General features: G+C 43.9%; 1 protein-coding gene across 1 annotated transcript; it reads right to left on the minus strand.

The window, feature by feature from the left end:
- Window positions 1-13,815: 13,815 nt before the first annotated feature.
- HS3ST2 (heparan sulfate-glucosamine 3-sulfotransferase 2) lies at window positions 13,816-106,495 on the minus strand. Its single transcript, XM_067706414.1, has 2 exons — window positions 105,586-106,495; window positions 13,816-15,194 (listed from the first exon to the last, which is right to left on the minus strand). Exons 1-2 carry the CDS (start codon window positions 106,068-106,070, stop codon window positions 14,576-14,578), a joined length of 1,104 nt encoding a protein of 367 aa, XP_067562515.1. The 5' UTR covers window positions 106,071-106,495; the 3' UTR covers window positions 13,816-14,575.
- Between the last annotated feature and the right edge of the window lie 37,684 nt (window positions 106,496-144,179).

A 144,179-nucleotide genomic window follows, 5' to 3' on the forward strand; every position in this document is an offset into this window, starting at 1 on the left:
CCTGAATTCTTTTTTTTTTTTAGTTGAAGTATAGTTGGTTTACAATGTTGTGCTAGTCTCAGGCGTACAGCAAAGTGATTCAGTTTTGTGTATATATATACACACACACACACATATATGTATGTATATATATATACTCTTTTTCAGATTCTTTTCCCTTATAGGTTATTATAAAGTATTGAGTATATTTCCCTGTGCTATACAGTAGATCCTTGTTGGTTATCTATTTTATATATAGTAGTGTGTATATTATCCCTCCCCCGCTTCCCCTTTGGTAAGCATAACTTTGTTTTCTATGTCGGTGGGTCTATTTCTGTTTTGTAAATAAGTTCATTTGTATCATTTTTTTTTTTTAGATTCCACATGTAAGTGATATCATATGATATTTGTCTTTCTCTGTCTGGCTTACTTCACTTAGTATGATCATCTCTAGGTCCATCCATTCACTGAATTCTGAACCAACTGAGAAAAAGGATAAAAGCACAAGGCAGATGGAAGATTACCATGACATTCTTATTATGACAAAGGCAAGGCTGAAACCTGGCTTTATTAACCTTACTAACGCCCTCGCCTCCTTGCTGGCATCCTGGGAATCCCACTTCAGGGAAAGTGAGTTGGAGGAACAGACCCACCTACCCAGATCACTACTTGATGCCAATCTGTGGGGAGAGGGAAGAAGAAAGAGACAAAAACTAGGATTTTGATAAATTAGTTACACCCACCCAATCAAGAAATATGGACCAGTGACTATGCCCAACAACCAGGTAAATTCTCACCCCTCTGGGAAGAGGAGAAAGGATAGATGAGAATCTAAGGGTGTTTTGTGAAAATCCCTTCTCTCTGAAACCAGAGAAATGGGGGGAAAACATCCCCTCATAGCAATAGTTGTGCTTTTGTATTTTAATTAATCAGGGTTAGTGGAGCTGATTCTCCATGTGTGATAGAAACAAAAGCTTTACTTTTAAAATAAATTTAAGTGAACAAAAAGGAGATGATTAAAAGAAAAAGGTTAAAGTAATAATAGTACAGGTAACATGTGGATATATGAAAAATTGTAAAGATGATGCTCAAATATCTAATGTTTGGGAAACACTGGTCCAATTAATATTCCCTGAAATCTCAATGCAACATTTCATATTCACAAACTGCAGATCAGGGTCGGTCTCTCATCCTAATGTTCTCCTAAGGCAGCTTTAGCTCAGTTATTTGACCATTGATAATGGTGTGATTGTTTCATTCAATAGAGAGTGGTTAGAACGAATAAACCAAGACCCTTGATATATTATCAGCTTTGATTTCATATGTATGCATCATTTTTGGGTCAAGTCATACGATCTTAATAGTATTGATCCCAGGCTTTTAATTCCCTCTCCCCTCTCCCTCCCTCTCTCTCTAATTTTTTCTAAATTCACTGTGAGAATAGGAGTAGGTAGAATAGCAAATTCTTTTTCTTTGATGGCATAAAATAAGACTGTGTCCTTCAATAATTTGATGCAGCTTCTAGGTGAACTAGAAGCATGTCCTACTGCCACAGGAAACAAGGAGACCAGTATACTTTCATGCCCTGGATGTCAAGGTTACATTCACTGGTTCCAGGAGACAATAGAAAACAGCCAAACCTGTTGGCTAAATGGTGCCAGGTAGAACGAGCTAAATGTGAATTATGCCAAAAAGAAAACCTGCATTTGGCAAAAAAAAATCTTGACATCCAAATGGGAAACATTAAATTATCCTATCCTATCCTATCCTTGACATCCAAATGGGAAACATTAAATTATCCTTCACTTGGTTACCTGGGCACCATTTTGCTGCCAAATTTTCCCAAAAGGTTAATTGCTGTACACTTGTACATGCAAAATTGAAAGCAGTTTCCAAATATGTTTATATGAGGGGTGACAGCTCTCCCCACTAAAAAAGTCCCTTAGAGAAAATGGAGTCTTATATCTGAGTCCTTAAGAGGTATCTAATTTAAAGGGCATTCTCTAAATAACTTTATTTTGAACCATGAGGACACCTGAAGTGAGCTGATTCACTTATCCTAAATGCTAACTTAGGATATTCATATAGATCACTGGATGGACTTGGTAACAGAAAAGGCAAAAAAAGTTAACACTAATTCAGTCGTTATTCCTTGAGATGTGAACTCACAGTGCAAGTCTGGACATAAACAAGCCATTGGAAGGTCATCTTAAATGAGATGTTCAGTGATTATGTTGACGGGATCATGACTTCATGTCTCCTGGGAATGGATACATGGAACTGGAAGACTGCCATGGTAGAGGACTGTTAGATTAACTCAGACAAGGTCCTGATGCCAAAGATTAATGAGAAGAATTTAAATAATATCATTTCATGAAGATGCAAGAAGGTGAACAAAGCAGTATTTTAAGTCCTTATAATTGTCCAGATAATGTGATTTTAAATTCATCTGAGAATCTACAATAAATGAGACACTACAAGTAGATAACTATTCCCTTTAAATTTCTAAAAGTTTATATTAGGTCGGACCATATGAGATTGCGATTTTTTCAGGTTAAAACAGCTGAACGTTGGCAATTTCATATGGTTCAACTTCATAAACTCAAGTTGGCAATACGCACAAAAAGATATTATTGGGAAAATGATGGGTCACCCTAGCTGTGGGGTCACCTTATATGCAGGTGTGTACACTTCAAGGTGAAAGTGGAACATTGGAATTTTCTAACTGCGGAATCTTCAAAGTTAGGGTCATGATGATATTTAGTAGCTTTATTGAATTTTTAATTAACGGAGGACCATTTGGGGAGACAAACTGTTGGCTTTGTCAGTAGTTACTCCAATAACCCTCCTCTTTTTAGAATAATCAAGATTTTAGTTGTTTTCATTATAAACTATCATTTTTGTTCACTATTTGCCCAATTTCTTTATTAGAAGGTCTACCTTCACATGAAGTCATGGAATACTTATTTCATGTGCTGACTAGTGACATCAGTGGCGAATCTTTTGCCTACACCTAATGCCAAAATCAGGTGGCTGATGCTCTAGGAAGGATAAGATCACAATTATTCCTTCTCAGAATTCTCCAGCCTTTATTTATCCCTCTGTCCATTGGGACCAGCCATCATTTGCAATTCTGCACAATATCACCTTGATCTCCCATAGAATCCCCTTAATAGACTCATCATTCTTACTATTTCGTGTTTATCATCACTTTATGTAAGAAAGACAAATATGTGGATATTCCAGGAGTTCCTGTAAAAGGAATTATCAAGGATACATTATGTTGACCTCCAGCTCTCATGTAAAGATCGCCCTCAGGACATTGATTCTTTCTCCTTTGAGCTTACATTAGGTCGTAGGAAGCACATCACCCATCAGTTGTCCTCTTTGCCTTGACTCTTTGGAAGCTCAGAGCCACTCTTGAGTTCATTCAATGTGGAACATTTATCACATATATTTCTTTTTTTTTAAATGAGATAATATGAATATTTATATTGATAAAAGGCATAGTCCACATAAAGTTACAAATATTGTAAATCAAACAACATAGCATTCGAAGTTAAAACTCTTAGATATATAAGAAGATATTATCAAAAATTATTACCACAACGGGGCACATTAATATAGTGCTATGCAAAAATAATAAAGTAATAAAATTCCCGGGGGGAGGGATAAATTAGGAGTTTGGGATTAACATACGCACACTGCTATATATAAAATAGATAACCAGCAAGAATCTACCGTATAGCAAAGGGAACTCTACTCAGTATTCTGTAATAACCTATATGGGAAAAGAATCTGAAAAAGAATGAATATATATCACATACATTTCTTGATCTGATTCTATCTTCCTCTTGATAATTTAACTTTTGATCTGGAATTTTATCTTGATCCCTGCAGCAACTCTTCTCTCCAAAGTTAGTTTAATTTCCAAGGGAAGGCTTGGGTCAAATCCCCACCCGTCTCTGCTTGCCTTTGTTGCCACAGACAAAACACCCAGACTTGTGCCCAATTTCTTATTTTCTTCACTTCTCAAATATTATTTTCCTGCACTTAAAGAATGCTAGCTAAAAGACAACACATGTCGTTTCTTCATTCCCAGGTCTAACAACATTTGTTGATGTCAAGTTCTTCCTAAAAGACAATTTAAATTTTTGTGCTGCAGCCCAAGTCTCTTTCTCATAAAGAAGGAATCTGGAGTGAGAAGTTACAGATTTGAGTCCTGGCTGTGTGACCCTAGACAAGTAGCTTAAAAAAAAAAATCTTTGGGTCTCAGTTTCTTCCCTCTGCAAAGTGGGAATACAGATCTTAGTTATTATAAAGAGAAAATTATGTAAAGTATATGAAAGGACTTTATGCCCTTAAACAAGTTTATGGTCAAGTTAATATTACTCAAAAGCAGGAGACATTGAAGTCCCGTATAAACATCTTTGTTTCCCTGGATATTAACGAGTTTACGGTCAAGTTAATATTACTCAAAAGCAGGAGAGATTGAAGTCCCGTATAAACATCTTTGTTTCCCTGGATATTTTGCCTCTGCCATTTTATCTTTGTGTCTCCGTATTACCCAGAGTTTCCTGGCTGTACCTCTGCCCGAGGGCTCTGAGTGGCTGCAGCCTCTGGAGAGAGGGTTCAGGACTCTGAAAGTGGCATGAGGTGCCTTGAAGAGCCACTTTGAGGAGCCCAGAACAAACCCCATTAGGACCAGGTTCATCTGGGTAGTGTGAACTGCAGGGCTCATACTGGGCTCTGATAGAGCTAGATGCCCAGCATGGAAGGACAGCCAGGTCAGGGGCTGAGGAGCTGCGGCAGCAAAGCTACAAATGCATCCTTTGCTCCAGGCTTAAGGGGGCACAGAGCCCCATCCCAGAAGCCTGAGGGCAGGACTGCAGGCAAATGCCAGCTCTACTGCAGGGCTGAGCATGAGTCAACCTGGTATTCCTCAGACAAGCTCCCGGCTGAGGTGTGCTGGGCAGGCTATGCCCACAAAGCATGTGTCAGCCAGCCGTGATCCAATTAGCCATGTGTCATCAATCATGTTCTGGTTAGACGTGGGTCAGCCTGACACGTGTCAGTCACACAGACTCATCTCCAATCCTTCAAGGCGCATGGGAGTAAAATAAACGGCAGTCACACACATGGTCACTGGGTGCATGTCTGCCAAACTCTGAGTGAGGAATGGACACCAACCACGTGGTTCCAGCAGGAGAATGTGGATGTAGAAAACTCTCCCATCCTCCCCTGCTTTTCTTTCGCCCCCTTTCATTCATGGTCTGGTCCCTTCCCCTGCAGACTGTGTGTGTGTGTGTGTGTGTGTGTGTGTGTGTGTGTGTGTGTGTGCGTGCGCGCACAGAGGGGGGATGCCAAGGGGTGGGAGGCAAGCAAAGGGAGTTGCCTCTTACTCAGAGAGTGGGTTCTAAAGCCAACAGGCCACATGACAGAGGCACAGAAGCCAAACCGCCTGGAGAAACTCCCCCAATCTGACACTGCCGCTTCCATCTCCCATCACTGCTACGGAGGTGTTTATTTATCCAGTTGGGCATTTGAGAAAGTAACTGGCTTGCATTTAGGGGCTATGGAGGGTGAAGAATAAGTAAAAATCTACATTAACCTCACAATCAGCGAGGCAAAATACTCACATGGTGATGGGCATGCAAGGATGGAGGGGACAGAAGACCCCAGCGTCTTCTCATCGTCACTGTCATGAAGCAAAATGGCAGCTAGAACTGCTCACACTGCTTGAATCACCTCTCTGACAGAATATAATTCAATTTAGGTGAATTAAATGCTTGTCTGACATGACTCCCTCTCATTATCGGATGAAATGCAATCTGACGGGCTTCCCTGGTGGCGCAGTGGTTGAGAGTCCGCCTGCCGATGCAGGGGACGCGGGTTCGTGCCCCGGTCCGGGAGGATCCCACGTGCCGCGGAGCGGCTGGGCCCGTGAGCCATGGCCGCTGAGCCTGCGCGTCCGGAGCCTGTGCCCCGCAACGGGAGAGGCCGCAGCAGTGAGAGGCCCGCGTACAGCAAAACAAAAAAAAAAAGAAAAAAAAAGAAATGCAATCTGACTCGTTTAGGCTTGGTTAGGAGGAGTGTCTTTCTGACTTTCTTTTTTTCTTTCTTCTAACTGAAACAGAGATGTGGTGGCCAGAGCACCAGCATCCATCTTGGACCATGAGGATGAAAGCCAATGGACTAAGGATGATGTAGCAGAAAGACAGAAGGTGCCTGAGTCCCTATTAACATAGTGGAGCTGCTGTACCAGCCCTGGACTGTCCAAGTCCAGACTTCTTTCATTTGAGAGAATAAATTCCTAATTTGTTTAAGCTACTGTTGTCAAAAAAAAGCAGTTAGGAATATAGTTCCTAAAAGGCACAGTCATAGTTCCATTTCATACTAGAAAAATGGAATAAATTTTGTTCTAAGTTGTTTTGGAGGCTGAGGTATATATGTTTCTTTCTTTCTTCCTCCCTCCCTTCCTCCCTCCCCCCTCCCTCTCTCTCTCTCTCCCTTTCTTTCTTTCTTTCTTTTTCTTCCTTCCTTCCTCCCTCCCTCCTTCCCTCTTTCTTTCTTTCTTTCTTTCCTTCTTTCTTTCTTTCCTTCTTTCTTTCCTTCTTTCTTTCTTTCTTTCTTTCGTTTCTTCCTTTCTTCCTTCCTTTCTTTCTTTCTTTTTCTTTCTTTCTTCTTTCTTTCTTCCTTCCTTCCTTTCTTTCTTTCTCTTTCTTCCTTTCTTCCTTTCTTCCTTCCTTTCTTCCTTCCTTTCTTTCTTTCTTTCTTTCTTTCTTTCTTTCTTTCTTTCTTTCTTTCTTTCTTTCTTTCTTTCTTTCTTTCTTTCCTTCTTTCTTTTCTTTTCTTTCTTTTTCTCCAAAATGATAAAAGCAACATGTTCTCCTTATTTATTTATCAGGAAGCCAATTTTATCAAGAGCCAAGTTCATTGTTGAAGTGCGAGGGGCCCCTTGGGGCATCTGTTTATCCACCTGAATTCATTCTTCAGCTCTCCAGTGCTGGGCAATGGGAGGTGGGGGAGATGAAGAGATTACGTATGTCTCCCATAGAAGGCATCCAAGCTGACTAGTGGCCCATCTTATCCTGGAAAAAGAGCGGACATCCATTTCTGCCCTTAGTATTGGGTAGGCAGGTGTGGGGTACACCCTGAATTTGTGGAAAGACTGAGAGTAGCCCTGGAACTGGGATGTGGTGTAGATGGGCCCAGGGTCCAATCCAGTGAACAGAATTTAGCCCAGTGCCCTTAATCCTTGTTCCCAGTTGCCCCAACCTAGAAAAACACACTCCTGGGCATTTTGGGCTGGCATGTAACACTCTTCTCCAAAGGATGAATTCCTCCTCATCCTTTAGGACATGGCCCCACTGTCACTTCTGCCAGGAAAGTTCCCGTTCTCTTCCCTGTAGCCCTCATCACCAAGTTTCAGTTTATTACATTATAGAGTAATTGTTTGTTTATGTGACTCTCATTCTCATTAGTCTGAGAGCTCTGTGAGGGGAACAGGAACAAAGGTTCACACAATTGTGTATCCTCCGTGTCCGGCTAGTCAGCCTAAATTGTTCAGGAAATATATGCAGAACGAATGAAATCCCATTGATTCCTATATTTTTTGTATTTCATCTAGTAGTTTCTTCACCAAATTTGAGGACCAGACCTCCTAACTTCCTTCTCATTCCTGGGAGATGTAATGTCGTTGCACCTGCAGTGTCTGATAAACAAGCTGAGCTTTATGCAATAGGTGGTGAGATTTGTAATAAGGGGAAGGAACTCCCCGTCCTTTTTCATGAAGTCCTCACTGACTGTGTTATGTTTCCTCCTTTACACCACCCTCCCCCCTGCATTTGCTCCAATTATTGCCCTGGACTTATTTGCTCACATCTCTCTTGTGTGAGTTACTCCAGGACAGTGTCCATACTGCAGCAATTAAGGGTGTGGCCTTGACACATATATACAATGGAATATTACTCAGCCAGAAAAAGAAATAAAATTGAGTTATTTGTAGTGAGGTGGATGGACCTAGAGTCTGTCATGCAGAGTGAAGTAAGTTAGAAAGAGAAAAACAAATACTGTATGCTAACACATATACATAGAATCTTAAAAAATGGTACTGATGAACCTAGGGGCAGAGCAGGAATAAAGACGCAGACGTAGAGAATGGACTTGAGGACATAGGGAGGGGGAAGGGAAAGCTGGGACTAATTGAGAGAGTGGCATGGACATATATACACTACCAAAGGTAAAATAGGTAGCTAGTGGGAAGCAGCTGCATCGCATGGGGAGATCAACTCGGTGTTTTGTGACCACCTAGAGGGGTGGGATAGGGAGGGTGGGAGGGAGACGCAAGAGAGAGGGGATATGGGGATATATGTATACGTATAGTTGATTCACCTTGTTATACAGCAGAAACTAACACACCATTGTAAAGCAATTATACTCCAATAAAGAGGTTAAAAAAGGGAGGGAGGGGGTGTGACCTTGAGAGGAACGCCTGGTCTGGATCCTGGCTCTGCTACTTGTGTGAACTTGATTTCTCCACTTTTTTCAGCCTCAGTTTCCTCACCTCAAAAATAGGGGTAATATCAGTGACCACTTTAGAATGTGATTCTCAACCCTTCACATGGATTAACTTGTCTAATCCTCATAAAGCCACTACGATGTTGGCACTGTTACTAGCACCCCTGTTTTACAGATGAGGAAACTGAGGCACAGAGAGCATAAAATAACTGGCCCAAGATCCCAGAGTAAGAGAGCAGTGAGTTGAGTCAGAACTCAGGCAGCCCATGTTTGTAACCACCACACCCGTCTGCCCTGTGTTCACTGGACTTTGAAACAGGACTTGCTTTGTAGGGTTGATAAGATATGGAAAGCCCAACAGCCGACACAGAAAAAGCATTCAACAAAGGTTGTCTGTTGTGACCTCCATACTCTCCTTTTGCAAACACTCAGTAAACGTTGACTAGTTTTGAGTGTTAATAAGTGTGTATGAGGATATAGGAAAGAGACAGACACACACATACGAGAAGACACAAACCCACACGTAAGCATGCATCCTCAGACACGTGTGCACAGACCAGAGGGACTGAATGTGGAGTGTGGGGAGCCACTACGCATCACGACACCAGTGGGGATGGAGGAGCGCCTCAAAGACAGGGCAGGAAGCTGGGAGGACAGAAAGCATCCTGGATGTCTCAGTGCTACTTTCAGGTGCATTCAGGGCCAGGGAATCTCAGTGAATGCGAGGAAGGGCCGTCAGGACTGCCACGCGTGATGGTGCCGTCTGTGCCCTACACAAAGATGTCAGCTGGGAGTGGCAGGGGGCGTGGAGGCTGATGTCCAACCTGCACTCTGTTTGCTATAGTGTGTCCCCCAAAGGCTGTGTGCATACCAAAGGGGCACCCTTTCTATTTATCTGCCAAGAGGGAGTGCCTTTTCCTAACCCTCACAATGGTGCTGTATAGGCTAATAATGGCAGTAAAGACCCCAAGAGACCTAAGAGATCCCAGGCAGAAGGTAGAGCTATGGACAGCATCCTTTCTTGGGGTTAAGCAGTGGGGTTATGCGTTCAGGGTACAGAACCCCAGTAGTTCATTCATTTACTCAAATAATAATTAAGTACCTACTGTACCCTGGGCACTGTGCTGAGGAAGATGGACATGGTCTCTTCTTTCCTGGAGCTTCCAGACCCAGGGGGGAGAAAGGTATCAACCAGTAAACTCACATATAATGCCAGATAGCAGTAAGTCCATAATGGAAGGAAAACAGAATCACAAGACTGAGAATGACAGGGGGAAGGGAGGACAACTCTAGGTAGATATTTGAGCTGAGAACTGGACGATGAGAAGGAGCCAGCCATGCTATCTCGAGGATCAGCTCTTTAGGAAGAATAAACTGCTTTTGGAGTTCAGGGTAAGATCAGAGTAGTAGGTATGGCAAACGGTCAGAACCAAAGAAAACCTAGAAGAAGACTGGACCCAGGGTCTAGGCCAGCAGGAGCAGAACACTGGGACAATTTTGGCCTGGGGGCAGTAAGGACACCAGGGAATTTGCCACCCAAACTGGGGCCCTGCTGAGTGTGGAAGGGGCAGTGTCAATAATTTCTCCAGGACATCAGCTATACACTGGATCTGTCCTGGGAAAACCAGGGTGAGTGATCATGCTGCCCTGGGCGTAATGGGTATTGAGTTTATTGGGCCGAAATCTTTGCAGCTCATCAGTTTAGAGTCAGCCACTTGCTCCTGGGTTGTGAGAGTAACTTAATTCCTAGGCACATTGGAAGAGATAGGATGGAGGAAACTGCTACGAGCTTGGTTCTGTTAGAGCTGCGGTGGATCTAAGCTGACAGGAGTGGTGGATTCCACTGCCAGGAACCGAATAAGTGAAAATAAAGGGAATACAAGTGAGCACCTACTGTGTGTCAGGCGCGTACTTTCTCACCTTAGACTCACAACAAACCCCTTATCGAAGGTACAATTTCTGTCCCAGTTTACTAAGGATAAAACTAGCTCTAAGAAGTTGACAATCTGACCAAGATCATATAGGTAGGGAAGAGCAGAGGTAGGATTCAAACTCAGACCTACTGGGCTCCCAATGATATATTGTCTTTAGACAGAGGCAGGGAAAGCAAGGCTGACACAGGTGTAGGCACATTCGGATAGGCTCAGAGAAACACACTTACAGAGCGACACTCAGACGCAAGAGATCCAGACGCAGCTGGAAGCTTTGATGCGTGGATAGGGTTCTGTGCCCCGTACAGCTAGGTGTCCCCCAATATCTGCTCTCCCCTGCTTCTATAGAAGACCCCAGTTTTAGCCGGGCCCTGTGCCACCAAAATGACAGATTATATTTCCCTACTCCCCTCGCATCTAAGAGTTCTACCCAAGGTGATGAGAGCGAAAAGAGTACCACTATCCTCGCACAAGCTTAGGGGGCGCTGTTCACAATACGAGGAACATGTGAGTAAAAAGGACGTTGCAGCCTTGACTGGCAGAGGTTTGTTCTGCCCATGCTCCCTTTTGCTCCCAGGACACTGAATATTTGAAAGGAAAGCGGCCAGACCATATATGACAACAGAGCTCTGACCCATACCCCTGGAGCAACTGGCCTGGAACGGTCAGGACCTGCTCGGTGACTGCCAGCTGTCCTACTTTAATGTCCCTGCTTTAACTGAGGACCCACCAGAGAAAGTCAAGTATGCACATAAGACAATCACATAGGATGCCCGCTTCTAGTTAGCCCACCTCCAGCTTCACGGAGCCAATAGCCACCTTCAGGGCACACCTGAAGGGTCAGGAGGCTCTGCGTGTTCTCTTTCGGGCGACCTCCACTGATTTCTACACTCCCTGCTGGTGAGTGTGGAATGAGCCATCGTGAACTGTGAGCTCCAGGATGGAAGGAACCTGATTCTCCGGTAGTTTGGAATCACCATGCACCCTGGACTGTGAGTGAGAGAGGGAAACGATTCACACACACACACACACACACACACACACACACACACACACACACACACACTCAGGCCCGGAGGAGGCTTTTTTGTCTCGGATTGAATAGTCAGACCTCATCTATTTAAACCACACTAATTTGGAACTTGTGCAAGTTTGCCCTTGGGCAGCCTGGGAGAAAGTGTACTTTTGCACTGGATTAAAAATCAGAGGTTGCTGAGCAGACTCACGTATACACCTGATTTCACTCGTTTAGGATTTTTAAGGTACTTTAGCGTCTTCATTTGCATACGATGATTGATATGCTAATTACGATAGACTCTGACCTATTTATTAATACTTAGAGGCTACTTAGTCTGGGAGGTCTGTGAATACTAATAATGCAAGGGAATAAAGCTGCATTAATTCTGACCGGATTCTCCCTCATCAGGATAAACAACCGAATTTCACTGCCTCTTTCTTGGGTTTTTCCTTTGTGTCCCAATGTAATTCTATCACCCTCTGGATACAGCCTTGGCCACCGTGTGGCCCGGGATCACAGGACACCAAATACTTTTGGATGGGGAATTTATAAGGGCAATTCATTAATGTCCACATACAACTCATCCTTCTTCTGATCACCAGAGATTCAGGGCTCAGCTTCTGGGTGGTAGCAGCTCCCATTGGCCTCTGTGTCCCTTCTCCATGCCCATGGGGGATGCCCAGAGGGGGCAGGCTCCCAGAACCGGATTCTTGGTACCATGTTCTCAGTCATTTGATCTCCTGAGATGCTTGGGGTGGAAAGATGGGCTAAGACCCAGAGCTAATATCTTATGTTTGTAAGTCTTGTAATCCAGACTCTTATTTCCAGGAAGCTTCCATGACGCCTGACAGAGCAGACAAAGGCGAAATGGCCCCTGGAGGTTCAGCAATCCTTCCCAGCTACCTGTGTGTCCTGTGGAGCTACCTGGGAAGTGTCCCAGAAGTGCAGTTCCATGGGGCATTCCTGTCCATGCCACCAGACCTCCAACATCCATCCACACACTCACACCTTCATCCATCAAACACTTGCTGTGTGCCTACGACAGGCCAGCAAGATACAATCTTGACTCAGGGAGTTCATGGTCTATGGTCAAGACAGGCATTTACACAAACGATACTCTAGTGTGATAAAAGCTGGAACTGAGATGCATACAAACTACCAAGTGCAGAAGAGCGAGCGGATAACTCAGCTTGATTGGGGAAGGTTTCACAAATATCAAGGCAGCGACAGCTGAGTGAAGTCTTACAGGAGCAGGGGTTTCCATTAGCTGGAGACACACGGGGGAAAGCATTCCAAGCAAGGCATGGAGACAGAAAAGGATCAAGAAAAGACACGTAGTTCTGTAAGGCTGGGTGAGGGAGGAGACGTGGCTAATCCCCAAACCGACATTGGGGTTGTTTTGGGCACCACGCTGGAGGATTCGGACTTCATTCTGAGGCCACCGTACACACTCAAAGCAGGGCTGTGAACGCAAATGCCTACAGGGTCAGGCAGATGGTGAGGGGGGCCAGGTGGGAACTGAAACACCGAGGAGTGCAGGTCCCATCCAAAGGTGACGGCCATTGTGGCCATGCTGGAGCACAGGCTCAGTGTGGCCAAGTCTCTATGTCATACTGACTGAAGTAAGTCAGACAGAGAAAGACAGATATCGTATGATATTGCTTATATGTGGAATCTAAAAAACTAGCACAAATGAACGTTTTTACAAAACAGGAATAGAGTCACAGATGTAGAAAACAAACTTATGGTGAGCAGGGGGGAGGGGAGGAGGGATAAATTGGGAGATTGGGATTGACATATACACACTACTATGTATAAAATAAATTAACTAATAAGGACCTACTGTATAGCCCAGGGAACTCTACTCAATACTCTGTACTGACCTATACGGGAAAAGAATGTAAACAGAGTGGCTATATGTATACGTATAACTGATTCACTTTACCGTACAGCAGAAACTCACACAACAATGTAAATCAACTATACTCTAATAAAAAGTTTAAAAATAGAAGCTGGAAATCCATATTTTTATATGAACACTCCCAAGTTTTAAATGTTGGAAATTATTTCAAAACATCATGCTGGCCAAGCAGAAACATGTCTGTTGTCCTATCAGCCTCTGGTTTGGCTTCACTTCAGATGTAAAGCTTCAACAGAGAGCTGACACCGTCAGACTGTTTCAGAAAGAGGATGTCCCACTGACCTCCCCAGGCTTTGCCAGCAAGAACCTCTTCTTCTCCCTCCTCCACCCCCTTGCTTCTTCCCTCGCTGCCCTCCCAGACCGTCCCCAGCGCAGCCCCATCTTGCTTGGAGGAGCTGGGTGAATGCGCCGTGCTCCAGGCCTGACAGAGAAAGCCCAGCCACGAGGACACGAGAGAGCCGTATTTATTTCACATGGACAAGCGTGATTCTGTCGCATGCTGAACATGAAAGCTCGCGTGAGGAAAGTACCCGTAACAGCAGAATTATGTGCCTTTGCCCACAGGGAGCAGGGAGAGTCACAGAGCGGTTTTCAAAGACAGTTCAAGCAGAGTTGAGACCACAGGCTTTGAACTCACTGGTTTATTTCATCAGCAAAGGGTCTGTCTCCTAGGAGTGGCCAGGGGGACACTTCCAGCTCTGTAATCTCGCCACGAGCTGCTAAGGTCAGGAGGACGAGGCTGGTCCCCCATCCATCACCCAGGGTGCCTTGGAGACTTAAGCTGAGAGGGGAGGTACATGCCGCTCGAAATTAACAAACCCACTCCGGGGTGGACGGTGACAGGGACAGACTGCTGTGTTCATAGCAACAGACCATCATCCCTTATAATATGTATCATAATTGGAAGACGCACTCCCACTCTTCCTAAAGCAATTTCCCAAGGCCTCTTAAGGGCTGAAGGGAAACCATTCAGAATTGACCAGACATGTCAGAAGCAGATCAGCTTTGCATGGACAGACTGGGAGGGCTAGTGTCAGGGACCCCCCTGGTCTCTTGGCCTTAGCTGGGCTCCCGGGGTTCCAGGATGATGAAATCCGAGATGGGAACAGGGGTTGGAGCCTGGGTTCCCTGGGGGAAGAGGGTCAAGGGCTCTCAGGGCAAACCTCACGGAAGAGACAAGTGGAAGAGCCCTGGCATCTCGATGGCTCACTCCCACCTGAAGTCCTGCCCAACAGTTTCATAAAATTTAATATTATAAGGTCTATAAAATTCCCGGAGCTGGTCTATCACTTCCGGATCGATCTGTACATGAGTTCTGCCTTTCGATTTGCCCAGGCATCGAGGCAGGAGGCTCGATTCTGTTTTTTTCAAGCAAGGGAATCCTTTGGTCTTGTTGAAGTAGAAGTGCTTGTCCGTGATGAGCCTCTTAATGCCCAGGAAGTCCTGGACCCGCCCCATCTCGCCGGCTGGGTCAGTGATGAGCCGCTCGCCGCTGACGAAGTGGATCTGGGCCAGCGGGAAGTAGCGCAGCCAGCTCTCCAGGTGCAGCGCGTACATGCCTATGCGGATGGCGTTCCAGGACACATCCACCAGGCCCAGGGTGCGGTTGCGGAAGGAGAGGCCCTCGAAGGTGGGGATGTCCGGCTTCTTGGAGAGCGTCTGCGTGTAATCGGAGATGGCGCGGGTCACGGGGTTCCGCACGACCACTATCAGCTTGGTGTCTCGGGACATGTTGAATATCCGGCGAGGGGCCTCTTGAGTGACGAAGTAGCTGGGGGTCTTCTCCAGCGTGATCTGGCTCTCGAGGGTCCGGGGCATCAGGCTCCTGCGGGGCAGAAACGCACATGATCAGCCGGGGCTCTGTTGGGGGCCTGGCGATCACTTCCTTCCGCCCAGCTCCCTAGTGAAGCACCCGTCCCCTCAGCAACGGGACATTTGAGGCTCACCTGCTCTCATCTGATGAAGAACCCACTTTAACTCTTGTTGACTTTGTTTTTTAGGTCTTTAACAGTTTGCTTTAAGACAAGAACCAACCTAAATGTCCATCCGTGTGAAATAAATAAATTGATGGAATAGCCGATTAATAGAGTTAGGTAGATCTGCGTGTACTCTTATGGAATGATTTCCAAGATTTAGTGCTTAAATGCAAAAAAGCAAGATACAACTTGTTTATCTCAGGAAAGATACCAAGAAACCAATCAAATAATTGCTTCTGGGGAGGGGACTTGAATGGGAGCAGAGCCAGGAGGTCAGGGATAAATGAGAATTAGTTTGTATTGTGTAATCTTTTACGCTGCTTGAAATTTTTATTGTGTTTATTACATATTAAAAAAAACAAAGGAAGCCACCGAATATTGTTCTGGCAAAAGATACTTCTCTAAATATATTAAGAAAATCTTTTGGGGGGAGGAAAGGCATGCTTTGTAGGAATAACATGTGTTTTAGAAATGAGTGCTGATGTCTTTCCCTCCTTGGTATAAGACTGAAGAAGCACAGAACTGCAGGCTGGTTGGGACCTCAGTCGGAAGCCCTAATGCAACCTCTTGCTCCCTTACTTTTTAATTTCCTGGTTTGCTTAAGGTTTAAGGGAGGATGGTGGGACACGCTGATGTCTCCTTCTCAGGTGTGTCTCTTTCAGGCCCTTGTGAAGGAGAACACCTCTGGCTCCCAGTCGCTACAGTTTTCTTAAATAAAATAAAAATTTTGTTTTTATTTTTGGCTGCGTTGGGTCTTCGTTGCTGGGCGCGGGCTTTGTCTAGTTGCAGTGCGCGGGCTTCTGATTGCGGTGGCTTCTCTTGTTGCAGAGCACGGGCTCTAGGTGCACGGACTTCAGTAGTTGTGGCTCGCAGGCTCTAGAGCACAGGCTTAGAGCACAGGCTCAGTAGTTGTGGTGCGCGGGCTTAGTTGCTCTTCGACATGTGGGATCTTCCCGAACCAGGGATCAAACCCGCATCCCCTGCATTGGCAGGTGGATTCTTAACCACTGCGCCACCAGGGAAGTCTGCTACTTCTTTCTGAAGGTTGTGTTTTACCCTTAACCAGTTTTTCTTAATCCTGGCTGTTCATTAGATCACCCAAGAAAGTTAAAAAAAAAAAAACCCACAAATGTCTGAGCCCCATCCTAGACCAACTGATTAAAAATATTTGGGGGTGGGTTCCTTTCTGAAGCTCCTCAGATGATTCTAATGTGAAGGTACGGGTGAGAACCACCAACACAGCATCCTTCCCCCACTCTTAACACTACAGCTTCCCAACGCCCACAGAATGCATCTTCACAGTCCTCTGGAATAGAGGTGCCTGGTACCTGGTCTTCTTCATCCCAGCCCCTATCGTCATCTCTCTTCAGTAATCTGGTCTTACAGTTCTTTGACCAAATATCTCCTTTTTCTCTTCCTTTTAGCAACTCTTTCTCATGGCCATACCATAGGTCTTGTCCTCGGAATTGCCCTAATTCTGAAAAGATTCACACTGAAATTCCACTCTAGGACGATGTTGTGGGTTGAATGGTGATCCTCCACCCAGAACCTATGAATGTGACCTTATTTGGAAAAAGAGTCTTTGCAGATGGAAGTACGTTAAGGATCTCAAGATGAGGTCATCCTGGATTAGGGTTCCTTGTAAGGAATATCCTTAGAAAAGAAGAGAAGGAGAGAAGAGATACACAGAGAAGGAGGCAATGTGGCGATGAAGACAGAGCATGTAATGATACGTCTACAAGCGAAGAAATGACAAGCGCAGTTGGCAGCCACCAGAAGCCAGGAGAGAAGCACGGAGCAGATTCTTCCTCAGAGCCTCCGGGAGGAACCAACCCTGCTGACAGTTTGGTGTCAGAATTCTGGCCTCTAAAACTGTGAAGGAATAAATCTCCATTGTTTTAAGACATCCATTTTGTGGTCATTTGTTATGGCGGCCACAGGATACACACACAGACTACAACCTTCTTTCTTTCTACCTTTACCACGGTTTCGGATTCATTGTATTGATACCCGATCTTCAGATTCATCTGTGATATTCTTGATTTCACTTTCTTCTAAACCTTCTCTGGACCCAGTGAACAATCATTTCAATAGCATCATCTTCACATCTAACCCTAACCCTAACCACCATCGCCATCATCATCAACATTAATTTCTTTGTAATACTTGCTCTTCCAATCTCTAATAATGCGTCTTGCCAGCTTTTCTTTCTAATTCCGTCTTTGTGTTGTCAAACAGCAGTAGAGAAAATTGCTGATCCTGACAGAGGATTGCTTCTCCTTTATATATTTATTAATTCTAGCTTAAATTGAGCCCTCAACACTGCTCAATAATCTTTTATGTTTGTCTTTACAGTGCCCCCATCATTCCTCATAGTAAGTGTTCCAAATTCTCACCATAAACTCTCAGCCATGCTCAACCACCCTAACACACAACTAGTCTCCCACTACTCTAGAAAAGGATAAGCTGCCACCCCTCCACTCCTTCAGTCTTCCTCTCCTTCACCTTGAAAGTGACTATTATCCATCCTGAACCCCTCCCACTAATCTCAGAAGACAAGGTAGGCAAGGGCTCACCTGCCCACCTGTGCTGTCAGATCCCTTCCCCTACTGCCTTCCCTGCAAATCTACCCATTATCCCCTTGAATCTTCAAATTCTCTTTGCAGCTGATAAGCTGATACGACTGATAATTTGCTTCTAGGCCCAGAGTCTATAACGCACCCTCATGGCTTGAAACTTTGAAAGTATTTATTAATACTGAGAAGGCCATTTTCTAAGTTGGATATCATTCTTGGCAAATAATCACAGGTGTACTTGAATAGAATTCTTTGGCTGGATTTTCTTAGACATCTGCCTGTAATATTTTACGACCTTGGCATACATTGTAATGAGGTTTTGGCCTTTATGACAAGAGTAGATGAAATTACATATATGTGACAGTGCATTTAAACTTAAGGACTTTCCAAACTTCATGGGGGTTATTGATATCAGCACACAAAAAGTTGACCTGATAAGCCATGAAACAGATTTCTTCACAATATCCTTTTTTAAAAAAGATTTATTTATTATTTAATTATTTATTTTATTTATTTTTGGCCGCGTCAGGTCTTAGTTGCAGCACGCGGGATCTTCACTGAGGCATGCGGGATCTTTTGTTGCGGTGCGCAGGCTTCTCTCTAGTTGTGGCACGCGAGCTTCTCTCTAGTTGCGGTGCACAGGGCGCATGGGCTCTGTAGTTGTGGCACACAGGCTTAGTTGCCCAATGGCATGTGGGATCTTAGTTCCCTGACCAGGGGTCGAACCCAAGTGCCCTGAATTGTAAGGCAGATTCTTTACCACTGGACCATTAAGGAAGTCCCTCTTTGCAACATCCTTTAATACGCTAAAGAACATCCAAGAGAGGAGTTGAAGGTGCAGCATTTCCAAAGCTTATGTGACCAAGGAGCTGTGAACTTTTGCCAGGAGCACCAATTGACACACCTTTTTGTTACCAGTTTGGGAAATTCTGACCAATTCCAGTGATCTTCATTCCCCCAGCTGTGCACTGAAGTGACGTTCCACCCTTCTAATTCCTAATTGGCATATCAGCTACAAAACCAAATTACAGATACTAAGGAAGATACAAACACCAGACTGTAAACAACATGACACCAAGGTCATCACATCGTGAGTCAAACGTGTACTCCAATCTATCCCACCAAAGGACACCCCTATATATTTATTTCTCATTCGGTCACTGGAATAGAGCACAGGAGGCCTGTGGGATGATAATGTACAAGGAGACCATCTGGACACACACCTCCCTGCTCTGTGGTGGGAAGGGGCCATTAGGCTTTTCCTTAGGCTCATTTTTCCTCCTCATGTCATTGTTCAAATTTTGCTGATTTGTTTCCAGCTGCTAACAAACAGCTGAACTTTTCTCTCACCCTGTAACCCTTTTAAGCTTCAGCGTCCTTTTCTGTGTAGCTCTGCAAAAATTGCTGAAAGAATGGTCTAGCACTCGTCATTTGGACTTACCTCCCATCTGTTATTTTAACCTGCTAAGCAACAATTTCCACCACATCTGGTAGCAGGTCCCAGATTTTTTTAAGGAACCACCACTCCTGCTTTAGATAAAATCTTAGCAGCCCAAGGGGAGGGTGCAGGACTGAAGTTAGGCTAATTAGTGCCAATTGTGTCATAAAGACAAAAATGTATCATAAAGACTGAAAGTGGACTGAATCTTCCAACCAGACACAGGAGCAGGGAAGAGCCTCCCTATCGGTTTCTTTTACCAAATCCCTTCAGCTCTCTGGGTTCTTGCCCTTTCTGAGACCTGCTTTTCCCACTCTCCTCTGTATTCCGTGAGTTACTGCACATCCTTCTAATTTGTTTGTTTCTGGACTACTTTAAGTTAGAGTCCGTTTCTGTAGTTTGCAACCCAAGAACTCCAACGTGCCATACACAACTTGGCTTCCTCTCTGTGGAAGCTACGCTCACCCCTACTTGATTATAAACTCCATGAGGGAGGGCAGGTGCACCTTATTTGCATCTACATCTGCAAAGTCTCCCACAGCCATGGCACAAGTAAAGTTTCCATCAATATGTCTGAGATTACATGAAGCCAACAACCTAATCCAGTTATGCAATGAAGCTCTCATCCCTTTTCACATTCTCAACTCTCTCCAAACCACCGGGAACCTTCCCAGGAGTCTATCTCCCACTTCTCTTACTCTACATCATCTTCCTGGATGACCTCATGCCTTCCCCAGCCATTATTAGCACTGCCCAGGAGCTGTCGACTCCTCACAAGCCTGTAACTGCTGCTCCAACTTTCCCACACTAGGGACTGGAACGTCCAACTGTCTGTGGAGTGGACACCTCATCTCAACAACTGAACTCCCCATTTTCCTTCCAAGCTTACTTCTCTCTTTTGCCTGTTTGTGTAGGTGATATCACTGTGAATCCACTCGCAAGGCAGAAAAACGTCAGAGTCATTTTTGACCCCTTCTCACATCTAATGTCTGTCGTTCTTGTAAGTTCTCAAGTTTCCCCCTCCCCCTCCCCCAGCACTCATACACCACAGATTTTTCTCTGACCTCCATGCTTCTACTCTCGTCTCCCTTTCAATTTATTCTGCAGTCTGTGTCCACCAGGGAACTCCTTCTCAAGCAAATCCAATCTTGTCAACCATCAGTTATTCTTTTGAAGAAAGCCCACATTCCTTGACCTGGTACTCAAGGCTGCTGCCTACCTTTCCAGAATTTATCTCTTGCCACCTCCTGGCAATCTGATGCTCATACTATGCTGGACACAAAATCGACTCCCCAAACACATCCTGCTCTTTCATATGTTTTGCACTTGCTGGGTTTTTTTTTTTTTTTTTTTTAAGACTCTTGATCATCTCTCTTGTCTCTTTCACCCTGGTAAATGTCTACTCATCTTTCCAAGTCCAAAGGAAAGTCATATCCTCTGTGAACCCTTTCTTGTAATTTCTTGGCACTTCCTGCATCCAACTACTAAGACCTCACCCCCTTGTGTAGAACGTACTAGGTATCCATCCATTTATTTCCACAGACACCAGCATCTTGGGTGTGTTTCTCGTTCGTTTTTGCCTTCCTAGCACAATACCTGGCATGACATAGGTGCTCAATAAATTGATCAAAGATCCAGTATCAAAGGTAGGTGCCTATTCAGAGGTTACCTCGAGTCCTCAGAAGTTACCGGTGTTTACCTTATGAAGCTTGGCCTTTTCTTGACATTCTGGCCTTGGGCAGAGGAAGGTTCCAGCAGATAGTCCTGGGGCGAGGGGGTCGCTGTGCCATTTTAAAAACTTCATCATGGCCACATGTGCTCAGGCTCACAGGCTGAGGGGAATCCAAGCTCTGCTTCAATCAAAACCTCCCAATAGGGCTTCCCTGGTGGCGCAGCGGTTGAGAGTCCGCCTGCCGATGCAGGGGACGCGGGTTCGTGCCCCGGTCCGGGAGGATCCCACATGCCGCGGAGCGGCTGGGCCCGTGAGCCGTGGCCGCTGAGCCTGCGCGTCCGGAGCCTGTGCTCCGCAACGGGAGAGGCCACAACAGTGAGAGGCCCGCGTACCGCAAAAAAAAAAAACCAAAAAAAAAACACCTCCCAATATATGAAGGTAAAATGAGATTGAAAGGAACACATCTTGTGCCATTTCTGTTTTGCCATCTGCACTCTGTCCGTTGCCCAAGGCTCCCTCTAATGTTGAAAGAGGACAGGGCTGTGGTCATCTGTAGTGTGGCTGGGAGAGGAGGAGTCGGGGAAGTCAAGCTGGACTCTGGGACCACCTGGAGGGCTTTGGAAATATGTAAATAACCCCACACCAGACTAATTAAATAAGAATCTCTGGGTGGGCGCGGAGGCCTCGGTACCTGCAACTTTAAAGCTCCTCAGATGATCCCAGTGGGCCCCCCAGGGCTAAGAACCATGGCTGGGGGCTGCGTGTTCCTTTAGCCGCATAGCCTTCAATATGGTAGCCCAGGAGTATCACCTGGGGGTGCGCCTTAAAGAGTCCCAGGACATTCAGCTTCAGTGGGTTTGGGGTACAGCCCAGGAGCCTACATTTTTAACAAGCCCCCTGCCCCAGGACTCACGATCAGAGAAGCTTGGGAAGCACAGCCTTAATAAAAGGCACCCTCATAAGTAACACGATGGCGCTCATTACTACCTGAGATGTTATATATTTATCTGACGGATGTCTCTGCCCACCCCTGCCCCGAGCCATGGACTGGAAGTTCCAGAAGGAGAGTGTTGGTGTGTGTCTTGCTCATGGCTGTGCTCTCAGCACCTAGGAGATGGCTGGCACTTAGTAGGGGCGCAGTCAATATTTGCTGAAGAGAAAAAATAGAAAGGCAAGGTTTTGGTTCCCAAGTCTGGGAACAACGAGGAAGAAGCATATTTGTGTATGCCGGTAGAGATGTGTGCACAAAAGTCCATATTTTATCTTCTCCCTAATGGAAAAATCACAGACGTCTGCGGCCCTTACCGAAAAAGACACACACACACAAAATCCAAACACTCACTTGTCAGCTTGAGGCTCTCTGGAAATGGCATTTTCTGACCCACCCAGTGGGACAGAGACAGCTTCTGTGGCTCCACTGTCCACAGCGGGACGTGCTGTGCGGGGCCTCTGAGCAGGGCCGGTACACCCCTGATTATCACTGATAGGGTTCTCTGGAAGATTTCATTTCCCGCTCAATCTGTACACTCTGTGTATGTGTTCTGAAAGGCCTGGCTGCCTGGGGGACTTCAGTGATGTATTAGCTCCTAGCTGGGCAAGCAGGCTCCTTGAAAAAAAATAATTGCAGTCTCCAGAGGGATAATTAGGAGGGAAAGAGGAGGGGAAAGGCTTTCTTGCAAGAAACTCGTTCTTAAAACTAAACCTAGAGGGGTGGGATAGGGAGGGTGGGAGGGAGACGCAAGAGGGAGGAGATATGGGGATATATGTATACTTATACCTGATTCACTTTGTTATACAGCAGAAACTAACACACCCTTGTAAAGCAATTACACTCCAGTAAAGATGTTAAAACAAAACTAAACTAAACCTGCTCACCCGCTACGTGCTGGCTGAGCGCAGGCACAGCCTGTGTAGCGTAGCTCACAGCCACTGTGAGCGTAGAAATGAGGCCCCTCTAGCATCGTGGCAACTCCTCCTTCCAAGTCCACAGCCCCACATCCTTACATTGATGTGACACAGGAGGAAACTGCTGAGTCCCAGCCTGAAACCCATCAATAATTCTTCACTGCTCACAGGATAAAGGCTTAAACAGGATTCATGTGGCTCATCTTGATCCGGCCCACAGCCACCCTGGGCTCTGGCCAGACTGGACTATTCAGGGTTCTCCCCCGAAACTGCATTTTTCATGCTAAGGGACCTCTGACATGTTTTGCCCTCTGGGGGAAGGCTCTGTAGCCTATCAGGCAGAATTTCTTCATCTCTCAGCTCTTAGCTCATCATCACCTCCACCAGGGAGCCTTCCCTGATTGTGCCCTTATTATTTCCCCCTTCCCAGGAGTTAGGCAATTTGTTACCCTTGTGATTCCATGGTAGTCACTACAGACACATCCCGTTTTTTACACATTATCTGCATCTGTCATCACCCTAGAGTGTTAGGTCACGGAAGGCAGGGACCACCACTGTCACATCTCTATCAACAGGGCCTGTCCTGTGCTTGGTATGCATTCATGTATTCATTGGACAAGGATTTATCGAGCACCTGCTGTATGCCAGGATACAAAGACAGGCATGGTGTAGTCTCTGTCCTCAAGGAGTTAACAGTCTTGTAAACCCCAGGGGTAAGGGGGTTCCCTTTTCTCAGTGTAAGGGGCTGCACTGAACTTGGCTTCCCACTAGGGCTGGTGGCTTCCTCCTCTGCCAGGAGGGGCCATGCCTGAACCCAGTCTCTGACAGTCATCAAGGCCCCCAGGGGCAGGAGAGCTGGCTTTCCCAGATAACTTCTGTACACAGCTGGCCCCTCAGCCCAGCCTACCTGGTGTCCTAGTAGTTTGATTGTCCCCCCAGCTGACAAGGCTGTTCTCACCCCTGCCCTATAAGAAGGGAAGTTCATGTAGGTGTCGGGGCAGAGTCCCTTCGCTGGAGCATAAACCCACAGCTGGTCCAGGCTCTGGTATGTCCCTCAGGGTGATGGTGAGAAGACAGAGTAACCCCTTGCCTGCCTCTTCTAGTGCAAGTTTCCCCAGTGACGCTTATTCATTTTCTTTTTTTGAGATTTATTATTTATTTATTTATTTTATTGTTGGCTGTGTCGGGTCTTAGTTGCGGCATGCAGGATCTTTTGTTGTGGCACGCGGGCTCTTCGTTGCACGGCTCGAGTTTCTCTCTAGTTGTGGCATGCAGGCTCTGTAGTTTGTGGCACGCAGGCTCTGTAGTTGAAGGGCGCGAGTTCAGTAGTTGTGGTGCGTGGGCTTAGTTGCCCTACAGCATATGGCATCGTAGTTCCCTGACCAGGGGTCGAACCCGTGTCCCCTGTATTGTAAGGCCGATTCTTTATCACTGGACCACCAGTGACACCTATTCTTTCACCCATACTTTGTGCATTATGGAATTTGTCTTGAGTCCTGCCATGTGACCGATGGAGACAAGAAAGGGATCCTCCTGGGCTTCCCTGGTGGTGCAGTGGTTGAGAGTCCGCCTGCCGATGCAGGGGACACGGGTTCGTGCCCCGGTCCGGGAGGATCCCACATGCCGCGGAGCGGTTGGGCCCGTGAGCCATGGCCACTGAGCCTGCGCGTCCAGAGCCTGTGCTCCGCAACGGGAGAGGCCACAACAGTGAGCGGCCCGCGTACCGCCAAAAAAAAAAAAAAAAAAAAAAGAAAGAAATGGATCCTCCTTGCCTGATATATCCTAGAGATGTTCGGAGGGCAGTGGGCTACTTTAGCAGCTGGTTGTGAGTATAGGATTTGGAATCAAAGAGATCTGAGTTAAGAGTTCTGCCACTTGCTAATCAGAAGAAATGGGCACATGGCTTATTTCACTTCGCATAATGTCCTGTGGGTTCATCCACGTTGTCACAAATGGCAGGCGTTCCTTCCTTTTTTATGTCTGAGTGAAATAAGCCAAGCACAGAAAGACAGATACCAATACTACATGATTTCACTTAGAGGTGGAATCTGTATGTCGAACTCATAGAACCAGAGAGTAGAATGGTGGTTGCCAGGGGCTGGGGTGTGGGGTGGGGAAATGGGGAGACGTTGGAAAAAGGGTACAAACTTTCAGTTATAAGATGAATAAGTTCTGGGGATCTAATGCATAGCCTGGTGACTACAGGTAACAATACTGTGTTGTATACTTGAAATCTGTTACAAGGGTGGGTCTAAAGTGTTCTCACCACACACATACAAAAATGGTAACTATGTGAGGTGATAGATACGTTAATTAACCTGACTGTGAACATCATTTCACAATGTAAACGTATATTGAATCATTACGGTGCATACACACAGCATACATCAGCCATCACATAGTCTGCTACAGACTGAATGTTTGTGTTCCCCCCATCCCCAGCCCAAATTCATACGCTGATGCCCTAACTCCCAGTGTGATGGTATTTGGAGGTGGGGCCTGTGGGAGTAATTAGGACCTGAGCGTGGAGGCCTTAGTGCCCTTATAAGAAGAGACATGGGAGAGATGATCTCTCCCTCTCTGCCACGTGAGGACACAGTAAGAAGGCATCCGTCCATAAACCAGGAAGTGAGTCCTCACTGGGAACCAAATCGTCTGGCACCTTGATCTTGGACTTCCAACCCCCAGGCTGTGAGAAATAGCTTTCTGTCATTTAAGCTCCGTGGTCTATGGCATTTTTGTTATAGCAGCCGGAGCTGATCAAGCCGGGGTCATTGATGCCTTCGATGTGACCGAGGGCCAGATGCGGTTCTCAGCTCTGTGTATGAACCACCGCCCTCAGCCTTCACATTAACTTCCGGCACTCTCACTATTCCTGTTTATGGGCTGAGGAATCTGGGACACAGGGAACTAAAGTCAGTCACCAAAGCGATGCAGCAAGTTGCAAAATCTGGATTCAAGCAAGTGTGACTCTAACACTAGAAGAAAACATGAGAATATAAAATTAATCTTGGCACAAGGACAGCCTTTCTAAGCATGAGACAAAACTCATGGAGGAAAAGACTGAAAAGTTAGATACATAAAAAATGGAAGTCTTTGGGATGGAAAAATACCATAAATAAAATAAAGGGAAAATGACTCACTGGAAAAATATTTGCAGATATAAGATAGGGAAACAAAGGATGATTTCATATATTTTTAATATCTATATATGTGTTTATATGTTTTATATATTTTTTCAAAGTTCTTGCAAATTAATAAGAAAAAGAGCCAGCTGGTAGAATAAAGGAACACAGGCTGTGAAAAGTTAATAGCAAAAGAGCTACCTATGGGAAATAAATACATGACGAGACACTCCATCTCTCTTAAAATTAAAGAAATGCAAATTAAAACTAAGATGAGATCATATTGTTCACCTCTAAGACTGGAAAATATACTTTAATAAATTATAACCGTTATTGCTGGCAAGAGTACTTGCCAATGTTGGAGGGAGTGTAAATCAATGCATCTTTAGGAAGACAATTAGATATTATCTACCCAAATGCAAAATACACATAACCTTTAACCCAGCAATTCCACTTCTGGAAATTTAGTTGTGCAAGTGTGTAAAGACCTGTGTGCAAGAATGTTTGTTGCAGTATTTGTGGCAGAGATGGGGAGGTATCCACCAAAGATCCCTGCCCCTCACTCCATAGTGTAGCTCTGTCTCTAGAGGGCGGTGGCCCAGCCAGGGTCTACATTTCCCAGCATGCCCTGCATCCAGGTGGGGCCCTGTGACTGGTTCTGTGTGTTACCTCCAGAGCCAGGTGCTTACAAAGTAGGTGTGTCCTTTTCATTTTCTTTTCCATCTACTAGCTAAATGCAGAGAACTCTGAGGCCCTAGAAGGTCCAAAATGTAGAAGGGGCATGAAGACCCCTTATAACTGGGAAAACAACCCCCTTGGACCACCATGAGCAAGACATACACTTTTCTCTTGGCGTTTGTTACAGCAGCTGGCATTGACCTAATGACTGAAACACTGTTTGTAGCGGAAAGAGACCAGAACAACCTACGTGTCTATTGGTAAGAAGCTGGTTGAATAAAGACAGACAATAGCTTATTTTGTGGCTGTTAAAAAAATAAGCTGGTTCTATAGATATTGACACAAAAAGGAGTCCAAGATGTATTCTTAAGTGAAGAAAAAAGCAAGATGCAGAACAGCGAGTTCAATATGCACCTTTTTACATACAAAATATACGCACAGATGCCAGTGTGGATATGCATATACCATCTCTAGAAAGATACACAGTAAATTGTTAGCAGTGATCACCTTGGGGGACCTGGATGGCCCGTGGTATAGGATGGGCTTTTTTTCCACCTTTATCTTTCTGCGCTCATTGGATTTTTTTTCCTTTGCCATGAGCATGCATTGTTTGTAGTTAAAAAAAAACTAGCTAATAAAAAGCTATGTTAAAAAATCTCCACTGATATTGTTTAGGGAGAAGATAGCCTGCGTGGAAACAGTTTTGAGGAGTGAGGGGGAGGAAATGTGTCTGGAGGAGCTGGGGTGTGGGTGAGAAGCAAAGATATGGAAGGCCGGGAATTCACAGATCTGCTCTCCAGAATCTTGGCTCGGAAAGGAGGAAGGGTGACCGTGGGCGTTGAATGAATGGATTTTGCTGCCGCACGTAGAGTTCTGATAAGTTTCCGTCTCTCAGGTGCCATCAGGCTAGTCTGGCCTGACCATGGTCACACTAGCAGGGCACCTTGTGTGGGTAACTCTGGGTCTCTCACCTTCTCTCACTGTCTGGGCTTAGCTCCTTCCCCACACCAAGTCTACCCTCCCTTTTCCCCAGGAGTGGGTCCCTTAGGTCAGCCCTTCTCACACTGGGAGGCACATTTGTATCACCTGGGGGTCTTGTGGAAAGGCAGCTTCTGATTCTATAAGTCTAGGGAGGGGGCCGAGATTCTGCATTTCTAACAGGCTCTGCAGTGAGGCTGACAGGCTGGTCCATGGCCCACAGGTTGAGTAGCCAGGTCCTGGCCAGCCTGGCATGAATTGCACAGTCAGTGAATGTTTATGCACTAAATGGAATTGGCTAATGGGTATTGGATGACGAACTGCAGATGATGTGAATTCAGAAAACCCAGATTGGAGGCCCAGCTTTTCCATTTCCTGGCCTTGTGACTTTCATAGTAGTTTCCTCAGCGCAACAGGTGGATGATGAGAAGGTGGGCTTCCCCTGGCTGCTGTGAGGTCTAAGCTGTATGAACACATGAGGGGCCTATGTAAGCCATAAAGCACTGTACCCAGCCATGAATGGATTCCTCTTTCTCTACTTAATTTTCCCACTTTCGTTTAAGTCTTTTCTTTTTTTTTGTTCTTTCATTTATTCAGTTATTTTTAAAAATTGAGATATAAAAGACATATAACATTATATTAGTTTCAGGTGTACAATGTAATGATTCAACATACATATATATTGTGAAATCATCACCATTATAAGTCTAGTGGACCTCCATCACCACACAGACTTACACACAGAGTTACCTTTTTTCCTCGCGATGAGAACTTGTTAGAGCTACTGTCTTAGCAGCTTCCGCATATGCTATAGAGTATTATTAACTATAGTTACTGTGCCATAGTGCTTGTCTTTCTCATTTTCAAAAAGCCAATCATCTGTCCCTTCATGCTCTCCTGCTACAGCCCTATCTAAGCTCCATTTCTTCCCAAAGTTCATGAAATAAAGCTCAATGGTTCTGGGCTTCCCTGGTGGCGCAGTGGTTGGAAGTCTGCCTGCCGATGCAGGGGCCACGGGTTCGTGCCCCGGTCCGGGAAGATCCCACATGCCGCGGAGCAGCTGGGCCCGTGAGCCATGGCCGCTAAGCCTGCGCCTCCGGAGCCTGTGCTCCGCGGCGGGAGAGGTCACGGCAGTGAGAGGCCCGCGTACCGCAAAAAAAAAAAAAAAAAAAAAAAGCTCAATGGTTCTACTTTCTCACCTCACATTCATCCTCAACTTGTCACATCTGCCTCCTTCCTCCTCACCCCCTTAAAGCAGCTCTCTCTGAGCACATCCATAAATGCCGGTGCCATGCTGTCCTGGCCTTGTTTTAACTTTCTGTGGCATCTGAGGCATTAGCCCACTCCCTGCTTCTAGAGGAATATGCTCTTTCTTGGCTTTGAGAACACAAGGTCTTGGTTTCCTTTTTACCCCTCTTACCAGTCCTTCTCCATACGTATTTCAGTTATTTTTCCCGCACTTACCACTTATCTCTTTATGTCTCACTTAATGGCCCCACCATCCACCAGTTGCCCCAGCAACACTCACATCTAATCTATAACCAAATCCAACTGGTAACCTCTCACCCAGTCTCTTCTGACATTGGTCCCTGCCAGCTTAGGACCCATCACAGCATCCTCGTTCATGGTCGGAGCTCGAGGAGCAGCTCAGCATCTTTCTCTAGGTAGACTCTGCTTGCCAGCCTCCATTCGGAGCCAGCTTGCTCCACCAAGTGGCCCCAAGGCTACCAGGGGTGGTACCAAGGGGTGGCTTAGGGACCTTCATCCTCCTTGCAGTCTCCTGAAATCAATCTAAGTGAAAACAGATGGAGGGGAAGAAGCGAAAGTGCTGCTGGAGAACGTCTGAAACTGGCAGGATGGCTGCATTACAAATACCTTATTCTTGACACAAAGGGGGCCTCAGCACAGCCAGCAAATTCCACCACGTTCCTCTGGCCAACTCACTCTCCCATTCTGCGCAATGACTATCTCAGACCTTTTCCATTCTCTGCAAATGATCAAAGCCAGCCCTTTTCTGTCCCTCTCAGCAGATGAGCTCGCACCGTGGAGAATAGAGAAACTGTTAGCATGAAACATCTTCATGATCCTGCTGCCAAACACATAAATTTTTCCACACTGACCAGCCGAGGACGGAGATGGTCAACCCGGTGGCCTTCGGATGCTAGTCCCCCAGGCCTGTGCGTCTCCACCTCCCTTCACCTCCCAGTGTTCCCTGCCTGCAGTGTCCACGGAGGCCCACCTTCCACCTGTGCCTGGATCCATGCTAAGGACCTGTCAGTCCCCACCAAATCTGAATGCATCCCAGGTATCTGCAAGTACCCCGGCCAAAGACTGGATGAATCAGTGCGTTCATCTTATTTTTTAATACCAAGCTTTACAATGTCACACTCCAGAGTCCCTATGGCTACTAAATTTTGCAGGGTTGAGCTCCACAAGCCTGCCCCCGCTTCCTGCAGCATAACAGTGCCCCCTAGTGGGAGGTGATCCAACTGCAGCTGGTGGCGGCAACACCTCCTGCCTGGTCCTCCACAATTCCGTCGCTTCCCTGGGAGACGTTAGCCACCATCAGGAGTTCTTTCCATTTTGTCTCCCGAAGAGGCAGGTGTATCCGAATACACGAAGCCCAGTGGTTGCAAAGGTGAGCAGGGCTTGGCTTTCTGATCATGCAGGGAGTAAGGAGAGCAGTGCTGTTGAGCAAAACACTGGGGAGTCAGCTGCTCAGATATCACCCAGGCCAAAGCTGCATGTATGGTTACTGAGTCAACAGCACTTCTACAGGGTCCAAGTCTCACCCAAACTGTGCAAATCTGGATTCTTGTCCAGGCTGTGGTGTGGAATTGTCCAGCTCTGCATTTCAGTTCTGGAAGGCATTCAGGACACCTTGCAAGATGAGATAGCAGACACTCTCAGATCCTTCAGCCCTACCCTTTCCTGCCTCCAGGGCTTTTCTGCTCTTTCTGCCTAGAACACTCTCCCCTGACTCTTCCATGGCTCAGTCCTTCTCAGCCTCAGGTCTCTGTTTAAATGTCACCACTCTCAAATGTCACTCTCTAAACCCCATGGTTTATTTCCCTCCTCGCACTGAGCACAACCTGTAAATCTCTTGCATATCTGTTTGTTTATCTATTGCCTTTCCCCCAGTTAGTCTGCAAACCCCATCAGGAAAGGATGCTGTCTTCCTTGCTGAGTGTGGAGTCTCAGTCCTTGTCACTGGGCCACACCACCACAGGCAGTCAAAAAAGCATATGACTCATGCTGGTCAAATGAATAACAGGGGAAGAATCAAAGCCTAAAGGCAAGAAGATCTGGGCACCTTGAGAAAATGCAGCAGCCTGAGCTCTTTAGAAAGGGTTTCCCAAAGTGCAGTCACATATAATCTCTGGTGTGCAAGTGATTCATGGATGAAAGTTACATTTTTTTTAAAACAGTTTTGTGTTTATTTTAATGCGTTTTAGAAAATTAGAACTAGAAGATCATCTATATTTAACAGATTTTACTGCCTAGGATGAGGCTTAAATATGCAGTGAGCATAGAAAATGTGACTTGATCTAAAGACAAATACTAAGTAAATAGTACAAATGGTACGTGAATATGGAAAAAAGGTGATCCTTATAATGACTCAAGCTTGGGAACCTCTGGCTCAAAACAATGTTAGTTTGGCCAAAGGAAATCCAAGCCAGAGTAATGTGGACATAGACTCATTCAACAGATAATTATTGAGTACCTACTGTTTACCAGCCATTGCTGGTGCCGAGGCCATGGCTCTAAGTAAAACAGATGTAGCACTTGCCCTCATGGAGCTTCTGGTCTGGTGGAGGACGTAATGAACAAAAAATAAGCAAATATATAATTACAATTTGGGGTGGAAGAAAAGAAGAGCAAGTGTAACGAGGGAATTGAGGGGTCGAAGAAACCCCAGAGTGGACATTTGAGCAGAAGTTCAGGAGATGAGTACCGGCTTGGATGAAAAGACCATACAGTGAAATGAGAAAAACAATAGGGTAAGACAAAACAGGTATGGATGAGGTAAGACGGTACTGTAGAGAATCTAAAAATGCACTAGCAAACTACACTGACAGAAATCGAGAGGGGAACTAGCAACGTAGAAAATAAAAATCAGAGCAAACTTGGGCCTGATCTTGGGCTTCTCAAGTAAAAAGCCACAAGATTGAACTGTTGGGAGAAAAGATGACATGGAAGACAGAGTAGTCGTAGGCAACGAATAGTTTGCGATGTTACTGAAGAGGAAACCTGAAACAAATTGGACAGAGCTATTGGCAAAGATTTCATTAAATAGACACTTCCAGAGATAAAAGATGGCAATGTGGGCAGATCAAAAGGCCAGAGTAGTCCAAACAAAATAAAACTTACATCAGTGAACCCATCCATCCATCCATCCATCCATCCATCATCTATCTATACAAACATGTGTCAGGTCAAACATTTAACCTTATACGTAAAATGCAAACATTTTGTAAGTATTATATATACCCAGGATGGATAAAGCAAACAAAACAGTTTTTCTACAAATTCAAGCCAGACAAGGACTTTGTAGCAGCAGTAAATGCTAGAAAACACAAATCGTCATTCATAGAGTTTTGCAGAAAAAAGAATTGTTACTTCCAATACTTAGTAGTTAGACAATTTGCCTGTGAAGCCAAAAGAAAAGCACTATAAGATAAGCTTGAAAAGCATTCCACCTCATTCTTCGAAAAGTTTTCTGAAGATAAAAGCAGTGACCTGAGTGATGGTGTGAAGGAACTGGGGAAAGGGAAGTTGAATATAAAAAGATAGTGACTGGGATTGAACTCAGCACAGAGTCTAAAGAATTAATACATTTAGCTCTTAATATCAATAGTTTTCTTTAAAAATTAGATGTAAAAAGTAATAATTTATACCCCAATACAGGTGAAAACATTAATAATTTCATCAATCAAATTCAAGATCCCAGGGTAAATTAACACAGACTGAGAAATTGGCAATAGAGGACGAGGGGGAGGGAAGGGGCAGAGGGAAAGTACAGGAGATCCTTTACCAGAAGGTCCCTCCTACTCATTTGCTCTATTAGAGAAAAATACAATGAAGAATTAAAAACAGGACATGCATCCTTCAAAACACTGGAAAATAGAAAAGCAAAGTAAATGCAGCTCCTATAACAAAAGAGACAGGAAAGGAAAGCAAGGAAAAAAGAGCCAAAATTGTAGAGCAAGATGACAGAGGTGCAGAAGTAGGATTGACTGTGTTAATATTCAAAATCGCTGGAAATAGGCTAAACCCCATAATTAAAAAAAATGACAACAATAAAAGTTTCTCATTCTCACATAAAACCTAGTCAGTCATATTTGTGTTTATAAGACCACCCAGAACACAGGGGTGGAAACATTTTATATGAAAATGGAGGGGTTCAGATGCAGCAGGAAAATGCCAGTCTAAAGAAAGCTAGAGTCACGTTCTTAACACCAGAAAAAGTAGAATCCAATGCAAAAGACATTAAATGAGACAAAGGGCATCATTTAATATTGATAAAGGGCCCAATTCATGGTAGTTCGTTCATAGAACGTGGGGGAATCACGGTGTTCATCTCTCTTCCTTCTCTGGTCACCACTAAGTTGATAATGAATGGATAAAAGGTATAAAGTCAAAATATCAAGAGAATGGGTGAAGAGTTGGTGGCAGACAAGGAAGAGAGACTTACTTTTGGAAGAAGGGAGGCTGACTTATGAGGGGTATTGGTCTTGGAAAAGAAAGCTGAAACTTAAGTGGCTGCAGAGAGGAGGGGGTGTCACTATTGAGAAGAAAGTGGAATCTTCCAATAGCTCTGGAATCGGAGGCAACAGGGACCCTGGTGGGGTGAGAGGGCAGAAGCACAGTCAGTGTTACAGGTCTCTAGCACGAGCAGCTGGACCTACAGAGCTTCCCCCAGCCCTACAGCCGGGCTGGAGCCACTTTTCCTAGTAGGGCAGTGATGGGGAGATTATCTTGTGGCACTATTACAACAGGCAGCCCCCAGACACTGGCCAAGGTGAAGAGGGGGGCGAGACACCTGCCAGAATGCTGGCAGGCAGCTTATCTACCTCAAGCTGACAAGTGAAAGATCCCTCTTGAGAGAAACTGACCAGTCAAGATTTCAAGTAATATCTACCAAAGCACAATTTATTAAGATAAAAGCTGCCACGTCCCATTGAGATCCATATCATTGCATGTAATACAGAATCATAACTCAGTGCAGAAATAGGTCAAAAGGAAAAATGATCCTCTCAACTGATTCTGAAAAGGCACTTAGTAAATTCAACATCCATCACTAATAAAGAAAAAAATTACCTTAAGAAACCAGGAAGGCTGCATCTTTAACATGAAAAAGAATATCCATCTCAAACCCACAGGGACTTGTATATTGAAGGATGAAATAGTGCCAGTAGCTAACTTTAAAAAAAAGTTCTTATTGAAGTATAGTTGATTTACAATGTTGTGTTAATTTCTGCAAAGTGACTCAGTTATACACACATACATATATGTATTCTTTTTCATATTCTTTTCCATTATGGTTTATCACAGAATATTGAATATAGCTCCCTGTGCTATACAATAGGACCTTGCTGCTTATCCATCCTATATATAATACTTTGCATCTGCTAATCCCAAACTCCCAATCCTTCCCTCCCCCATCCTCTTCCCCCTTGGCAACCACAAGTCTGTTCTCTTCAATAGCTTACTTTTATTGAGAGCCGTGTGGCAGGCATGGTTCTAAGTATTTTCATATCTATTATCTCATTTAAATCTCACCACAATATCACTAGGTAGGTATTTGTATTCACATAAGGAAATTTGGTGCAGAGGAATAATCTGCCAAAGACCCAATGTACTAATTGGTGAAGCCAGGATGTAAACCCGAGGGTTTTGATTCTAGTTGTATGTGCTGTAACCTCCAGGCTATGAGTCTCGTTAAAGTCAAGCAAGACAAAGATGCCTGCTAACACAATTGATATTTAAGATTGTTCCATATTGTATAGACAGTTCAATTAAAACTTTAATAAATGGAGAGATGGGAAATCATAATATTAGAAAGACATCCATACTTCTCAAATTAATCTATAAATCAAATGTAATACCAATCCAAATCCCAAGAGGATTTTAAAAATTGAATTTGACATTACAATTATAAAGTTTCTTTTGGATGAATAAATTAAAAATAAGAGCCAATGCATTGTGTTAAAAGGAAGAATCATGGGAAGGAAGCTACAGTGTCACACAATATATATTATAAAGCTGTAATAATTAAAACAGTGTGGTTCTGGCTCAGAAACAGGCAAATGGATTTATAGAACAGAATACAAAATCAGAAATAAGCACAGCTACATAAAAAACACACGATAAAGGTAGTATTTCAAGTCAGTTGGGAAATTACACATTATTGGGACTTAGTTGGGACAATTAGGTGATTAAGCTGGGAAAAATGTAGTCAGATTTCCTCATTTACATCTATACCAGTATTAATTCAAATTGAATGAAACATTTCAATGTTAAAAAGAAAACAATGGGGTAAGAGATTAAAATATCAGTAAATATGTATATATTCTTGAGAATTGGGAAGGCTTTATAACCATGATATCAAAGAAGAAAGAAAGAAAGAAGTTAAAAGCTAAAGTTTTGGGGGATTCCCTGGTGGTCCAGTGGTTAGGACTCAGGGATCTCACTGCTGGGACCCCGTGTTCGATCCCTGGTTGGGGAACTAATATCCCACAAGCCGTGAGGTGAGGCCAAAAAAAAAAAGTTAAAGTTTTGGAAGACAAAAAAAGTAACCATAAGGGAAAATAAAATGCGAAAAAGCAAATGGTGTTCCAGATATGATAGACAAATATTTAGTATCTTTACTAGAGTTTTTATAAATCAATAAGAAAGACACCCCAACAGAAAACTGAGGAAAAGACATAAACGATTCCTGAAAGAAGATATAAAACTGGCAAAATATTAAAATTCATTAGATATCAAAGAAATACAATCCAAATAAGATAGCATTTTGACCTATCACAAAGTTATTATTTAGTGTTATCCATGGTGCATAGAAATATGCACTCTCATACAATGCTAGGTTTGCAAATAAGTTGAAAGTAGTAGATGCAAACTATTACATATAGAATGGATAACCAACAAGGTCCTACTGTATAGCACAGGGAGCTGTATTCAATATCCTGGGATAAACCATAATGGAAAAGAATATAAAAAAGAATGTATATATGTGTATAACTGAGTCACTTTGCTGTACAGCAGAAATTAACACAACATTGTAAATAAACTACACTTCAAAAAATAGTTTAAAGGAAGGTTCTTGTTAGAATTTAGCCTGTTGAAATGTTAAGATATTTGTATAAAGATGTGTTATAAGGGTGCTCAACACAGTATTCTTTATTTAAAGTGGTGAACTAATAGAAACAACCTAAATACACACAATACTATAATGATTAAATGATGGTATGTGTATGCATTTTGAGAAATGCTAAGCTGTGATTATAAATAACTTTTCAGAAAATGTTTAAGATACGGGAAAATGCTGGTATTAAACTGGTAGTTTGAAAAAAAGAAGTTAGAAAATACCATATTACACATGATAACTGGTCTTCTGTGTGTGTGTGTGTGTGTGTGTGTGTGTGTGTGTGTGTGTGTTTGGATATCAAAAGCAAGGACACAGTTACCCCTGGATATTCTGGTCTCCTCTACTTCTCCCAACTATGTATAAAAATATACGACCTGCTGTTCTTGATGACTTTTCCTGAAAGATGTGTAGATAGAACAGACTGTTCTTCATTTGATATTTATACAAAATCCTTCCCAGTTTTGCTCCCAAAGCATTTATAAATTCTAAATAGGAAACTTCAGTACAGAGATATGGTCCATTTCAGCCAAACAACTTATAACCACAACTTCAAAGAAAAGAATGAGGTGTACATGCATAGTTATATTGGATGCTATGTAAGAGCATGGTAGAGTGGGCTTCTGGGAAGGGAAACCAGGAGACTAATGGCGGGAGCAAACTCCATTTTCATTACACATCCTTTGTGTATACTTTGGCTTTTTTGTCAAGTGCATTTTTTCTTCAAATGAAGAATGCAGAAGGGGAAAAAACACAGGCATTGGAGCCAGACATGTCTAAGTTTGAGTCTCTGTTTTGCCACTTATTTGTGTACAGCCTTGGGCAAGTAACTGTCCTCTCTCTGAGCCTCAGTATCCCCAATAAAGGGTAGAAAATAAACCTTACTCTGCAGGATTGTGGAAAGGATTGGAGGTGATGCATGGAAATTTCCCCATGTGTTGGCTGGTGCATAGTAGGCGCTTGTTAGCTGTGGCTATTGTGATTAATCTTGTACCTGCCTGAGACTGTAGGCAGAGCTGAAGCAGAATGTAATTATCCATGTTGGAACAAAGCCAGGATACCTGAACCTTGCAAAACATGCTGTTGAATGTTCAATCAAGATATGTAAGTACACACAGCCACAGAACATAGCCAGTGCTTTCCCCCAGGGTTCAAGAAGTAAAATGCATTTCACCATGGTACATCTGCTCGTTTTTTAAAATTCCACAACTAATTAACCAGAATCCTCATCAGCCATCTCCATGTGGATTAACTAAACATGTCAGCAAACCCTGGCCCTTTTCTGTTAAACACAGGCAATTTCTTCTCCCCACCAGTGGTTCCAGCAAGATGCTGACTGCAGGGGGAGTTGAACTGCAAAGTCTAACCTTCATTTAACCCACTGTAAGGCATTTCTCATGCAGTAGGCCAGTTTGATAGCTCCTCAACATTAGGAAGGCACAATATCTTAGTGGTTAAACCTACAGTCCCTGGAGTTGGTCTGACATGGCTTTTAATTCTGCTTGATCACCTCTTAACTGACAAATCATGGGTAAGTTATTTAACCTCTGTAAACCTCAGTTTTTTCCATCTGTTAAATGGGGCCAATTATGGTGCCTACCTCATAGGATTCTTGTAATAATTAAGGGTGAAGATGGATGAGCATTAAAGGTATTTTGCACAATGTCTGGTGCTAGGCAAGGCCTCAAAATATGATAACAAAACAAAGATATATGTGCTTTTGCATTAGAAGATTCCAGGGAAGGATCATGTCCTCACGCAGGCAATGGGGAAGTCACCTACTGCAGAAAGATGTATGTAGCTGAGCTCTCTTTAAGGAGCCCTGTAATGACCAGAAAAAGCAGTCACAAAGAAGATGCACATTGTCCTCTGTGTTAAGTTTATAAATAATCTGTTTATCAAATATCCTAAAAAGGAAAATGCGAGGAAAACAGTTTAAAAGTATGATTGCATCATGGTCAAAAACAGTTCATTGGTTTTCAAAGAAAAAAAGAAAAAGCAATGCTCCTTTAAGAAGAAAATCCTTTTAGAAAAACCCAAAGTCTGGTTATTACTGTGATTATCTAATTGTATCTCTCATATGTCAACATTTTTCAAGGGGTGGGATGTCATGTAAATGTAACTAATTATTATTTAATTCCAACCACTTATGTGAAAAGTACTTTTCTGATTAGCAAGGCGGTCAAAGGAGAGATGTCAGAATTTTTTTTTCTCTTTCTGATTGTACAAGATTGTTGTGGGGGAGACGTGGATTTGTCCTTATTATATCAAGAACCTGGACATGGAAGAAGGTAGTCACCATTTAAATGCTATATCTTGAATCACACCTAAGAATAGCCATTGTGGCGGTCCCACCCCCTGTGCCCAGAATGGAGCCCGCATTTCCACAGAGCTGGAACTCCTGGCTCAGGGTCTCTTCCCTCCACTGTCACTGAACTGCCCCAGAGCCCAAGGGGAGGGTGGCCTCACTGAGGCTGCCGGCTCTGGACGGGCCTCAGCAGCTGAAGCTGCAACAGTCCTGGGGACCGCGGGACAGCCGTGTGGATGACAGGCTCTTGGTGCTCCAGCCAGGCAACAGGGTTGTGCCTCTGAGGTGGGAGAGCCAAGTTCAGGACACTGGTCCACAAGAAATCTCCCCGCTCCACGTAATATCAAATGGCGAAAATCTCCCAGAGATCTCCATCTCAATGCCAAGACCCAGCTCCACTCAACGACCAGCAAGCTACAGTGCTGGACACCCTATGCCAAACAACTAGTAAGACAGGAACACAACCCCACCCATTAACAGAGAGGCTGCCTAAAATCATAAACAGGCCACAGACACCCCAAAACACACCACCAGATGTGGACCTGCCCATCAGAAAGACAAGATCCAACCTCATCCACCAGAACACAGGCATTAGTGCCCTCCACCAGCAAGCCTACACAACCCACTGAACCAACCTTAGCCACTGGGGACAAACACCAAAAACAATGGGAACTACGAACATGCAGCCTGTGAAAAGGAGACCCCAAACACAAAAAGTTAAGCAAAATGAGAAGACAGAGAAACACACAGCAGATGAAGGAGCAAGATAAAAACCCACCAGACCTAACAAATGAAGAGGAAATAGGCAGTCTACCTGAAAAAGAATTCAGAATAATGATAGTAAAGATGATCCAAAATCTTGGAAACAGAATGAAGAAAATACAAGAAACGTTTAACAAGGACCGAGAAGAACTAAAGGGCAAACAAACAGTGATGAACAACACAATAAATGAAATTAAAAATTCTCTAGAAGGGATCAATCGCAGAATAACTGAGGCAGAAGAACGGATAAGTGACCTGGAAGATAAAATAGTGGAAAAAACGACTGCAGAGCAGAATAAAGAAAAAATAATGAAAAGAATTGAGGACCGTCTCAGAGACCTCGGGGACAACATTAAATGCACCAACATTCAAATTATAGGGGTCCCAGAAAAAGAAGAGAAAAAGGAAGGGACTGAGAAAATATTTGAAGAGATTATAGTTGAAAACTTCCCTAATATGGGAAAGGAAATAGTTAATCAAGTCCAGGAAGCACGGAGAGTCCCATACAGGATAAATCCAAGGAGAAACACACCAAGACACATATTAATCAAACTATCAAAAATTAAATACAAAGAAAAAAAAAACAAAAGCAGCAAGGGAAAAACAACAAATAACACACAAGGGAATCCCCATAAGGTTAACAGCTGATCTTTCAGCAGAAACTCTGCAAGCCAGGAGGGAGTGGCAGGACATATTTAAAGTGATGAAAGAGAAAAACCTACAAACAAGATTACTCTACCCAGCAAGGATCTCATTCAGATTTGATGGAGAAATTAAAACCTTTACAGACAAGCAAAAGCTAAGAGAATTCAGCACCACCAAACCAGTTTTACAACAAATGCTAAAGGAACTTCTCTAGTCAGGAAACACAAGAGAGGGAAAAGACCTACAATAACAAACCCAAATCAGTTAAGAAAATGGTAATAGGAGCATGCATATCAATGACTACCTTAAATGTAAATGGATTAAATGCTCCAAACAAAAAATATAGACTGGCTGAATGGATACAAAAACAAGACCCATATGTATGCTGTCTACAAGAGACCCACTTCAGACCTAGAGACACAACAGACTGAAAGTAAGGGGATGGAAAAAGATATTCCATGCAAATGGAAATCAAAAGAAAGCTGGAGTAGCAATTCTCATATCAGACAAAATAGACTTTAAAACAAAGACTATTACAAGAGACAAAGAAGGACACTACATAATGATCAAGGGATCAATCCAAGAAGAAGATATAACAATTGTAAATATTTATGCACCCAACATAGGAGCACCTCAATACATAAGGCAAATGCTAAGAGCCATAAATGGGGAAATCGACAGTAACACAATCATAGTAGGGGACTTTAACACCCCACTTTCACCAATGGACAGATCATCCAAAATGAAAATAAATAAGGAAACACAAGCTCTAAATGATACATTAAACAAAATGGACTTAATTGATATTTATAGGACATTCCATCCAAAAACAACACAAAACAGTTTCTTCTCAAGTGCTCATGGAACATTCTCCAGGATAGATCATATCTTGGGTCACAAATCAAGCCTTGGTAAATTTAAGAAAATTGAAATCATATCAAATATCTTTTCTGACCACAATGCTATGAGACTAGATATCAATTACAGGGGAAAAAATCTGTAAAAAATAAAAACACATGGAGGCTAAACAATACACTACTTAATAACCAAGAGATCACTGAAGGAATCAAAGAGGAAATCAAAAAATACCTAGAAACAAATGACAATGAAAACACGATGACCCAAAACCTATGGGATGCAGCAGAAGCAGTTCTAAGAGGGAAGTTTATAGCAATACAATCGTACCTCAAGAAACAAGAAACATCTCAAATAAACAACCTAACTTTACACCTAAAGAAATTAGAGAAAGAAGAACAAAAAAACTCCAAAGTTAGCAGAAGGAAAGAAATCATAAAGATCAGATCAGAAATAAATGAAAAAAAAATGAAGGAAACAATAGCAAAGATTGATAAAACTAAAAGCTTGTCCTTTGAGAAGATAAACAAAATTGATAAGCCATTAGCCAGAGTCATCAAGAAACAAAGAGAGAAAACTCAAATCAATAGAATTAGAAATGAAAAAGGAGAAGTAACAACTGACACTGCAGAAATACAAAGGATCATGAGAGATTACTACAAGCAACTATATGCCAATAAAATGGACAATTTGGAAGAAATGGACAAATTCTTAGAAAAGCACAACCTTCCAAGACTGAACCAGGAAGAAATAGAAAATATAAACAGACCAATCACAAGCACTGAAATTGAGACTGTGATTAAAAATCTTACAACAAACAAAAGCCCAGGACCAGATGGCTTCATAGGCAAATTTTATCAAACATTTAGAGAAGAGCTAACACCAATCCTTCTCAAACTCTTCCAAAATATAGCAGAGGGAGGAACACTCCCAAACTCATTCTATGAGGCCACCAACACCCTGATACCAAAACCAGACAAAGATGTCACAAAGAAAGAAAACTACAGGCCAATATCACTGATGAACATAGATGCAAAAATCCTCAACAAAATACTAGCAAACAGAATCCAACAGCACATTAAAAGGATCATACACCATGATCAAGTAGGGTTTATTCCAGGAATGCAAGAATTCTTCAATATATGCAAATCAATCAATGTGATATACCCATATTAACAAACTGAAGGAGAAAAACCATATGATCATCTCAATAGATGCAGAAATAGCTTTTGACAAAATTCAACACCCATTTATGATAAAAACCCTCCAGAAAGTAGTAGGCATAGAGGGAACCTTCATCAACATAATAAAGGCCATATAGGACAAACGCACAGTCAACATCGTTCTCAATGGTGAAAAACTGAAACCATTTCCAAGATCAGGAACAAGACAAGGTTGCCCACTCTCACCACTATTATTCAGCACAGTTTTGGAAGTTTTAGCCACAGCCATCAGAAAAGAAAAAGAAATAAATGGAATCCAAATTGGAAAAGAAGTAGTAAAGCTGCCACTGTTTGCAGATGACATGATACTACACATAGAGAATCCTAAAGATGCTACCAGAAAACTACTAGAGCTAATCAATGAATTTGGTAAAGTATCAGGATACAAAAGTAATGCACAGAAATCTCTTGCATTCCTATACACTAATGATGAAAAATCTGAAAGTGAAATTAAGAAAACACTCCCATTTACCATTGTAACAAAAAGAACAAAATATCTAGGAATAAACCTGCCTAAGGGGACAAAAGACCTGTATGCAGAAAACTATAAGACACTGATGAAAAAAATTAAAGATGATACAAACAGATGGAGAGATATACTATGTTCTTGGATTGGAAGAATCAACATTGTGAAAACGACTCTACTACCCAAAGCAATCTACAGATTCAATGCAATCCCTATCAAACTACCACTGGCATTTTTCACAGAACTAGAACAAAAAATTTCACAATTTGTATGGAAATGCAAAAGACCCTGAATATCCAAAGCAATCTTGAGAAAGAAAAATGGAGCTGGAGGAATCAGGCTCCCTGACTTCAGACTATATTACAAAGCTACAGTAATAAAACCGTATGGTACTGGCACAAAAACAGAAATATAGATCACTGGAACAGAATAAAAAGCCCAGAGATAAACCCACACACAAATGGTCACCTTATCTTTGATAAAGGAGGCAAGAATATACAGTGGAGAAAAGAGAGCCTCTTCAATAAGTGGTGCTGGGAAAACTGGACAGCTACATGTAAAAGAATGAAATTAGAACACTCCCTAACACCATACACAAAAATAAACTCAAAATGGATTAAAGTCCTAAATGTAAGGCCAGACACCATCAAACTCTTAGAGGAAAACATAGGCAGAACACTCTATGACAGAAATCTCAGCAAGATCCTTTTTAACCCACCTCCTAGAGAAATGGAAAAAAAAAACCCAAAAATAAACAAATGGGACCTAATGAAACTTAAAAGCTTTTGCACAGCAAAGGAAACCATAAACAAGACTAAAAGAGAACCCTCAGAATGGGAGAAAATATTTGCAAATGAACCAACTGACAGAGGATCAATCTCCAAAATTTACAAGCAGCTCATGCAGCTTAATATCGAAAAAGCAAACAACCCAATCGAAAAATGGGCAGAAGACCTAAATAGACATTTCTCCAAAGAAGATACACAGATTGCCAAGAAACACATGAAAGAATGCTTAACAGCATTAATCATTAGAGAAATGCAAATCAAAGCTACAATGAGATATCATCTCACACCGGTCAGAATGGCCATCATCAAAAAATCTACAAACAATAAATGGTGGAGAGGGTGTGGAGAAAAGGGAACCCTCTTGCACTGTTGGTGGGAATATAAATTGATACAGCCACTATGGAGAACAGTGTGGAGGTTCCTTAAAAATCTAAAATTAGAACTACCATATGACCCAGCAATCCCACTACTGGGCATATACCCTGAGAAAACCATAATTCAAAAAGAGTCATGTACCAAGATGTTCATTGCAGCTCTATGTACAATAGCCAGGACATAGAAGCAACCTAAGTGTCCATCAACAGATGAATGGATACAGAAGATGTGGCACATATATACAATGGAATATTACTCAGCCATAAAAAGAAACGAAATTGAGTTATTTGTAGTGAAGTGGATGGACCTAGAGTGTGTCATACAGAGTGAAGTAAGTCAGAAAGAGAAAAACAAATACCGTATGCTAACACATATATATGGAATCTAAAAAAAAAAAAAAGAGGTCATGAAGAAACTAGGGGCAGGACAGGAATAAAGACACAGACCTACTAGAGAATGGACTTGAGGATACGGGTATGGGGAAGGGTAAGCTGGGACAAAGTGAGAGAGTGGCATGGACATACATACACTACCAAATGTAAAATAGATAGCTAGTGGGAAGCAGCCGCATAGCACAGGGAGATCAGCTCGGTGCTTTGTGAACACCTAGAGGGGTGGGATAGGGAGGGTGGGAGGGAGGGAGACGAAAGAGGGAGGAGATATGGGAACATATGTATATGTATAACTGATTCACTATGTTATAAAGCAGAAACCAACACACCATTGTAAAGCAATTATACTCCAATAAACATGTTAAAATAAAAATAATAGCCATTGCTCCAAAGGCAGCTCTTTAGTCTGTTTTATTTTTATTTTTAAAGAAATATTTTTGTCAAAAGTCCATTATATCCCAGAACAATGTTATAGGTAATAGCCCAAATCTCAGGTCTTATCCCACCTCCTAGTTGTGGTGAAAACCTGCTGAATGTGTCAAGCATGACTCCACAAGGAAATGATTTCAGTGCAGTGAAAGCTCTGGCCTGAGTTCTGATCCAGTCTCCACCACTTACACTGAGCAAGTCACTTCAACTCTGAGTCACTTTCTACACATATGAAAGGGAGAAAGTGATACATTTCTACAATGGAAATTTTCAACTATAACACTAATGTTAAGTGTCAACTTGACTGGGCTAAGAGATGCCCAGAGAGCTCGTAAAACATGATTTCTTGATGTGTCTGGGAGCTTGTTTCTGGAGGAGATTAGCGTTTGAATCAATAGACTCAGCTGAGAGAGTGGCCCTCTCTTTACTCCCAGCGTACGAGGGCATCATCCCATCCACTGAGGGCCTGGCTGGAACGAAAAGGCGAGGAAGGGCGAATTCAGTCTCTTCCGGAGCTGGACGCCCATCTTTCCCTGACTTTGGACTTCGGGGCTTCTGGTTCTCAGATCTTCGGTCTCAGGCTGGGATTTACACCATCGGCCCCCCTGGTTCTTAGGCCTTCAGACTTGGATTGAATTCCACCACCTCTTCTGTCCTCCGGCTTGCAGACAGCAGATGGTGGGACTTCTCAGACTCTGTAACCACGTGAGACAATTCCTATAATAAATCTCCTTTTATATATAATCTATATATGTCTTATTGGTTCTGTTTCTCTGGAGAACCCTGGCTGATACAGTCTCTCACAGAGTTCCTGTGAGGGCTAAAGAAAGCGTATAGAACGTGGTAGCACAGTTCCCCGCACGTGATCAGTGGAAGGATTTGAGGGAGCAAGGTCACCGGCTGCAGGGCTGGGAAGAGCGAGCAGAAGATGAACACAGAATGAAAGGTCTGAGGTGGCCACTGAAGGATGGAGAGAGGGGGCCTCAAGGCTCACACACAAATCACTCAGAAGTGCTCGGGGCTCTGATGAAGTGTAGGATCCATAATTCAACAGTAGCGTCAAGGCCATAGTAACATCTTTCAAATGTGGGGTGTAATCCAGCGAAGGAGAGTGGAGCAAATGTCTCCTTGGCTTCTCGAATTTGTTTTTTTGATTTTGCTTTTTTAAAAAAAAAAAATTTTTTTTTTTTTAAAATCTATGGGGCTTCCCTGGTGGCGCAGTCGTTGAGAGTCCGCCTGCCGATGCAGGGGACGCGGGTTCGTGCCCCGGTCCGGGAAGATCCCATATGCCGCGGAGTGGCTGGGCCCGTAAGCCATGGCCGCTGAGCCTGCGCGTCCGGAGCCTGTGCTCCGCAACGGGAGAGGCCACAACAGTGAGAGGCCCGCGTACCGCCAAAAAAAACCCACAAAAAACTATGAAGCAGAGGTCACTTTCTGGGCAGCATAAAAGTACCTGCATCAGGCCCACGACCTAAAGTTGTACAAATTGTCTCCTGCCGCTAGGTGTTCCAGCCGAGGGAGAAATGGGGTAGAATCCAGTCGCCCTCAGGTTTACTAAGTTTCTCCCATGCATCTGGTTTACTGGTAGTGATGACTTTGTCTACTTTCCAGGAGGCTGGTGGTGACCCTGGGCTTCATACAAGGAGTCCTCTTTACCAAGGTTTGGGGCCAATGTGGCTGCTCAAAGGCGGGCCATCCAGGCCCCATGTCCAAGGGAGTGATGTGAACCTACCCTTAACTTACAGCTCCCCTTCCCAAGCTGTATTTTCCCGGAAAGGTTTTCCCCATCAGTGTCAGAGAGAGAAGAGCTATATTTCAGTTTGTTTATTGCTCTGAAGCATCTGTTACTTTGCTATGTTTTGCAGGGAAACTTGGCATCTCATATTCATAAACTGGGCTGCTTTGGGTTTAATTGTGTAAATAACTCAAGCTATACACTGGGATCTGTGGTGGTCTGGAAAGATTTTCGACAGAGAAGCAAGTGAACCTCCAGGGTTACTTTCCTGAGAATATAATCATGTGTTAACTGCACCCCTGTAATTGATGCAAATGTAGCTCTCGGTCTTGGGTGTGAGGGAGCCTGGAGCCCCACATGAGAGAACAGCTGACTTCTGATGACCTGACCCTGGGAGAGAGCCAGGCTGGGCCAGAGGTAGTCTATTGAAATCTCTGAGTCCCCTGCTTTTGGCAACCAGACGGTATTGACCCCAAGACTGTGGACCAGACCTTCCACTTGGTGTTGTACCCAAGACCTCATTTCTTCCAGATACACCATGGTTAGGTCAGTGCTGTTCTTCTAGGGAAGGGTCCCCACTGTATCCCCAGTAGAGGAGCATCTCCGGTAAAAATCTAGAACAAAATGGAATCTACAGGGACATACAATGAGGCCACTCTGGTAGGAAGTGACATTTGAGGGCAAGAGCCCCAAGTTCAAATGTTCTGTTCTTTCTGGGGTTTTCTTGGCTTCTCTCAAGTCCCTCTTCAGAGACTGTGGACTGGGTTGGCCTCTGAAAGATTCTCCTGTATTTGAGGTTTAGGAAAACAAGGGTGGGAAGGCTTTCTTCCTCCAAGCTACCTCTCACAGATCCTTAAGTTAAAGAGGCAAAAATGGGGGAAGGGGGTTGGTACTGTGGTTGTGTGTTTTCATATAAGAGTGAAGAACACCACGGTCTAGGTCTGAAGATGTATCCGGCAAAAAGGAATAACAATCAACGTAGATGTCTAGATGGAATCAGATCCTGCCTAATTTTTCACAGGGGATAAAGCTGACAGTAGATATTTTTCCCCCCTCCATTTTACAGATGGAAAAACTGAGGTTAGGGAAGTTACCCAAGGTCATCCAGCTAGAAAGTGGTGGAGGTTTGAACTCAGCTCTGTCTGACCCAGCGCCTGCCCTGGAGGGTGAAACTGCAGGACGTGGCATCCAGGGAGGAGATACAAGATATGAAGGCCCTTCTATTACAGAGTCCTGGGCCAATGGGCCAGGGAGACTCCTGCCAACACTTGTATCCTCTCCGAGAAGCATCATGAATGAAGCTTCTTCATTTCCTTCTATCTTGGCAGGAGTCAGATTAACCTGGATTTGAAGCTCAGCTCAACCTTTTACTAGTATGTTCTCAGGCAAGGAAACCCCTCTGTTCCTCAGGTTTGTTATCTATAAAATGGAGACAATAATAGTAATACTTCAGAGGGTTGTTGTTGCAAGGATTAAATGAGATAATACGAGATAGATCACGTGAAGCCCTTAGAATGGTCCCTGACATGTAATAAGCACTTTGTAAGTGTTAGATGTCAGAATTAATTAATTACATGGTGATATTTGGGCCAAGCAAGGCTCAGCTTCTTTCCTGACCCTGTGTTTCTCCCTCTTCCTCTGTTTCTGTGACTTGCCTAGAAATGGAGCCCTTATCCCATCTGGGGCAGGTCCTACCTGTTCTGGTTTCAGGAGACAGGTCTGGAAACCACCCTCTGGCTTTTCTCAAAAGAGGGTGAGGCAGACCCAGAACCTCTCTGTGGCTGGCTGGTGGGGTGCCCCAACTTTTCCTGCAGGCTGGCCCAAAGTCAGGTTCAGGGGGTGGTGGGAACTTGTGGGATGCCTACTTTTGGTCTTGTGTTCAAGATGCATTCTCCAATCTAGCTTAATTTCCACCTACAACTATTTTTTAAATTTCGTTTAGAATCAGGAAGTGAAGAGGGGTGTGATTAATTGCTAACCTCAAACCTCAACAGAAGGGAAGTATACAGTTCAACTACCATCTAATATTTTATCCTTAAGCCAAAAAAAAGGAAAAACCCAGTTAAGTGGTTATTCCAGCCATTCTAGTGAGTTCTCAAGATAGCTCACTTCATTTTTTTTTTTTTTGATTGCGCTAATGATGACACCTTGAACTTCCCCTCCATCATCCACAGCACAGGCAGGCCTCCCATCAACGGCTCCTCTGTGGAGCAGTTTGCAAACACTTCTATCTTAGAACTCTCTGGTCCTGGCAAAAGTGCTCCTTTTCCTTCAACTCTTGCCCATCGGACCAGGTTTTTTTGGTTTCCTCTGGCCTCTCCGATGTATCTGGCTCCCTCTTAAAGGGTATGAAAACCCCTCTGCATTGCTGGGCTAATGATCTGGGCAACACTTGCCTGACACAGGGAGCCTGGAGAGCATTCCCTGGGCTTCTTCTGTCACTTTCTCTCATCCTGTGACTCTCAGAGAAGGAAGCACAAACGGTCAACATATTTGGAAACTGGCATCTGTTTGCAGTTTATAATGTTCTGCAAGTGCTGTAAAGTGACCTGAATTTGCCCCAAATGGAGCATATGGTTGGCGGGATTGTTGCTACGGTCTGGGAATCTTAACGGAGCTGAGTTCACCTCCCTTACTGATCCCCAAGACTCTTCTTGGAAATCCCACATATGCTATTTTTTAAGTGAAATGAGAAATAAAGATTTTCATATGAAAGTTCTCAATTATAAAATTTTGGCGTGTGTTTTTAAACAACATCAACAGCCACTAAAAACATGATTAGGTCCAAATCAAATACGTTCTGTGACACTACAGCCTACTGGCTGCCAGTTTGCAAGCTCTGTGCCTTAGGCCACTGGCATGTTCTTGCTTTTACCAGATGTTTATTAAGGACCAAGTAAATGCCAAGAACTTGAGATGATGTGGGGAGAAGAGAAGCAAGCAAAGGACCCACAGTTCCTGCTATTGCAGGTCTTGCAAATAAGTAAATTAAGGCAAGAACCTAAGGCGTCACTTTCTGAGATGCTATGACGTGTCTTCTCCAGCTTCCCAAGGTCACTGGAACCTTCCTGTCCTCATTTTGGTGAGCAGTGAGGATTCTGCCATGGAAGTCAGCTGCCCCTATGGTAACCTTTGTTTCCACTCCTGTGGGCTTCCTGCAAGCTCTGCTTTCTTTCAGCTTGGTTTGATTTGATACTTTCCATTCTGACATGGCTGGACATGCATTCTGGTACCCTCTTTAGAACATGGAGGGGGCTGGTAACTGAGGGACACAGAGGAAAGGGGTAGAGATAGTGCAAGAGCCGTGCCTGAGAGCAGCCCTTAGAGCCTGCAGAGTTCATGTGGATCCCGCCATATATCCCCTCCTGACAGCACTGATGTCTGTACTGCCCACCAAGAGGTAGAGCACCAGGGAAGGAAGGGAACCAGAACTGCACTGAGCACCTGTTGATGCCACGAAATAATCAGGAGCGCTCGCGTTTGCCCCTCCCAACAGCCCTAAGGAAAACTCACGTTGCCCCTCCCAACATGTCCCCCAGGGACATGCTTTATTATTCCTACCTTGCAGATAAGTAAAGTGAATGTAGATGAGGTAAATTCTTTCCCAAGATCACAGAGTTAGTAGATGGCAGAGCTAGGATTTGAACAGAGGTCTATCCCTTGGTTGCAAGTGCCAGAAACTCAGCTCAGACAATAAGAGAATTTATTGCCACACACACTTTGGAACTCCAGTGATTCATCTAGTCTCAGGGGTATCCAGATCTAGGGGCTCAAATGTGTCACTGGGGCTCTCTGTCTCCATCACTTGGCTCTGCTGTCCTTGGTATGCTGGCTTCATGTTGCAGACCGTTCCTTCCATGTGACTGGCAAAGATGTCCATTGGCACAGCCTGAGGTCCCAGAGAAAGAGAGACTTATTTCTACCGGAGTCCATATATCATATCTTAGGGAAGTTCTGACTGGCTCAGTTTGAGTCACATGCCATCCCTGAACAAATCACAATGGCCAAGGGATAGAGTTCCCTGATTGGCCAGCCTAGGTCATGTGCCCACCTCAGTGAACAGGGTGCAGTCTATATACTCCTCAACCAGGACCACATGGCACAAAGGAGGTTCCCCAAAGTGAAATCAAGGTCTAGTGCCAGCCAAAGAGGGGAATGGACGCTGGGGGAGCAAAACCAATAGATGTTGTCTACACTTTCTGATATCAAAACTTTTCCCACACCTTTATTGGAAAGAAGACAAATCGAGATAGGATAGGAGACAGTAAATTTGAGCCTTTCTGCATTCATTTGATTACTCTTTAATATCTAGGTTGGCAGAATGTCCTTAAATAATTTTGGGCTCTATGCCGTCTGGAGCTTTGTGGGGCTAGGGTGTTCTTTGTTCTCTCTCACCTTGACCCACCCAGTCCGCGGCTGGCAATCAGGGTCTCTCTCCCGGACCAACGGCACCTGAATCCTGCCTGGGAACCTTGGCCATGGGAGATCCCCAAGCGTTTGTGGCAGAAGAAGAAAGTGGCTGCCTTACCCACTCTGGGAGCCCAGGGAAAGATTTCAGACTCAAACATATTTGCAGAAAGGATTCGGCGGTGGAGTTGCTACCTCCAGATTAATTTACACTCCAGTGGCCCCCAGAGAGGCTGACAGACTGATGGATGGTGATGCCTGCTGGGTGTGCAACCACATTAATGCTGCCACAAGCTCAGATCATTAGCTCCAAGGTCTTCGCCACACCTTGGACACAGCTAATCTCATGTAAAATGGGGCCAGCTCTAGGGCCATGTGCACTCAATGGCAGATCCCTGGGGTGGATACCCAGCTGGGCTACCAACACTGCAGAGGGTGCTCCAACTGCCCCTGCCCCCCACCTCCATCCATCATCTGCTTTCATCCTTCCAAGGACATGGTGCGGGACGCGTAGGACGCCTGGCAAGAACATCCTCCGCGCGAGGAGCTCAATTACCTGCCCGTGGGGAGCTCAGTGACAGTTCCGAGGATAGAACCCTCCAATTCACAGTCCCACCCTGCAGGGGATTAAGCAGAGGAAGGCTCCTAAGTCTATGAGACGCTGAACCTCTTGGTGGATTCTGTTGGAATCCAAAGAAATAATCAGTCAAACTGGTTATTTGCTCAGAAAGCAGAATCCGAGTGTGTAGCCAGAGCCCAGGTACCCTGCATAGATGGTCCTGGCACTGGCTGATGAAGGCTGGTGCTCAGCTCGTGAGAACAGAGCACACAATGGCTGACCGAATTTTTCACATATTCTCCCCAAAGACTGTGGCAGGAATATATAGATAGGGCTTTGAGTAAACGCCAGGAGACCTTCTGCAACCTCCCCCTTCTTTCTGTGACTCCATCACCCACCACTTCCCCCCTCCTCACTCCAGTCCAGCTTCACTGGCCATTTTGCAGTTGAACACGCCAGCCACACTCCCACCTCCGGGCCTTTGCACGTGCTGTTCTCTGCATGGAAAGCTCTTCCCTCGGAGCTCTATGCCTCCCTCACCTTTTTCAAGTCCGTACTCAATGCGCCTTCTGGAGGAAGACATCCCTGACCACCCTACAACACCCTACAACACCCCTCCCCCAGCACTCCTTGCCCTCATGTCTTGATTTATTTTTCTCTGCCTCACTTACCACTTCCTAATATACTCTATAATCTACTTATTTCTGTTGTTTGGATCATGTTATGCCCCTGCTTAATATCTTTCAGCGGTTCTCCATGTCTTACGGGTCTCCCATAAGGGTGGGTGATTTGGTTGGTCCTGGGGCTCAGCATTTATTAACATTGAATCATAGACCAAAAAGTTTAACCTTTCCACCCTCTCCTGCTTAGTCAAGAACAAAGTCTCAGTCGGTGTTAGCGTGTCTCTAACATGTTATTCTCCGTTTTTAACAAAGAGAGATCAGTTCTCACGCTCTGAGCTTTCAGCAGGCGACAGTGTCTAATCAGAATTGAAGAATATCATTTTGTGTTTGTTGTATTTACTTCTTTGACAAAAGATACCAGGTTTTCATTTACCAGTGGTAAAAAGTTCACTTTCTAAATAATTTAAGTAGAAAGCCCAAGTACCTGATATGAAGAAAATCATGAAGGGGCTACACGAATGACACAAGTTTAAGAAATTGTTATGTATACAACAGACTCAAAATATCCTTCAACGGTGCACTCAGCCTTTCACGACCTGGCACATGGTGCAGTCTCTTAGATACTCTCCTCATGCACCTTGACTCTGGAAATACAGGAGGATTTACGATTCCCCTGGCATTTTTTGCAGTTTCACACATCTGTGCCCAGAATGGGCATCCCAGCATTACCTTCTGGGTGAAACCCTGCTCATGCATCAGAAGTCAGCGTCACCGTCACCACCTCTGAGAAGCCCCTTGCAATCTCTCTATGCAAGACAGAATTCATCCTTTGCTTCTCTCTGCTGCCTGTCTACCGTGTTTATACCTGTATTGTTGCACGAATTACACGGCACTTGTTTAGACAACGGTTCCTTGGGAGCAGAGACTGCCCTATGCCTCTTGTATCTACTGTGTGGAGTGGCTCGCACACATCAGATGCTCAATAACTGTTGAGTGAAACACTGTATCTCATGGACACTGCAGGGCAATCTGATTGCCTGGCACTTTGGGGTCAGGGATGAGTCTAGAATGAAATCCAAACTGAACCTGGCCTGCACCGTCCTCAGGGTAAGTCAGGACCTTGGGGTTCCCTCAGATTCCTCTCCTCTATCCGAAGTGAGACTCTCCCAGCCCAGCACAAAAGGACATGCATCCTCCCCTGAACACCGAGTCACCTGGCCAACTGGGTATGTCAGAAGGACCTCCATTTCCCTGCCCACTTAGAACCATGTGGAAAGTCTTCAGCTAGAATAACACTCCTGGTCTCTCTCGCTACCCTGCAGTCACTCCTCACATTGCCCTGATTAGCTGGTGAGTTTGGAAGAAGTAACAAACCATGCTGTGGTCAGCAACCCTCCCAGAGCCCTGCCAGAAGCAGCTATCCCCCAAAAAGTCAGTGCCCACTCCTCTGGTCCATCGACGCTGAGGGACAGCGCTGGGGGATGCCCAAAGTCCCAGCTCTGCTGTGACCAGGTGTGAGTCTAACTCAGCAGGGCCATCGGCAGGCTCTTTGGACCACATTCTCAGCCACCTTCATCAGTGACAGAGCTGACCTTTTTTTTTGCAGTATGCGGGCCTCTCACTGTTGTGGCCTCTCCTGTTGCGGAGCACAGGCTCCAGATGCGCAGGCTCAGCGGCCATGGCTCACAGGCCCAGCCGCTCCACGGCATGTGGGATCCTCCCGGACCGGGGCACGAACCCATGTCCCCTGCATCGGCACTCCCAACCACTGCACCACCAGGGAAGCCCAGAGCTGACCATTTGATCGCCATTTGTCTGACTCTTGACAACTGGTCCTGAACTTGGGAAGGGAAGAGAGGAATGCAATCTCACGTGTTGCCCTCCTCTCCGCCCCAACTTTCAACAGGGTATAAAGTCTTGGAAGTCTATAGAGGCTAGAAGTCACAGGTTCAGGCAGAGGACCTGGGCTTGAGTTGTCAGGGAATCTATAGTCAAGACCCAACTGGGGGTGCTCTTGGAAGACTGCCCCACAGAGGCTGTATTTTACCCCCAACATACACCTACACTCATGCCAAGGCCCCAGGGTCCAAGTCCCTTCAGAGGGATCTGATTTGTGTGAGAACCCCACCACGGCAAGAGCCCACCCTTCTGGGTTCACTCATCCCCCTTTTCTGCTTTCATCCTCTGAGCCCACAATTCCAACCACTCCTCCCCGTCTTTGGCATCCAGGTGTAGCCAGTTAAGGGCATGGGCCCCAGGGTCAGACAGACAGGCTAGGGCTTGATCATCATCCTTTCCACTTACCACTGGCTGGGCCAGTACAGTGATGGCATCTCCTGGGGTCTCAGTTTGCCCTTATTTAAATAGTGATAACAATAATAGCACCTGCAGGGTACATGCCCAGTATGGTACCTGGCACACAGCAAATGCTCTGTCAATGTTGGCTGCCGTTATGATGGTCCCACTAGGGCATGTTTCTGCAGCCTTGGCCCCCGACACCCTTTCTTGTTCGTGTCTGGTATTGACCTTCCTACTTTAGCCACAGGTAAGAGTCCTGCCCACTGCATCCATCCAGCCCTAGGGGAGCCGCACAGGGGGATGTAGCCCATGTTGCCTCCCCACAGGGTACAAGGATCAGGCAGGTCCCAGATTGTCCAGATACAGGCAAAGTTCTGGGGTGTAAACCCTGCTGAGTATCTTCTGAATGCCTGAGGGGCTCAGAACACTAGTCCCCTTTAGTTCTAGTGGCCTAAGGATGTAGGACCCAGGGATCTCAGGAGAACCAGGAGAGCTTTCATTAGTCCAGGAGAGCTTTCATTAGTCCAGCTGCTTCAGCTTCCTGGGGCCTGTGGGCAGGTCTCAGTGCTCTTCCCGACTGTGACAGGTTCCAGCCCCAGCAGCTGCCTCTGCCAGTTCTCAGCAGTGACGTTCACAGTGAATAATGCCTTTTCCCAGACAGCATATGGCTTTGGTAGAGTTTGGTATTCAAAAGGCACAAACTCACGGTCGCATGGGCCCGCCGCCCAAGCTGCTCTGGCCAAGTCAGGCCACGCAGGGCAGCAGGGGTTGGGGGACTTGAATGAGTATCACCGTGAACCAGCCTTGAGGGGAGCAGAGTACCGGCCCCGCTGGAAGGCTGGCTGGTGCATCCGCCAGGGAACAAATTCCTCACAAGTCCAAGAATGTGGAAACTGGAAGTAAGGGAGGAATACTCCCTTTCTAGATTTTCCACTTGTTAGAAGTCAAGGGAGTAGTTTTCCAAGGAGGCTCACAGTCATGGTTTGCAAAAATGGTAACAACTCCCCTTCCTGTACGAACCCCCTTCGGTAGAGCCCTCCCACAATGACTTTAAACTTGGCCACGTGACTTCCTTTGGCCAATAGGATAGCAGCAAATGTGAAACATGCAGAAACGTGAAAATCGCTGTTGCATCGAGGCTTGCCCTCCTGCTGCTCCTGGAACCCCGTGGCCACCACGGAGAGCTCCCAGGCTCACCTGCTGGGGGATGGGAGACTGTGTGGGGGTGGGGCTCCCATCATCTCAGGCATCCTGGACCAAGACTGTCTACCAGGCAGCCCGGCCACTAGCTGGCCACAGATGCACGAGGGAGTCCAGTCAAGTTCAGGTGAGCCTGGCCCAGACCAGAAGAACTGTTCAGGTGAGCCCAGGCCAAATTGCCAAACTGCAGAGTTGTTGAGCTTAATAAATGGCTCTTAAGTCACGACGTTTTGGAGTACTCTGTTACGCAACAAAAGCAAACGGAAACACATGGATTTTGTGTTGTCAGAGATCGCCAGAGTAGACACAGCTTAATCCAGCTAGACTCTGACATACCTGTTTAGAACATCCCAGGGTGGCAATTTATAGAGATTTAAAGAAAAAGGGAGTGATTATGAATTCAAAGTGACCTGTATCAGAAAGAAAAAGCCATCTCCCAGTGCTTCCTCCCTTCCCAGTCTAGTTTATCTGTCCCCCCAAAGTTTTAGGCGGATGTAAGTTGAAATAAGGGAAAATGGTCCAAGAAACTTGCCGTTAAAGTAAGATAAGACTTAATGGACATTTAAATGCCTACCATGTGCCAGGCTTTGAACTTGGTGTTTTAAACATTCTCGGTTTCATTCGCCCCCGCTTAACCTACGAGATAGTTTCTGCTTCCGCAGGTTCTGAAGCCCAGGCTCAGAAAAGAGGCGTTGTTTTCCCCGGGAGTGGAGGAGCCAGGGTTTGAAATCTGCTCTGCTAATTCAAACTTCAGGTGTTTTCATGTTACCACAGGATCCCTATTCCAGCGAACTCCTGTTGACCGCTACTTATGTGCCAGGTCCTTTTCTGAGTGCTTTCCATAAAGAATTTAATCCTCAACTCTAAACCAATGGGGTAGGAACTGTTGTTACCATCACGGAACAGATGAGGAAACTGAGGCATGGACAGCTTAAGAAACGTGTGCATGGTCACACATCTGATGAGCGGTCGATTTGACACCAGGCCTTCTGCCTCACGGGCTTATTTTAGCCAGATTGTTCCATATTCGTGGCTGAAAGCCTGGAAGTCATTATACAACCACCTCCTTCTCATTTTGCTGTTTAGAAACCAATACTGGGGCCCCAGGCAGGGAAGCAGATTGCCTGACAAGCCCATGTTTTGGATTCTCTGGGATGAAGTTTGGGAGAATCTTATATTCTGGGGTCCAGAGCTGCCCCCTTCTCTGTCCTCAACGGAGCAGCCCACCACCTAGTGGACAGTGCTAGAGTTGCCAGTTTAGGCACTTCCATGGGTCAGGCAGGTAACTGGTGAATGCAACGGGCTGGGTGGGGCTGGTGCGGAATCCTTGGCTACACACTTCATCGAAAGAGGAAATTATTTCTTTCCAGATGATTGTTAGCAGGCAGGAATATGGGTGCACTGTTGCCCAATTTTCCCATTTTTCAAGGCAAGCCAGAAATTTAATTTTTTCATGTGTTTTTATTTTTAAGTTGGCATCCAATAAATTTTTTTTTTCTCAAAATACCACGTGAGCCAAACAAAACTTCTTTAAGCCAAATATGGCCCAAGAGCAGCATTTGCTCTATTTGGCAGAGGAGATCAAACTCGGGGTAAATGACAATAAAAATCAGAATGAATTTAAGGGGGAATTTATCTCCTAGAAAATAAGTCTGGAATAATCATCTTTAGGGTCGATAAGAGAAGTGAAGGGTGGATTATTAAATAGTCTTTCACTTGGGTTTATCTCCAGGGCTGCCATTTGACATCCTAATACTCAGCTGACAAGTCCCAAGACTGTCCCATTTCTGTGTAGAGAACAGATTTACAAACCAAATTCTGAAATCTTCATCTCAGAGAGTCTGCTGTGCTACTGGCTCTGTGGGTATCTACAACAGCATACAGATCTTGTTTCCATCAACAATAAACACACAGTCTGGAGAAGAATAGGCACCATCTGTAATCGTTCTACTGGCGCCCAGCAAAATGTTTATATGCCTGGTCAGTTCCCACAGGCCTATTCCAGGATCGTTTGTACCTCCCAGGTGAGCCTACCCTGGCTCTGAAAATGAATCCTTTTCCCTGCCAACATCGGAGTCTGAGCCACACAGGTGTCTAGCCCATGAGGTATTGCTGATAGCGGCTGCTCTCAATGTAGGAGACTTGCTGGCTTCCTTGGGAGACTTTGCCTCTAAATCCCAGGCCCCTGTGGGTGGAAGGATATTGGACCAGGTTCATTCATTCATCAAATGTTTATTGAGCACCTACTGTGTGTGAGGCACTGTTCCAGAGTCCAAAGGTAGACTGAACGAAAGAGACAAAAACCCCTGCCTTCATGGAGATTGTGTTGTGGGAGATGGACAATAAACAAGATGAATAAGCAAAATAGATAGCATATTAGAGAACATAAGTGCTAAGGAGAAGAAAACAAAGCAGGGACGGGGATGATGAAAAGTAAGGGGATTAAAGTTTTACAAAGAGTGTCTGGGGAAGGCTTTACTCAGAAGAGGTGTTTGGGCAGAATTTTATAGCAAGTAAGGGAGGGGGCACGAGGCTCTTGGAGGAGAAAGCATTCCAGGTGGTACAAACACAGGTGCACGATCCCTGAGGTGACACTGTGCCTGGTGTATGCCAGGGACAGTGAGGAAGCCATGCTGCTGGAACAGAATAGCAGGAGAGGAGGTCAGAGGGACAAAGCACAAAAGGCTGGGGTGTGGGACATGGGAGGTCATAGAAGGACTTCGATGTTTATTCTGAATGAAATGAGAAGCAGAGGAGTAATCTAATCCATCTATGTTTTAGCAGATCCCACAGGCTGCAGTGCTGGAGACGGACAGAAGAAAGCAAAGGGCAGAAGCAAGAATCAGTTAGGAGGCTATTGACAGTCATTCCCAAAAGAGATGATGCTGGCTTGGCGAGAGAGGGTAAGAAGTGGGCAGACTGGTCAAATCCCCAAATTCTTGATTATTACTGCCACCACAGCTTATTGGGCATTGCTGGTGGGCTTCGCTGGGGCCCATGGGTCCCCTGAAATTGTCTGCAAAATGCTGTTTTGTGTATTGTATATATATGGGAGGGTCAGTACATGACAGTACATCCCAGGGATTATAAACTGCCCTGTGCAGTCACATGGCCTGAGCTCAAATTCCACGTGAGCACCTTACCCTCTCTGTAACCCTACACAAGCTTTTAAACCTTAGTATACTCACCTGTAAACTCAAGGATATTAATAACTATGCCTACCTTATGTGTTTTAAGAATTGAAGACTACATTTGTAAAACACTTCATAGTAAATATTCAATATACGTTAGCTATTTTTATCCCATTTTTTCAAAGTGTCAGTAACCCAAATAAGGTTGAGACTCTAAGGCTTTGCCTTCACCCTGAGCTGGACCACATCTGGAATAAAAGGGCTTCTTTTGTTCCCCTGACTTAAATTTTAAAAAGGTTGAAGATCTTGAGGTTTTAGCTTAGGCCTGCTCTGTAATCTTGAATCAGGAAACCGAGTCTTGGTTAGGCTGAGTAGACTGCAGAGCTAGAAAATGGCAGGGCTGAACCCCCAGCTGTCTGATGCTAACCCATGTCTTTACAATACCATGCTGCTTCCCGAATGTGATGGAAGACTTTCTCCTCAAAGATTTGTCCAGCAAGGCTGACGAGGGAGGTCTCTAACAGAAGGCAAAGTCAGAATCAGCCCTGCCTCGGAGGGCTAGTTTTACAGAGAACCCGTTCGCCAGCTTCCCTGGGCTTCCCTCTGCTCTTCCAACAACATATATCGCAGCGGCAGGTCTCGCTGTTGAATACCTGTCAGGAAAATGCTAATTTCATTGTAGGTCCCACCGCTGTTCAGACGATCACAAACAGGTCCATCAGAAGTCCTCAGGGCACAGCATTTATAAGCGATTGCCCCTGTAGACTGTACCAGTGGAGGCTCCTAAAACTGCTGTTTCATTAATGGGCCATCTTCATATTTGTTAACGTCTAATTACTGACACTAATGGACTCATGTATTTTAAAAATGAAATGATGGGTTTTATTCAATTAGGAAAAGCACCAGATAAACTGCTGAATAAATCTAGCAAGGGACACAAAGGACTGCTAGCTAAACAGGCACCCCCAGCTCAGGAGACCTCAGGATGCTGCAGCAGCAAAATTAACTCCAAAAAGAAACAAATCAATGCCGGGATTATAAAATGGAGCACAGTTGTGGATGAATTCATCTTTAGATTAACAACAGTCCTGGGGACGGCCCACCCTCAGAAATGGATCTGAAACTTAACTGCTGCTGACTTTCAAATATTTCCTGACTTTGCATTCTCTGGCTGATTTACATGGAAATAACATATCAGATAAGTAAAAAGGAAAAAACAAAGATCCTGCGTAATCCCACCATATACAAATATACATTATTAACAGTGTGTTGTATATTCTTCAGACTTTTTATGTTTCTATTTATATGATTTTGTGCGTGTATTTTCAAAAGCTAAACAGAATCACACTAAATGAACGTGATGTTCTGTAACTTTCTAAAACTTGTTAATATACAATGGATAATATTCCATGTTAATAGTTTACACTATGGACTTCATCGCTTTAAACAGTTGTATAGTATTCCATACCAATCTCTTATATTGGATATTTGTTTGTTTGCATTTTAAAATATTCAAACAAAACTATATTAAACATCCTTGAAGCTAAATATACTTGAACTTGTTTTCTAAAAAGCAGAGTGTCTGAATGTGACTGAGTCTAAGGCTTTCCAACAAACAGTCAAATTTCCTTCCAGAACAGTTATACCAATTGACATTCATAATAGCACTACAAGAGGGTATTTTCACATTTTCCAATTTCATAAGTGAAAAAATGCTGCCATTATTTTACTTCATTTTTTTCATGACTACTGAGTTGAGCACTTTTCTTTCATTTGTAGATTGTCCATTTGAATTTCTGCTTCACACATTTGCTTTTTCACGCTCATTGCCCCATTTGTTATTAGGGTGTCTGTCTCTTTCTTATTTATATGTTATAAATCTTTACAAGTTAAGCATAGTTAATGCTTGACTGTCTGTGTTGCATATACCATTATCCATTTTTAACTTCTGCTTCACCTTTATAATTTTTTTGGTGTAAAAATGCTTTCACAATTTTATGTAGTCCGATTTCTTAGTCTTTTCCTATATGTTTTCTGTCTTGGTGTCATGCTTAGAAAATTTTGACCACTCCATAGCTATAAAGTGGTTTTATTTTTAACAAGCATGTTGAGACATTTTGATATATGTGAGGGAAGAATTATTTTCCAAATGGCTACCCAGTTGTCCCAATACCATTTCTTAAATAAGTCTTTCCCACTGATTCAAGTGCCACATTATCATATAACAAACTCAAATATTTTATGAATTTTCTATTCTACTCCACTGAACTTTCTTATAGAAGTACTATACTTTTAATTATTATAAACTTACATTATGTTTTAATATAACCATATTCTCCAAATTCAAAATCATCTCCAGTGTTCTCGCTGATCTCCAGATGAACCTTAAAAGTCAAGATTTTTCTTTTCATTGGTATTTCCATTTAAGTGAATGAAAGGAATAGATTAATTTGAGGAGAGTTGACATCCAGGTACATGCCATGCCCTCCACTCATTCAGGTCTTTGTTTACATTATCTAGTAAAGTTTTATAGTTCATACACATTCTTTCTAGGCATTTATTTAAGTATTTAGCATTTTATTTCTGTCATAAACAGTCCTCCTCCCTGTATATTGTGTGTAACAATACACAATATTCTTAACTGATTATTGTGTGTGTGTGTGTGTGTGTATGTGTGTAGGTATTATTCCCTCTGCCAAGCTCTGCTAAACTCTTTTATTAGTTCCTAAACTGTCAGTTGATTCTCTGGTTTTGTAGGCAGACAATATCATCATCTGCTAATCAAGAAAAAGGGTGACTTCTTTTCAGAATCTGTGTCTAGTTTCACCTTTTTCTTGTCTTGTTGCATTGGCTATACCTTCCAGAACAATACTAAATAACTGCAGTCATAATGGTGTTGTTCTGGGCTTTAAATCCACTTAAACATAATGTAGGAAGCTAGTCAGATAAATAAAAAGACTATCCACTAGTCCTAATTTAGTATTTTGTTTTCAGAAATGACCGCTGACTTCTAGCAATGCCTAATTTAAAAGCCATCCAACTGATTGTGAATTTTTCCTTCCTTTTACCCACTATATGATTTACTCATATTATTAAGCACCCTAATAACCAGCCATTCCTAGCATTCTTGGAAGAAATTCTACTTGGCTACAGTAAATACCCCCTCACCAATTCTCTAGATATATATTTCTTTGTGTTAATTTAACTGAATATTATTTGCTCCTTTATCATTAGGTTTTCTGCATTAGTGTTCAGAATTTGGTATCAGGGAAATACAGTTGCTTGCTAGTAAAATAAACAGGGAAGTATGTTTTTTTTTATGTCTGGAATAGCATAAATTATCAAGCTCCTTGAGGATTTGATTGAATTCATACATGGACTAGCATACATGGTCTAGCAGCTTTTGGGGGGACATTATTTTCAAATACGTTCATGGTTGTTACTATGTTTTCAGTTTTTCTACATCTTCTTGAGTCAATTGTTTTCCCGTAGAAAACCATCTGCTTAAATGAGGTTTTCCCTTTTAATAAGTGAAATACATATATTTTTAAATCTGCTGTTTCGTCTTTCTAATATTGTGCATTCAAGTTTTCTTCCCGCCCCCCCTCCTTGATTTACCTATCCAGAGATCTAGTTTGCATTTTTAAAAAAGCAGCACTTGGGTTTATTTATCAATTGAAGTGTCTTGAGGGCCATGCTCCTAGCAGAAGTTGTAAATGTGTGATTTGTAGGTATTCAGTCATATGTATACAGGGCTGTCTGCTCAGTCTACATCTCCCTTTCTGCAAGCGACCCCTTCACTCGCAGGAGTGGCCCCTGCATTCTGTTTGTACTGAGTAGCCTGACCTCCTAATCTGGACCGGAGCAGCTGCAGACACTTGGCTCAAGCTACAGCAGTCAAGCAATCTTGTGAACTTGGAACTGAGAATCAGATACACTAGTTAATATTTGCCATTTGCTCAAATAGGTAATTACTGCCTTGGTTCCTGGCTACAGTTCTTCATGAGGTCCTGCCATATTTCCTATACTTGGTTCCATGAAATATCCCTGTAACTTTATAATAAACCCCCTTTTCTGCTTTACCTAATTTGAATAAGTTTCTGCTATTTTCAACCAGATGATACTTGATTCAGACGGTCGCTGAGGGTCAGACATCCATCACAACACCTCCTCCAGAAACAGAGAAACTGCATGTTGGTCATGTTGGTGTGGCCTTGACTGAAGGGACAGTGTGGATCAGATGACTTTCAGTCCCTCTATATTCTTACTTTTTAAGTTTATATGTTACCTTGAGACTTCAATTTCTACCCAACTTACCAAAGGAACGTTTGTCCAATACATTTGCAGTTACTGTGGTGCTGAGAGTTTATCTAAGCTACTCCCTGGTACTGCTGCCTTGGCATCCATTCTGTTTGGTCAAGTGGGCTGTGGAGGCTTTAAGCTGTCACTAGCCCCCGCATGTCAGCACATGCCCTAGGTAACAGCCCCCAGAGTCACAAGCAAATATAACTTCCTGATATGACTTTTCCAGCAGCCCCACACTCCTCCCAAGGTCTTCCCCTTGTGTGCCCCTTAGATAAGACCCCCATGGAGCTTTCCAAAACCCTGCTCTTTCTGGTTCAAATTGACCAATCTGGCCTGAGCCCGGGAACCCCAAAGCACTCCACACACAGACCCTAATAAAGGCCTATTTCCCAGGTTCTATCTCTCTTTCGGCCTGCCCCCTGCCTTGACTTCCCTGTGTGGCCCTGCGAGATATGCCATGTACTTGCGAGATATGCCATGTACTTCCTCCAGGACGGGTGAGTAATTAACTTCTCTATTTCAGTTTCTCTTGTGGTCTTTTGTTAAACCTCCTCACCATCCAACACCCTGTTGTTCCACTTAGCAAATGTTAATTTAACAAAGTCTTAAAACCTGGTCACATGAGCGCCATGATTAGGGACTTTCAGATGGAGTGAGGAACCCTGCCAAACTCAACAGAGGAAGGAACGGTGGAGTGCTGTCATGGGTGCTGGGAGCTACAGAGGATGAGAGGAAAGGGTGGTGGTTATTTGCCACTGAGCATCTTGGATGGCCTGGAGAACTATGGATTGTACTAAAACAGCCAGAATCTTTGCCTCACTGATGGGACTTTTGGCACTCCCCTGCGTGTAAGCCTTGTGAGTAAAGGACACGTGCTGGATCAGAGGTGTTGTAGCAGGAGTTGATAGTCTTAAGGACGTGGGTCCTTCAGAAGGGCCCTGGCCTGGAAGGTCGGAACATTTTGAGTGCTTCTCAGAGGAAGAGGGCCATTGAGTCAGGGGACCTGTGTGTGGAATGACACCAGTGAGTGAGATGGCTGTTTTCATAAGCACCATGAGAATAAGAACAACTTTATGGCCCTAAGGTGGAGACAAACTAGCAATCACATCTACTGATGTAACATCCCAGAAGGCAGGATTCAGGAGGCACATCATTCTCAAACACATACCGTGAATCTGCTCATCTGGGGGCACTAGTGGGGTTACCAGGAATCCCAGGAGAACTTATGTAAGGTCCTGGGCAACTTGTAGTGCTTCACTTGCAGCACAGCACAACTAGGAAGACTTTGTGTAGTTGGTGGAATAATGGCCCCAGAGATACAAGGGCCTAACCCCTGGCACCTGTAAATGTGACCTCATTTAGAAAAGCAGTCTTTGCAAATGCGATAAAGTTAAGGACCTTAAGTTGGGGAGATTTTCGTGAATTATCGGGGTGGGCCCTAAATTAAATCACAGGTATTCTTTGTAAGAGGGAAGCAGAGGAAGATCTGACACGCATAGAGAAGCAAGTGGTGTGAAGACAGATCAGAGAGAGATTTAAAGATTGGAGTGATGTGGCCACTAGCCAAGGAATGCTGGCAGCCACCAGAAGCTGGAAGAGGCCAGGACCAGATCCTCCCCAAGAGCTTCTAGAAGGAGCACGGTCCTGCCAACACCTTGATTTTGGCCCTGATTTTTGGACCCTGGCCTCCACTATGTGAGAGAATAAACTCTCGTTGTTTTAAGTCAAGGACTTTGTGGTAATTTGTTACGGCAGCCTTAAGAAACTAATACACTGTACTTGTGGCTTCCCTGAGAGCATCCATGGCCAGTGTGTCTATTCACAGAATGTCCACGAGAGAGGACATTCACAAGAATGTTCTAGGTCAGGAGGCAGAGAGCCACTCGTGAGTGCCAAGCAGAGCTCCGGTGTCAAGCTGGCAAGATCTCAGGGCAGAAAAAACCATTTGCAGGAGCTGGTGGACCCATGACTGTTAAGAGGTTGGAAGGAGTCTTTGAGTTGCAAACAGAAACCAAAACAAAAAGGGTTTGAATGGAGAGAGAATTTTTGCCACAAAATGGAAGCATGCAGACCCCACTGGATCCGGGGGTTCAGAGGGTGTCCCCAGAGCTCAGCCTCTCTCTGCCTCTCCCAGTCTCAACGCCCTCACTGCTTTATCCACATGCCAGGGGCAGGCATCCTATCAGCCCGGTAACTTCAGTAGAAAAATGAAGTTGCCCTGATGACTCTGGCAGGAAAGTCCTGCCGCAGACACTACGGTTCAGCTCGTACCGTGAACCAATCCCCACAGCCAAGGGGGCTGGGCATTCAAGGAGGTGTGAGACTTGGAAGTGGACGTAGGGGCAGAGATGCAAACTGTGGTTGACAAAGCTGAATGGCAGTGCAGAGATCTTGGGATTCCAGTGGTGGGCATGGGTGGTTAATACACTGCAGAAGGCTTGACAACACACCTTCATCTTGAGGACCAAAGGTCCTTCTGCTCCAAGTGAGTTGTTACCCGTCAAGTTCAAGTTGATGGCAGTGGGAAGCTTGTGCCAGGGAATTCTCAGGATATGCTGGCCTTGGCAGGCGTGTTGCATTTTTTATTGGGCTACCCACACACGCTATTACTTTTGCCCCACTGCATCTTTAAAGGCATCCCAGGACACCAAAATCACCACTATCTGCTTTCTCTGCTCTTCCTACCAGGCTGATGGGGAAAGTAATAAAACCTATAAATGGGGATGCTGTAAGTTCAAAAGCAAGCACGGTCATCTTAGCCAGGGCCATTTAAAAAATTGTACTCAAGTATTTCCTCAGCATCCACTATTTTCCAAGCTGTGCGGGGGCAGAGGACATTAGCATTGAACAAAACAAACCTGTTTCCTGCTCTCATGGGCTGCCTCCTTCATCCCCGTAGGGCATGTTCCAAACCTTTACTCTTTTCCTCTCGGCTGTCAACCTTGCTCAGCTCCTTTGGAAAGATGAAAGCCAGCAGGCATAGCTTGCTACCCACCCCGAGCCTGGGAACATCAGAGACACGTGAGATGACTGGTTCCCCAGCCAGCTTCCTGAGAACGGACTCTGATCCACGCCGGGAGCCAGTAGAAACCACAGAAGGTGTCTGAACAATCTGAGTCCGAAAGATCCAACGGTCTAGGGTAGGTAAGCTCACATGCTGCCAGAGCCAGGCAGGGAACAGAGACGTGTGAGATGGGAAGGGTGTAAGACAAGTGATGCTAAACAGCTGGGACTGCAAGAATAACAGGTGCCTGGTTAGTTTGCCTTTAAAACACTGTGGGAGGCCAATGAAACCACTTCAGCAAATCCACAGGCTGCATCTCGCTCCACATTCCACCAGTTTGCAATTGGTGCTGCTGACTCTCTTCAAAGAAACTGAGGAGAATCCTGCCTCACAAATGAGACACGCAGCCACACCAGCTGCCTTTAGATCCTAAAACAAGAATGCCTAGTAGGCCTTTTGGTGCATTCACTCACGTATTTATTCGACAAGTGTTTATTGAGCATTTATTAAGTGCAGGATGCTGTGCTAGGCATTGGTAAATGAACTCCCCCGATCCCCACCGTCCCACAGAACTCACATTCCCAAGGTGGGGTGGAGAGACAAGCAGTGGACATTAAACAAGTGAAATACGTCATGAAGAAAATACACAGGATGGGAGACGCTACTTTAGATAAGAAAGGTCTCTACAGTGGATATACTGGGCTCACGTTTGAAGGATGGGAGGCAGCCAGGACTGGGGAGCAGAGTGCTCTCTCTAGGAATCAAGTGCAAAGGCCCTGAGGCAGGAAAGTAGCTCAGTGGGTTCAGGAAACGGAGAGGACCCCTGTGACTCTAGTGAGGGCGGTGAGCCAGGGGCCACAGAGGTCGGCAATAGCCAAGATCTTGGAGGCCGTGGTAGGAGGTTTGTATTTTATTATTTTAAGTTCCATTGACCCATGACTCCTGGAAGGAGGCCCCCCTCCACAGCTCTGGACTAAAAATTAATTTGTATTCAGATAATGGTACAGGTGCCTGCCTAAGAAAGAGGACAAGGCTGGTCTGAGGATCTCATCTCCTCCAGCTCCCCTGTGACATTCCAGAGCACAACCCCATGTCCAGGTCCCTCTGAAATAAGAACCACCTTCCGCCAACTCTGACAGGAGAGGACCACTCTGGCCCAACAAGGAAGTCTTTGAGACAGGAGAGTAGGCACAGCTCAGAAAGGCTCTCAGGAGACCTGACAGTTGGAATACCGACCATGAGACTGAGTAGCAAATTACTGACTCAATTACATTTTCAGCAAAGAATCACAGAATAGGTACTAAATTCAGTTATCCAGCCTTCTTCAAATTGTGAGTTCCCACTACCTTTCCCCAAATATCCCCTTTGTGCCAAGAATTATTAGAGGCCGTTTGCATTGTTTGCAAACACGAACAAGAATGTGTACCGTGAGTGTGGCAAAATACTTCGTGCTGTTCTCGAGTGTGGAGGCGTGGGTCTTTCCTGAGTGTGGGTAACATTTGACTGGGATCATTGGGTGGGGAGGCAAGATCAAAAAACGAGGACAGAGTGGTTTTATCATATTTCTGGTCAGCAAGACTTGGTGTTTTCCTTATTGTATATATTATATTATATAGCACTTTGCAATATATCCAATGAATTCATGTACATCATCACAGAGACACCCAGCAAGGGAGGCATTTCCCTCATTTTGCAATGCAGAAACAGGTTCAAAGAGGGGAAGGGACTTGTCTAAGGTCACACAGTACAAAGCAGGGACTTGAACCCAGGCTGTCTGACTGGATCTTTAAAGCTCTTACCACTCTAGCCTCCTTACTAAATTGACTACCTCCCCAGAATAGCTCACTCCCCCTCAATCAGAAGAAATTGATTCTAAAATAGGTCTTCCTGGAATTATATTTGTAATAATACAGTAATCTACTTATGCTATACTTCATAATTTGAGAACATAGAGAATTCTGTTGTCTCAGCGGGTGAGTTTTCTGGTTTAAAAACAAGTACCATCCACACCACAAATGCATGTGCTTACACATCCTCCTTGACAGCCCATGTGCTGCTCAAGAGGGCCTCAGCACACGTTCTTCTTTTACCTTTTGTGTCTAGCACTGCACCCGGCACGCTGGAGATGTCAGGAAAGGTTTGTAAAATGAATGAATGAACAACAACGGAAAAAGCTATCCACTTAAGAATCCCTCACATCTCTCCTTCAGCTCCCCTCCGATGCACTGAGTGGCTTATTAATTATGGATGGAAATGGAAGCTCTGAAACAGAAGCTGATGTGGGTATAAGCACACCCTGTGTTTGCATAATCATAAGTAGATTATTAAAAATGGATAAGGCAGCCATAATTGAGCTCCAGCCCACCAGAAATCTTAGAGGAAGCAGATGGAGCATTTGGGCATTTTCTGTGCTTTAATCTAAACCAGCAGAAAAAAAAATTGATTAGAAGATTGTCTTTCACATTCCATTATTGATTTCCAGGCTCTCATTAGCAAATGGGTCACTGTAAGAGCTTTCCCCAGCGCAGAGTCAGAGACATGGGGATTTTATTTAGAGGGAGTTAAACTTTTCTCTGTTTGTCAAGCTCTTTTGAGAGTTTGGGCTTCTGGCCAAAGTTGTAAGTGAATTTTTCCCCAAACACACTTTCCTTTCGTTTTGAAGTGGGGCTGGAAAGGAAATGATATTAATGCATTTTCCACTGTTTATGCTTTAAAATCATCTCAAATACTCATCAAGAGGCTCCAGTGGAAATAACAAGAAGGCTTTCTTAAAGGGAAATCACGCAAAGGCTTGAAGAAAGAAAATGATGGTTGGATAACACACGTGAGGAAAGACGCAAGAAATGTCTTGTGAAAGAGTACATGTTGGCTCACGTGAAAAATTACAACTGTGGAAACCCAAGTTAACAAGTAAATAAATGTAAATAATCAAGGAGGAGCATTTCCTGAGTGCTTATATCATTGCCAAGTGGTCATATCGACTCATTTCATCCTCCTGACTACGAGGCAAATGTTATCATCTCCACTTTACAGAAGAGAAAATACGTGCTCGAGGTCAAAGAGGTATTGAAGAACAAAGGTCAAATCTGAACGCAGCCCTGTCTGATCCATGTCACATGCCATCCACCTTTGTTGTACAGATCTGAGTCATTAAAATTAATGTTATTTTTTTCACTATATTCAGGAAATCTCACATAAAGTCACGCGTATGAGAGCTAACTGAATTTTTATTATACAAACAGGTGTCATTCAGCCTCCCTGAGCCTCACTTTCTTTCCTCACTTATAAAATGGGGGTGATAGTAATATATACCTGTGGAGTTGTTGAAAGGGTTAAATGATGCAGTGTGTATAAAACGCCTAGGTCAGGGCCTCATACATATTAGCGTTGAATAAAGTGTTGTTACTGAGACTACATAGCATCAGTTGAAATGTTTCTATTCTTACATTTGAATGACACCCCTAGGCATCAGCTGAGAGCTGGAAAAAATTCATTCAGAAATGACCCAGCACTGCTCCCTCATGTAAAGGCCCAGAGGAGAGACATGACATGCCCAAGGCAGAGAAAAATCAGGATTCCTGCTTCCTGGGACACTTTAAGGTCACTACCGACTGATGACACATCAGTTACCAAATGGAAGCAGACATGGGGCTCTCCTTCTCTTCCAGAGCTTAATCCACCTGCCCCAGAGTGGACTTCCTACCACTCTTTACCACCAGAAGTGCTCAAAACCTAAGAGGTAAGAGATGGGGAAAGCTTTGGTTTCTTAGTGAAGGTATATGTTTTGGGGCTATAGGCATGGAGGCAGGAAAGAAGAATAATCCTACATTAGCAATAGGATTTCTATTTCTGGGGAATGACACAGGATTGAGGATTTACATACTTAAACATGCAAAAATAAGTTGAAGAAACTGCATCAGGACTAGCAGTTTAGGGAAAGCAATTACAGATTGCAGAAGGAACCACTGAGTAAAATACACCTCGAGAAGCCTGCCATTTGATATCAGCCTTTAAGCCACCTTTATGCAATTAGTAAAAGATGCCCCATCTGATACTTCCATCTGTTGGGAAACTGTAAAGTTTACACAAATCTATAATGTCTATGATGTGACTTGGGCCCCTTTAAATGTGGCATGGCTGTGTAGTGCACGACCTGCCCAACTGTACATTGCATCCCTGCTGGGCCAATTCACTACTTACCACTCTGAGGAAGGAGAGTGGTTTCACAGAATTAAGTGGAGAAGGTTTCTACAGTGGACATCTATTGTTTGTGTCACTACCATCCATTCATCCTTTTTATAGTAATAGTACCCTAACATTTCTTTTTTAGGATTTGGATGGGGTAGATTCCAAACCCTGCTTGAGAAGTAGGACTATGACCCATGCCAAAACTGGGCAGAATATCCCGTCTCCTAGATGGGATGAGTGGTTCAAAGATGGGCATGTGATCCAATTGGAGCCAACGAGTCTACAACCAGACTTTTCCTAGGAATTCTGGGAAAGAAGAAAATATTCTTTCTGGTGTATTTGGAGCTGTGAGGATATGAGGGCTGAAGCTGTGGTGGGCATCATGCCACTGTAGGGAGCCTGAGAATGAAGTCAACACACAGAACAGAGAAAAGAGAGAGACTTGATGCGTTGTTTCTGATACCCCTGTACCCAGCCAGACCTAATGACCCCTGAACTTTTCAGTTATATCAGATAAAAAGTTCTCTTTTGCTCAAGGCAGCCTACGTTTGTTTTAATGTTACCTGCACACAAAAGAGTCCTGAGCCTCATGACCCCTACTGATTTTGAGAAGTCTGGACATCTGGAATGTTCAAAACCTGTGATGTTGGCCTGGTCAATTGTGGAGAAGGCATAGCCCAGGGCTGGGACTGTCTGTGGCCTCACCTTCCTTCTCTGCCTCCCAGGATGCTCAATCCAGGAACTTGCAAAATCTTCCAGCTCAGGATCCATGTGAGGGAAAATTATTAGGAGAATCCACTGCCCTCTACTTGGGAGGAAATGCCAGAGCTGGATGCAACTCTCATCAATTAAAAATGATAAAAAGGCAAAGTATGGAGCCTCAAAACTGCATCATAAAATGGACAGAGCACAATTATACCTTTGAAAATGGTTTACTGAAGGAAATACAAGTAAATTCCAATAGTATTTGCTTCGGGCTTTCAATAAAATTAAAGAAAATGCAGACATCATGAAACAAAAACATAGATGAGATGAAAAGAAAAAGAGATGAAAATGATTCTGGTTTAGAGGCAGAAAGAAATTAAACCATTTAAAAATGCATTTGATGAATGTCTATCGACAGATGAATGGATAAAGAAGATGTGGTACATATATACAATGGAATATTACTCAGCCATAAAAAAGAATGAAATAATGCCATTTGCAGCAACATGGATGGACCTACAGGTTATCATACTAAGTGAAGTAAGTCAGACAGAGAAAGACAAATATCATATGATATCACTTATATGTGGAAACTAAAAAAATGATGAAGGTGAACTTGTTTACAGAACAGAAACAAACTCACAGACTTAGAGGGTGGGCATGTGGTTGCCAAAGGGGGAAGGTGGGGCTGGGGAGGGATGAACTGGGAGGTTGAGATTGGCATGTGCACACTACTATATGTAAAATAGATAATCAACAAGGACCTACTGTATAGACAGGGAACTATACTCAATACTCTTTAATAACCTATATGGGAAAAGAATCTGAAAAAGAATAGGTATATGAATAGGCATACCTAAATCACTTTGCTATACACCTGAAACTAACACCACATTGTGAATCAACTATACTCCAATATAAAATTTAAAAAGTTTTTAAATGCATTTGATACAGTAACAGCTAAATGAACAATGCAGAAAAGCGACTTAGTGACAACATGGCAAGTGTGAAAAAGTTCCCCAGGATTCAGAGGAAGAGAACAGAGGTGAAAATTGTGGAAGATGGGAGATATTAAAGGCAGGCAGTGTGATGCAGCACCAGGAAAACTTGTATCTGTGAACAAGACGCCAAAACAAATGTAACAGAAGCAATGTGCGATATGAGAAAAAAAGTTTCCTGAGTGAAAGAAAAACCAAATCTGTGTTTCAAAAGAATGCAAAAATCACATCAGGAAAAAAAATTCATAAAAGACACCAAAACCTAGATGTGTATTCTGGTAAAGTTCTAACTTCAAGGAAAAGAGCTACAAATATTCAGGGGAAAAGCTAACCTGTAAAGGATGAGTCAGCCTTGTCACAGACTTCACCTCTGCAGCGTCAAACAGAAGACAATGTCGAGTCTGGGGGGTTCTGGAAGCCTGCAACCCCAGGTCTCTAAACACACAGCCAAGCTGCTGTCCTCATGTGCCACAAAAAGGAAGCTATTCTCAGCTGTTGAAGGCTCAGAGGTTCAATGGCCATATTCTATTGCAATAATATTCCAGCCAACCACTGGCTGATTCAAAATACAATTGTGAGACCATGCGTGTCTGCGTTTATAAACTGAAAAGTTGGATGAAATGGATGTTTTTCTAGGAAAAGATAAATTACCAAAATTGACTCAAGAAGAGTCAAGCTGCTTAGACCAATAAAGGTGCTAGGCTTCTTGTTCGACCAGACAGGTAGCCTTGGAGAATGCTAGCCCCAGGGAGATGCTAGCCCCAGAGAGATGCCTTCCATAGAGCTTTGCGGCACACAGCAGCCTTCCAGTATGGAGGGAACCCAGCCAGCACATGGGCTTCTGCTTTAGGGATCTCCACCCGCCCGAGGCCCTCTTCCTTCCTCTCAGGATGGGAAAAGTGAGGCTGCCTTCCAAGGCACCTTCAGACCAGACTTATCTGTAACCGACCTAGTAGAAAATCCTTGAAGTTTCTACCAAACAGGTGAAGCTATTCTTAATATCTAAAACTAATGCATTGGGATTAACAGATACAGACTAGTATATATAAAACAGATAAACAAAAAGGACCTACTGTAGAGCACAGGGAACTATATTCAATATCTTGTAATAACCTATAATGGAAAAGAATTTGAAAAAGAATAGATATGTATATGTATAACTGAATCATGTTGCTGTACACCTGAAACACTGTAAATCAACTATACTTCAAAAAAAATAAAAATTATAAAAAGATAAAACAAATGCAGATTTTCCTCCTATTGTGTTGATCCTTGTCATGGGCATGAGGGGGAAGGGGAGGAAGACTTAGATGCCCATCCTCTTCAGAAGTCTCTAATCCTGAAATACAAATCGAAACTACAATGAGATATCATCTCTCACCGGTCAGAATGGCCATCATCAAAAAATCTACAAACTATAAATGCTGGAGAGGGTGTGGAGAAAAGAGAGCACTCTTGCACTGTTGGTGGGAACGTAAATTGATACAGCCACTTTCGAGAACAGTATGGAGGTTCCTTAAAAAACTAAAAATAGAATTACCATATGACCCGGCAGTCCCACTACTGGGCACATACCCTGAGAAAACCATAATTCAAAAAGAGTCATGTACCAAAATGTTTATTGCTGCTCTATTTACAATAGCCAGGACATGGAAACAACCTGTGTCCATCAACAGATGAATGGATAAAGAAGATGTGGCACATACATACAATGGAATATTACTCAGCCATAAAAAGAAACGAAATTGAGTTATTTGTAGTGAGGTGGAGGGACCTAGAGTCTGTCATACAGAGTGAAGTAAGTCAGAAAGAGAAAAACAAATACCGTATGCTAACACATATATATGGAATCTAAGGAAAAAAAAAAGAGGTCATGAAGAACCTAGGGGCAAGATGGGAATAAAGACACAGATCTGCTAGAGAATGGACTTGAGGATATGGGGAGAGGGAAGGGTAAGCTGGGACAAATTGAGAGAGTGGCATGGACATATATACACTACCAAATGTAAAATAGATAGCTAGTGGGAAGCAGCCGCATAGCACAGGGAGATCAGCTCGGTGCTTTGTGACCACCTAGAGGGGTTGGATAGGGAGGGTGGGAGGGAGGGAGACGCAAGAGGGAGGAGATATGGGGACATATGTATATGTATAACTGATTCACTTCGTTATAAAGCAGAAACTAACACACCCTTGTAAAGCAATTATACTCTAATAAAGATGTTTAAAAAAAAAAGTCTCTGATCCTCTCTTTTACCCATTCATGGACTCCTGGAATAGCAGTGGTAGAAATGTTACCATATCTTTCCTCTTCCCTGTGGAAGAAGCCATTTAGCATCCTCTAAATAATACACTCAACCACATGGTTGAGTTTCAAAACATTACGTGGATGGAAAGAAGCCAGACACACATGAATAAATACTGCATGACACACTGTATAATTTCACCTCTATGAAGTTCAAGAACAGGCAAAATTAACGTTTGATGATAGAAGACAGAAGAGCGGATGACCTCTGTGGGGGTAGTGATTGCCTGGAAAGGGGCACAAGGGGACTTTCTGAGGTGATGGAATGTTCTAGATCTTGATCTGGGTAGTGGTTACACGGGTGTATACAGATGTAAAATTTGATCAAGCTGTACCCTTCAGATTTGTGCATTTCACTGTATGTAAATTTTACAGCAATCAAAAAAAAAAAATCCTTCCAAGTGGATGAGGAAAGGTGAGCTGGTATGAAACGGGACTGCATATTCAGTAGGTAAAAATGTTTCTATAGTTTTTTTAACTTTTAATTTTACACTGGAGTATAATTGGTTAACAATGTTGTGTTAGTTTCAGGCGTACAGCAAAGTGATTCAGTTATAATACACATTTCTTTTGTGCAGATTAGTCAGAACCTGATTCTTTTCTCAGTTTGAGAACCAAGACTACATTAAAACATCCTCAGGGAGGTGGAGATTTTATAAAGGACCAAAAGGAACACTTTTCATCTTTTCTGAAAAAGTGCAGAATGAATTAAGATCCTTGGGGATACGAGTCACCATTGAATGCACGTAGCCGTCGGGACTGGAGAGTCTAGCCTGGAATGATGAGAGGAAAGGCGAGCTTTTCTGCAGGAGAAAACAAGCATTAATAACCAGCTGGAGAAAATTCTTCAGACAAATTGAATGTGACAGACAGGGGAAGGGGCAGACCTTGTGAGGCAGAGAGACATTAAGGGCTTCGGGAGGCAAGAAAGAGGACAACATGAAGCTTGAGGGAGGAATCTTTGGGGCTTAAGGTGGTGTCCCCCTTCCCCAGGCAGTAAGAATCCAAGCTGATCTGCTGGGCTGCCCTTTGCCAGAGGATATGCCTGGAGGACAGAGCCAGCAGGGAGATTACAAAGCTTAGCTGGGAGGAACCAATCATGAGCTTGCCCCATAAAACATGCTTCTCTCATTTGCCATCACATCTGCCATGTATTACCTCTAATTCTGCATTAAAAACCTCCCTCCAAACTCAGAGGTTTCAAAGAACAATCACTTATTTCTGTTCGTGTGTCTACAGGTAGGCTGGAGTCCAAGGTTTCTCAACCTCAGCACTGCTAACATTTTGGGTCAGATAATTCTTTGTCACGGGGGCTGTCCTGTACATTTGTAGGATGTGTAGCAGTATCCCTGGCTTCTACCCACTAGATGCCCATCGCGCCTTCCCCTTAGTCATGACAACCAAAAATGTCTCCAGGCATTGCCACGTGTTACCTGGTGGGCAAAATCACTTTCCGCTGAGAACCACTGGTCCAGGCTGAGCTTGGGCTGGGCTCACCTGGGCTTGGGCCTAAGCTTCTGGTTGAGGCCAGGCCTGTTCCACGTGTCTTCCATCCTTCTAGGACCAGGTGGTGGTTACAGGAGCACAAGGGAGCAAGCCCAATGACACAAGCACATTCAAACCTTTGGTCATGTTATATCAGCTAACATCCCTTTGAGCAAAGCATGTCACATGGCCAAGCCCAACACTGCTGGAGGGGAGACGAGTGATTATTTATGGAATAATAACCCAAACTATCCCAGCCATCAACACCACCATTGGCTGAACATTATATTAGTCTAATAAGTTCTTTACCTTTTATCTTAAGTTATCCTAGGGGAGACCCAGGAATGAAATACAACAAGTGGGGAGTGGAAAAGTCCCATGAATCAGGGGAATATGGATTATACCCTCCTTCAGGAGGATGGGTTTTCATCTTTATTCTAAAATACATGTATAATAATGGTCCCACTCCAAAGAATAGACAGCTGGGCTGCAATGGAGAAAAAAAATAGCTTTGACTTGGAATTGGAAGACCTGAGTTCTAGTCCTTGTTTTGCCACTTAGTAGCTGTTTGATTTGGGGCAAGTCTTTTGACTCCACCGAGACTTTGGTTTCCTCGTCTATAAGATTGGGCTACAACAGTTTCTACCCAGTAGGGTCGATGTAAGGCTTAAATTACATAACATACATGAAATGCATGTGGTTGACAGTCTCCAAGATGACTCCATCAATCCCTTCCCTCCCTTTACACACATGGCGTCTCCTCTCATAAGTGATGGGGTCTAATTCCTTTCTGCCCTTGAATCTAGACCAGCTTCAGTGACTTGCTTGACTAACAGAAGCCAGCAAAAGTGAAATTCTGGAACTCCTGAAGCTAAGTCATAAGGAGTCCCGCAGCTTCTGCCTGGACCTCTTGGAACACTTGTCCTTGAGATGCTGCTTCTCAGAACCCAGCTGCCATGCTTCTAGAAGCCCAAGCCAGGTGGAGAGGCCACACATCATCACTCTGGTTGACAACACCAGCTGAGCTCACAGCCAACAGCCAGCATCAACTACCAGCCGTGTAAGTGAGCCACCTGGGACATTCATTCCAGTAGAACCTTCAGATGGTAACAGGCCCAGCTGACGTTTGACCGCAACCGCATGAGAGATGCTGTGTAAGAGCTGCTCCGACGAGCCCAGTCGTTGCATGGAACCATGAGAGACAGTAACAAATTATTGGTTTAAGTGACTAAGTTGTGGGGTTGTTTGTTACACATGCCATTGTAAGGTATTATTTCAGAGCTATATCACACATATTCTATCATATATATCACACATATATCACACATATACATCTAAGAGAAGCACCACGACCATTCAGCCCTAGCACAGTTATTATGGTGAACAACTTGTGGTTGATGACACTAAGTCGTCTCTTATTCTGACAATACAGCATCCACTCTTTGCTTTGAAGGAGCCACTGGCTTGGGAAGGGGGTTCCCATATGGTGTTGCCAGTTTTAGCAAATAACATAACAGGATATCCAGTTAAATTTGAATTTCAGATAAACAATGAATAATTTTTTAGTGTAAGTATGTCTCCTGAAATAGTTGGGATTTACTTATACTAAAAAAAAATTCTGTGTTTACCTGAAATCTAAATTTAACTGGGTATCCTGTATTTTATTTTATGGGAACAACATTACTCACATACCCAGCCCTAAAAGTGGAGATGACTACACTAAGCTGATAACGCATTGTATTGCCCTAGCCTTGGTTATCACTTCAGGATGGCGATATTACTCAATCCAGGACGAAGAGAGAGGGACTTCGGGGTTTGTGTGGGAACTATTTGAGGGAACCCTGTCTTTTTTGCTGAAATGGGTGCTGTGATGATGGGAAGCCTAGAACTGCCAGAACCTGAGGATAGAAATAACCCAGAAGAAGCAGGTCCAAAGGATAGAGCATAACGGCCTTGTTGGTGCCCTGGATCAAGCCTTTCCTGAAGCTACTTCCAGGCAGAAATGTTAAGAGCCAGTGCATACTATTTGCCACATTCCCTTTCCACTACTGTGGTGAACTTGGAAGCCCATGTTGAGATGAGGTCTCCATGAGCTGGGTCCCTCAGTGACCACAAGAAGAGGTCCCCTGCTGACACCTGAAGGACATGTAGCATAAGCAAGAAACAAACCTTTGCTCTGCTAATCTTAATGATGTGTTGGGGTTGTTTGTTATGCAGCATGACCTAGCCTATTCACTCTGTCTAAATCGAGTTAGAATGAGAGCTAGACAATAAAATGGATGCTATTCCCACATACTGAAGTTGAGCTGTAACATGTCCATACAGCAAACATTTCAGTAAAAGGTTTTTTCCGCCTCTTAATTTATGGTCTTAGTATCTGAGTGGGCTGGCTTATCTTAAAGAGACAGAGGACCCAATTATTTCAAAGAGGTAAATGCATATGTCTGTGAGCTCCTGCTGGCTGGCAGTGGTGAAATAACATGAGTGGGGGAGTGATAACTACCAGCAAGTGAGAGTGTCTCTGTTAAACCTGCTATTTAGGGCTCGTTGCTTGCTTCACGACACTCTGGGTGTTTAAATACACCCTGCTGAAGATCATTCCCGTTTCCTAGATGAGAAAAACAAGGCCTAGAGGGGTAAGAAAAACCCACACAAATCACAGTGAGTCAGCTGCAATGTCCCAAACCTGCTGGATTTAAAATGTTCAAAATGGGAACGCTTTTAAAGACTTTCAGGTTGAATACAAGATTTTAGAAAGCAGCTGGCTAATTTTATAGCGTGTATAACCTGCTGCTAAGATGAATGCAATCAACCTAAAGCCCTCGGAAAATCATCACAGTCCACGGTAGAGTGTCAGGGTTTCTCGACTCTGTGGCAGGCGTGGGGATAATCATCTAGCCTCGCGTTAAGTTATGGTCTCTCCAACAGACAGCAGAGAACAAAAGGGAGAGAGAAATCAGCTTGAACACACAAGAGTCCTTCTCCCCAGGACCAGTGGGGAGGAAGGTGAGTGAGAAGTCACAGAGTCCTCGAGCCTGAAACAGGGCCGGGAAGTGGGACGGCAGAGGCATGTGTGAAAGCAGTTCCTTTCTAAAGGTGCTCAAAGGAGAATATTTCACAACCACACTCAGAAGCGATCTGGATGCTTTAAAACAACGCTGTGCAGAAGCTCTGTTTTAGCTACACCTAAAGCCACCATCTTCTGCTCCAGTCTATGTAAACATCAGTCCATTTCTGTTCAAAAAATCTTGCTGGAACACCTAGGATATGTTGGAGACTATAGAAAATATAATCAAGGAGAGGAGGCTAGGATTTACTGAATATCTACTACAGGTACTGTACTGGGGACAATGGTTCATATCTCCTCATTTCGTCTTGGTAAAAATCCTCAAAGTTCTTTGCGCCCCTGTGTTCCAAATGAGGAAACTGAGGCCCAGAAAGATAACATGACCTTGCCCAAGGTCACACAGTCAGTGGAAGAGGCTCATCTGGCCCGCAAATCCATCCTCTTTCAACTACATCTTGCTGCAGCCATGTAACAACAAATAAGACATAACTCTTGCAATCAAAGAGCTTATCAGTGAGCTGGAAGGAAAGGACACACATTAAAATAATAATTACAGGGTTCTAGAAAACACACAAGGCTGGCCTGATCAGGCAAGAATTCAAGGAGAAAATGAGACTCCCAACTGAACAAATGTTTCTTTCTTATTTATTCTTCTGAACACCATGTGTTGAGAGTTAATCATACTCCTTGCTCTCTGGCTTGTCATCATCATTGGTCTGTGACAGCCCCTTTCTTACGTATTTATTAATTAATGTACACACTTTTCTCTTCATTCCCCTCTCCCACAGGCAATCCATTCTCATATATTTATTGGATATCTTTTTGCTTGAGTATGTTCTTGTAAAATGTATATTGTTTGGCATGTAGGTTTAAAAAAATTTACGTAAATGGTATTACGCTGAATATCTCATTCCTTTTCCTGCATTGTTCACTCCACGCTCTACGTTTTTTTTTTTTTTTTTTTTTTTTTTTGCTGTATGTGGGCCTCTCACTGTTGTGGCCTCTCCCGTTGCGGAGCACAGGCTCCGGACGCACAGGCTCAGCGGCCGTGGCTCACGGGCCCAGCCGCTCCGTGGCATGTGGGATCTTCCCAGACCGGGGCACGAACCCGCGTCCCCTGCATCGGCAGGCGGACTCTCAACCACTGCGCCACCAGGGAAGCCCGGCACTCTACCTTTAAGGTCTATCTGGGTTGCTTCGTGTTCATCTATCTGCTGATGCTGAGGGCTGCAGGAGGCTCCACCTGTGCATCCCCACCCCTGTCCACCGACTTTCCTGGGGATGGAGACTGGGTCCAGCTCCCCACCTCTATAACTACACTGCAGTATCTTTCCCTGTACGTGTCTTTTTACGGAAATTTGTGAGGCTGTCTTTGGGTTATCTGCCCAGGAGTGGAACGCTGGAGTTTTTGATATGTTTAATTTGACAGTCATGTCAGATCGCTGTACAGAATTACACCAGTCTGCCTTCCCACCAGCAGTGCCCGAGAGCTCTCATACCCTCTTATCTACTCTGACACATAGCATTTTTCTAATTTTTGCTAGTTTAATAGGTGTGAAATGATATCTCAGATTGTTTTAATCTTAATATCTCCAATTACAAATGAGTTCATATAAAGCATACAGGTTTTTTTTAAACTGCCTACTATGTGCTTGGCACTGTGGGTGATATGGAACAAGTAGGTGACTTGGTCCAAGATCTTACTAAGATTACATGAGGGTACAAAGTAAGACCAAGCATATAACAAGGGAGGCATTAAAGGTGGGAAGACAAAAGGGTTTGCAATGAGATTGGGAGCATCACTGTCCAACGCCAATAATACGTTAACAAGGGCTGACTGGACCTCCTGGCTCAACGCAGCAACCAAGCTGAAGGACCAGTTTACACCTGACCACCCTGAATGAAATCAGACAATAAAAATCTTTTGTTAAAGAAAAGAAAACTCAATTTGAGAAGACTGGAGGGGGCTTCCCTGGCGGTCCAGTGGTTAAGACTTCGCCTTCTAGTTCAGGGGGTGCAGGTTTGATCCCTAGTCAGAGAGCTAAGATCCCACATGCCTCGGGGCCAAAAACCCAAAACATAAAACAGAAGCAATATTGTAACAAATTCAATACAGGCTTTAAAAATGGTCCACATCAAAAAAAAAAAAAAAAAAAAAAAGACTGGAACTTTACCAAAAGTTGAATTTGCTTTATCAAAAAGCCTTAGGGGGCTTCCCTGGTGGCGCAGTGGTTGAGAGTCCGCCTGCCGATGCAGGGGACACGGGTTCGTGCCCCGGTCTGGGAGGATCCCACATGCCGCGGAGCGGCTGGGCCTGTGAGCCATGACCGCTGAGCCTGTGCATCCGGAGACTGTGCTCCGCAAAGGGAGAGGCCACAACAGTGAGAGGCCCTCGTACCACAAAAACAAACAAATAAACAAACAAAATCCTTAACTTCAACATCCTACTAAGTTGCTGATCGTATTGCTAAGCAAATACAGCCATAATTAAAGAGACATCATATGGCCCTGTGGCAAAGTAGCCTGAGTTAACATGGACTCTCCTATCAATAGAAATTCTAGATAAAATATTACAGTAAAAATACATAGTTGAGTTCACAAAAAAGAAAGGGAAATCCCTGAATGGCAGACATGAAGAGAACTTTGATAGTTAGAATGATGGCACAGTGGCCATAGAGATAACAGACCATATATAGGCCTGAGTCGATGGAATTGTTATGCTCTCAGAAGGACTGAAGGTGTGACCCTAAGCTCACGGGAGGTGGTTACCTGGAATCAAGACCCCTGTATAGAGCTGTGAAACTTGCAAGGGTTGTCATCTTTGGGAAGGAAGACTAGAGAAATTTGTCCCACTGGCCCAGGGGAACTGTAAGGAACTTTGTCTTTATTCAGGGTTCTGGGAGGAAAAACTAAGTCTTGTAAAACTGAAACCTTGAGCTTGTGTTGAGCATGGTGCAGGAGTCCCAAAGCAAGAAACTAACACAAAAGTCTGTCCCAGTGCAGCAGAAGCAAATGCAAAGCCACTCAGTGGAAACACTTCCAACCCAGGACACCTAGAACTCACATGGCAGAAACAATCCCCACTAGGATGAACTTGAAACTTAAAAATTAAAAACACTCCAGGAAATAATCCATCATAATGGAGAATAAGATGATATGACAAAAAGGGAATGGGTGTTCCCAAGAACTTGAGATAATAAAGCCATTTAAAAGAAACTATGAAATAAATATGTTGAACATAATTAAAGAGATTTAAAAAAACCCCAGAAACATGAATAAAAGAGTAGCCCATTAGGGGGGAAAAACCAGGCAAATCCTAGTTTTGGTAAAAGTTCTAACCTTTCCAAAGTGAGCCTTTCTCTTGTTAAAAACAAATACTCTCCAACAAATGAAAAAATACAAAGGAAATTTTCTATAGTTTGACACTGAGAGATTAAAGAAGGCAAACAGGGGAGAATATTAAGAGATGAGAGAAATGCATTAGAAGGTACAACATGTGTCTAACAGGAGGACCTAGGAGGAAGAAGGGAGAATAGACAATGGGAAAGAAAATACTCAGAGATGATGGCTGAGAATTTCCCAGAATTGATAGAAAGCATTAATCTTCAGATTTAGGAAACAAAGTATGTTCGGATCAAAATAAAACAAATCCATACTTTAGATACACTGTAGTGAAATTACAGAACATCAAAGAGATAGTGAAAAGCAACCAGAGATAAAAGACATATTTGCCTATAAAGGAATCACAATTTGATTCAGAGCAGATTCATCAACAATGATACAAAAGTTCAGAAGATGCTGGAATTATATCTTGCAGGATCTGAGGGAGAATAACTGCCAACCTAGAATTCTGTACTGAGTTAACTATTAATCAAGAGTGAAGGCAAATAGAGACATTTTCAGACAAAGAAGATATTGACAGAATTTAGTAAAAACTAGCGAAGGGCATACTTGAGTAGAGAGCAAGTGAACGTAGAAGGAGGAAGTGGATGAAAGATGCAATGGTGACCAAAGGAATTAGGAAACCTCTGGATAGATCTACAGAGAAGTTTCCTGTTTTTAGAAAAGGAGGTAATAATGATAATAGGATGTGGGCTGGTAAAAACAAGGTGTAACTAAAATCCTAGACAAAAACACGGTAGATGGGGGCTGGTGATAGGGATTTGTATGCTGAGGTTCTTGTATTTTGGGGGAAGAAGGTAAAGTATTGACAGGTTGTAGACTATGAAGTTAAAATTATAAGGATAGCCCCTGAAAGCATCTGAGTATTACAGATAACGTCCAAAATAGTTGAAGGAGAGGAGTCAGTGTGGCTTATGGTGTGGGGCAGTGGAAGAAATGTAAGACGTGCCTCGGTAGGACATTGTCACCCACTCCAGAACCACCGATGTCTCTCCTAATAGCATGAGGCAGGTCATGAGGGGAATGATAACTGCGCCATTCTCTCTGGACTTGCAGGTGGACAAAATCGCTGCTCCCTCCCAGGGCAGCCAGAAGCTCGTTTTCACCTCTTATATGCACTCTGACACCATCAGAGAATTCCTATTTTGTGAGCTCCTTTGGGTAATTGCAAAAGCAGGCGACATCTCTGAAAGAATAAAGTTTCTTTGCCAAGCGAAGAATATGCAGACTGAGAGAGAGGTGACCTCCCCGACATGAGGACAAAGGAAATGATGTGGTATGAATGCAACTTAAGGAGTCTTGGGGAAATGTGCTCCTTGACACCAGGCCATTCTCACTGGGCAAAGCAACCCACTGAATCTCTGATTTCACTTGCTTCTACTTACCTTTGTAAGTCAGGTGCCCATCGCCATGAAAACCAAAAGTCATAATTGATTTGATGTCAAAGATGACATGCACACTGCACCACAATCTCAGCTTCTTGTACCAGCTAAACACTGGTGGCAGCATCATTGAAACTTCCTTTTGAGTAAAGTTAAAGGCTACTTTTTGTCTTATTCTGCACAACTTTGAGCATTTTTTTCTAGAAAATGACCATTTATTTTACATTAAAAAGCTGAGGTAAAAAGATGCTTTTTGCAAGCATCACATTCATAGTGCATGGACTTGAAGGCAGCCAATTTCCATTGCAATAAGATGAATTCTGCAAAATGTTGCAGGTACATATTTATAAATTTGAGGGGAATGGGAATATAGTTTTCATCATGTTCTTGGAGACATTTATGAGCAAAATGAAGTTAGAAGCACCTAAGACATTAATTCTAACTAGCAGGAGGGATAGGTATGGGGCATATTGGAACCTTTGGGTGAAAGGGGACAAAACTGTGTGTCATCTAAAAAAAAAAAAAGCATATAATATGCTACCTTGAGTTGGAAAAAAAAGAGTGGAGTGGCTTCTACCCTGGAAAGAAGATTTCACATAACTTATAGAAGTTACCCATGCAAAAGCTTTTGTGTCAAGAAGTAAACAACATTGAGAAACACTGCTCTAAAGTATGATTTAACTTATCAAATGTGATTGACAGGCCATTCACAATTACAATTACTCTAAAGCTATAGGCAGAAAGGAACATTGTACCTCTCCTCCTTCGCTACTTACAATTTTGTTGTTTTCAAGAGCTCTTTCCAGATTTCCTGAGAAGCTTTTCATTCTCTTGGGAGTCAGCAGTGCAATGTGGTTTCAGTGGGTGCCTGTGAGTGAGGCTGAGTCCTGCCCTGCTCAGGTGCTACAAACCCTCGTTGATTCATTCAACAAACAGGTAGCAATGTTATTAGGTGCCAGGCACAGAGGAGATGGCCAGGGACAAGGTTGGGCTTCATTTTGCAGTAATGCACAGATGTTTGAGGACATTCAGTGTAGTGACGGAGTGTGTTACACAGGGTTGCTAAGGGCCATGTAGGGATGCACTGTGATCATCACAGTTTAGTGCAGTTCACAGATGGGGTGACAGTGCCAGCTGGCGTTGCGCAGGGAAGTGTGGGCTGGGCGTTCATGGTTGGGCAGTAAAGGGCAGCATCGGGTGGGGCTGGGCAGCGCTGGGACCCTGTGGTAAAAACAGTAGATCAGCATTACTATACCTGAGTCCCAGGGTAATGAGACCAAGGCAGGATCTTATAGGAAGAAAAAGCATCCCCCAGACTCTTTCCGAGGCTGCAAATGGCAGTAGGGCACACACCCTAGCACAGGGGTCCCCAAACCCCCGGGCTGCGGACCAGTCCTGGTCTGCAGCCTGTTAGGAACCCGTGCCACACAGCAGGAGGTGAGTGTCAGGCAGGCGAGCGAAGCTTCATCTGCCGCTCCCCATCGCTCGCGTTACCACCTGAACCATCCCCAGCCCCCCAGTCTGTGGAAGAATTGTCTTCCATGAAACTGGTCCCTGGTGCCAAAAAGGTAGGGGACTGCTGCCCTAGCAGACCCTGTACCACCCACCCTGCCACCTGGAACGAGGAAGAACTGGATTTGCAGTGGTCACCTGCCTGCATACGCTGTGGTCCTTTCAACAAATTGTCTCTTCTCTCAATCCCATTCTTGCACTTCTCAATGACCCCTGCCCTTTCATAAATGCAGCTCCAGGAGCCTCCACTGCTGGGTTTCAGCAGCTGTGGACACCTAATCGATAGCTTTTCATAACAATTTTCTCCCCAGCAAGGACTCTGGCCCAAACTATTCAGCTACGACACACCTGGATTGACCTAAACAAAGATGTCAAAGCAACCAAAGAGGCAATTTGTTATTTATGCTTTTTAAGGACTCATTCTGCAGCTGCTGTAAGAGTTAGGAGCCTCCACCAACTGTCAAAAAAGCCTCTTTGATCCAACGTTGCAGAGGATATTGAATCTGAAGGGTGGTGCTTGGTGGGTCTGCTGGGAACACCTTCCAAAGGAATCCAACATGGACCATTCAAAATCCCAGGCCATGGAATGTTTCATCCTGAGTCCCAACTGCATGATGGACTTTTGCTCAAAGAGATTCTAGAGTGAGACAAAGGAGCTTTAAGTCCATTTTCTCCAAATTCAGTCATTCAGATACAGCCCACACAATCCTGGCCATATTCTTGCGCTATTGTTTACTTTCTATTTCTCCTTAAAATCCACTCACTTTTTTTTGCTTACATAAACATATTTTTTTTAGTTTTAAAAAAACTTTGTTAGAACCATAAATGGAAAACCATATCTCTTGCCACAAATGGTAGGTAACCGTAAAAATAAGTACAGAGAGGAAAAAAAGATTAAACTCTAACTAGGTAGCATTGCAGTGTTAGCTATGAACACCAAGCAGATCTTCTCCTTGACTCAACTGGAATGAGGAATGGGTATTGAAAAGGGCATGTTTTCACCATGAACTTTGATGTGTGTAACATGAGTATACATCATCCCAAATCACCTCAAGGATCACCCCAAACCACCTAGTTATGACACATTCTCCACTCAGGTTACACAAACCTAGTCTAACTCCCTGATTCTACAAATGAAAACACTGACACTAAGGGTACACAGTCATCCACCCAAGAGCAAAGGCAAGTTGATGAACTTGTGGGAACTGGAACATGGGTTTCCTAACCCAAGACCAGAGCTCTTCTGACACCACTGTTGGACTAAGCTTTCCTTCCTTCAAGACTCAGGACCTCTGAGCATCACATACTTCCCCTGGGAGACCCATGCTGGAGACATTAGTCTAGGAAGGCTCAGCTATCTCCCAGCCACCCGAGGTCAGCACTGACTGGACACAGTGGAGCACAGAGCCCTGGGAATGGCTGGCTGCCCTGGTGCTGCACCTCAGGGACCCTCCTGGAGGAGATGGCCTGGTCTGAAGGATTCCGAGCAAACAAAGGCCTGATAGGCACCTTTTAGCAAGAGACTAAGATGGGACTGAGAGACTAAGATGGGACCCTCTGTCTAGACCAAGCTCAATCTAAAAAACTGGAGGACTTGAAAGTCACGGCTGAGCTATCACTACTGAGCAGCAAAGTAGATCCCTGGTCCTTGGGAGATCTCTGCGTCTGCTTCCAGAGAGAGTAGTTTGGAAGAGTAAGCAGCTGGTTAGTAACCCTAACCTACCCTTGACTTCTTTTTGAGCTCATGGGCAAGAAAGAGTGCACGATATGTTATGTGACAGATACATTCTGTGCCCTGTTTCACTCCCCTTAGCACACCTTGGACTTCAGCGGCAGCTATGATGGACAGTTCCTGTGAACGCTGACAGCACCCCTGCTCACTTTCCCCTCACCCAGGGCAGTCCAGAAAGAAGCACAGGGAGGGAAACACCCCTTGGAGAAACTCCTATGTCTCTATTGGCTCTCCTATGAGAGCCAATGGCTCTCATCTGGAGAGACAATTCTGAGGCACTTTCTAGATGATTCCTTAGAATTCCTTGGATTCCCCAGCACAATTGAGTCCAAGTCACCACCGTGCCAACCAGCTATTCGTAATTGACTTTCCCCCCTTCCCCTTGTCCCTCTATCCACTATCCTTCCTACTTCCGGGAATCATCTACAAAATAGGTCAACTGTCTACTCCTGTAGAGAAAAGAGAAAAGATCACCAGATGTGTGGAAGAATAAAGTACTGTACCTCATAAATCAGTGCGAGAAATAAGAGTAAACGTTCAAGCACGATAGTCGCTACAAGGAACAAAAGTAATATTAGAAACAGCTGCATTCTCAACAAGACTCAGAAAACACTACATCCATTCAACTGTAGAGAGGGAATAATCTGAAGTCAATAAGGGTTGCATGGAAAAGAAGAACTGATTGATAACGTAAAAGCCACAAATGGAGATGGGACTCCACATTTCAAACTACATATCAGTGAATAAAACAACTCAGGAGACACTTATAGAATTCCGAGGCAAAAGAAAAAAGTGATAGAAGAGAAAAGAATTTTAGAGGACAAATCTGTAAAGTTTATTAAGAATTCAATGGACAATCCAGATGAATGCTATTGATCAGAGTAGAAGTGCTAGTAAGTAGCGAGGTAAATTCATGAACCACATCTAAACATATCCTGATTCAATGTTTTAACTTAAACAGTAGAGAAAAATCACAAAGCATCCAGGCAGGGAAAAAAACAACCACACAAAATGGAACAGTTTGTCTGCAGAGGAAAAAGATGAATCCAGCTGACATCAAACTTCTCTTCTGTCACACACACACACGCACACACACACACACACACACGCGCGCGCGAGCACACACACACGCCACAGGACAGTAGAACGCTGTTTTCAGAAGGGTTTTTGTTTTCTTTTTTCAAGGTTTTGCCCTAAAAATTTTAATTCAGCCAAATTGTTGTTCATGTGTGAGAAAAACAGAAAGATATGCTTAAACCTACCAAAGGGCTCAAATTAAAACAGTAACTTAAAAAAAAAAGTTATTGATAAAAGTTCTCCAACTGGTTGAGAGATAAATAAAAACAAACAACTAAAGAAAGGTATAAATTAATGGAGGAAGGAAGGTGAATACCGGCACCAGTAAACACAGACTTATGCTGTGAATACAGTAATGAAGCTTACGGACAATAGCAAATGTAATATTTGAACTGAGATACATTATATGAGATGATTTAATAATAATTACTTAGAAATAAAGCCCTCAGCAACAGCAGCTGTCACTTACCATTCCATTCTCACCCTCCTTGGCCCCTGGCAATGTCTCTTTCTACAGTTCGCAGGTAAGCTTTTTGTTTTTAGCTGTTACACTTGAACTCTTTTATCAATTATCTACGCTTTTCCTAGCACTTCTGTGATTCATCAGCAGATAGAGTTTGGGGGAAATGATACCCAGGTGAGTTCAGGATGTCATGTTAAAAATTATTTTTAAAATCATGAGAAAAAGTATCTTTAAGATGCACTGTTTTATGAAGATTAAATATGAATTCGATTTTATCTAGTTCTTTATCAGCATTATAAAGATGCTTGAGCCCTCCGCAGATTTTTTTTAAACCTTCTGGCTCTACTCTTTTTCTCATTCCTCTTAATTTTGCCTGTTTGTGCTCTTTTTTGTTCTTGATTAAATACCACAGCTGTTTGTCTATTTTATTGATTTTTTCAGAGAATCAGTTCTTGGGTTTTTTGTTTAAACAAATATTACTGTTTTCCTAGATTCATTTCCTGTTTTTATCTTTCCCAATGATTTCTTCCTTGTTTCCTTACATTTGTTTTATCATTCTTCCAACTTTGGGGGTGGAGTCCTTAGTCAATTCATCTTCTTCATTTAATAAAGAAGCTTGTCTGCTGTGGAGTAGAGCTCTGACTACATCTGACTAGTTTCTAAGTATTGTACACATTATCATTATTTTCCACATATTGCACAATTACAATCTTGAAATTCTTCACTTACCTGAGTAATTAAGAGGTGCAGGTTTTTTTGCTTGTTTGTTTTTGCGGTACGCGGGCCTCTCACCACTGTGGCCTCTCCTGTCGCGGAGCACAGGCTCCGGATGCGCAGGCCCAGCGGCCATGGCTCACGGGCCCAGCCGCTCCGCGGCATGTGGGATCTTCCCGGACCGGGGCACGAACCCGTGTCCCCTGCATCGGCAGACGGACTCTCAACCACTGCGCCACCAGGGAAGCCCGACCACCATCATATTTTAAATAGGTTAGTAGGAACAACGAGAGCTGACCATGGAAAAGTCCGAATAGACCAATAATCATGGGAAAAAGGTAATGCTAGGAAATACAAACCATCTTTTCCTCAGGCGCCAGCACAGAGTAAGAGATGTCGGAGGGATGGACACCTCAGACACATCTGGTGCGCCTACCCCTGGCTTCACTGTGGTTTATGTGCGGACCGCCCGTCTCTATCCCTCCCCATCGCCGTGTCCATTTACTTCCTGGTCACGCCACACCTTGTGACCTCCCTCTCCAGCGGTACAGGAGCCTGAGTTACTGCAGCTCCTTCCGTGAATTCAATTAAAACCCACAGGCTGGCAACACTCACATTTTTGCCTCCAGCCCAGGTGACTTCAGCATAACCACCCAAGTTGCGTCTTCATCACCTAATGAAAAGAAATCCGTTCAAACTAACCCAAGGGAAAACTGGGGTCTGTGAAAGGATGCTGGGGTGGGTGCCTTGCGGACATAAAGTGCAGGCAGTACAGTCAGACTTTAATGGCCTCTCTCTATTGCACACACAGTCTCTGTGTCTAATTCAAGATGGCACGGAAAGAAAGAACACGATTGCTGGCCCTTCTATAGTGGTGGCTGAGGAGTGAAGTCTTGTGGGGCTCTGGGAAGCATGGGTTCTTCACCAAGTACTGAGAGGAGGGAGCTGTGGGCATCTCCAGTCCAGCTCTGGGGGTGCTCTGGCAGGAGAAGGTGCCTAGGGAAGCTTTTTGTCCCTGCTGAGTTGGCTCGGGACGGAGGGAGTGGGGAGCGGGGGAGGCTTCTGTCTCTGTCCTTAGGCTGTCTGGTGCTCAGGTGGTCAGACCTGCTGTTGGTAGAGTGTGAATGGGTTTGTTCTGAGGGGGAAATCCTTGGATACCTCTTCCTCTGTGGTTTGTGATCCATTTTTCCCCATCGCACATGCCCCGCCAACTCTCCCCAGGACCTCAGCCAAACCTTCTCATCCAGCAACAGGCACTCTGATTATGAGATGCATTTTGCACTGCTGCCTCCTCCATGTCCTGACCTCAGACCTTTAGGTGGAGGCCTGGCTGGACATCTGCACTGGCCACCAAGGCCTCAGACCACAATGGAAACCCAACCTTTGCATCAGACCCCAGCATCGTTCAGAAAGGTGGGTGTGGGGTGGGGAAGATTTAAAGGCTACCCACATTCTTGATTCAGACTCATAACAAAGACGGAAGGTAGGCTTGTGAACTCCAAAAACATGGGAGCTAGTTCGCTTTGATAATTAAGAATTAGGGGGCTTCCCTGGTGGCGCAGTGGTTGAGAGTCCGCCTGCCAATGCAGGGGACGTGGGTTCGTGCCCTGATCCGGGAGGATCCCACATGCCACGGAGTGGCTGGGCCCGTGAGCCATGGTCGCTGAGCCTGCACGTCCGGAGCCTGTGCTCTGCAATGGGAGAGGCCACAACAGTGCGCGTACCGCAAAAAAAAAAAAAAAGAATTAGGGATATAAGATGGCCCTTCAGTAGCCGAGTTCTACAATCATGGATATTTTAAAAATAAAGCTTTATTTTTTAATTTTATCTTTAAAAGTATTACACAGGAAAATAGACTTTTATTAGTGTTAAGCACTATGAATTTTAACACATGTACAGACTCATGTGATCACCACGACAATCACGACACAGAAGGGTTTCACTCCCCACCGCGCACCTGCCGCACATTCCCTCGTCTGCCTCTTTATATTCACACCCTCCCCCTGCCTTAAACCCTGGCAAGCACTGATTTCTTCTCCACCATTTTAGTTTTGCCGGTTTGAGAGTGTCATGTAAACGGAACCATACAGTACGTAACCTTTCTCTCACTCGGCATAATGCCTTAGAGCTTCATCCAAGTCACAGTTTTTGTTGTTTGTTTTTTGCTTTAAGGAACAGTAAATAAAGATTTTACATAGGCCATTTAGGTTGGAATTGTCAAGAAACTTTGGGTAGCCCTCAGGTAATTGGTCTTATCAAACCCAGAGTCCAGAAAAAAATTATACAAAATCGGTCCAGAGAAAAAGATCTAAAAATACTACATAGCTGGATCTTTTCCTTCTGTTCTTCACGTCTGTATTTGCTTTTCCCATGATGCCCCATCAATTTGCAATTTAAATTGAAATCACAGTTTTTTTAACCACCCAGACTTTGTAATGTCAGCCAGTCCCTCCCAAGCTGCTGATGGACCATGACAACCAAGTATGATAAAATAATACAGTGACATCAAAGCGAGAGGGATCCAGGTGGGTAGGTCAGCATTTCCCAAAGTGTGAGATATGTACCACTACTGGTTAAAAAAATATTTGGGGGGCACGTAGACATGCCTTTAAATGCCACCTAATCACATGATTACATAATAATCATCTTTCCTTTTTCATTCTATTCAAATCTTCTGATTACGTCATGGAGAAAGTCTTAGGTGCTATGATGTTAACACCTCCCTAACAGATTTTTTTTTTTTTTTTTTTTGCGGTATGCAGGCCTCTCACTGTTGTGGCCTCTCCCATTGCGGAGCACAGCCTCCGGACGCGCAGGCTCAGCGGCCATGGCTCACGCAGGCTCAGCGGCCATGGCTCGTGGGCCTAGCTGCTCTGCGGCACGTGGGATCTTCCCGGACCGGGGCACGAACCTGTGTCCCCTGCAGCGGCCGGCGGACTCTCAACCACTGCGCCACCAGGGAAGCGGGAAGCCCCTCCCTAACACAGTTTGGTCTCTCTCTTTAACAGAAAAAAGAGGCTGCCTCAGGCAGAGTGGCACAGGCAACAGTATCCGGCTGGAGTCTAATTGCATTGTTTGGTTTTTACTGCCTTGGTTTCTATGACCTGTTTCTGGCAAGTGATGATTCTCATTTAAGATAGTGATATAAAGTTTCATGCTTAAGTAAATAGGTTAAAGCAAAAATTATGAGTGGACTTTAACACCATGTAAAGGTTATAAAAGTATGTGTAGATGGCATCCGAACGACTGAAGATTGGGAAACAATGTGTCAGATTTTAGACAGAACTTTGCTGACTGTGTGATCGGAGAAGCTTGTTGACAGATTACCCCAGAGGCAAGACAAACCTGGATGATTGCCTAGCTCTTCCACCAATGGTTCACACACACAGACTCTCAATACTCATCATTCAACCAACCCAGTGGAGCTCTCTCCACATCAAAGCTCTGCTTGGCTTTAAAGGGAATTGTGTCAGAAATGACACAGTTCATCCTCCTGAGGGGTGGCTGCCTTCTCTTCTCCATCACACCCTTCTCCCTCCAGGCTCCTCTGCACCACCGTCCCAATGTTCTCCTGTCGTTCTGCAGGTGCCAACTAGGCTGGAGAGAAGTCTTTCCAGAATGATCTTTATGGTCCACCCCTGCCCATCCCTTAGCCTCTCCTTGCAACCAAGACCTCACTCTCCAGGTTTGACTTCTATCTGCACCAAACCACCCAATCAGAGAGGCTCTCACATCCTGTGCAAGCTAGGTCATCTCTAAAACATGAATCTCTGAGCATCTCCGCACAAGCCAAAGGAAACGTGTAGAAGAATGGAGAGCTCTGAGCTGCTCTGAATATGGTACCATGGGCTGGGGACAGTGACCCAGCTGCAGAGGATTTCTATCCCCTGGAGAAGCAGTTTAGAGCAGTGGTGGCATCACAAACTCAAAATCCTCAGGGACTCTGTGAGCATGTACAAGAATGACAATAAGAAGCAGTGGGGATTGCTGGCTCCCTCCCTGGGGGTTGGTTCTACAACCAAATGGGTTTCTCCAACCTCGGGTCATCCTGGCTCCAGATTCTTCTCCTCCCCATCGGCCCAACAGATAAGGTCCCAGCTTTCCTCACCTTGACAAAGATCCACATTATGCCTTTTGTCTTCCAGGCATTCCCATCAGCTTAGTGATGGTCATATCTCGTCCAAGCACAATCCAGGAAGGGGGACCCTCAACGGTAATAAGATCTAACACGTACTTATGACATTGAATCACTACAACAACCTAGCAGGTAGGGATGCTTGATATCCTTATCTTATAGAGGAGAAACCAAAGCTTAAGAAGGTAGCAGCTAACCCCACAACGATCACGTGGCAGAGGCAGGATTAGAAAGCCGTCCAGCCTGCATCTAAGGCCCACCCTCTCAGGGTGATGAGAGGACAGCTTATGGGTAGCATCCAGCCCACAAACATGTTCTGTTCGGTCCACAAGGGTTCTATAAAAGGTGTGAATCAGTAAAACACAATTATAAATCGAGAGTTCACATTTTTTAAAAATGCCATATTTCAAGCTTTCTTCTAAAAAAAAAAACAAAACACCTAGAAGATCTGGCAATATAGGATGGCAAGAAAAGTCTGTTAGGGACTGACTACTGGGACAAGTGTCCCCCCACCCCTTAATGCCCCACAGCCAATTTCATTTCTTCACATACATGCCCACAGAGTCCCTATAGGATGTTGAGTCTGCGATGCCATCACTGCTCCAAACTGCTTCTCCAGGGGATGGGAGCTCTCTGCAGCTGGGTCACCACCCCCAGCTCCCAGTGCCATAATCAGAGCAGCTCAGAGCTCTCCATCCTTCTACACACTTCCCTGGGCACCAGCCACCTGGACTGGGTAGAGGTGCTCAGAGGTTCATGTTTTAGAGATGACCTTGCTTGCACAGTTGACATTTGAATCATGTCCAAGTTTGAGTACCTATAAAAAATAGCTTTGAAATAAGTACCTCTCAGAGTCTTTGTGCCTATTTCCTCCTTGTCATCCTTGGTAGGAAAGAACAATCGAATTAAGTCAAATTCTTTCCCTCCTGACAAAATGACGGTCAGACAGAGATCTGGCCAAGTTGCCCAAGAATTTCTTGGTTAACGGAGATGTTCGTGCTAGAGAAAATAGGAGAAAATAGGAGAAAGAGGCCTCAAAGTAGTAGGGATTTTGCCACCACAGAGCTTTGCAGTGACTTAACTCATTTCTCACAGAATTAATAATTCAGATCCCACACTGTTTCAGCCAGAAGTGGCCATAAACTGTAGAGAGTTTAACCAGCCACTTCTAAAAATGGGGCTCGATCCTGGGAAATGCTACCTCCACTTTAAGCCATCTCACTTGAGCAAAATGAAAGCTGTCGGATGATTTCATACCTTCATTAAAACCATCAAAGCAGAAATGCACTGCAAAGAGGCTGTCGAGGCAGAGGACATTTCCTCATGCTCCAGCAGCTCTGGCGAAGGTGGGGAGATTCAGGTCCCGATTACCTTGGGGGAAGGCATCATGGTGTTCGATTCTGTTTGAAAGAAACCACACGTCAGCCCCCTAAATCTAGCACGCCATCAAGGCAGCTCCCTTGCCAGGCATGTTTATGAGGCTGGGACAAGAGTGAGAAGCTGGGTGATACACACACTGAGTGACACATGCCTTTTCTGGGTTGGAGCAAAGCTAATTCAATCTTCAAAAATCTCAAGAGGTTACCTAAGAACACTGCATTTATAAAAAGGGCCTCAAAGACCTCCAGAAAGAGGGACTCTGCCATCTCTCACCAATTTGGGGGGGGGCCCTGCTGCCTCCAAGCTACAGTAGAACGTGACATTCCTTTCTTTGGCTAGTTCAAGGATACCTACACGTAGAGGCTTGGCCCGTCAAGCCAGGGGCTGTATTGGGAAGTATGTTAGGTTCAGACCCCAGCCTGCTGTCACTTGGAAGGGTCTGAAAGACAGCAAGCCCTTAAGAGATGTCATCATCACACCAGCATCTTCCCTGACTCCCCTCTCGTACCTGGTCCCTATGAATCCATCCGCACAACCTGCAACTGTACCTTCAGAAGGTACGCAGCACCTGCCCACCTCTCACACCTCCACCGTTACCACTGCAAAAGCCTCCTAATCAGTTTCCCTGCTTCCGTCAAGCAGCCCAAGAGATCCTTTTAAAATATAAGTCAGATCATATGACTCCTTAGCTCCAAACCATCCAATATATCTCCCCACTCGCTCAGAGGAGAAGCCAAAATGCTTGCAGTGTTTTGGAGACCATTTTGGCAGTATGTACCTCGAGCCTTTAAAAAAGTTCTTCACTGTGACCTAGTAATTTCACTTCTAGGACTCTATGCTAAAGAAAGAATTAGAGATCTAGGCAATGGAGAGTTACTTAAATAGAAAAAAAAAAAAATGGGGGATCAGCAACTAAATGTCCAAGAAGAGGGGAACGGGTAAGTGCTCCACGGGACCACATGATAGAATGAGACCCAGACACTGAAATCAAGGTTTGGAAATATTTAATGGGGTGGGAACATCTTAATGATGGAATATTAGGCAGAGAATGCAGGATTGAAAATCGTGCTTTATGTATCTATACTACGGGTCTTCATTTTGTTTGAAACGAACAAAAGTCCCAGTTCTGCTGCTTCCCAGCCAGATGGCTTTGGTCAAATCTTTGAGTCTCTGAGAAGACCAGTTTCTTCAACTCTAAAAGTGAGAGGGGAGCATTTTTGATCTCTCAGTTTTCACTGGTACATGACACAGCATAGACTTTTTAAAAAAGTAATAAATCATAAAAAAAAATTCTTGCAATGCCCTTCATGGATCTGAATGGGGGCCTGGCCACCTCTCTGAACTGACTTCCCATAACTCACCTCCTTGCTGTGGCCACTCCAGCCATTTTGCCCCTAGATTTCCCTCAGTCACACCAGAGACCCTGCTGTCCTCAGAGCCTCTGCATTTCTTTTCCCTCTGCCTACAGTGCTCTTCGCTCAGATCACACATGCTTTGCTCCTTCACCTCCTTCAGGTCTTTACTCCAACGTCACCTTCTCTGTAAGGCCTTCCCGAAAACACCCCATCTAGAATCGCGGTGCCCCCCTCCCTGCCCACCGAGCTCTCTCCATCCTCCTTCCCTATGCTTTCCCACAGCACCTGTCACCATCGGACATAGATATAATTTACTTACTTCTTTATTGACCATCTCCTTCCCACCCCATAGAAAGTAAGCACCACAGGAGCAGGGATTTTTGTCTGCTTTTTTTTTTAACTGCTCTCTCCCCGGGGACTATAACAGTACCTGGCATGGAGCAGATGCTCACTAAATATCTGTTGAAGTGGTGGCTGAGTCACCAGCACCGCACCCTGCACTCTCTCGCCCAGCCTCCCGAGACCCACGTGTGAAAAGCCTAATGAAAGGCTGGGGCCAGCCTGTAGCCTTGGGACAGACTCACCAATTCCTAGTCATCCTGTACACCTAAGCATAGTCACTCAACGACTATTTATTAAGCACCTACTGTGTGCCAGGCACCACTCTGAGCTCAGGGGACACAACCATGCACAAGACAGACAAGATCCCTCCTGTCCCGGAGTTTTCGGTCTGGTGGGGGAGACGGTGAGTAAAAAGAAAAATGAACAAGATCATTTCAAATTGCAATAAGAAGTAAAAAGTAAATAAACCAAGGGGGAGACAAGAGATAGAGGGTAATGAGGAAGGTGAGTCAGCTTAGACTGGGTAGCTAAGGAAGGCGTCTTCAAGGTGACATGTGAGCTGGAACCTGCACGATGAGAAGCAGCCAGATCTAGGGATGCTCTGGGGGAAGAGTGATTCAGGCGGAGGAAACAGCCACTGCACATGTCCTAAAGCTTAGGCATCAGCTCCCTGGAAAGTCTCTCCGACCCACCCTGAGTGGGGGTCCCTCCTGTGACCCCATATGCCAGGAGTATTTTCTCTCTCAGCATATCTTGTTATTGGATTTGTCTGCCCCTTCAATTCTTTAAAGGAGAGTCCTTTTGTATCTTAATTTTTCTAGGACTTAACACAGTGCCTGGCATACAGTAGGTAGTCAATAAATGCATGCAGAACTAAAGTGATTTGAAAAAACTTTATTTTTTGATTTGACTGTAATCAGAGGTGAAATTGTGCAATGAATGTATTTAGAAACAGAATCCCTATAGGGCCACCCCTTTCACCCGCCTCCTGCAAAAATCCCATCTGCCCATTGAGACCCAAATAACATACTATCTCCTCCAGAAAGCCTTCCCAAATTCCCCCAATCGGATTTTGTCTCCCCGCCATGCTACAATAGCTCTGCTTGCATCTCTGTTACGGTTCCTATCATCAGCTCTGACTTGCGTAAAAACGTCCCATGAACATTTCATAACCCATCAAACTGGGAGGAACTCAGGAGCAGGACCTGTGTCTTATTCACCTTCAGGTTCTTAGCACTTAGCTCAGTAAAGGAATGACGAGAAAATCAACGACCGATAATGACAGCCAACACTTGTTGGACACCTTCCACATGCTAGAAATTTTCTGAGCACTTTTACATGATATCACTCGTTCAGTCCTACATGTAGGCAAGAGGGTTGGTCCCCATGTGCAGATAGAACTGGGGTACTTGTTGGTGGACTGACACTGTGGTAGAACCAGGATTCCAACTCGTTCATTCTGATTCAAGAGCCCGAGCTTTTAATCACTGTGCTGAAACGGTCTTCTGATCTCTATTTTGAGTTCATCTCATCCATGAACTCAGGGCTGCCCTCCTTCCCTCTTTCCGGTGTTCCCTGAGGCACTGCTTGAATGCCAGCTCTTTTTTCCACCAGGCCTAGGGTGGGTCTGGGATTCCATTACCTGCAGTGAGCACCAAGACCCGGGGGCCCTGAGTGAGCAGGAAGCCACCACCTCATCAGGGTTGATGACTACTTACCCATCTGAAGGCAAGCTTGGGGAGCCCTGCTATCACAGACACCCTCTAAATGGGTTCTGCTGAGAACATTTGGTAAGTCCCAAGGACAATTTTTCCCATCGGAGCTCCTTTTATGCAGCTAAAAACTATTTACAAAGATATGACATTGTCTTCCCCTCTTTATACAGTGAGATCAAACTGTCTGAGAAAGCAAGAGTGACACCCTGCCCTGCCGTTATGTTTAAGCCTCACATCATGCATCGCAGTGGGGAAAAAAAAAGGACTTTGCATCCTGAGATTTCAAAAAGACATCCTCTCTCAGATGAGCCTCAAAATTTTAAAAACAAAAAACAGAAAAAAGCTCTGAGCCCCTTTCACATAAGTTGCCAAGTCCCTAGTGGAAACAACTTTACTTCTGACTTTTGTAACACTGATGCCTGCAGGTATGTAACGACCTATGGAGATACGATATCCATGGGGGAGACCGCTGATTCTCCACCAGCAAAAGCGGTGATGAAACCAACAGTAAACTTGTGGGATTTTTGTTCTTTTAATACCTGCTATGCCCTTTATTCAGGGAATCCTGTTCTTCTGAAGGCTAGACTACTTTGTAAATATTGCAAGCACCAATACTTTCTGAATGCTCATACTTGTGCTGAGTTTTCCTTTGGCTTGTCTCTTCCAATCATTAACACATCAAAGGAATCTGAACGCTAGACACATCACTGGATTTACTTACACTGGATTTTCTGCAGACTAGTAGTGTTTCCTATGATGTTGTCGCATAGCTCATCTCAGTAATTTTAGATACTACATTAGACCTACTGGGGAGAAAATTTATTATCTTTTCCACTTCACTTTCATTCCTTCTGATTACATTAAGGAGAAATGTTTCACATTGATATTAGTATTTCTTTAACTGCTCTTCTTAGTATCCCCTGACGTCCTCTTTTAAACAAAGATAGAGCAGGCTACAGGCTTGGAACATTCTAGCCACTTTCAGTAGCAAAAATTCAATAGCACTGTTTGTTTTCAATCTACTTATTTTTACAATTACTTTCTAATTATGGCAAGTGATGCTGGTTTTCCATTTAAGGTGGTTTTCAAATAAAGTTGTTTTCTAAAAATATGTTTTTGTTTTTGGTTTTTGCGGTACGCAGGCCTCTCACTGCTGCGGCCTCTCCCGTTGCGGAGCACAGGCTCAGCAGCCATGGCTCACGGGCCTAGCCGCTCCGCGGCATGTGGGATCTTCCCGGACCGGGGCACGAACCCACGTCCCCTGCATCGACAGGCGGACTCTCAACCACTGCGCCACCAGGGAAGCCCTAAAAATATGTGTTTTGACTACATTTGCATAACGGGTGTTAGGTTTACAAGGGCACAGCACATCTCTAGAAGGACACACAAAAACGGATCCCGTGACTGCTGGGAAGAGGAACTGCGTGGTGGAGACAGAGTGGGAAGGAGCAGAATGGTTTTCATTGAATATCCTTTGTCACTTTTGAAGTCTGCACTATGGGAACATATTATCTATTCTAAAATGTACACACTGCAGAAAAATCAACCCAGTGCTTTATAAAAAATATAATTTTAAAATGTTAACATAAACATACAAATTATTAAGAAAATAATAGTAGAGGTCATGCCAGGTTTTGGCAAATATGAGGCGGTACAAAAATGACTGAAGCCTGGAAAATGCTACCCTCCGAAGATGTGGGCGTGATGCTGCCTCTCTGAGAACAGCAGGGAGAGGTCCTTGGGCCTCCACCCAGAGCAGACACCCTGGGTTTCTCACTCATGGGAGCCGGCGGCCACAAGCACTGAGATGGAATCACAATGAACGCCGCTGATTTCTGAGCTTGGGAAGCCACTCTCAGTGGACTTGTGTCCGGGAAATCATGTGATGCTCAAGCCCAGGTAACCCAACCAGTCCATCTGGCCCAAGTTCCTTGGAAGCACACGCTCAGTAGTAACCCCTTGCCCCCCTCTCTCTCTATGCCGTTATCCTCTGAGGAAGCCCCGTGAGAGAAGCATCGGACCAACAGCCCAGCTGTGGAGCTCGACAGGCAGCAATTACCTCTGAAATGCTAAGTTATTTCCATCACTGTGGCTTTCACCCACCTCATCCAGCTGCCCATGGACTACAGCCCATCCGCGCAGCCCACTAGGAGAACACAGTGGCAGCAGAGCCGGTCTACAGCAGCTCGGCACTGATTCCGGCAAATGGTAGGCGTTTGACAAATAAATGGACTAACCCGCCCTGGGGTTAGTTCTGGAGGGGAGAGAGAGTCCCACAGGTTTAGGTAGACTGCGTGACCTTGCAAACGCCCTCCAGCCTGACTCACAGCCAGCGAGCTTACCTACCCGCCCCAGACCCGCGGCCGAGGGCGTGCCCTCCAAGGGCACTCATTTCAGGCGATCTGAATTCGAAGCTGTGTGCTTCCGCCCTCGCCCCGCCCACTCGGTCTCTCAATCATTCAGGAATGATGCGTGGAGGTCTAACCAACGATAAGAAAACTATTCTACAGTCCTGCACGCCAGATGCATGGAACAGAAGCAAGCCCTGCGGGTAACAGCACCTGTTGGGCATCAAGCATGCCCTGAACCTGTTAGGGACTCTTGGGATATGACTCCAAATATCTGGGCAGAACAGCAGCCCGTGAAGAACATGACCTCCAGAGCACCTTGTTGTCTCGTGGTGGCTGTCAACCCACACTTCCCCTCATTTCAGGATAGGAAATGGCACGGGTAACAATCAAAAATCTAAAATGGGTACAGCTCCTTCACCAATCAGAAGAGACCCCTGCTGGCTGCAGAGACAAGCAGGGTCTTAGGGGCTCCCTGCTGGGCCGGGCATTTGCCACCTAGTTGCTGGCCCTTTGTAAGGTCCAGTGAGTTTCCAGAGCAGAGGGCATCTCTGGGGGAGAGAGTTTCCATCCAATATGGAAACATCGTATCTCAAGGACTTAAGACCCCATCAATCATTAGACACATCCTAATTTCAGAGATCTTAAAAGGTGAAAGAGAAAATGTGCTTCTTAGAATCTATGTAATAGTTTAACATCCAAAACAGATGTAACAATGTGTGCCGGTTGAATAGCACTGGGGCTGGTCCGGGTCTTTCCCCCCTAGATAGCCACATACCAAAGGCCATGGGGAAAGCCCAGTCTTCATTCCAAGCTCTTCCACTGTCCCACCCAGCTCTAGGGGGAAGCCAAGCCAGGCTTCAAAAAGCCTCCTTGAGCGATGACAGTCCTTCTTGCCCATCCTGAATGTTCCTCGGTGCCTGACAAGAACTGTACATGCGCTGGAACTAACTACTATATCTCCAGCTGCTGCGAGGCTGACAGAGACCTACAAGGCGGACAGAGGATTTATGGACTCAGCGGGTCCATTTAATCAGCCTGTGTGACATCCTCCTGGACAGAAGCAGGAAAACTCCTTATGAAGACGTGTCTGCACAGACACTGGAATTGTGTGTGCGGGTGCCCACGTGTGAGCTGTGCGTGCACACACATCTGTGCACACGGCAAGCATGGGTCCATCTGTGCCATGTGTCCATCAGTTTGTTAAAGGTGGTAAAGCCTTCCACATTCATTACTTCCCCTGCCTCCTGCCTTTGGTTTTATTTCTTCTTAAAGTTTGCCTTTCTAGAGTTTGGCTTTGTTCTTGAAATTTGATTTCTTGATTGAAATGAGCTGGATAGGGTGATAGACCTTATTCTGTGCTTTTAATTCTCTTTCTCACTTAGACTATTGCCTCTAGGGCAAATGCTATGTCTTCTTTGCCTTACACCATCCGCAGAACAACACTGCCACTGAACAAATAAATAACCAGACTTGTGGAGTCTAAAATTTACAGAACAGGCTCATCTATCACAATTTTGACACCAGAGCACAGAGTCAATGATCACATATTAACTTGCTCTTGTTGGCATTTCAATGCATTTAGAGAAGATTCACTTCGTCTTCACACTGGCGCCCCCCAACCCCAGTCGCTGAAAACTAGCAAAACGGAGGACACTTTACACAAAATTCAGGTTCCCCTAAGACTTTAAAAACTACCGGACAATGCACAACTTATGTCTCTTTATGAAAGATGAAGGCCCTGAATACTCTGTCTCATACTCAACCTCTGATGCATCCCGAATACAACCTTAGATTGGGAGAAGCATTTTCACATACATTGTCAGATATCATTCTCATTTTAAAGGTGAGCAAACTGACAGCCAGAAATGAGAAGTGACTTTTTACCAATGCAGGAGGAAGGAGAGAAGAAAGGGAGGGAGGGGAAAAAGGACAATTAAAGCAGAGCTGAAAGCAGAACTTAAGGCCAGGACCCCTCCCAGGCGTTCATGAAACTACTTTTCCAGCAATTAATTAATTCCTCAGCCCCATGTAGTAACAGCAGTGGGGAAAGAAACTGATAGTTTTAATACTAATAGTACTGATGGTGGTAAAAGGAGTGTTAGTGAAGTAGTAGTAGTAATAGCGATAACAGTGATAACATTACTGTCTTATCTTTATACACCAGGGAATTTTCCAGGGCACTTTCATATACAGGGTTTCATTCATTCTTCAAAACAACCTTCTGTGATAGTTACCACAGGCGCCATCCTATGACGAGGAAGCCAGGACTCTGTTTCCAATTACCCAGCATAGGGGACTATCTCCTGCCTTCTGACAGCAGGTCCTATCCTGGGTCCCTTGGTAGCATGGTCTCACCCTGCCTCCCTGTCCAAGCAGCTAGCCGACCCCACCCTGCACACCCAGCTGCTGAAAGCAGAACTTAAGGCCAGGACCCTTCTGTGTGTGGAGCAAGTTGGGAGAGGGGAAGCTAGCCAGGTACAGGGGTGAGGTAAGCTTCAGTGATGGGCCTTCCTAGGGTGGCCAGAACTGGGCTAGTTCCAAGAGAGAGTTCAGGCTGGGGGTAAGGAAGGAGCAGATTCTGTCTCCTGGTCTCTGGCCAATGGTGCCTCTCTGGATGTTTCATTTTGCCTTCAGGCACCGTTTGTCACCTCCTGGTTTATCTCCACTTACTCACAGAAAGAAGTCTCTCCTTTTGATTTTTCCATTGTCTACCTGACTGGGGCCTCCAGACCTGGGAGGTTATCCCCAGGGGCTTCAAGGTGGGCAGATCATAATGAGATCCACTGCCTGCAACTCTGCAACTCTACCTTTGGAAAACACAGTCCCCTACAATAGGTGCAAGGGCTCTTTGGCCATGTCTACCCAGTGGACACTGGCTTTATGGTGGCAAGCTGTGTAGAACACTGGTTAGAGTACTTGGCTGGAAATGCACACACGCATGAGCTCTCACACACACACACACACACACACACACACACACACACACACACAGCGTGTATGTGTAAATCTTGGTGGGACAGTGCATGCCAATGACTTTTGGGCCTAAATTTCATCAGCTTGCTTTGGGTCTCATTCCAGATGCTCTCTTTTTGGGTTGCAGTTTTCACATCTGTGAAATGATAAGGGCAACAGGCAGAGAGAGAAGCATCTTACCACCTGCCGTCCTAAGTCATGGAATTCAGGAATAAAGTGAGAGCATGGGTTTTAAAGAAAACCATCTATCCCCATCACTTCTGCAACTAATGCATATTACTTGAGTGATAATAAAGAGTAAAACACATACAGAGAAATGTTCTGGAAACAGCATCCAAATGGGGCAGTATTACCTTAGGCAGAAATGACCATCCACACCCGAAACCCTGGGCTCTGGGGGTGTGGATTTGCAACCCAAATAAGCACAGATCACACAGCCCCTCCTGATGCTAGAGGCTCCTAGCCTTCCTGGGGAAGTGACGGGGATGGGGCTGTTACCACCAGACCTACAGGCCAAATGTTCTTTCGGAAATACAAAGGGAGAAAGGGACGGTAAGACAGACCCTGGGAAGTGGGGGGTAGTAGAGAGAGAAGTGGAGCTGTCAGCATGCTTGATGTTAAATAAAACCTACCAAGACTCAGTTGAGAATTTTAGCAGAATCCAAATGTGCTATATAAAAAAAAAAAAAAAAAAAAAAAAAAAAAAGGCACGGCTCCCATCTCTAAGGTTCACAGCTAAGCTGGCTTAGAATCACACATGCCAAGGTTAAAAATAAAAAGCAGCCATCCCTGAATGACACAGGCTCCGAGAAGGAAGCCTGAGGTATGGTGTTTGGTGGCAGAGCACAGACGAGGGAGTGCAGGGGCTGGGTGCGGGGAATAGGTGTTTAGTGGAGGGCCATAAAAGCCAATGCTCACAATTTTGCTATTTTGCACTTAAAAGGCACTGCACTTTGGCGAAGGGGTTCATAATGATCTTTAGATTTTCCATCGAGGAAACCCTGCTGTGTATTAGAGTATGGCCAGGGCTGACCCACATCGTGCTCTGCTGTTAGATGTGTTTGCCTCTCTCACCCCACGGTCTGGCTCAGACGCTGTCCTCAAATACTTCGTACACCCAGATGGGATGCCTGGGGGTGGGTCACAGCTTGGAAAGCACCAGACCTGCCATTCTGTGCCACCCTCCCTATTCCATAGAGCCAGCATAAAGGTGCTGGGGCCACCCCCAGACCAGCTGTGCCCTTGCTGCACTCCACTGGAGATGGACTGTGTGTCTGCTTCCTGAGGAAGGGGCATGTCCCACCCCTGGTCCCATAAGCCATGACCACTGCAGGCCAGGGCTCCCTGGCAAAGGGGATACGTTGGCCCTGTTGCCCCGATTCTTACAAATCCAGGGTCCTTATTATGAGCCCAGTGGGGTCCTCCTTCTAATGAAGTTGTCCTTTATCCAATATGCTTATGACTTTCTACTCCCTAGAGGGTTTACTTTAATAAAATTTTTAAAGAATAGCCTCAGCTACTGTGTCAGCTACCATGTTACCCCTCCCCAGTTCCATTACTAGGCAGACATTTCTAGCAAGTCTTCAAGGGGTCAGGCAAATGGTGAGAAATTTGTGACCCAGGTTTTATGGGGACCACATACATTACACCACCCCCAGGGATGCCCTGCTCAGCCCACACATGGGCCAGTCCTACACTTCAGCACCATATAGGGCTTGGGAGGGAAATGGGCATTGAACAGTGGAGGCAACTACCTTCCAGAAGTTTCAGGCTATTCCCAGACACCACCAGCTTGGGTGACTGTCATCCCTGGCAGTGCAGTGGGAGTCTGCCTATGACTGGTTGCCCCTATGACCCTAGCCAGCCTTCATCTGAGGCGCCTACAAGTATTCCAAATTCCACACCCTGGCTGCTGGTTTAGAAGCGTCGCCCAGTGCGAAGTGTCTCTTTGACACTTTTAGAGCGCTTAGAAAGGCCTTGAGAGGCACACAGGGCAGGGACTTTTCCTGATCCTTGTGATGGACCAGAAAATCAAGGCTCAGTGAATTTTAGGAATTTGCTCAAGCTAAGTGCAGAGCCAAGACTCACATCCAGGGTCCTTTCCACTATTCAAAAACACTAATTCAGGGTCAGAGTGACTGGGAGTCTCAGGCCAGATACAGCAGCAAATACCTGGAGCTCAGACTGAGACTCCGGAAGGGACCTTTGTCATGCCCACACCTCAGGGGATGCCCTGTCCTTCGGCCTGAACTCCGGGGACCTCGCCCAAGCGCAGAGCCCTGCCGCGAGGGGGCCCTCTTCGGACTTTCCCTTCTCTGGGTCCGTCAAATGCCAGGAAAGATCTGGCGAGACTCAGGACAAGGCTGTGTTCAGGCAGCACCTGTCCCGGCTGACCCTTCCCTGGGCACTCGGCTTTACCCCAGACGCTGGACACGGAGCCAGCCCTCCAACTCGCCCCGAGGTCAGGCCAGAGATCTCCCTTCCCTTCCGGCGATTCCAGAGCCAACTGTCCTTCGCCGTTCAAGAAACCGGGGCCCGTCTGCACAATCACTGGGAAGTTCTGGATAAATCCTTCTGCTAGAGTTCCCCCACCCCCTCACGTGTCAGCCGGAGCCCACTCAGCCAGCCGGGTTAAGGGGAAGCGAAAGCGCAGGAGATGGCTCAGAGGACGGAGCCGATTGGAGCCGGGGCGCGCTGAGTGGGGCTCCCCTCCTTACCTGTACCAGTCCAGCCCGCGGCCGTAGTTCCTGTCGAAGAAGTGGGGCTCGGTGCCCAAGGCCCGCACATCCGGGTGCACGCGGATAAACTCCAGCACGGCGCGGGTGCCCCCCTTCTTCACGCCCACAATGAGGGCTTGGGGCAGCCGCTTGGTACCCAGCTTTGGCGAGCCGGAGTGGTTGGAACCGGAGAGGCGAAGGGCAGGCGCGGCAGCGGCGGGCGCGCTGGGAGCGCTGGGCTCGCTGGGCGTCGGGCCCGGCAGATCGCAGGGCCGGGACTTCTGGAGAAGTTTCTGGCCGCCCGCGCTGGGGCCGCGGAGGCAGCGAGGCGCGCCGAGGAGGCGGCTCTGGCCGAGGTCGTCGCAGCAGCACAGGAGGCTGTAACACAGGTAAGTGCAGGAGAGCGAGAGCGTGAAGGCGAAGAGCAGCCTGCGCGCCCTCCGCGGCTGAGGTGGCCCCGCACGGCCCAGGACCCTATAGGCCATGGCTCCATGGGCCCGCTCCGGGGGTCATGGTTTCCGAGGGGGCGCCGGCGGCGGAGCGGCTGGGGCCCTGCGGCCGCCTAGAGGGCTCGAGCCGCGCGGCCCGGGCCACGGGGGTCGGGCATAGGGGGCGCCGTCTTCTCTGGGAGCTGCCGGCCCGGGCGCGCACCATGCCCGGGGATCCCGGAGGCGGCGTCTCCTCGGGGAACGGGCGGCGGCGCCTCCGACATCCCCGCGTCCTGGGCTCTGGGGCTCCGGGCAGCGGGGCGGCGCCCGGCGCTCCTCGGCTCTCACGTGCGCCGGGTTAGAAGCGCGCCCAGCGCCCGAAGCCCCATCCCGGATCCTCGCGCCGCGGCGCCCCGAACGCTCGGCGGCGGCGCGGCGGTGCGGGCGGGCGGGCCGGACGGTGGCGCTGGCCGCCGGCCGCGTTCCGGCTCCTCGAGAAATGCGGGGCCGAGCGCGCTGCCGGCTCTATTTAAGGAGTCGCCTGACGTCAGCCGCGCGGGTCCCCTGAGCCCGCGCCCCGCCCGGGGACCCGGCCAGCCCCTTGGCCCCCCCTCTCTATCCCTCCCAGGGACACACCACCCCGGGCCCTCCCCACGTAGGCAGCTCCCTAAGGAGCCCGGGCCAGCTTGGGGTGGTGAGGGGAAGGTGTCGAGGCATTTGCTCCTCCGGGAGGCTGGATACCCCGGCCACCAGGGCCTCCCGACACCCAGGGGTTCGAGATTGCGCCAACATCCAGACCCAGACAGAGACCCGGGCACCGACGCAAGCACCCTGCACTGATAACAGGTCCCACCACACTGACACACGCACGCACGGACAAACACAGGTACACGCGTACCTGAGCGGGATACACCCCCAGACCCCACACGGGGAGGGGAGAGAGAAATCTAACCTGGGCGCAGAAACACCCACAGGGACACTCCCTCTTCCGCCCACCCCCGTTTCACCCAAAGGACACCCAGAGCCCGGAATCGGACATCGTGCGGTGTGCGCACGCAGGCGCAGGACCGGGACACACGCTCTAGACGGGATGGGCGGAGGAGCCGAGCGTGAGTGAGATTCCGTGACTATCCGTGGAGCTCCTTGGACCCCCGCGCGCTGACTCACACCCAGGCGGCTCGCTCTCACACCCATGAAGCGTGCATCTCCACCCACTGTCACCCCACCTCTCCTTGGGCCTGGCGGAAGAGCGAGCCCCAAAGGAGCGGGCTCCCCGAGGGCGGGTCCCTCTCAGCCACCGCCCTCTAGCGGTGGGCTGCTCCCCGGGGAGCTGACCAGGGTCCCACAGCGTCCGTAAGGTCCAGGACTTCTGCACGCAGTGGCACTGGGAGGAGGAAACAGAGGGCGCGGAGGACTTATCCAGGAGCAGTTCCTCCTCGAATGGCTCCTAAGAGACTGCCCACAGGACAATTATCAGTGACCGTGCCCAGAACAGGCTTGAGTGACCAACCCCAGTACTGCCCTGCGTGACTACACTAGCGGATCAGAACTGTTCAACAGTGCCTAAGTGACCATGGCCAAGAATGCAGCTGGGCTGTCACTCCACAGTGCCATGTCATCCTGTCCAGGTGTTCACCAAGTGAGTACCCCCATGAAATGTCTGAGTGACCACCACCCTCACTGCACCCCTCTCTCTCCCCAAACTGAACATCCTTTTTCAGGGTCCTTCTTCCGGGAATAATCTGGTCAGGTTCTGTGGACTTTAGCCCAAGCTAAGGGAATATTCTGTCCCCAAACCAGACCCATCCCTAGAAACCTTAGGCCAATCCCTCTCCTACAGATGATAACAACTAGGAAGTTTGTTTCAAGCACGGGGCATGTGTTAGCTCATTTAATATTCACCACAACCTATGGGATTGTTACCATTATCCTCACATCACGTTGCTTCCTTAATCCTAACACTTATTGAGTGCTTGTTTTGTGCCAGTAACATGCAGATCACTTGGCATTCACTACCTCATTTATCTTCAGCGACAGGTACTATTATAATTCCTAATTTACAGACAATGAGATTAAGGCTTAATGAACACATTCTCAGTACTTGGATGAGCTGGGATGAAACCCAGGCAGTCGGACTCCAAGATTCAAGCTCTTAGAGTGCTTTGCAGTTTCCTAAGTTCCTTTGACCATTCCTCACATAATTCCATCCTAGATCTGAACTAATTTGTCTATGTCACTTCTGAAGTCTGACACCTGGGACTGAATGAGGAATTCCCCACTGTAGACTGAAAAGCTCAACAGACTGAAAATTTCAACAGGACTCTCCCCTCCCTTCCGTAAACTCTGTTTCTAGTAATGCCTCCCATGACTCCATCATCTTTTTCTTGTAGCTACATCACACTGCTGACAGCTCAAGCTTCAGCCAAGTAATGTCTCTAAGTGTTTCTTACAAGTGCTGCTGATTAAGGCACATCTACCCCATACTGTGCTTGTACAGTGGGCTTTTTTGGACCCAACATGTAGGTCCTTACACATTTGACCTGATGAAATTGTATCTTATCTCATCATCTCACTCCATTAAAAAAAAAATGTCTACTTGAATCTTGAATCATGACATAGCTTTCATTTATTCAAAAAGGAAAAGTAGAAAGAAGGAATGCCAACAGCTTTACCCTAGATTCCAGGTATACCTTGGGCAATGGATTGACAGCTCTGAGCCTCAGTTTTCTCATCTGTACAATGGGGAGTTATGACAAACTTAAACCTCTTGGGGTTCTGACATTGCATAATTCTGATTCCATTATTCAAGGAATGAACCGTTCTGTTGGCATCATCCCATCTCTGTGTTTGATTACAATTTAATTCCTCACTCAAATTCTTAATAAAAATGTCAAAACAAATTTATTGAAAGAAGTTCTAATATGTATTCTCAACAGTTTTCCACATTGTGAGCCTGCTATTTCTACATTTCACTGTTAAAGTTACAAGGTTAAATGTGGATTAATCCACTCTGACAAGTGCTTTTTTCTTTAGGGAAAATAAAACATGGATATGGTTATTTCTCATAATTCTGTGCTTGGCTCAACTTTAAAATTAGTTTTGTCTTTGAATTCATAAGCTCTGAAATTTCTGGATATTCAGATACATCAGAGCCAGGCAGATTTACCTCTTCAAATTTCCAAGCAGAGTAATGACCGTGACTGAGACAAAATTTTTCAGGGAGTGAGACAGTGGAAATGCCTGCACATCATCCCTGCCCCTATTTTTTCCAGGAATGCCAGGATTTTCCTTTGGGGGGTTCTGGTAGGATTACGTTGGGTTGTGTGGTTTGTCAAATAACACTCAGTTAAACAAGACATATGTTTACTTTTCTAGTTAAACAAGACATATGTTTACTTTTCTATCACATAAAAGAAGATAAAGATGACTCAGTGCTGATGTGGCTCCACAGTGTTAAGGACCCAGGCTCTACCATGTGTTTCCTCCATCCCCAAATCACCATGTAAGTCCAAGATGACTTATTCAGCTCCAGCCATCCTGTCCACATTCTGGACACAGGTAAGGAAGAAAGGACAGAAAATCATGACATATTCCTTTGAGGATGTTTCCAGGAAGTGACCTGCATCACTTCCACTTGTATTCAGTTGGTCTGAACATTGTCACCTGGCTTTCTAGCTTCAAGAGCTCCTTTGAAATGTAGTCTTGATTCTGGGTGGCTATATTCCTGGCTAATATGTGGGTGTTCTGTTACCCAGAAAGAATCTGACAAAAACTTATGGAGGGCAATTCATAATCTCTACCGTTCTTAGAGCATTTCCCCTCATTCTTTTCCTATGTGGTGTGTGTTCACCTAGTTCAAGGGCAGGCATATGACCAAGCCCAGTCAATCACAATTGTCCAATCACGTTTCAGTGACTGAAAGCTACTCAGCACTTTCCAGTGAGCAGCAACCACAGAACTTTTGTTGAAACTACTGGAAAGAGAAACTTTTTCTTCTGAGATGATAAACTAGTACAAAATAAGCCTGAAGTTTCCAATGGCCATCTCCGCCATCAAGAGGGGAAACCCTGGAGAATGAAACAGACACAAAGGAGATCGGACTGAACGATGGAGAATCAGATTCCTGATGGTATGTGAATCTAGCCGTGCCAGAAGCATGGTCCCTGGACTTTTTGCTCCAACCGATTAGTTACCTTTCTGTTACTTGCAGTAGAAAGAGTCTTGATTAATACAAAAAACAGATGCCACCTCAATTACAGGGAACAGGGACCATTTTAATTTTAAAAAATGGTGAAGGTGGGGTGGGGGCTTATTTTTAAGGAAATACACAGACTACGACTGGAATCCTTCAAAATCTGGGCAGTCATAGGATCCAACTACTGTCTCCATCTTCTCTAGTCCTCTTTGTGTCCTGTTTTCTTCTGACTGTTAATTGCCTTTTTTTTTAACATCTTTATTGGAATATAATTGCTTTACAATGGTGTGTTCGTTTCTGCTTTATAACAAAGTGAATCAGCTATACATATACATATATCCCCATATCTCCTCCTTCTTGCATCTCCCTCCCACCCTCCCTATCCCACCCCGCTATGTGGTCACAAAGCACCGAGCAGATCTCCCTGTGCTATGCGGCTGCTTCGCTAGCTACCTATTTTACATTTGGTAGTGTATATAAGACCATGCCCCTCTCTCACTTCGTCCCAGCTTACCCTTCCCCCTCGCTGTGTCCTCAAGTCCATTCTCTACGTCTGCATCTTTATTCTTGTTCTGCCCCTAGGTTCCATTGGTAGCTTGATAGGGATTGCATTGAATCTGTAGATTGCTTTGGGTCGTAGAGTCATTTTCACAATGTTGATTCTTCCAATCCAAGAACATGGTATATCTCTCCATCTGTTTGTATCATCTTTAATTTCTTTCATCAGTGTCTTATAGTTTTCTGCATATAGGTCTTTTGTCTCCTTAGGTAGGTTTATTCCTAGATATTTTATTCTTTTTGTTGCAATGGTAAATGGGAGTGTTTTCTTAATTTCACTTTCAGATTTTTCATCATTAGTGTATAGGAATGCAAGAGATTTCTGTGCATTAATTTTGTATCCTGCTACTTTACCAAATTCATTGATTAGCTCTAGTAGTTTTCTGGTAGCATCTTTAGGATTCTCTATGTATAGTATCAAACAGTGACAGCTTTACTTCTTCTTTTCCGATTTGGATTCCTTCTATTTCTTTTTATTGACTGATGGCTGTAGCTAAAATTTCCAAAATTATGTTGAATAATAGTGGTGAGAGTGGACAACCTTGTCTTGTTCCTGATCTTAGATGAAATGGTTTCAATTTTTCACCATTGAGAACAATGTTGGCTGTGGGTTTGTCATATATGGCCTTTATTATGTTGAGGTAAGTTCCCTCTATGCCTACTTTCTGGAGGGTTTTTATCATAAATGGGTGTTGAATTTTGTCAAAGGCTTTTTCTGCATCTATTGAGATGATCATATGGTTTTTCTCCTTCAATTTGTTATTTTGCTGTATCACATTGATTGATTTGCGTATATTGAAGAATCCTCGCATTCCTGGGATAAACTGCACTTGATCATGGTGTATGATCCTTTTAATGTGCTGCTGGATTCTGTTTGCTAGTATTTTGTTGAGGATTTTTGCATCTGTGTTCATCAGTGATATTGGTCTGTAGTTTTCTTTTTTGGTGACATCTTTGTCTGGTTTTGGTATCAAGGTGATGGTGGCCTTGTAGAATGAGTTTGGGAGTGTTCCTCCCTCTGCTATATTTTGGAAGAGTTTGAGAAGGATAGGTGTTAGCTCTTCTCTAAATGATAGAATTCACCTGTGAAGCCATCTAGTCCTGGGCTTTTGTTTGTTGTAAGATTTTTAATCACAGTCTCAGTTTCAGTGCTTGTGATTGGTCTGTTTATATTTTCTATTTCTTCCTGGTTCAGTCTTGGAAGGTTGTGCTTTTCTAAGAATTTGTCCATTTCTTCCAAATTGTCCATTTTATTGGCATATAGTTGCTTGTAGTAATCTCTCATGATCCTTTGTATTTCTGCAGTGTCAGTTGTTACTCCTCCTTTTTCATTTCTAATTCTATTGATTTGAGTCTTCTCTCTTTTTTCTTGATGACTCTGGCTAATGGTTTATCAATTTTGTTTATCTTCTCAAAAGACAAGCTTTTAGTTTTATTAATCTTTGCTATTGTTTCCTTCATTTTTTTTTCATTTATTTCTGATCTGATCTTTATGATTTCTTTCCTTCTGCTAACTTGGAGTTTTTTTGTTCTTCTTTCTCTAATTTCTTTAAGTGTAAAGTTAGGTTGTTTATTTGAGATGTTTCTTGTTTCTTGAGGTACGATTGTATTGCTATAAACTTCCCTCTTAGAACTGCTTCTGCTGCATCCCATAGGTTTTGGGTCATCGTGTTTTTATTGTCATTTGTTTCTAGGTATTTTTTGATTTCCTCTTTGATTCCTTCAGTGATCTCTTGGTTATTAAGTAGTGTATTGTTTAGCCTCCATGTGTTTTTATTTTTCACAGATTTTTTTCCTGTAATTGATATCTAGTCTCATAGCGTTGTGGTCGGAAAAGATACTTGATATGATTTCAATTTTCTTAAATTTACCAAGGCTTGATTTGTGACCCAAGATATGATCTATCCTGGAGAATGTTCCATGAGCACTTAAGAAGAAACTGTTTTGTGTTGTTTTTGGATGGAATGTCCTATAAATATCAATTAAGTCCATTTTGTTTAATGTATCATTTAGAGCTTGTGTTTCCTTATTTATTTTCATTTTGGATGATCTGTCCATTGGTAAAGTGGGGTGTTAAAGTCCCCTACTATGATTGTGTTACTGTCGGTTTCCCCATTTATGGCTCTTAGCATTTGCCTATGTATTGAGGTGCTCCTATGTTGGGTACATAAATATTTACAATTGTTATATCTTCTTCTTGGATTGATCCCTTGATCATTATGTAGTGTCCTTCTTTGTCTCTTGTAATAGTCTTTGTTTTAAAGTCTATTTTGTCTGATATGAGAATTGGCTACTCCAGCTTTCTTTTGATTTCCATTTGCATGGAATATCTTTTTCCATCCCCTTACTTTCAGTCTGTTGTGTCTCTAGGTCTTAAGTGGGTCTCTTGTAGACAGCATATATATGGGTCTTGTTTTTGTATCCATTCAGCCAGTCTATGTCTTTTGTTTGGAGCATTTAATCCATTTACATTTAAGGTAGTCATTGATATGTATGTTCCTATTACCATTTTCTTAACTGATTTGGGTTTGTTATTGTAGGTCTTTTCCCTCTCTTGTGTTTCCTGAGTAGAGAATTTCCTTTAGCATTTGTTGTAAGCTGGTTTGGTGGTGCTGAATTCTCTTAGCTTTTGCTTGTCTGTAAAGATTCAATTTCTCCGTCAAATCTGAATGAGATCCTTGCTGGGTAGAGTAATCTTGTTTGTAGGTTTTTCTCCTTCATCACTTTAAATATGTCCTGCCACTCCCTCCTGGCTTGCAGAGTTTCTGCTGAAAGATCAGCTGTTAACCTTATGGGGATTCCCTTGTATGTTATTTGTTGTTTTTCCCTTGCTGCTTTTGATATTGTTTCCTTGTATTTAATTTTTGATAGTTTGATTAATATGTGTCTTGGCGTGTTTCTCCTTGGATTTATCCTGTATGGGACTCTGTGCGCTTCCTGGACTTGATTGACTATTTCCTTTCCCATATTAGGGAAGTTTTCAACTACAATCTCTTCAAATATTTTCTAAGTCCCTTTTTTTTTTTTTTCTCTTCTTCTTCTGGGACCCCTATAATTTGAATGTTGGTGCATTTAATGTTGTCCCAGAGGTCTCTGAGACTGTCCTCTATTCTTTTCATTCTTTTTCCTTTATTCTTGTCTGCGGTAGTTATTTCCACTATTTTATCTTCCAGGTCACTTATCTGTTCTTCTGCCTCAGTTATTCTGCTATTGATTCCTTCTAGAGAATTTTTAATTTCACTTATTGTGTTGTTCATCACTGTTTCTTTGCTCTTTAGTTCCTCTAAGTCCTTGTTAAACATTTCTTGCATTTTGTCCATTCTGTTTCCAAGATTTTGGATCATCTTTACTATCATTACTCTGTATTCTTTTTCAGGTAGACTGCCTGTTTCCTCTTCGTTTGTTTGGTCTGGTGGGTTTTTACCTTGCTCCTTTATCTGCTGCGTATTTCTGTGTCTTCTCATTTTGCTTATCTTACTGTGTTTGGGGTCTCCTTTTCGCAGGCTGCAGGTTCGTAGTTCCCCTTGTTTTTGGTGTCTGCCCCCAGTGGCTAAGGTTGGTTCAGTGGGTTATGTAGGCTTTCTGGTGGAGGAGACTGGTGCCTGTGTTCTGGTGGATGAGGCTGGATCTTGTCTTTCTGGTGGGCAGGACCGCGTCCGGTGGTGTGTTTTGGGGTGTCTGTGACTTTATTATGATTTTAGGCAGCCTCTCTGCTAATGGGTGGGGTTGTGTTCCTGTCTTGCTAGTTGTTTGGCATAGGGTGTCCAGCACTGTAGCTTGTTGGTCGTTGAGTGGAGCTGGGTCTTAGCGTTGAGATGGAGATCTCTGGGAGAGCTTTTGCCGTTTGATATTACATGGAGCTGGGAGGTCTCTGGTGGACCAATGTCCTGAACTTGACTCTCCCACCTCAGAGGCACAGGCCTGACACCCGGCCGGAGCACCAAGACCCTGTCAGCCACATGGCTCAGCCAACAGCTGCGGCAACTCCCCTTTTTTTCTTTATTTGTAAATCAGTAAGGGTTACTGAGTTGTGGGTAACAGAAACTGACTCTGGCTAACATAAGCAAAAAGCAGAATTTGGAATAATTCACACAGAAGAAGAACTTCCAGGTAATACCTGAATTTAATGCGAAGAATGGAGAACTGGGCTTATAAACAGAATAGCAGCCACAGAACGCATTTCTTTCTCATCCTTTTCCTTCTGAGTCTTTGTTTTCTCTTTTGCATCCGCAGTATCTTGAATCTTCCTTCCCACTCTAATACTTTGCGTGTAAGACCTCCTTGAATTTGAAATTATAAAATGACATTTTCTTTCCCTTAAGTCTTTGGACCCAATCAAGTCTTATTATTCAGTTTTATTTCAGTGTCATTTTCAAAAATTTCCCTAGTGCCGTGTTTTATAAAATGTGAGAAAAATGTTCCAAAGAGGGTGGTTCTTATGAGGCAAAAGGCTGGGAAATGAAGTCTCATGGTCTGCAGGTTGTGTGAGATGCAACATTCACATCTGAGCCGAGAGGATGTGAATGAATATTCCACATTTAAGAAAGAAGTTAGGAGTGAGGGTGAGAGAAGACTTTACACATGCTCCCTTCTCTGGATAAAATCAGAGGGCAAAAGTTCAAGGGACCAGGTACTTCCTATAGAAGGGAACCAAATCTAGAAGACCAGGAACCATGGTTGATTTTAAGTACTTTGTTAGATTCCAAGCCTTTTGTCACTCTCCACGACCGTTTACTTTTGCCATTGGCAACAACAATCATAACAATAATAGGCACTCCTTACTGCGCCATTTACTCAGTAGCAGGCACTGGGCAAAGCATTTAGATGCATTAACTAATCTAATCCTCTCAATAAACATGACACAGATTGTTACTATCCCTATTTTAAATATGAGGAAACAGTGTCAAGTAGGTCGATTTGTCCATGTTCTCACTCAGATACTTCAGGGTGAAGAAGGGGGAAACTAGTGCAAAAAAGCATGAATGGGGTGATTGACGATCAGTTTTACCTGTAATGTTCCTTTGGGTCAGAGCTGTTACACGGCCCCACCTCCCATCCTGCATTATTTAACCCACATTGTCTTATATCCACCCTATCTTACCATCTTGCCTTCGTAATAAGACTGTAAACTCCCTGGTGGTGGGGATTAAACAGCTAGTTCCAGCTCAGCCTGGAACTTGGAATTTGGGCTGCCTATTCACTTCGGGACTCCCTTGGTTTCTTTATCTCCTTTCTTCTTCTTCTTCTTTTTTTTTTCACTATCGCAAGTTAACTTTCTTTTTTAACATCTTTATTGGAGTATAATTGCTTTACAATGTTGTGTTAGTTTCTGCTGTATAACAAAGTGAATCAGCTATACGTATACATATATCTCCATCTCCTTTCTTCTTCTTGATGGACCACTAAATAATATCACCCCATCAGGGCTTCCAAAAAAGAACTAATATTTCATTTCAGAATTTTTCCAAAGTGAATTATTTGTAATGTCAGGGAAGATACTAAGCCTGTTCACCTGTACAATAATATGGTAGAGCTGACCTCCTGATACTCCCTCTTTGACCACAAGGAAGCAGATAAGAATGTCACTGCTGGTGTCGTCACCCTGAATTTATCAATTTCCTGTGACATAGATTTTAGTAGTATAGGAGTGGAAGATCTACCTAGGTACAGAGAACAATTTAGGGAGATACATTTGTCAGCTTATATTGAGTTTTTTGTTTCTTTTCAACATTTTTATTCTACAGATAATACATTCTCCAATGGAGAAACAAATGAAAATACTGAGAAGCAAAAAGTCTCCCAAATCATAATATTCAGAAACAACTGTCATTAATTTTTTTAAATCCTTCCAATTATAAATGCATTTGTTTGTTTATTTATGGGCCAGCCCATAGCTACTGTTTTGTAAGCTGTTTTTTTTTTAACTTAATGATATTGTGAATCTATGTCATATCACTAAGTATAGACCCGTGTAGGTCTAGTGCTTTCAGAAAGAGAAAATAACTTTCTTCTGGAAATGCTGGATGTAAGGATGGTGTAAGCCTGCAGCTACCATGAGTGGAGAGAACCTAGCAGGCATGTGAATTAATTCACCACAGAAGTGAGCAGAGTGGGAGGAAAAGACTGAGTCCTGGTGATAATGTTTGAATCCCTGGATCCAGCTTTGCCTGAAGCTATCTCTTCAAGAGACAGTAAAGAACAGTGGTTAGGAGTGCAGTGTCTGGAAGCGTACTGCCTGAGTTCAAATCCTGACTCTGCTAATAAGATTAAATGCAGTGCACTTAGAACAGATCCTCATTAACGATAAGCCCTCAGTAAACATTAGCCATTATTATGCTGCAAACTTTTCAATTACATCCATGAATAAATTCTTTTTGACTTAAGCTATTTTGATTGATACAGGTATGTACTTTTCAATTAAGTATGTATCTTTCAATCTATTTAAAAGTTTTATTGACAATAAAGTAAATCTCTGTTCTCATTCATCACCTAAGACACCTCCTGCTTTGGATCTAACTTATATCCTTGATATTTTAAATGTTTCTAGGGAAGTAACCAGATATCCTCTCTGGACAGTTCATGGCAGGTGTTCAATAAATGCTTATTATACAAATAGATAGGTAATACCTTCAAAGACCCCTTTGCTTGGAGGACAATAATTTTAGCCCTGAGGATATGGGACAACTTAACTTAAAGGACTGAATTCTCTGTTTATTGATCACCTCCTTCATACCCACTCTTCCCTCTTTATTCAGTGTAAATTCCATGGATAAACACAATAATCACTTTTTTGCTTATGTCATCAACTCCCTTGACCTTCTCTCACAGTGCTGTATTTCCTAGTTAGAATCAATTCTCTGCCCACTCAGTGCCCAATGCCTGCACCCAGACAGTTGAACACAGAAAATGCACAAGCACGATGACTAATCTCACTTAAAATTTACCATTTCTAATCTCAAGTGGATCCTTAACACTTCCTAGCAATCATACTACCTTTCCCTAATCCATTTTCCCATTCCCCTATGTAACCATTTAGTTCCTTCTCACCTCTTCTTAAACCTCTAACACCTCCTCCCCCTCCCCCGTCAGCCAGTGGCCTTGCTTCTTACTTTACTGGTGAATAGAAGCAATTGAAAGAGAACATTTACCACTGCCTCTACCCACCTGCCTGTAGCTGTGTTTATATACTTTATTTACTCTCCTGTCAATATGATGTTATGGTCTGTCTTTTTAGATAAGGCCAACCCCTCCACTTGTGTACTATATCCAATCCACTCTTGTCTATTCAAGGACATGACTCCAGCAATCCTTCCCTTTTTCTCCTGCATCATCAGCCTTCTCCCTCTCCACTGGGTCCTTCCCATCAGCATACAAATAAATTGATACTTCTTCCATCTTAAAAAGGAAAGAGAGATATAATCCTGCCTTGACCTCATCTCTTCTCCAACTAGAGCACCATTTATATTCATTCCTCTCTTTACGTCTCAACTCCTCAAGAGAGATCTCTGTTCACTGACTCTATAGTCTCTCCATCCACTCACCCTGGAGCCCATTTCAGTCAAGCTTATGTTCCCAGCTCTCCTCTAAAACTTCTTCTCAAGGTCACCAGCAACATCCATAGTGCTAAACTCAAGTCAATTCTTAGTCTTCACTGAATCTGACCTATAAGCAGCATTTGACACAGTTGGCACCCTTTTCTTCTTGAAACTTTTTGTTCCCCAGGATTTCAAGACACCAGATTCTTCTAGCATTTTTTTTCACCTCTCTGCCTCTCCTTTCTAAGCTTCCTTTGATGGTTTCTTTTTTTCTCCATGATCTCTAACTTGGGGTATCCCGGGGATTCGTCCTTGGACATCATCTCTTTTCTGTCTACACTTACTCCCTTAGTGAGATCTGAAGTCTCATGACTTTATATACCACTTATAAACTACTGCATCTCAAATTCTTATCTCCTTTCCCCTAAACTGTCTACTCAGACATCTCCACCTGGACATCTAGTAGGCATGTCAAACCAAACATGTCCCAAACTGAACTCTTACTAGTTACCTAAACTTGTTTTTTTCATAGTCTTAGTCATCTAAGTAAATGGAAATTCTCATCTTCCATTTGCTTAAGAAAAGAGTACTCTAGAGCTAGCCTTGATTCCTTTTTCTCTCATACCCCACATCTGATCCATGAGCAAATCTTATTGATTCTTCCCTCAGAATATATACTGGCTTAGACTGCCCCTCACCACCTCCATTGCCATCGTCTTAGTCCCAGCTACCATTCATTCTCACCTAAATTCCTGCAGTAGCTACTCAGTCATTTCTTCTCTCTCATTTCTATCTCCACTCTTCCATGCTTTCCTTTGGGTTGCAAGATGCTGAAACCCTGAAAACTACATTTCCCAGAATCCCTTGCCACCTGATTTCCAGTTAAGTTTGCCCAATGTGAGTTCCTAGCAGGAGACTGGAAAACAAAGGGAAGGGAGATACCATGCTTTGCTTCTAGAAGTGTCTCACATAGCATTAGCAGCAACAGAAGTGTTGGTTAAATGCAGGTTTCTAATTTCTTGTTCATGTAGTATGGAGGTTGAAGTGAGCATTCCTGTAACCTTAGCAGCACAGAACTCATGCGTGTAGCAGACCCTCCACCTCTTGGACTGTTAGGGGGCCCCAGGGTCCTACAGTGTTAGTGGGAATGTGACCTCCTGGCTTCTTGCAAGGTGGAGGTGGCTGTGGTTCCTAAGGCAGCAGAAACAGTAGCAGATGCTCCAGCAATCACTGTGATATAGCAGTCATGGGCCACAACATTTTCCTTTTTGCTCCTATAGCCTAGGGGTAGTTCCTGCTGTTACTAATTTCTAAGTAACTTTATCCTTCCCTTTTTACTGCCCTTATCCTTCCATCACTGTTAGAACCAACCTCCTGTATTAAATTCTTTCTGTTTAAAATACCTAAAGTGTTTTGTTTTCATGAGCAGACACCGATTGATACAGCCCCAACAGGTCTTCCTAAAGTCATCTCAACAATGAGAGGGGCCCTTCTGTTTAAAGCCCTTGTGGCTTCTGACCTCACCCAGAGAGAAGATCTGCCCCAGAGGCTAAAGACTTGTAAGCCTGGTAAGAATTGTTTTGAGACAATAAAATGAAGATCAAACTGCCAACTGCCCGGATTGCTCCCTTCTACCCTGTCCCCACACTATTCTCAAGCAACTAGCAGACCCAAAACTGGCCTCATTCAAAAATGAGAAGTTAACAGAAGAATCCGTCAGGGGACCAATGAATAAATACCACATAGGAGGATGACTTTAACCTAATTCCCCTTGGTTTATACCCACACTCCTCCCCTTCTCACCACTCTGCCTGAGGCCTCCCTGCTTGAGGTCATCTTAGTCAATTTTTTCTGTAGAATAAGTGACTGAAGAATGGGCAGCATAATTTCCCAGTTGTGTGCATGGCCTGCAGCTCAGGGTGCAGCTGCTCAGACTTGTACCTCTTTCCTGCTTTCTGCAACACCCAGTGACTCCAAAGCTCAGCCTTTTGAAGATTCTCTCCAGCAGTATTTCCTACTTTAGGCATTCAGTGCAATTTTCTCAGCTCTGCTGTGCTGGGTGCTGTGTCCAATTTTTTATTGTAATTTCTCATTTGCTGTTGTGTCCTCTCACTTTCTTTGTCCCTGTAGATTAATACTTTTATTTCATGCCTTTAGACTTAGTGGTATTGTAAGAAATACAGTCTGTGTGACAGAGGGGTTCTGAAAGAACCTTGAACTGCTCCAACAGAAAGCGCTCAGGTGGTGGCTTTCAAGCTAATCTCTGTGTGCCAAAGAGGCTGCTCCTCCAGGTCTGAGCCTTAAGCTCTGACAGTTCTCAAATGTGGACCCTGCAGGTGGCAAGCAGCGGGCGAGTAAACAGTTTAAGAAGGTCCACTGGTGGGTATGTGGGAAACCTAATTAATTTGTACCATACAAGTAGTACATGAATCATTCCTTTTGTAAAAATGTCGAATACTGCAGCCAAAGATATGGTGCCCTTTGACCATGCCCCGGCAATTTTTGTCCTCTCCCCCAAAGTTACTAACATTATCACAGTTTAGGTAGTACACTTTCAGTCTTTCTTCTACGCTTTCGTGTATAGAAAAATCGGGCGAAAAAAACAGCATTCTTTATTGGGGGTTTAGGGAGTAGTCCTCATATACAATTATGATATTCTGCAACATGCTTTTTTCACTCAACATGTTAATGCCTGTAGACTTAACTCAGTCTCTGCAAAGTGCTTCATCATATATATGCTGCCTCAAGTTGTTTCCAACTTACATTTTTTATAGATCAGGGTTGATGTAGCCATGTCCCTGTAAGTAGGTATTTAGCTTTGTATCCATTGTGATTTAATTTGGCTGCATATACCTGAGAAACCAAAGCAACAACAGTTTGAATAGGATATCAATTCATCTCATTTAAAGGAAGTCCAGAAGTAGGCAGTCTCTGTCTACACGGCGGTTCCGAGAAGTTACTAGGCACCCAAGCTTCCAGCTCTCTATAACCTTGGGTGTGTCTCACCTCCTTGTAGTTGAAGATGGGTGCTGCAGTCCCCACCATCACATCCTCAATAGAGGTGACTGCATGGAGGAAGGAAAGAAGGGTGCCCATCCTAACTTTTAAGCTTTCCCAGACGTCCCACACAACTGTCAGCTCACAGTTCACTGGCTGGAATTTAATCACATGGCCACCTGGCTGCAAGGAAACCTGGGACATGTATTCTTTTGACAGGCAGTAATGTTATTAGGTTCAGTTGTTTTGAAAGAGACAAGGATATTTGGCAGGCTGTTAGCAGTTTCTGCCTCAAGTTATTTCCATCTGTAGTTCTTACAACAATGCTTCAATGAACATCTTTTAACACAAGAATCACAGTTAAATATCCCCAGCCAGCTACAGCCGTCCCTGGGCCAGGGCTGGAGGGCAATCCAAGCTCCCTCTGTGCCAGTCAGTTAACTCACTATAACTATTTAGTTGCCGGATCACGGGACGGTAGGGACAGTTTGAGGCTGAGGGGAAAAGGTTCAAGTGCCCTGGGCAGTGGGGATTTAGAGCACCTGTAGGACGTGAGGTGGGGCTGTCTACCAACCCAAAGAGAAGTATATCAGTATTTTAGCAACTGGTAGAGGCCGGCTTTTCCTTGCCCTTACTGTGTACACATGCTAGTATCTCTCTAGATGGATTCACGGGGTTATAAGGTGTGAATGTTTTAAATTTTAATAGATCCTCCCCAATTTCCCTCCAATGTGACTTTGCCGATCCATACTCCTGCAGCAATTCCTCCCAACCTCAGCAACTCTACTATTAAGAAAGTATATTTTAAAAATAATGTTGCCTGTCATATGGAAGAAAAGAATGGTAACTAATTGTTTTTATTTGCATTTCCCCGATTATCACTGAGGGTAAAAATCTTTTTATATATTTCTTGGCCATTTGGGATTCCTTGTACGTAAACTGACTGTTTGTGGACTTCGCCAATTTTCCTGGAATCTTTTTGTATATAGTCTAAGGTAGCATTCTAATGTTTTCCAATTGAATAAGCATTTGTCCCAAATCAATCACTGAATAGTCCTCTCTTTTCTCACAGATATAAAAGACTACATTTCTCATTCTTGGACTCTCTCTTTGGATCCATAGACCTAGCTGTCAAAATTTTCAGACAATATTGCCTTAACATGCATTAATTTTGTAACAAGTTTACAAGACTTTTCCAAAAACATATTCAAATGAGGATCATGAAGAATAGACAGAATGCTTTTGAAAATAAAAATAATGTACTTGGTGAGATCTTAAATGATAAAATTGTAGTAATTCAAACAGTGTGTTAATAGATCAAGACAGAACAGACATTGATGAATGAGACAAAAAAGAAAACTCCCAAACAGACTCTTATGTTCGGTATGTGAGGGAGCTGGCATTTGGGTATTGGAGTTAAGGCCATTTGTTAGCCAAAACAAATTCCAGATGAAGCAAAGCATTCAACATTAGAAATTAGGTCATAAAATAATTATGAGAACATTTTGAGATAAAAAGAGAACTTTTTAAACCTAAAAGCAGTGGAAGATACCATAAAGGATAAGACTGGCACATTTGGCTACACAAGCAGCTTACAGTTATATATCTAAAACGTCTCAAATAAAATTGAGAGCAAATGACACCAAGAAAAATATTCGTAATGTAAATGACACAGATTTTAATACCCTTAATACAGAGGTATATAGAGAGAAGTATATTAAGAGTTTTATACCTCTTATATAAAGAGTATATGAAAAAAGAAAAAAAAAAAGGGCTTACCTGGTGGCGCAGTGGTCGAGAGTCTGCCTGCCGATGCAGGGGACGTGGGTTCGTGCCCCGGTCTGGGAAGATCCCACATGCTGTGGAGCGGCTAGGCCCATGGCTGAGCCTGCGCGTCCGGAGCCTGTGCTCCGCAACAGGAGAGGCCACAACAGTGAGAGGCCCACGCACTGCAAAAAAAGAAAAAAAAAAAAAAAAAAGAGTATATGCCTTTTATAAAAGTATAATAAGGAGCATTTAAAAATCAGTAAGAAAAGATGAACACCACAATGGAAAAATGGTCAACTTATATGAATGGCTATTTCAGAAAAAAAGAAATACAAATGACTAATATACAAATGGAAAAATCGAACATTAAAGAAGTACAAAGTAAAATCATGTTAAGTAGAATTTATTACCAATCAAGTTGGCCAGTAATTTTAAATGATAAACTCCAGGCCATCAAATATATTGAGAAAGGGCTCCCTCATGCATCCTTGAGTATATCAATTGGAACAATTGTTCCGGAAGACAATTTGACAATCTACATTACAAACTTTAGGAAGTATTCATACCTTTTTACTCAGGGTAGAAATTTATCCCAAGAAAATAAATGATGGATACATACACAGGTTTGTGCATGAGATTATTGGCTAGTTACAGCATTATTCATACAAAACTGGAAGCAATCTTAAAACTGCATCAATTGGTTTTTGCTTAAATAAATTACTGTCTCTTGCTCTCTCAATGCCAATCCCCTATATCCACCCCAATGCAGAGTGTACTAGGGAGAGGTAGGAGGTCACAGAGTAGAGAAGGAACAAGATTGCCGTTGTATATCTGTGTCTGAACTTGGCCCCTAATGATCTAGCCTAGTGGTTCTCAGCCCTGACTGCACATGAGAATCAACTGGAGTGCTTTTAAAAAATGCTGATATCTGAGGCCTCACCAATTGGTCCTGGGTGAGGTCTAGGACTGGTATTATTTTTAAAGCTCCCTAGGTGATTCCAGTGCACAGCCAGGGTCAAGAACCATCGCTAACAGCACTCCCTTTAAGTTGATTAACTACATAGGTTATTGACCAAAGCTGGAACTAACAGCCTCCAGAAGCCCCAGGGAAGCCAAACCATTGCTTGAGCTGGGCTCATCGCAAGTGGGCAGCGGCCAACCTCATGCCCCAAGAGACTGGCCTCCCTAGCCTTGCTACAGCCTGGCCAACCAAGTGTCTGTTAGATTTAATACCAAAGAGGTCATGGGTGACCTTGACAAGCACACTTACTGGCGAGGGAATCTTGACTGTTCGTGACAAACTGCCACAACAAAGCTACACACCAGTTCGTGTTTCCATTTTTAGCCTCTTTATTACCTCCATCTGTTGATGGAGATGCAGCAACAAACACATGGCGTGTGAGCTGCAGCGTTATCTGGTATTGTATAAATAAGGACAGCCAAACTCCTACGGTCTCCCACTTGCAGTGGGGGCTGATGCTTCCTAAGTGGGTCCCTCCTTCTTTACGCACATTCCATCCCTACCCCCTCAATCTCTGCTCCCTTCTCCTCCACCTCAATAACATGTTTGCAGTTTACGCTCCATTTCACACAAACAACTTTCTAGCACTTCCTTGCTCACACAGTGATGGCTTGAGGCTTAGCTGCAGACCTTGAAAATGCTTCTTTATTTTCATCGGCGACTGCGCCTTCCCTAATCCTTCCCTCCACCCTGTCTCTGCCTCCCAGCCATCCCAGCCCCTGTGTAATGATACTGTGAGTTGCAAGGACACATTTCTGATAATTTATTAACATACTAAAAGAGGTGATGTATTCATGTCTAGAATCCCCCTTCTAAGTATAAAATGAGAGAATAAAATGGAAGGGGGAAAGATGTGGCTACTGTTTATTGGGGTTCTGTAATTTTCGGTGCCCTTTCCACCATGCTCAGATTCTCAAGAGAGAGAACGCAGGGAATTGGTGATATTCCAGGGCAGCGTTTCTCAAACTTCAGTCATTTACGTGCCACCTTCGTGATTTCTGCCCTACCAACATTATGATTATTTCTGTAAAATTTCTTTATATCATCTCACTTTTTACAGTTAAAATGAACCTGATCATTATTAAAGTGAGCCTGATCATTACTAAAAGTAAAAAACCAGCATCGTTTCCCCAAATTGGAGGGAACTTTAAGAACTTATACAATAAAGACAAAATGGAGTTATTTCATCCTTTAGATATTGTTGTCTGTTAGACACTGAGTTTGAGCCTTGTCTCCTTGTTCAAAAGATGAATAAACAAGACAGGTGTTAAGGACATTTTAGCACCAGACTGAGAAGTCTCCTCGATGTATTCAGAAGGATTGGAAGATGTTTGTAAAAGAATAACTTTCTTTGTGAGTTGATGGCTGTGTGACACCTGAAATTATCTTGGTGCCGTCACTAACAAACACCCCACAGTGAGAGAAGCACTGCTGTAGCCCAGTGCTGACTTTTTATTTCTGGTGGGATCCTCTCTCTGTCCAGACACCATTTTGGATCATTTTTCCGTTAAACCAGGCCAACTATCTATGCCCAGGGTGACACATGCTTACCTCCCAATCACTTGCCCTTTCTTCTCCATTGCTACTGGGACTCTTTAGCCCTATCTCTACAACTTTGACCTCTGGGAATCCTTGGTCCTAAAGAAGACTGGTGAGAGGGAAGGGTATCAGGGCAACAGTGGTAAAGTATCATTCACCTCAGCTTGATAGCCTGCTCAGGGGACACACCTACAGTGAACTCATCCCACTGGGTGTCCCTATTCAGGCTCAGACATTTGTAGGGGGTATTATTCAGGTTTTCTACAGTCAAGGCAAATAGCTATTAGCACACATTTTGATTTTTAGGTTCAAAATCATCTCTACCAGTCTACTCTATAGAGGATACCCAGTGTAGTGGTAAAGCTTGTAGACCCTGGAGCCAAGCATTCTTGAGTTCAAAGCCTGTCTTTGCTACTAGCTGCCCGAGTGACCTTGACCAGGTTACCTAACCTCTTAGCATCACAGCTTTCTTGTCTCTGATGGAGGTGGCAATAACAAAAGGGGCTACAGCTTAGAGGATGAAATAAGATAAAGTATGTAAGGAGGTTTGCACGGTGCCCGACAGAAATGAGTACTCAATAGATATTAGCCTCCATCATCATCATCATCATCACCAAGTATGAATCTCTGAGATGGCAATGGATAACATCTAAGTGTTAAAGCATCATAGTAAACATTTATTCTTCTTTTAGGCTGCCCAGCTCTGAGCATCTTTCCTATGTTTCTGGAATTCCCCATGCTATGAGTCTTGGTAGCTGGCAGAACCTATCCTCTACTAAGAAGCTGAAAGTGTCAGATCTCACTTTCCTGGACTCCCTTGCAGCTAGGGAGAGCCAGATTCTGGCTGTGTCCCTTCCCATGGAGTGAGGAGTCCACAGGACTAAGGAGGTGTGCTCACCCCTCCTTATAGACCACATTCCAGGTATCCTGGATCCTGGAATACCTGGTCAAACAGCCTCAACTCATTTCTAAGTCCACACAGATCTCTTCCCCACGTTTGTCCTGCCGAGGGTGGACTGCATCAGCACCCTGAAGACCAAAGGGTGGCCAAGAAATGACTCTTTACAAGAGAGGGTGTGAATGGAGCTCTGATGTTTACATGCTCGTGTGAAGGAAGAGCCAGGAGTGGAAAGAGAAGTGGGGTGGCCCACAGGCCGGGCGGGGCGGGGGTTTCCCCATACCATCACCTTCAAGTGTAGATCTCCGAGGAGTCAGAATTCTAAATCTGAACTTGGCCTTCCAGGATGCTCTGAAGGTATATCTGTCAGGATTGGATTATAGAACATAATTTATTTAATAGTTTGTAGGTTTTATTCATAACTTTTAAATGTTTAAGCATAGTATGTGGACCTCCATTTCTGTTCTTGCTCCAGATCCTGAAAATGATGAGATTTGCTTGAGTACCTGCTCCAGGCTTTGAGTCAGGAGCAAAGGATACCAGGAAGCAGGAACCAGAGAGATCTTTCTTTCTGTCTCCATCTCTCCCTGTGTGTGTGTGTGTGTGTGTGTGTGTGTGTGTGTGTGTCCGTGTGTGTGTGCGTGCAGCAATAGTGGTTGCAGCAAGATTGAAGTTCTGGAGGTAAGCGGTAGCAGGGAAATTGGGGGCACCCAGTCCATTGCCTGTGATGCTGATGGGCAAGTTATGTCATCAGAGCAGCTCAGGGCAGCAACAGTGCTGCCCCAGCCAGATCCTTTGAGGGAACCTGGCCAGAGATTCCTGCTGCCCAGCCCCTCCTGGTTCTTCCCCACTTTTCTTTCTCCAGACATCTCAGCGATTCTGTGAGCTACTTACCCAACAGCCTTTTATTTTCTTTTTTTAAATGTTTACTTATTTTCACCCCACTAATCCATGTGTCCAGTAGAAAAAATAAAACATACACAGAAATAAAAGATAAAGTTACCCATAGTCCCTCCACCCAGAAGAATTCATTATTATCACTTCAGCATATATTCCATATTTTATACCTAACTATTAATATAAATACACAAAATTATCAAAATAAATTGTTTCTTTATTGTATTCTTTATTCCATTTTGTAACCTTATTTTCTCACAAAACCCTATATTGTGGACATCTTTACATGCCAATGCATTTTTTTAAATTAAACTTTTAATTTTGAGATAATTATGGATTCATATGCACTTGTAAGAAATAATACAGAGAACTGCATACTCATTATCCAGTTTCTCCCAATGGTAACCTCTAGCAAAACTATGGTACAACATCACAACGAGGATATTGACATTGGTACAATACACTGATCTCATTCAGATTTCCCCAGTTTTAATTGTACTCGTGTGTGTGTATTTATCTCTATACAACATTATCACATGTTCATGTATCCACCAGCACAGTCAACATACAGAACAGTTCCATCATCACATGGGCCCTTCATGTTGTCCTGTAATAAGTATACCCACCTCTCCCCCAGCCCATTCTCCACCCCTAACCCCCAAATCTGTTCTTCACTTCTGATAGTTTGTCTTTTCACAGATGTTACATTAAAAGAACCATACAGTATGTAACCTTTTGAGGCTGGCTTTGTTCACTCAGCATAATTCCCTGGAGAGCCATCCAATTTGTTTTGTGTATCGATAGTTCATTCCTTTTTATTTCTGAGTAGTATTTCATGGTACGGATATATCACAGTTTCTTTCATCATTCACCCATTAAAGGACCTTTCCCATTTTTGCCTATTACAAATATAGCCTCTAGGAAGATTCATGTACAGGTTTTTGTGTGGACATAAGTTTTCATTTCTCTGGGATAGATGCCCAAGAGCTCAACTGCTGGATCAAATGATAATTACGTGTTTAGTTTGTAAGAAACTGCCAAGTTATCTTCCAAAATAGTTGCATTGTTTTACAGTATGCAAGTGATCCAGGTTCTGTACATCCTCACCAGCACTTGGTATTGTCCCTGGTTTTTATTTCCGCCATGCTGGTAGGTATGTAGCGATACCTTACTGTGGTTTTACTTATGTTTCCCTGACGGCTAATAATTGAACATCTTTTCATGTACTTATTTCCTATCTACATAGCCTTTTTGGTGAAATGTCTCTTCATGTCTTTTGCCCATTTTCTAATTTTATTTTATTTTATTTTATTTTACTGTTGAGTCTTGAGAGTACTTTATATATTCTAGATACTAGTCCTTTGTCAGATGTGTGGTTTGTAAATATTTGCTCCCAGTCTGCAGTTTGTCTTTTCATTCTTTCAACACTTCTTTGCCAGAGCAGAAGCTTTTAATCTTGATGAGGTCAAATGTATCAATCTCTCCTTTTACAGATTGTGTTTTTTGTGTCAAGTCTAAGAACCCTTTACCTGGCCCTAGACCTTAAAGGTTTTCTCTTCTGTTGTTTTTTTTTTCCTGAAAGTTTCATAGGTTTACATTTTATATTTAAGTCCATGATCCATTTTGAGTTAATTTTTGTATAAGATGTGAGGGTTAGGCCAAGGTTCAGATTTTGTATATAACTATTAATATAAATATATGCTATTATAAAAATGAATTATGTCATATCTTATGACGTATTCTATAACCTAATTTTCTCACAAAGTGCTATATTGTGGACACCTTTATACCCCAATACATTTTAATCTGTATGATAATTTCTAATGGCTGTATAGTAAGTCATCACATGGATGTATCACACTTTATTAAGGCAAGCATATTTTAAAGCCTTCTTACGCTGTCCCAATAACCATTCAATGGATCTCTTTTACGCAGGCAGCGTCAGTATCTGTTGCTTGAAGCTAAGAACTCTGACACAAGCACATAAGCTGCTTTTTGAGAGGTTATGTAAGCAAACATCACATGTCAAGTATGTCAGAAAAAGAGCTGGAACCTAGAAAACAGTTCCTTCCTTGAATCCTTTAGGTCTCAGTGTTAGACTGAATCAGAGAATTTTGCAGCTTCAAATGTAACCTCATCTTCCTGTGTTAAAATACTCCCCAACCCATGGTGGTCATCTTATTTATGTTTCTATTTCAGTGTGTGTTTGAAGATGTACGCAGGTTTTTTTTAAAGAACCTGAGTCATTGCAAGGTTGAGGTTGGGGCTTGTAGAGGTCATCCCCCTCGCTCAGTGGTTCTTCCCTAGGCGCGCTTAGCAGTAGCATCTGGAGAGCTTTTTCAGTCCATACCTGCTCAGCCCTTACCTGACTTTACTAGATTATAATCTTCCAGAGTGAGCCCTGGACCTCTGTACTCGGGGAAACTCCTCAGGTGAATCTTACCCACACACAGGGTAAACACCTCTGCTCTGGTCCAGTCTCCCTCCCCTTTAAGTATTCCAAAGTAGGGATTTCTTCTTGAAAATTCTCTTGCTTGATTACCTCCAGAAATGTGGAGCTCACTTCTGAAGCTTGTTTAAATTCTTTGACGACTAGAAAGTTCTGTCGACTGGGTATGATTTTATTTGCCTTAGAGCCTCTTCCCACGGGTTATCATTGCATTATAAAACCGTGGTTCTTGCCCTTGACTACACCTTGGAAACTTGGAACCATTTTGGGGGCTGTAAGAAACACTGCTGCCTGGGCCCCACCCCCAGAGGGTCTGATTAATTGGTCTGGGGTGCAGCCTCAGCACTGGGATTTCTTAAAGCTTCCCAGGTGATTTGATACGAAGACAAAGTTGAGAACCACTGGATCAAAGGCCCAGGGGGTCACAAATTCAAATGCCTGCGGTGATCTAACAGGTAATGAGGTGACGACTGTAATGAACTTGAGAGCTCTGGATTCATCCAAAAGAGCTGTCAGCTACTCAGCAGCTCCAGGCAGTTGTTGCCATGCCGGAAGGCAGACCCAATGTAAGCATTTTTTAAAAGGAAGATTGGAATTCAGATCTTTATGTGAAATTGACAATTGATAGAAAAAGAAAAAAATCTGCAGGCCAGATCCAGCCCGGGGGCTTGGGCCTCTGTTCTTAACCTTCTTAGTGTAGGAATTCCTTCTAAAGCAGGTTTCTCAAGCTCAGCACTGTTTGCATTGTGGACTGAATAATTCTTTGTTCTGTGCATTGTAGGGTGTTTAGAAGCATATTAGTGTAGATCAACAATATCTCTATCTCCTGGGGGAGGAATTCCTCCTGAGAACCACTATTCTCAAACAACTCTCATTACTTGCCTCCAACCATGAGAAACTCACTCCTGCACCCTCCCATTCTATTGTCTGGTACATCAACGATAAGGACGTTGTTTATTTTTCTAAGGAGAACTTAACCTTCCCATAACTTCCATCCATGAGTTCCAGTTCCATTTTCTCAGGCCACATGAAGGCAAGCCTTCCAAATTTTAAAGTCACCTCCTGTGTTCCCCTGTAGTCTTTTCCTCTACCCGCTATGTTCCCCGATTTGTTTCCTGCCCCTCACAAGGCACGTTTTCCAGACCATTTGTCCTCCACCAAATGCCCTCCTGGTCTTGGCTGTCCCTCAGAAACTGCGGAACCCCGTCCAACACAACATTCCAGGTGTGGCCTAACCAGCAAAGCCAGCAGAGGAGCTATTTCCTGCCTCAGTTCGAACATTGTGCTTCTATTAATGCACCTTTGGATCACACTCGTTGTTTTTTTTTGGCAACCACATTCCACTGTTGACTCAGACTGAGCTTGTGGTCAATTAAAACCCACAACCTTGGTCATGCTGCTCTTAGGCCAGTTTACGCCATCCTGTACTGCTGTGTGTGTGTGTGTGTGTGTGTGTGTGTGTGTGTGTATGTGTGTCCGCACATATGCCCTTTAACCTAATTTTAGTATCTTACATTTACTGTTGTTAAATTTCATCTCCTTGGTTTCAGTTTATCATTATAATATACTAAAGATTTTGAATCTATATTCGTCATTCAACAGAAGAGCTGTTATGCCCAATTTTGTGTCATTCACATGTTATTAGCTTGGCAGCCCTACTTTGTCCTCATTTAAGACATTGTTAGAAGTGCTGTCCCAGGCAGTCTGGACAAGAGGACTGTGGAACTTCCCCCACATGACATAGACTCCAAAATGTCCCAGTATCCCATCCCTCAGCCCCCATTCCTGCCGATTATCCACAGGATGTTGGGAGAAAATTTGTCTTAAGTTAAAATTCAGATACACTATTACTCAGTCTTTAAAAAGGGAGGAAATTCTGACACACTTGACAACATGGATGAACCTTGAGGACATCACACTAAGTGAAATAAGCAAGTCACAAAAGGACAAATGTTGCACGATTCCACTTACATGAGGTTCCTAGAGCTGTCAAATTCATAGAGACCGAAAGTAGAATGATGGTTGCCAGGGGCTAGAGGAGGAGGGGACCTGGGAGTTATTGTTTAATGGGTACAGTTTCAGTTTGGGAAGATGAAAATTTTCTAGAGGTGGTTGCACAGCCATGTGAATTGTACTTAATGCCACTGAGATGTACACATAAAAATAGTTAAAACTGTAAATTCTGTGTTATATATATTTTACCACAATAGAAAGAAAAGAAAAGAAAAGAAAAGAAACATTATATAGTAAAAAAATATCGAGATACACAACTTCTATGTCATATATATCCTGAGTCCGATCCCCTCAGAATCAGGAAATTAAATCAATCTCATACCCCTTTCTTGGTGACCAGGTCATTCTTTTCCAAGTGCTCACAAAGCAAAGATGTAAGGATGCACTTAGGGTTTTGCTGCTTAACTCTCTTGTGCATCTTGAAATTTGCCTTTTTTTTAGAAACAGAGATTAGCGTTTTTTCTAGTCTCTGGTTTTTCTTCCCATGAAGTCTGCGGCTGCTTGCTGTCCCAGGTTACAGAGATTAATGAGACTCAGTTTCTGCCCCTCAAGAAGTCAATTGGTTACTGGCAGTTGTCTGGGAATCCCATTTTCATGTATTTTAGAACTACTGTATTTCAAAGTGAGTCAGGAAGGAAAGAATTCACAGCAAAATATAGTAGGTCAGCTAGAGAGACTATGATCTGGAATAGATTTTCCTAGAAAGAAAAAGGCATGGAAAGTAGGTGGGGAAGCTGGCCTCCCAGGTTGAATCAGTAGGTCTGGTTTCCAAGGAGTATGACGAGCTGCGGTCATGGTTTAAGTGCGTGGTTGGTTGACACAATGGCTATGAAGAGTGACGACATATGGTGGGGGGAGGCCCCAGAGGAGCAGTGCTCAGAAGCCCAGGCAGACAGAAAGGCAGTATCTGAGAAGGCTCCTCGTGGGTGACAGGTCCCAGCCCCCAGCTGGAATGAGGACAGTGTCCTTCTGGGAGATAAAAGGCATAAACTATTTGTAAGAATCAGAACAAAGAGTGGAAGTCAAAACGGAAGCCATGCCTCTGAACTGGGAATGGGGTGTATACTGGGGGACAGAGTTGGATCCCAGTGGTTAGATGACCACATGGAAACCCAGTGGTCAGTCCAGACTACAATAGTCAAGATCAGTCTGTCAGGGAGACAATGGGTAAAGTATGAGTTTGGCCTATGAAAAGGAGAGGTCAAGAAGAGCATGATAGGGACAGGTCAGTGGGGAGAGGGGCAGCAAATTCTAGAGGAAAGAATTTGTACGTGGATTAAAGCATATTAATCAAAGCAATAATCAAGTGTTGAAAAATACTTTCCATTAGTGGCAATAGAAAGAATGGGAGAAGAGGGCATGAGGAGATCTGGATGCAGGATTAGGACGTGAAGCAAACGGTTCCATTTGCTGTATTGTATTAGGCCAGAATTATGAGCTGGGATGGTGAATATTGCTATCCATCCAGAATGATGCAGAGGGTATCACTTTGAAAGATATGGTCAGCCACTGTTATTTGGGACATCTCTCCAACAAACTTCCCAGGGTTTCCTGCATCTCAGGAACATTTTGTGGGGCTCCCAGAGAGAAGGTAAGGTCTTAGAAGCCGTTCTTGGAGTATTTAATGGGAAGTGGGAAAATCCAAAAGTATGTCTCTGTTTGACTTATTAGCAGCAGGGGAGCAATAGCCCTTATACACCCCAAACTCTCCTATCTCTGGTGGAGGAGATGCTTGGCTACAGTAAAGCCTAGTTCACTGTCATCAGAAGACACCCCCATATATGCACTTGTACATATATGCAATACAACCAAGCACGTGGGTGCCTACCTGCTCATGCCCCTTCTAGTCTGGTCATGGATAAGGAGAGACTCCTCTACCCACCTGATATGGCTCCCTAGTTGTCTCTTTCATCAGACTGAGCTGTAGAACGAGGTGGGAATATGCCCAGAACTAGATGGGTAACCTGATTGCTAAGCTCGGGGGGAAGTAGAAAAAGACCCATGAAATGAAGTGGGGGATTGGGTTGGCAATTACATTGGAGGCTTAACCTCATTTAATGAAGCAGAGTTCTGTCTCTTTCTGTATCTCTGTTGCTCTTTAAGTCTCATTTTTAAGGATTTCTTATTTCAAATCTAAAGACCATTTTCTTTGTTGGAAGCAAACTAAGACCCGAGTTCTGCTTTTAATCTGTCATGTGTTGGCACAATCCTGTCATTCATCTTGCTTCAAATGTGCCCCCAAATCAATTTTTCTCATCCTTAACGTTTTTGCAAACCTTAGCTTTTTTTTGGCCACAGCCTCCCTGAAACCATTCTTGTCCATGCTTAACATTCTTCTGTATTCACCTTTGGTTTTGTGCTCATCTTTCCATCTTTATGTACTGATCATTTTAAGATCACAACTTGCCAAAGAATTCCGTGTGAGAACGTGCTAGTTTCTTAGGCTAGGGCCCTGACTCTTTTTTTCCCTGTGGGAATTATATAGGAAATCATCCAACATTCCTTTATTGAGTTCTACATATTCTGTTTTGCATTTTGGGCCATGGGACTATGGCCTATGAAAATGTCTAATCTTTCTGTCTAACGGTTAAGGCATTGGATACAGGATAAGGAGATACAGGATACAGGATAAGGATACAGGAGGGAGGGAGACGCAAGAGGGAGGAGATATGGGAACATATGTATATGTATAACTGATTCACTTTGTTATACAGCAGAAACTAACACAACATTGTAAAGCAATTATAGTCCAATAAAGATATTTAAAAAAAAGTTCAGTGTGGACGTGCCATTGACTGGAATGAGGCAGAGTGAGAGAGGAGCAGTGGGGCTTGGTGTGGAGGAGACTGAGGATATGGGGCATTTAGTGATCACGGTTTAGGAGTTCCAGAGAGTCAGTGGAAAGGTTTGGGAGAATGGTATAGGGGATGCAGAGAAATATGGGGCTGAGAACGTCTTCATGATTCCAGACTTGCCTATCCAATTTCTTCCTTGGCCACACCACTTGGAAGTCTTGGTCACGCAAACTTAACAGGTTCGAAATCAGTCCATTGATATTTCAGCCCTAAACGTGTGCCTCCACCATCATTTCTCACTTCAGTAAATGGCGGCCCCCTTCCCAGTGCTCACACCTGAAACCTGGAAGCCTTCCTTAAGTCCTCCCCTTCTCCACCCCAGTCCTACGGCTACCTATCCCCAATCCCTGTGACATCACCCTCCTATAAAAGATACCTCCAATTCAAGTACCTCTTTCTCCCCAGCTATCACGTGCCAGTCCAGGCCTGCATCACTTCTTGCCCAGCATATGCAAAAACCTCCCCATCCATATACCCACCCCGCTCTTAGCCCCCCGGTCTGTTCTTTACACAGCACACTGGATTAATATATTTTAAACATCCATCAAATCACATCACTCCTTTGCTCAAAACCCTTAGAAAAAGTCCAAACCCTTCCTGCTTCAAAGCTCTACATGCCAAGATCCTTTCACTTGCAGATATTTTTTTTTTTAAATTAAGGGTACTTTAATTAATTATTTATTTATTTTTATTTTTGCTGTGTTGGGTCTTCGTTTCTGTACGAGGGCTTTCTCTAGTTGCGGGGAGCGGGGGTCACTCTTCATCGCGATGCGCGGGCCTCTCACTGTCGTGGCCTCTCTTGTTGCGGAGCACAGGCTCCAGACGCGCAGGCTCAGTAGTTGTGGCTCACGGGCGTAGTTGCTCCCTGGCATGTGGGATCTTCCCAGATCAGGGCTCGAACCCATGTCCCCTGCATTAGCAGGCAGATTCTCAACCACTGCGCCACCAGGGAAGCCCTCACTTGCAGATCTTTGCAGTACGGTTCCCTCTGCCAGGATCTGTGACGTGTTTTCTATTGTCTTCATACGTGAATACCAGCGTGGATGCATGTGGAGTCACAGTCTTCTTTGCTTATAGTGGTACAGGCACCACTCGAGTCAATCATGGCTCATGGCCATTTCTGAAGCGGAAAGGTCTGAAGCTCCCAGCATCCTTTCTTTAACATATATTTTGTTTTCTTTGCCTTTTGTGTTTGTGTTTTTTTTGAAGATCATTTTTTTCCTGCTTGGATGCTTGCTGCATAATTTCTTTATCTTCAAAATGTAAAAGACATTTCTAGATCGTGTCTAGTGACAGGTCTCCTTTCATTAACTTTTTTCCTCTGAAAACATAATGATGTTTTTCATTTAAGAACAGGAAAGATTTTGCTTGTTCTGTCTTTTATAGTTCTATACTCACTGTGCCGCTATTTCCCTGCCCTCATTTATAGTTTACTTCCACTAGTTACGGTTTTGCCACAGTGAGGAAGAACGCAAATCTCGTGAATCGAGAGCCTTGGCCAGATCAGTGGCGGCCTCCCTCCACAATCATGGGGACCACTTTAGAGTGCCTGGCGTGACTTCTCTTATGGGGTTGCTGTAACAGAAGCATGAGCTGTGCGTTTGGAGATACACACAGCCCCATCCTCAAGGACCAGAGGAGTCAAAGGAACACAGTCTGGAAATAACAAATAAGATTAGAGGCAATATTCTGCTCTTGATGTCTTCGTCAGGTTCTGAGTAGAATAGATCAAAGTTTGTCTTCATTTCCACAGCCCCCAGAAAAAGGCCTCAGGCCAAAAAATGTCACTGCTAATTCAATTTTCTTTTTCTAATGTGTATGTCACTCAGCACCTTTTGATTTTGTAGCCCTCCACCTGCTGCTGTATTTTTTAATCCTGTTAGAACTGAACTTCATGACCAGTTGCTTCAGTCTTAGAGAGGCACAAATGAGACCCTTTGGGCTACCCTCTGCCTAGCAGGGATTTCAGTTATGAAGTTTGAAATTACTGGTCTCCTATAAGCCTAGGAGAAAAAAACAGTCATTCGGTATAGTCTTTTACCTAAGGCCAGCCTTTTCCCTTTCCCACTTTTCTTCTGAATAGAACAAGGAATTGGGGGGTGAAAGAAATGACATTTCAAGTGTTTCTTAATAGCAGAAGTTAATTCCAGAGGGCAAAATCAGAGTTAATTCCACAATGCTCAGAATTTAGTCACAGTCATGGTTGAACTAGTGCAGAGCCCTTTAAGATCAGCAAAAAATCATTAGACATATTAAGTTTCCAGAATTTGTAATCCACATCTGTAAACAGATTTCCATACACTGATGTAGAGAAAACGCAATTATCATTCATCATGGGTCTGTGGTTGTCAGAGCATCTGAGCTGAGGCCAGTCCAGCAGCCGAATCAGGCTTCTCCATCGTGCCCCAACTGAAGCCCGAGCAACGGAGCCGTGAGACAGATGCTGAATAATTCAGGGCCCAAGTCACCCCCGGACCCCCCCCCACGTGGATAGCTCTCTGTAGATCGGGGTGGTTTTGTGCACATCTATGGGTGTGAATCAGGAAATTACCTCTATTGATTTTGTCAGACTGTGTGATGCAAATTTACATTCTGTCTCCCTGCCCGCAAGTTAAATACCAGCAAGTATCCCCTTCCAAACAGCCAAGTACACCAGACTTTCAGCTGGCCCTGTGGTTTGGGAGTCTCTGCTGGGTTAAGTGATGCTCTGAAGGCATTTTTATTGTGATCACTTTAATTTTAAAATTTTCATTTATGAACTGTGTCAGACATACAGTAAATAACAAACATCAATGTACCTGGCACCCAAATTATACAGGTATTCACATTTTCCTACATTTGCTAAAGATTTGTTCCCACGTAGAATGTCACAGGTAAAACAAAAGACATCCCTTCCCCCATGTGCACTATTTGAGTCCCCTCCCAGCCTTCTTCCTCAGATGTAAACACATCCTGAAGCTGATATGTATTCTTTCCATGAATATTTCAGGATTTTGGCTACATATGGAGGCATCTTTAGTAATTTGGAGAAATGATGCCATGCTCTCCATATCTTCAACATTATGATTTTGAGATTTCTCAGTGCTGGAAAATGTAGACCTAGGTTCTTTTAACTGCAGGACAGTATCCCACTAAGTAGGTAAATATGACTGTTTTCATTGCACTTTAGGCTGTTTTCAGTTTTCGCTATTACAAACAGCACTGCAGTGAACACTCTTATCTCCACTTCCTTGTGTACAAAAGTGAATTTCTTTAGGGCATCATCTGTTAACTTCTTTTTTTTTTTACCATGACCAACCCCTAGAAAGCATATGTTTACATTGCCACCAACACACACACCACTTTTTTTACAAAACCAAGACCTAATCTTACTGTGTGTAATGCACCTTAGTATTTTCTTTTTCTTCTTTTACTTTGAAGGCTGTTTGGGAGTTTTTGACTTCACAGCCCACGAATGGGTGGTGCGTATGCCTAGAGAATACCGAGTTGGAGGGTACGCAGGTGCTAGTTTATCTTGATGCTTCAGAACTGCTCTAGCGTTTACACCACTAGCAGCAGTGTTGCAGCTTTCCATCATCTCACATTCTTGCCAATACTTGTCATTGTCAGACTTTTTTGCAAACGTTTTGCCACACTGATGGATGTAAAAGAATCTCATTGCTATTTCTCTTTGCATTTCCCCCATCGCTATTGAACTTGACCTTTTACTCTTCCATATGCATTTTTAGACTCAGTATCCTCAATGTTTTAATAGGAAGTGTTTTTCATTGTTATTAATGTCTAAATATTTTCTAATTTTCATCAAATTTTTTATAAAGCATTTTATTTTATTTTTTAATTTTATTTATTTATTTTTGGCTGTTGGGCCTTCGTTTCTGTGCGGGGGCTTTCTCTAGTTGCGGCAAGCAGGGGCCGCTCTTCATCACGGTGCGCGGGCCTCTCACTATCGTGGCCTCTCTTGTTGCGGAGCACAGGCTCCAGACGCGCAGGCTCAGTAGTTGTGGCTCACACACCTAGTTGCTCCGCGTCATGTGGGATCTTCCCAGAGCAGGGCTGGAACCCGTGTCCCCTGCATTAGCAGGCAGATTCTCAACCACTGTGCCACCAGGGAAGCCCCAAATTTCTACTATGGCACATGAATTGTTTAAATGTGTAATAGTTTCCCAATGGAGCGGGAAGAGGGTTGGACTGCCTTTCTGCCCTTTTTTTCCAATTTTATTGCATCGTCAAGGAAGTGGTCTACATGATGTTGATTCTTTGGTATTTTTTGAGACTAGCTTTGTAGCCTTGAATATTTTTGATAAATATTCTGTGGGTGCTTAACAAGAATATATCCTAATTTTTAGGTTTTATATCCTAAACATGCTCATTAGACCAAACTTATTAGTTGTGATGTTCAAAATGGCAGTGTTCTTATTTTTCATTTTCCTTTGTGCATCAGTTTCTGAGAAATGTTTATTAAAATTTCCCTCTGAGGGCTTCCCTGGTGGCGCAGCGGTTGAGAGTCCGCCTGCCGATGCAGGGGACATGGGTTCGTGTCGCCGACTGGGAAGATCCCACATGCCGCGGAGCGGCTAGGCCCGTGAGCCATGGCAGCTGAGCTTGTGCGTCCGGAGCCTGTGCTCCGCAACAGGAGAGGCCACAACAGTGAGAGGCCCGCGTACCGCAAAAAAACAAAAAACAAGAAACAAAAAAAAGAAATTTCCCTCTGTGATTGTGGATTTGTCAAATTCTTCTTGTAATTATTTGTCAAATTCTTCTTGTAATCACATTTGCTTTATATGTTTTGAAGTTATTAGTTGACTATAGGTTTGGGTATTTGTATTTTACTGGTGAATTTTCCCTTTAGTAATTATAAAACAGTCATTTTTATCCCTAATTATGCTTTGTTGTTTTAAATAATATTTTATCTGATTCTGCTATTGATACACCAGCCTTCTTTTCATCAGTATTGCCTGGATTTCTTCTTTCATCCCATCACTTTCAAAAATTACTTTTAGGTATATCTCTAATAAATAGCATTTGGGGTCTTCCCTGGTGGCGCAGTGGTTGGGAGTCCACCTGCCGATGCAGGGTACATGGATTTGTGCCCCAGTCCAGGAGGATCCCACATGCTGCGGAGCGGCTGGGCCCGTGGGCCGTGGCCACTGGGCCTGTGCGTCCGGAGCCTGTGCTCCGCAACGGGAGAGGCCACAGTGGTGAGAGGCCCGCGTACTGCAAAAAAAATAATAAAATAAAAAAATAAATAGCATTTGGATACATTATTTTTTTAATCCAATGCAAGAATCCTTCTGTGTTAATTGATGACAATGGTCTGTTTACATTTATTGTGATTGCACATTTGGGTTCATTTTGACCATCTTATTTTGTGATTTTATCTTACATTTTATATAGTTTCTATTTCCTTCTTTTACATTGAATTAATTAGATATTCTTTCCTCTCTACTTTTTTGGAAGTTATACATTTTATTTCTATTCTTTTAGTAGTTTCTCTTAAGTTTTTAATATGCATACTTCATCTCTGTAGTTCATCGCTATTTCTACTCTCCTCCAAAATAATACAAAGACCTTAGAAACCTTTAACTCTCAGCACTTTCCTTTCATCTGATTCATTTTTGTTGTCTATTTTATTTTCTCCTTGCTTTTACCCTCTCCCCCAGTATTAGTTACTGTTTTTAGGAGAAATGCTTTCTTTACCCACCAATATCACCAGCTTGTTTGCTCAGTAATGCTTCTGGTACCCTACTCTTTCATTCTGTGTTCAATATATTTTTACTGCAATACATTCCTGGGAGCATTAAACTCTCTTCATCTTTTCTGTCTAGAGATTTTTTTTTATTATCTCCACATTGATATTTAAACTGAGTATGGAATTCTAGATTGATAGGTTTCTTTTTCAGAATTTTGAAGGGACTCTTCCATTTTTCTGGGCCTCTATTGTTGTTATCAATCTGTTTTTCCTTCTGCAGATAATTTCATTGTCTTAAAATTTTCCTTTCCTTTGTTATTTTTCAATTTCAACTTGATGTGTCCAGATATGGATATATGTTTATCCTGTTCAGAACTAATTGTGCTTCCTAAATTCTGAAAATTCTCATTGAATATTGCCTACTTTTCATTCTCTCTATTTTTTTCCCTCTAGGACTCTTCTCATATTCTGTGCTCCACATCTTTTTCCATCTTGTCCATCTCTTCTTTTCTGTGATCTTTACTCTAGGTAGTATTCTTAGCTCTATCTTATACTTCAACAATTCTCTTTTCAGTGTTTAATCTGCTGTCTAATGTATTTATTGAGCTTTTATTTTCTGTGGCCACACTTTTTTATTGGCAGCATTCTATTTGATTCTCTTTCAAATCTGCTGTTAGTATTTTCATAGTATCCTGTTCCTTCAGGATGATTTCTATTTTGTTAATCTCTTTAAAAATTTAAATGAACTTATTGTGTCTTTCAGATTGCTGTTCAGCTACTTGACATTCCTGGGGTTGCTAATTTTATTGTTTGTTGTGTCTGCTGACTCTTCCTCATGGTTGACAATTTCTTTCTACTATTTGTAATTTTTTAATGACAGTGAATTCCTAGTAGGGATTGTTTATATCATAAAAATCCCATGGAACCTAAGGTTATGGTAATGTTATTACAGAGTAACTTTGCATTTGTAACTGCAAGGAACCCTGGACGTTTTACTAGTAGAGAACAAGCTTTTCATATGAATTTATCCCTTTAGAAATCCAGGTATCAATAGTGTAAATTTGATTTTTAACATCACCATAAGGTGCAGACTCAGCATTTCAGTTTCTCATGGAAGAGTTAATTTTGTAATTTTCCAATCCAGAGCCCTGCTTAGTGACAAATTCCCCAATTTGCTTCCCTGGGCTGATGGGTAAAATTTTTCTAACCCCCCTTTCATTGAGGCAGTAACCCTATCAGGGTTCTAGCTTTACTTACTTAGACCTCAATTTTCAATACCTCCTACCATCCTGGTAGGGACAGTGGGTAGAACAACCCAAACAGATATGTAAGGGTTTGCCTTTCAGTGACCAGCCATGCTGACTTGGGTACAGGAAAATTCTCTCCACTCACCATAATGCAGGCCACTGTCTCCACATTCCCCAAGGCCAATTCTTTTTCTATTCATCATAGGTATACATTTCAAATTTCAAACTCAGATAAACTCAATAAAAATTCCTTCTTTTTTTTTTTTTCAGTTCAACTTGATTATCTGACTTCATGCTCTCCACCCCTCTGATCTATATAAAAAGTTTAACTTTGATCCTTCCTGGGGTCAGTCACATCTATGTCTTTTGCATCCAAAGAGTGGCTGCATTTGGTTCTCAGTCATGGGTCTACACAGGTGGCCACTGATACATCCATTGTCCCTGTCTGCATGGTTTCTTTTCATCCACTCCCTCTCCATGCCTCCTTGTAATGCTTGGAGAATAAGAGTCTTTTGTTAGGCTTCCTGTGGTCCCATCTACCTAGAAACATCACACAGCCTTTCTTTCCTGGGATTTTGCGATCTCCTCCAGTGATGCTGCCATGAAATAAGGTTCATCTCTACTGCTCAGGGATCAAATTTTTTTTTTTCTCTCTCTCTCTCTCCTTTCCCTACCTTGCTGCTCATTCTCTCCTTCCTCCTCCAGGGTAGCAAACCTTAAGTCTAATGGAACAAATGACATCTTCCCATTTCTTCAAGTCAATATACTTTGCCTGTGGTCTTAAATCTCTTTTCCCTAATAAAAGGCTTAGGCTTTGGAGGGGGGAAAGCCCAAAAGGAAACTCTCTTCTGATTTCCACTCCTCTACAAATGTCTCATGAGGAAAGCACAGAGATTGCTCCCTGACTGAATAGAGGGAAAGAAATGGGAGAAGGGGAAGGGAAATTGTGGGAAGGGAAATAAGCATTAATACCTCATAAAGTTTTCCTTGAGTTGTGGTTAATATTCTTTGGTTTTCGAGTCTGACACGCTTAATTTTAAATCCTGACCATGCCACTGCTAGTAATGTGATTTGGGCTAGTTACGTAACCCTTCCTAGCGTGTGTTTCCTCATTTTAATTGGGGGATAATAAGATTACTTACCCTGTAGGTTTGTTATGAGCAGTAAATGAGACAGTGCATGTAAAGCATTCATTTCACTACCTAGCATATGGTAATTTAATTAATAATTGGTAGTTATTTTTATGAACACATAGTAATTGTTGGGATTCACTTTTTGTTTAGAGCTAGATAATCTCAGATGAGTTATAAGCTCTTGATCCCTCAGTTCCCTCCTATGTCATAAATTGCAGGGGCTTCATATTTTTTTAGGGACCTCACTTTTAATGAGGGTACATAGAAGCCTACAGCATATGCTCTCAGTTCCCCACCAGGTCTCCTCGACAGCACACAGCTCCTGACCTTGATGCTACAGCCTCATACTCACATTCTTCTTGAAGTCAGTGGGAGCCAGCCTGCCTGGAGATGCTTCAGAGATTATGTCCTCCCCACGGCCACCTGCAGCCAATAGCTGACTGATGTGGGGCGTACAAAAGCCAGCTCCCTTTCTTCAAGACAGTACTGACTCAGGTGCAACTCAGCCTCCAGAGCTCTCTACAGGATTGCACTGAGGCCAGACGGAGGCTCCAGAAACCACCACATCTTTGTCTAGCTACTCACTCTGCTGTATCCTGCCTCCCTCTCTTTCTTTCAAGTTCCTCCTGAAAACAGTCTCAGCACTTGCACAAGAAGCCCCTTCACAGGTTCTGCTTCTAGGAACAGAACCCAGATTCATAGCAAGGCTTAGAACACAAGTATTTCTAATACCAAAGACGAAGGACAGTCTTAACTTTTATATTGTACTGTCTTTCTCTAAATTAAAAATTATTTTACAGATACACACACAAATGCCTAATATGAAGTAAGCGCACAAGAAATAATGGGTTCATTCACTCAAAAAATATTTATTGAGGACTTACTATGTGCCAGACAATGTTGTAGACCCTGGAAAGTATGCAAAAAGCATAAGTATGTAGAAAAAAAAAACCCTGGATTTCGTAATGATATTAATAGCTACAATTACAATCTATTATATGCTAGATACTTTGTATGTATATCTAATACAACACTGCAAAGCTGACATGATTTCTGCCTTCTTTTGTCATAAAGCAACTAAGATCCAAAAAGGTCAAATACGTAACTTGTCCAAGGTCATGTATTAGGAAGTAGTGGAGGCAGGATTCATACTGAGGCCTCTCCACAGTGCACACCCTTTTAATAAGACCCCACTGCCTGTTTTAGCACCAAGAAATTCAGTTAGCTATTTAAATGTCTGCATCCCCCCCCGCCACTAGACCTGAGTTAATGGCAAGACAAGATCTTTTTCATTTTAATATCCCCAGACCTAGGAAAATGCTTGTTGAATGGATGAATGAATGAATAAATGAGAATAAATGGCCAGGATTTGG

Source organism: Pseudorca crassidens, chromosome 15 (genome assembly GCF_039906515.1).
Source record: "Pseudorca crassidens isolate mPseCra1 chromosome 15, mPseCra1.hap1, whole genome shotgun sequence".
Taxonomy (NCBI): Eukaryota; Metazoa; Chordata; class Mammalia; order Artiodactyla; family Delphinidae; genus Pseudorca; species Pseudorca crassidens.

Coding starts and splice junctions, on each gene's coding strand:
- HS3ST2 (XM_067706414.1), bottom strand. CDS start 106,070: ATGGCCTATAGGGTCCTGGGCCGTGCGGGGCCACCTCAGCCGCGGAGG. Junction 15,195..105,585: donor CGCGGGCTGGACTGGTACAG/GTAAGGAGGGGA, acceptor TCTGCCCCGCAG/GAGCCTGATGCCCCGGACCC.